This window comes from Cryptomeria japonica, chromosome 8, assembly GCF_030272615.1.
Source record: "Cryptomeria japonica chromosome 8, Sugi_1.0, whole genome shotgun sequence".
Taxonomy (NCBI): Eukaryota; Viridiplantae; Streptophyta; class Pinopsida; order Cupressales; family Cupressaceae; genus Cryptomeria; species Cryptomeria japonica.
In genome coordinates this window covers 670,410,118-670,554,296 of record NC_081412.1, presented here as the reverse complement: position 1 = coordinate 670,554,296, position 144,179 = coordinate 670,410,118, and the positions used below count along the sequence as shown (strand labels likewise).

Below are 144,179 nucleotides of genomic sequence, written 5' to 3'. Positions count from 1 at the left end.
TGGATTATGTGTTTCAATCTCATGCACTCGTTTGTTCTATGACCCTTGTTGTGATGGAAATCACAATAGTGTGAATCATTCCACCAAGGTGGTTTGATTGGGGGTTCATAATTGTTGATTGGAGGCAAAGAAAGAATCTTGTTTGCCAACAGTTCTCTGAATGCGGATTCTAATGATTGGCCCAGTGGTGTGAAGATACGCTTTTGGAAATTGTTAGTGTTGTTGCGTGAATTGTTGTTAGGTCCTAGATTCAGGTTTTTGCTTTGATTATCATTGGCGTTGTTGGTGTTGAGTTGTCTTTGAGCATTGTTTGGTGCGTATGTGTTAGCACTGGGAGTAGCATTTTTAGGATTTTTCGCATTTTGAGTATTTCCTAATAAGGCAAGCACTGGTTGTTTCGATTTAGGATCATATGGTTCATTGTTGCCTTCGTTTTTGTTTCGCGTCCAAAATCGAGATTTGTCCAGATTGGTGTTGTTTTGGTTATTGTAGTTTGATGAGTTCGTTCCTTCCTTGTAGAACTTGAGTGTTCCCTTTTTGACACAAGCTTCCTCTACTTGAATGCCATTTTCAATCAATTTGGTGAAAGATGGTATGCATTGAAGTTTGAGTCTGTAACTCATTTCGCCATTTAAGTTATCGATGAATATTTCCATTTTCTCCTTTTCAAGAATATCTCGAGGATATCTTGATACCATGCATCGCCAACGCTGAAGGAATAACATGAATGTTTCATTGTTTTTTTGTTTGGTGTTGCAAACATCTAGCATGGTTATGGCATGTTGGATGTTGTAAGAATAGTGGGGGATGAATTTGTTAACCAATTCGTCAAATGATCTGACAGGTGGTGTAATCTTGGATAACCATTCCATTGTTTGTCCTCCCAGGCTTCTTGGGAATAACCTCATCAGATAAGTGTCATCATGAGCAAATTCAAGACTCATGGTGCAAAATTCTCGAACATGATCCCGAGGATCACTTTTCCCATCATATTTATCAAATTTGGGAACGTCTGAGTTTGGAGGAAAAGGTACCATGTTTAATCTTCTTTCAAATGGATAAGGACAGATTTCGTTTATAGAGTACCGCACTGTTGTCCCTTGTTGCATATCTTGTATTTGTCTTTGCAACATTTGCATTTGTTGAGTAAGAGCAACCAAGGGCGCATTATCTTGCCGAGGGAAGAGTCATTCCCTCATAGTTGTTCTTAACTGAAAAGGTGTAGTAAATGGTATGTGTTGTTCTGGAGTTTCAAGTTCAGGTATTCGCATTTTTGGTATACGTTGCTCTGAAATATGTTTCTCAGGTATGCGAGTTTCTTCTTCTCTTTGTTGTTCTTGATATGTATATTGTTGAGACTCGGTTTGAAAGACGTTTGCGTCGAAATCTTCAAGAAGTTTAACGCCTTTACTCGTAAGCATGAGCAGATATTTTTTTTTGTCCTTTTCTATGAGTTTTTCAATGAGTTTTTGGAATGAAGGATTTTCTTGACATTCCTGAAGAATTGCGTCAGTAATTTTAGGCTCTTTCGAGGATGGAACTTCAAAAGGATTTGATAATCTGCGATTCATACTTGATTCTGTGGGGGTCTCACTTTGTTTGTTTCTTTGAGAGCGAGTGACAGGCATTTTAATAGAAACTTTCAGTGATGAAAGGAACAAAGTCCTCTTCGATGTGTTGCTCGGGTGTTGGTGGTTCTGGTCGAGATGTGTTATATTTGATGCACTCGTCGGGCAAGAATGCCGGATTAATCTTTCTCCGCGGTTTATCTTTTGATTAAAAGCAGACTTTTGACAGTATGCTCTTGTTTTCAGGGGTTCTTTGTCAAATTCGCTGGATTTGTTTTGGATATAACGTTTGACGTGATGAAGAAATACTCGATGAGATTTGAAGAGTTGACGATTGATGTATAAAAACTTATTTCTCTTGATGAATTTGGAAAAGCTAGGTTGTTGTTTCTTTAACGTGATGTTACGATAGAGGTTCTTTCTTCTCAGAATAAGGGGATTAGTCATGCATAAGTGATCAATGATTTCCTTTGATTTGTTTGGATTTAGTTGATTCTTGTTTTGAAAATTTCAAATCTTACTTTATCAGAATGAAGGTTTAGATGTCCCTTCACGACAAAGTGTGCCAAATGATATGGAGAAAAAGTTTCCCGATCTGGAAACTAGATTTGACAATTTGAAAATTTGAGACAAGTGTTTGTGAGATAAAAATTCGTAAGATGGTAAAGGATTTGATTGATACTGATGATGAAAATTTTCCGGATTATGATAGGAGAGACATCCTCTATTGCTCGATTTGTTTCAGATTCTGACAACTTTGTTTGACACAAATTTAGCTTGAGAAAAGTTTTTAATGGTTTGTTTTTGTCACTCTGGTTTGATAAAAGATGATTTTTGATAAAAAAAAGTCTTCTAAAATGTTTTTGAAATTTTCTCAAATTTTTCAGTTTTAACTCTCTGTTTTTTGGTTTTTTTTTATCACGCGCTAAAACAGAGTTTACATGCGCTACTGAATTTCTCTGATGCGCTAAAGGAATAAGCACACGCGCTATTCTACCCCTAGATACGCGCTAAAATTTATTTTTGGAAAATGGCAGTCTAACAGTTGAAAAGTCTATGTGCTATTCTGGGTTTTACACGCGTTAACTGTTAAACTTTGTGCACTAAAATTTGGCTTCAACGCGCTAAGCTATTTCTTCCACGCGCTAAAATTCAGGCTGTTAAAAATCACTGCTAAGTTTGTTTGGAGAAGCTACGCGCTAACTGTTTTGCTTTATGCACTAATTATGGGCACCTACGCGCTAAGCTGTTGCTGCGACGTGCTAGACTGTGTTTCGGATGCGCTAAAGGATTGTATACTGTTTTGCCCGATGCTAAAATGCTACTGTTTTAACTGCACATGCTAATTTGCGGTTTGGATGCGCTAATATAAGTGTTCCACACGCTAAGATGTTGCTCTTATGCGCTAGACTGCCCTGAATTTTCCGTTTGGGTGATTGATTCAAGGATTTTGAATTTTGTTGAGAAATTTTCAAGTGTGATGGATGATTTTCTGAAATAACAAATGTAAGCACAGCACACAAAGTACAATCATTTTGCCTAATCTAACAAAAAGTGTATGTTCTTGCGAGGATGTGTTCAAATCCCCAATGTTTTAACAAGTTTGGATACAAGTAAGACACTTCAGAAAGACTCTTTATTCAAGGGTCATAAATAACATCATAGCCCACTAGTCTCGATACTCCGTCAGCTCAAACAACCGTGTCACCCCCTAGAAGGCGCCCATTTTTTTGCCTTTTGCCAGAAGTTAACCCAAAATGAATTGCTTCACAGTTGAGTAGTTATCTTGGGAGATATATGGTGAGTAATCTTGGGGGCGGATTCTTCCCCACCCTTGCACTATGATGTTACAAATGTTTGGTTACTGACTCGGTTCAAAGTTTCTAATTCTATGGTTCTTAATCAGGCTTCCCGTTCGACCGTTAGTGATAAACTCCCTCAGGAGGCTTCCCAACCTTTAGAACAAAGGCTTTACGTATCTCGAGGATACTGGGGGAAGGCTAATCACTGCGTGTAACCGTTGAAAAGGACTTTCATCACTTTCCACATTTGATTATAGTGGGTTGGAATTCTTGGCGTCAAAGTCGTTCCCCACTTAGGTCGTTCCCTTCACACCGGCCATAAATGGCTTTAAGAGTTGATTGCAACTCCTCGGGAAAGCAGGCCTGCTAAAGGTTTTAATGCTTGAATTACTAAAAGCGGTAAGAGTGGTCTGGATTTTTGATCACCCAGTTAAAGGGAGAGCATATTCCTTCCACTTTCGAGACAAAGCAATCAAAAATTCTTTTTAAACCTCCAATTCAGTGATTTGCTTAACCTATGTAGAGATGTTGCTCCACAAAAACATGTTGTTTTTTTTAATCTTAAAAGAAAGATTTTCTGATCTATAAAAATGGAAATGGTCAACAAAGCAAATTTTCCGTTTTGGAGGTCAACAAAAGAAATTGTTATTTTTTTTTATTTTTTTTTTGTAAAAATAAAATTCCTTGCTCTACCTGCAAGAAACCGTTAGAATCCTGCAAACAAACAAAAAGATAAAATGTCAGGTGATTTGGGGGACTTCTACAAGTCTAAAATTTCAATTCTGTTACAAAAATTGTTTTTTTGTTTTGTCTGTGATGCGCTACAGAACAAACTGCATGTGCTACAATAAAATCTAGATGCGCTAAAATTATGTTCCTCTGCACTATTCTGTCACTAGGATGCGCTACCCTGTGAATTGGAAGCGTTGCTCTGTTCCTTTTCTTTTCCCGCGGTCAGTTCTGCAGGAAAATTTTAAATCTGATGCGTAAATGTTTCGCTTGCATGTGCTGTATTATGGGTTATAAGTGCTGAATTGGGGATCGTATGCGCTAATCTGTTAAGTTGATGCGCTACTTTGTGTTTTGCCCGCGTCGAGACCTACAGGAAAAATTGTTAAAACAAAATCATGCGCTAAGAAAAGGTCTTCACGTGCTAAAGCAGAGAGCCCACGTGCTAAACAGTAGGCTAAAAGTGCTAGACTGTTAGGCGGATGTGCTATGGAATGTTTCTTATGCGTCGATTCCTGTTTCCCGCAGACCTGCAAAAGTGATCAATTTGAAAAACCGATTTGTTATTTGGGGTCAGGCCCCACGGTGGGCGCCAGAAATGTATGGTGGAAAAGTGGGCTGGTAGAATTTAAAATGTGAAAATTTAGTTAAATACTAGTCCACACACACACACATGACTTCTTGATGCAAGCTATGGAGTAATGTAGTGTTACTCAGCTTCCCAAGGAAGGTCCCATGGTTCTCTATCTCACAATGTCCCTCAAACCAACGTTTTTGCTCTCAGTTTACTGAGCAAAATGGTTTAGGGATGGCAAATATGAGAACGAGAGATGCTTTTTTAGATTTTAGTATGAGATGGATGTTAAGCTAGGTATGATTCTAAAATGCAATAATCTAAATGATAAGATGACAAGATTAGTATGAATACTATCCTAGCATACTATATTTAGTCTATGATTGAGCCAAAATGATAAATAAATTACTCTAAACATGCATATTTAGTCTATATTCCTGATCTAAAAGAGGCTAAATGATGAGCATAAAATGATATGACGGCTTGAAAGAATTTGAGCATAAGTGTGATGCTTCAAATTTGAAAGATGATTGTTAAGAATGGAAGAATAAGAGCTCTATTTATAGCACAAACAGGGCAATGGATGGTCAAGATTGAATGGTTTAATCAAGGGCCAAGTTTGAAAGTTGGGGATCCATGTGCACAATTGGCACCAATAAAATGGTGACAAATGTCCACATAGGGTTGGGTTGAAAGAAGAGGTTGGAGGCATTAAAGGCCTGAGAAGACCTCATGGTTATCTAAAGGCTAAGGGTCAAATCTAAATTAGGTTTACCCACTGGATTAAGAGCTAATCCAAGGATAAACCTTTGTGCAAATGATTAAGAGATAATCATGGTCAAAGCATTAATGGCCTGATGAGACCTTTGGGTTGGGTAGAGGTTGAGTCAAAACAAATGTTTTAACCATGTGGGAGGGTTTGAATTAACCATTAATGGTTATTGGAGACTTTGGGGATTAAGTGGTTGAAGGTTGGAAGCCTTCAATGGTTTTCAAAGACTTTAAGGATTTAGTGGTTGAAGGTTGAAAACCTTTAATGGTTATCAAAGACTTTGGGCCATTTGAGAAGTGACTTCCCTTTGCTTAGGGATGTGACAAAGTTTAGAGGAGGGTTAGGTTAATTAGAAGCGATTAGAAGATTCTAGAAGGGATTAGGAAGGGGTTTGGGATTTTGCAAGTGGATAGGGGGAATAATAGGATTTAATTGAAATAATTTAATTCATTCAATTTGGTTGTAATTAAATAAATTTGATTTATTCAATTTAGGATAACTATTTAATTAAATTTGAATTTAATTAAAAGTGGCTAGGGGGATTTAATTGAATAAAATGATTTATTCATTAAATGATATAGTGAATTTTATTTAAATAAATTGAGTAATTTACTTAATAAAATAGAAGAACGTGGATAATTTAATTAAATTGGATTTAATTAAATAGAGAAATGAACATAGAATATTCATTTAGGAATATGGTCATTTTTATACGTCTACACAAAGATTAGGAGAGTCATCCAAAACTCCCATGTTTTTGTTCAGTTCTTAATGTTTATCTTGTGTAATTTTGTATGGCTAAATGTTGACAGTTTTAAAGGACCCAGTATAGACTATGGTTGTCTTTGGTTAAGGTTTGGGCCACTTTTAGATGCTTGGCAATTTTGTCACAGGTTAAGGGAGCTGGGAATATCCCTTCTGATTGGCTAAGGGTGTCTGTTAAACCCTCATTCCTTTATTTTATGTGCTATAGTTTGAGACTATAGCCTTGTTGGTGATGCCAGTCTGATTTGTAATGGTTGTCTTTTGATTGTTTTGTTGGCACTATCTGTTTGTGGCTATTCTGGTGTTTGGCTAGCGTTAATCTGTTTAGTTGTGTTTGGGCTGCTAATTTTCCCTGTTTGTACCCTTTGGCAACCTAGTGTTGTGGGTTCCATATCCTGGTAAAATCTAAGGGTTTTGGGTCCCTTCAAAACCTGTTGTATGGGGTTTTAGGTCCCCTCAAAACCCGTTTTATCCTTAATCAAAAAAAATTATTTATCACTACCAACTAATCACAAGACTAAAATTAGAATGATAACAAACAATCAAAATGAATATTAACATGCTAACCAACTATTACAAACCCCATTAATAATTTTTTCATCGATACCAATTAATCAAAAGACTAAAATTGGACATATAACAAATAATCAATACTAATATTAACACATTACCCAATTATCACTACCAGTCACAAGACTAAAACTGAACTTATAACAAATAATCAATACTAATATTAACACACTAACCAATTATTGCAAAGCCCATTGAAAGATTTTTAATAACATCATAAGGCCAAAAGAGTCTATGGGACCCAAAGACAACACACAACCTCGGTGCATTAAAGACCTATAAAATTTGTAAATCTCTTCTCAAAATCTTGCCATTTACATTTTTTGTCCAACCTTACCTCCTCAAAAAAGATATTTAAATTTTGTCAATATATTTAAACAAGATACTTAAAATGTCAATATACTTGATTAAGATACTTAGTTTGGTAGTCTATGTATGGCTAGACACTTTTAGTTTACACCAATATACTTAATTCTAAAGCCATCTCCAAAGGCTCAACAATAACCATCAATAAGAAATGGCTTAAATCACACACACTAAGCTTAAAAGTGTTAAATACTCAGAGTTGACTGACATTTTCTAGGCTTAATATGTTGCTTAATAAATGTTATCACACTAAGAATACATTTCTATTCTTAAAAGTGTTAAACGCTAAGAGTTGACTAATGCCCTCTAAACTTAATATATTGCGTATGTGTTGTTTAAGGCTGGCCCAACAACAACTGCATCATTGGTCAAAGTAAAAGAAACACCAGATACCCCATCAATCATATTGAAGACCTCTGCAATCACAACTTTTGTAGCCACCTCTAACGTGACAAAAGCAGCATAATGTTCCACATAGTCAGCCTCTATAGGAGCTATGACCAATAACCTTCTTTGGTGCAATAACCTCCTTAAAATTGTTAATCAGTAAGAAAAAACCAGTCCCGTAGCCAACTGAAACCTCGATCACGTGCAAATGAGTAAAAAACCCCTATCTAGGTTGTATCCAAAAAATAAACTCTTCTAAGAAATCAAAGCCCAAACAATGCAAGAAAAAACAAGAAGACCACTAGAAGGTAAGTCCACGTGGTGCAAGCAAAGAAAAATAAAGAAACAAGACCACTAGTCGTGACCAGGAGAAGGGAATCCCTGATGCTATGCCCTCTCCATTATCCTCAGAATTAAGTCTTCCTTTGCGCTTTCGCTCCTTCCTCAAGCCCTAGCTTCTTTTTCTCTCCCACCTCTCTCATTTCAAAATAATATAGGCAAATTTTTTATTTTTTTATGAATAGGTATTTTCATTTAATTATATATAAAAGAGTACACTATTTAAAGGTGGAAGGAATAAATCAACTCCTTGAAAGTCAATTCTTTTTATTTCATTTTTATTTATTTTGAAGCTCTTTTATTTGTTTGAAAAATATTTAATAATTTTTTTATTTTATTTTATTTATTAAAATATTATATTATTATTATTTTCATTGTAAATATATTTTTCAATTACAAATAAAATAAACAATGTAAATAAATGAAATAAATTATTTATAAATAAAATAAAATAATTAGAATGGTTCATGGTATAGTGATATGATTAAATCAGGTCATTGTTGTTATAGTCATTATGGTTCAAACTTGGGCCATTGTGATTTTCTTTGACTTCCAAACTCTCCTTGAGCTATGAGATCTCTTATTTATGGCTTCATTTGAATCAATCCAAACTAAAAAATCTCATGCTACCAATAAAAAATAATAATAATAATTTCTAAATAACTCCAAATTGATCTAAAATTAAAAAACATTAAATGACATTATAAAACAATTTTGAAACTAAATAAAATAATTCTTGAAAAGAAAAAAAATAATTCAAAATTGATTATCATTTTTGTAAACAAGTGTATTTAATATATTTGATTTTGTCAATCCATTTACTCTTTATATAATAATTAGTACAATAATACATTATATCAATTAAAAAATTATATATTATATTTTTGGAGTTCATCCACAAATTTGTTTTTGCAAAAATCAAGGGTATCCATTCCAACAAATTTTCCTAGGCCACAATCCTCACCTCATCCCTTTTACATGTTGGAGTTTTGTACTCATCAAGACTTGATCCCTGGTGCGCTCATTAAAACCATTGGCATTTTATTTTATTTTTATTAATTAAGAATTATTTTATCTATTTAAAAAATATTTTTTATTAAACATAACCACTCTTAAATAAATAAAATAATTCAAATCAATATTTCTAATATATATATATATATATATATATATATAATTTTATTATATTAGAAGATAAGTGCCATATTGTTGGGAATGTGAAGCCCAACACATGACCATTCACCTTCTTCCAACTCTTTGTTTCACAGCTAAATGTGATTGTATAAATAGTTGTGTGCAATTATGTATGTAGTGTATTTGGAGAATGATTATTGACTAGATTTCCTTTCTTGAGAGTGGATGTAGCCTTTATGGTGAACCACTATAATTTTGTGTCTCGTGTCTTTCTTGACTAATTTTCTTTTTGTTGTTTTGTATTATTTATATTTTTTTCTCTGCTCGGTTAGATTAACAATTGGTATTAGAGTCACGATTGCCCTAAGAAAAGATGGAAGAACAAGACAATGACGTTGATTTTGTTATTGAAGAATTTATTGACAATTTGGATCTGACTGAAGAGAAGGATGCTGAAGCGAGGGAAGAAGAGCTTAAAGAAGATGAAACATATGATGTCAAAAAATATGAAGAGAAAATTGTGAGGCTGAAAGAGGAGAATTTCTTACTCATGGATCTATTGTATTTTATGGAGGATCCCTTGGCAAGAATTTTAAAGAGTGAGGCTACAAAAAGTCTAAGCGAAAAAAAATTGATGGAAGGCTTAAATGGAACAAGAGTAAATATTGGTAACTTTGAAGATATATCGATTGATAGACATCTTGAGCTTGAAAATCTTGTAATAGCTCTTGAAAATAATCATAATAATCTGATCTGTTTGCTATCTGATTCGTCCTCATTTTCATTGCCACAATCTGATTTGTCTGTGAGCTGTATACAATTTGATTTGTTCTTATCTTTATTGTCTGGCGTAGGGAACATTGTATGCTCTGTTTTGTCTCAAAACTCCACCATCCCTGTTCACCGACTGTAGTGTATTAATCGCCTTGACACTACATTTGTATTGTTGCATATAAAAATGTCTCTCTGCAACACCGTTATGTAATCTTTTGGAATAGAGATTTGAGCATTGAAGAGAACTCTATAGAGTTCCATTTGCGTATCTCATATTATTTATATGTTCTGTCTTTTTTCGTTTAGATGCTCTGTTTTCTTTTATTTCAGTACTCTGTTCTACTGTGACGTCCTTGCCTCCTTCAAAAGATACACAAGAAAATTCAAAACTATTTATTATAACTAAATAATTTCCGACCAAACTAATAAATAGAAATTTATAAACTGAAAGAAGGGAAGGAAGGCTATTTGTCAGCATGAGGTCACCTAAACTTGTTGGAAAAGTACCCAGAAAAAGAAAACCCTGACGAAGGAAACTTCCGCATGGTCTCACTTTAATCAATCTTTAATTTGAGACACTAAAAATACCTCCTACTTTTCAATACTATTTTCAAACGTGAAAGCTATAGATTGAATGCACATTTGGAGTGCATTTCATAGAGTATACCATCCGCACAATATTACCGACTACAACTTTGTGCAATTTTTGGCGAGTTTATATTGGGAGCCTTTTATGGTAGTCTTTACGGCTATGCTTTCAGATACGTATAATGACAGTAGTGGAGGAAAATAGCTTTAGTTGTACCAGACCACTCGTTTAGTCCACTCAATAATACAACCAAAATTAATTTAGCTAAATAGTTATTTTGATATCTAATTTAATTTAATCTTATTAGGTTTAAGTATCAATGTTTTCAATTATTATTCATTTTATAGGAATTTTTTCAAATATATAAATTGTTTAGGAAGACATTTCAAAATAATCAGAAAAAGTTTCATTAGAAGTAATTAAAATTGTATTATTTTAAAAAGAATAATTAGAATTGTATTATTATTTCTTTTGGGGAGATTAGTCGCTTTGGTATGGTTGCAACTATTTGCAAGCCACACTCATCAAGTGATTCACCTAGTCAACAAGAATCAACCTTGAGACCTATATGTGAAGACCCCAAAGCCTTTAACCAACTATGCTACCTATACAGGCAACTACAATTGTATTTTTATAGAAAAAAAAGTAGTTAAAGCAATAAAATCCATTATAGGAGAATATTTTGGTCTTCACATTTAGATTTCTAAATCTCATCTAATAGGTCTTTCTTGCCTTTAATTAGTTTTTAATTAGTAGAAACAATATCTTTAGTAGGTTGATGATTTACAAGCTAATCATCCAAAACCTGATAACGATAAGATATTGTAAGTGCTAAGCACAAATTTTATTTGTCTTGTCCGAGGAGGCTCTGCCCATGATAATGACAAGATATCAACGAAAGGTGAACAACTTGAGGAAGACAAAACCAATCGATGCAACCTACCTTAACTTAAGGTAGAAACCAAACAATCTCATCAACATAAGAAAGAAGGTATTTGCTAAAATTGTTCCATGAATTTCAATATGAACTACTCTTATAACCTTTTGTCAATGCCCTCAATGGAAAATGAACATGATCACTCACAGGTTGGCTAGGAGGAACCCTTTCCATAGTATAGAAAGAGAATTATATCAAAAGATCATAAGTGTATGCCAGAATATTTCAATAATAATTTACAATGTTGTCATGATAAGTAAGACTTTAAGAAGATAGTTATTAGAGAACACGAGGTATTAGCTTTTACTCTACTTGAAAGTAAAGGAAAGTGGTCAGTAGTATGACAAGTATAAAAATCATATATGAAGGAAGATGAGCACAAGATTTAATCACCAGTATTTTAATGTATTTCCTTATGATGTCACACTCATGAATGCTACCAAAAGTACAAGTCTGTGGTAATGGTTGGCTGCATAACCTCCTTATGTGTAGATAATTATAGGAAATATATTCATTGTCCCCCTCACCATTTGTCAAATGATTGATCTCAAGCCCTAGGAAGTTCCAAAAACTAAAATATAGCATACACTCTATACAAAACAAATAAAAGAAACCTCAAATAAACATAGGAAATCATACAAAATTAAATAGGACACGTTCAAACAAAAATATCTATTGACACATTCATAAACTGTACATCTTGTTGGCATGATTGGCATAACTGATAATGTAGATGGAGAATGTTGGTTGAATTGGTAAAGGACTGTTCGTGATGATATAGTGATGAAGAGATTGAGTTTGCATAGCATGATGACATTGATCAGTTATTTGTGTTGTCATTGATGGAAACTATGTGTTTACTATGTTTATTTTGTCATCTATGTCTTTTTGGTCTACTGGAAATAGCTTACCGGTAATGAAAATAGTGAACTAGGAATTAGGACCTTAATAGGTAAACGTGGAAATGTTTTGATTGGATGTGGAGATTGGTGGTGAATGAACTATTGCAGTTTTGAAAATGTATTTGTATCATTTTAATATGTATTGGAACAGAACCACATCATGTTTTGATTACCGAAAATCATGTTTACGATTTCTCTTGTATTTTCTCTAGGGTTTAAGAAGAGTTTAAGAACCGGTAACGAATTCTCATAAACAGTAATGATTTTTCATTTGGTGGTGATTTACATCAAGTTCAAATGTTGATGGTGATGTGGCACAACCCGTGTGGAAGGATAAGTTGTTTTGGCACAATTGAGGAAGGAATTTGTTGGGAAATAGCGAAGAGCTTAGAAGAATGTTTTATGGAGTTGACTACCTATTAGATCGAGTTGTAGTGATCAATTATGATCATTCAACGGCTAATATTGTCTTATAAAATATTGTAATGATCTGTATGATGATCTATGATGTAAATTCATTTGAATTTTTAATGTATCTAGGGTTTTATAATCGACAATGTTGTAAAGGTTATTTAAGTCGGTTTAGTTGATGTTTGTTGTGTCGGTGGTTTTTGAGAAAAGAGTGTGAAGTCAAACCAGTGTGAGGTATCTGCCAGAGTGTTGCACATTTGGAGCTGAATTACATCTTATCAAGCAAGTAGTTAAGTGCTATACCCAGATCATTCATTTGTTGTTCCCTAATAGTTGCAACAAACAAAATCCCTGAATCGGGGAGGTCCTAACAAGCCTTAAATTGTAAATCCCCTAACAAGGTAGCTCAACATCTGAGTCTTAAATCCTTTTGCGAGGTTGATCCTAACAAGTCAAAGGTCCTAACAGGGCTCATCATAGAAATGCCTTAACAAGGTGACTCCTAACATGGTCTACTCCTAACAGGGCATCATTGTAAGCTCCTAACCAGGCTAGGCTCCTAACTGGGCGCATTTCGAAAGAGTGCACATTTTTTGTGGGTAGCAATTCCCACCACGGTTTTTCCCTATTTGGGTTTCCACGTGAAAAACATGGTGTTCATATGGTGAATGTGTTTGATGTGTTGATTTGATTTACTCTTAGTTTATGCATGTTGATGAACACTTAATGAGCAGTATTGTTAAATCAGTTTAGCAGATGATTATCAGAGGTTACTGGTACTAGTAAATGGTTTTATTACTGGTATATGTTTGATTTGGTAAAGTTCTATCAGTTTTGTTTTATGATTTAAATTTGGTGTTAATACTAATTCACCCCCCTCTCAGTATTAACCAGATCCTCTCAGATTAACAATTGGTATTAGAGCGTTGGTTCTTTGTGTGCAAAAAGCCTAACAGCTTGAGGAAAAGATCCTGAGAAAGATGATGAAGAAGGAAAGTCCCAAGTTTACCAAGGACAACTACTGGATATAGAGTGATCAGATGAAGATATACATTAAAAAGGAATGGGTTCTCAGTTTTGGCATCATTTGAAAAACAAGTATGTGGCTCTTACTACTAGTCCCTTGACACCTAGTCAGCTTAAAGAGCAACAAGAAAACATCTAGACACTAGAAGCAATTGTAATTACTTTGTATGACTCTAAGTATATTGATTTTCATGGATTAGAGATTGCATTTGAAGTATGGGAGAAACTAAGTTTGATTTATGGAGGTTATGAACATGTACAAAAGGCAAAGGAAGAAATTTTAAGAGGCAAATTTGATGATATGAAAATGGTTGATGGTGAGAACATAGCACAATATGGACAAAGGATTAAGGAATTTGTGGGTGGTATTAAGAGTGTTGGAGGTAAAATTGAAGAATATTTTGTTCTTAGTAAGATGCTTAGAACTCTCTTACCACAATATGCAATTAGGGTTTCTGCAATTCAAGAATTGAGATCTGCTTCAAAAGATAAAGTCACTGTTGATTCTCTTATTGGTAAATTGACTGCATTTGAATTAAACAACTTTGAATATAGTGTTTCTAAACCATCTAAATTTTCTTTTAAGGATTTTGTAACCGATACATTTGTGAGGAAAGGAAAGGATATTTGTCATAATCATGACTGCAAGTCTAGTCATGGTGGTAGCAAAGTTGAGGATGATAATGAAGATGGTCTAATGGAGTTTGAAGCATTATTAGCTAGGAGATTACCGAGAGGCACTAGTAAGTATAAAGGTAAATTACCCTTGAAGTGTTTCTCTTGTGATAAAATTGGACACATAACTACTAATTACCCTAACACTGATAAGAAAGAGAAGTTTAGTAAATTCAAAGGAAAAGGAAAGAAATAATGCTATGTTGCAGTTGATGAAGGAGTAACAGATGAAGAATCAGAATATGGGATAATGAAGAGATAGTGTTTGTTGTTGTGAAGGAAGATCTGATTGATGAAAATGTAGTGGTATCACACATAGATAGCAGTGATGAATGGATGATAGATAGTGGTTGCTCACACCACATGACCAGTGATAGAAACAAGTTCATATCCCTTGAAGAATTTGATGGAGGTGTAGCAAGGTTTGGTGATAAGTCACCCTGCATGGTTAAAGGTAAAGGATCTATTTCATTAAATGTAAAATGTAATGCAAATGATGTCTTTTGGGTAGATGGATCAAAACATAACCTATTGAGTGTTGGACAGTTAAATGATAAGGAATATCTTCTTGAATTTAAGAGTGGAGTGTGCAAGATTCTTCGAAGTAAAGGAGAATTGATTGCTACTGGGAAGTAGACAAGAGGTAATCTTTTTCATCTAAATACTAATATAAATAGTTGTTTGGTGGCAAAGATTGAAGATAGTTGGTTATGGCACAAGAGGTTTTGTCATGTGAACTTTGACAATTTGATAAAGGTTAGCAAATCAAGTATTATGAGAGGTATGCCCTAGCTTGTGAAACTGGACAATTTATTGTGTAAGGACTATTAGATGGGTAAGATGACTTTTGTATCTTTCAAGAGTAAGTCTTTCTCTTCAAAGCATATTCTTGATTTAGTTCACACTAATCTTTGTGGTCCTATAAGGACTAAGAGCTATTATGGTGATAAATATTTTATGATTTTCACTGATGATTTTTCCAACATGATGTGGGTAACTTTTTTGAGAGAAAAGTCTAAGGCATTCAATAAATTCAAGGTATTTAAAGCTTTAGTTGAAAAAGAAACTGGGAAAAATTTGAAATGTTTGAGATCTAACCGGGGAGGTGAATTTACTTCTGATGAATTTGTGAAATTTCATGATGAACGCAAAATTAAAAGGAAGATGTCAGCACCTAGAACTCCACAATAGAATGGGATAGCTGAGAGAAGGAATAAAATAATTGTGGAAGTTGCTAGAACCATGTTGATTCAAGGTGAAGTACTGAAGATGTTTTGGAGAGAAGATGTTAGTGTTGTTGTTTATACTTTGAATCGAGTACTTGTTAAGAAAGGTAATGATAAAACACCTTATGAATTATGGCATGGCAAGACTTCTAATGTAAGTTACTTTTAAGTTTTTGGGAGTAAATACTTTATTAAATGCAATGATTTCACTAGAAAGTTTGATGCAAAGTGTGATGAAGGTATATTTCTTGGTTACTCTACAAGGAGTAAGGCTTTCAAATATTATAACAAGAGAACTAAGAAGACCATTTAGAGTGTAAATGTGAAGTTTGATGAACCCTTTGAGAAATCTGATGAGACCAACAGATCTTAGCCTAAGAATGATGAAGAAAAACTTGTGTTTATAGAACCCAAAGTGCAGAAGAATGATGAGAAGGATGAAGCGGAAATAGGTGCTCAACTGGTAAATGAAGAAATCGATGAGGAAGATGATGAACATGAAGCAGAAGGTAGAACACCAGAATCAGTAATTCCAAGGTATGTCAGACTAAATCATTCAGAAGAACAAAATACAAGAGATAAGAATGCAGGTGTACAGACTACAAGGAAAATCAGAGAAAATTCATGTCCGGTTTCTACTATTGAGCCTAAGATAGTGAGAGAAGCATTAAAGGATGATGACTGGATTAATGTTATGAATGAAGAGTTAGATCAGATAGAGAAAAAACAAGACTTGGACACTTGTTCCTAGACCGAAAGACAAGAATGTTATTGGCACTAAATGGGTCTTTAGAAATAAGTTGAATGAAGAAGGCAAGGTTGTAGGGAATAAAGCAAGACTTGTTTGCAAATGCTATGCACAAGAAGAAGGAAAAGATTACGGTGAAACCTTTGCACCGATGGTGAGATTGGAAGGTGTAAGAATGTTACTTGCTTATGCTGCATTTAAATACTTTAAGGTCTACCAGATGCATGTTAAATCAGCTTTTCTTAATGACATCCTTGAGGAAGAAGTTTACATAGAACAACCAGATGGATTTGCTTTGTCTCAAGATAAAGATATGGTTTGCAAGTTGCACAAGGCACTGTATGGATTGAAACAAGCACCAAGAGCATGGTATGAAAGATTGCATGCACACCCGATCAAGCTAGGATTCCAGTGTACCAGTGAGGACAATAACATATATTTGAAGACTAATGGAGTTAAAATGTTGATAACTAAAGTTTTTGTGGATGATATAATATTTGGCGGTGATGATGATTTATGTATGGATTTTGTTGAGGAGATGAGAAAGAATTTGAGATGTCTCTTATTGGTCAGATTAAGTTTTTCATTGGGTAGCAGGTCCAGCAACCAGATGGTGGAATATTTATCTGTCAGACTAAGTATGGAAAGGAAATTTTGAAGACAATTGGCATGGAAGATTGTAAACTAGTTGGTACTCTGATGGCAATAGGTTGCAAACTGTCTAAACAAGATGATTGACCCTCTGTTGATGAAAAATAATATAGGTCCATGATTGGTAAGTTGAATTATGTTGTTCATAGTAGGCTTGATATTGCATATGTTGTTGGTTTGGTTGCTATATTTTAGAAGAATCCCAGGGAGACTCACTTGGCAGCGGTGAAAAGGATATTTCGGTACCTAAAACTCACAGTAGACTATGGCTTATGGTATCCTTATAAAGGAGATTTTTCTTTGAAAGTGTTTACTGATGCAAATTGAGCAGGCAATGTTGATGATCGAAAAAGCACTACGGTAGATCTTTTCTTCTTGGAGGTAGATTGGTTGCTTGAACAAGTAAAAAGAAAACATGTGTATCATAGTCAACAACAGAGGTAGAGTATGTTGCAGCATCAATGAATTGTACATAGGCAATCTAGATGAGACATGTGTTAGAAGGTTTTAAGAAAGATATGTCTAAACTGGTGACTATTTACTATGACAATACTAGTGCACTATTAATATTTCTAAAAATCCCGTGTTACATGCAAGAACAAAGCACATAGAATTGAAATATCACTTTCTAAGGGAGAGAGTACATGAGAAGTAAGTCAGAATGAAATATGTGACAAGCAAAGAGCAACTAGCACACATGTATTTACAAAACCTTTGCCGAAGACAACCTTTGAGTACCTCATCTAGGTAAATTAGGGGTCAGACCCCTACACAAGAAAAACTAGGATGTAGGAGATGCATCAATCCAGTGGACATTGAATATTTTTCATTGTGGATTGATGAGATGCGGGCTACTCTGTAGGGGGGTAGCTTAGATGAGATTTGCAGAGATGTTGGAGGTAGCAACAACAAATTTGATGATCGACGATGCAATTGCACCTTTGGCATTGCTTTCAAAGGGGGAGAAGAAATATATTATCCCAAGGGGTAGAATATGTGTAATAGAGACAGGGAGAAGTATTAGTTCCACAGAAGATGTATATCAAATAGATGGAAGTAGAACCGACAGAAGAAAGAAGTGTAGCAGAGAAGTTCCAAAACAGAGCAACATGATTTGAATATGTTGGTGTTTTTGTTGGTGTTGCCATCAATGTCAAAGGGGGAGAATGTTGGCATGATTGGCATAACTGATAATGTAGATGGAGAATGTTGGTTGAATTAGTAAAGGACTGTTGGTGATGATATAGTGATGAAGAGATTGAGATTGCATGGCTTGATGATATTGATCAGTTATTTGTGTTGTCATTGATGGCAACTATGCATTTACTATGTTTATTTTGTAATCTATGTCTTTTTTCTCTACCTGAAATAGCTTACCGGTAATGAAGATAATGAATTGGGAATTAGAACCTTAATCGGTAAACGTGGAAATGTTTTGATTGGATGTAGAGAGTGGTGATGAATGAATTGTTGCGGTTTGGAAAATGTATTTGTATCATTCTAATATGTATTTTATCATAACCGCATCATGTTTTGATTACCGGAAGTCATGTTTTTTATTTCTATTGTATTTTCTCTAGGGTTTAAGAATTGGTAATGAATTTTCTTAGCCAGTAATGATTTTTGATTTGGCGATGATTTACATCAAGTTCAAATGTTGATGGTGACATGGCACAACCCATGTGGAAGGATAAGTTGTTGTTTTGGCACGATTGAGGAAGGAATTTCTTGGGAAACAACAAAGAGCTTAGAATAATATTTTATGGAGTTGACTACCTATTAGACCGAGTTGCGATCATGAGTTATGATCATTCAATGATTGATATTGTCTTGTAAAATTTTGTAATGATATGTATGATGATCTATGATGATCTATAATGTAAATTCATTTGAATTTTTTATGTATCTAGGGTTTTGTAACTGACAATGTTGTAAAGTTTATTTAAGTCGATTTAGTTGACGTTTGTTGTATTGATGGTTTTTCATAAAAGAGTATGAAGCCGAACCAATGTGAGGTATCTACCAGAGTGTTGCAGATTTGGAGCTGAATTGGATATGATAAAGTAAGAATTTAAGTGCTATACCGAGATCATTCATATGTTATTCCCTAACAGTTACAACAGACAAAATCCCTTAACCAGGAAGGTCCTAACATGCCTTAAATTGTAAATCCCCTAATAAGATAGTTGAACATCTGAGTCATAAATCTTCTTGTGAGGTTGATCCTAACAGGTCAAAGCTCCTAACAAGGTTCATCATAGAAATCCTTTAATCGGGTGACTCCTAATAGGGTCTTCTCCTAACAGGGCATCATTGTAAGCTCCTAACCGAGCTACACTCCTGACAGGGCGCATTCTAAAAGAGTGCACAATTTTTTTGGGTACCAATTCCCATCGTGGTTTATCCCTATTTGGGTTTCCACGTGAAAAACATGGTGTTCATATGGTGAATGTGTTTGATGTGTTGATTTGATTTACTTTCAGTTTATGCATGTTGATGAACACTTAATGAGAAATATTCTTAAATCATTTTAGCAGATGATTATCAGAGGTTACCAATACTGGTAAATGGTTTTATTACCAGTATATGTTTGATTTGGTAAAGTTCTATCAATTTTGTTTTAAGATTTGAATTTGGTGTTAATACTGATTCACCCCCCACATCTCAGTATTAATTGGATCCTCTCATATTAACACATCTTTTGCATTTATCTTTACCTCCTATGCGACTCTGCATTTTGTATTGATGTCTATTAGCACAATGCAAACCACAAATTATATAATATGAAAAAAGTAACTAAAAACATCGATTTAGTGAATTCGCTTTAAACATTAATGTGATGAGTTAGCCATCAAAATTTTGTGTATAATATGCATACATAGAAATATTGAAAAACAGATAAATCTTTTACTTATATACTATATGTATGCATTATATATATATATATATATATATATATATATATATATATATATATATATATATATATATATATATATATATATATATATATATATATATATATATATATATATATATATATATATATATATATATATATATAACATTTGATTTGTTATGCACAATATACATATATAGAAACATTAGAAATAATTTTCTTTTTCTAAATAATAAAATAATATGAATTAATTATACTTGAAAAAATCAACTTAATTAATTTTTATTTGCACAAACTTAAAAAATAAAAATAATATTCAACAAAATTTAAATCATGGAATCTCTATTGGTTAAACAATAAAATATCATTTTTTGTTAGATCAATATCATATTCCTTTTTTAATTATAACTTCAATGTAACCCAAGTGATTTCAATATATTTGGGTAACCATAAATCTTGTTATGTCCAACACAAATGTTCCAATAGTTGATCATAAAAATACTATTTATTGTTAGAAAAGAAACACATTATTATTTAAAGTACAACTTATATTCATCTATAAATGATCATAAACAATATTTTAGAAAAATTTAAATTTCACGATAAAATAATACGAGGTATTTATTGTACTCATCTCTTAATTTTTTTAATAAGACAAACATATAAGTTGAAGTACTTCCTTTGGCATACATTACCATTCCAATAGTTATACACATAAGAATAGTATTTTTCAACAAAACAAAAATACTTGTTTAAATGAATAACGTATTCCATATATGACACAAAAATATTGAATAGTTATGAAATATTATATAAAGAAATCAAAATATTTATGTCACTTGTTAACAAATATAATTATGATATTTTGTTGATGACATTTCAAAGTTCTTGTACGTTTATATAAGAATCCATTGACAAACATTTGATCATTTGTTAATTTACCTACGAACTATAATGCTAAATCTTATACTCAAAAATATTATTAAAACAATAAGACTTCACCTTTAAACAAATAACTTTATGTAAAGACATAAACCTAATGAAAAACTAAATTCTATAAACATAGATATTACCTTAATCAAAATACCCCAATTACAGGCATCACTAACTTTTGCAAACAGAAAGAGAAAACTAAATTCTGCAGCCCCGAGTACTATTAGATACACGAGTTCTATTCATAGATTAGAAAATTGCCAGAAAATCGCGAGACTCGGTGAGTCCGAGTCCGAGACATGCTCGTCGAGTCTCTGGGACTCTGACTCGGACTCGTCCAAGTCTAGCGAGCAAACTTCCCGGACTCGCTGAGTTGGCGAGTTTGGCCAAAACTCACCAAACTCGGTGAGTCTCGAGCCTCAAACTCGGCCAGCGTTAAGATGCAAAAACGACAAAAAAAAATTAGTTTTAAGAGCTTTTTCAAATCCGTTTTTTTTGGTTAATTATCTCCTACCCCTAAAAGTGAACTTCATTTCATTCACTTGAAAAAATAGGAGGAGTAAAGTGAGTTGGGAAGAAAAACGAAGGGTGCATAGAAGAAAAACCAACAAGGAGGAAGCTCAAGTTTTCTTCAATTTGTCACATTGGAGCTACATTGTGTTTGCATTTGGTGCATCAAGAGTTGGATAGGAAGAATTTGCAGCTCATTTCAAGCTTGCTATAAGAGGTAAGATTGTTTTTTTAAAGATTATTTTGTTTCTTGTATGCAAAAATTCCATTTTCTATTCATTTATTTTGAAAGTTTTACAATATCTTCCAAAATCTTTTGTATGTTTGTATGTAGGATGAAGTATGTAGTTGTACTATGTAGGGTTTGTAATTTATTTTTTTTTAAAGTAGGGTTTGACAAACCCTACAATTTAAAAAAAAAATTTTACAAACCCTACTTTAGTTTTTTTGAATGTATGTATTAATTTTATTTTGTATTTGTAATGTTTTATTGCAGCAAACTTCACTTTATTATTTGCCTCAACTTCAATTTTCACAAAACTATCCTACAATGTGTTGCCCTCATATTTGGCGTACTTATTATTTGAATTTCAAATTGTTCCTAAGGATGGAAGAAGGACTAATGAGTGTTTACACGTAGGTAATGAGTACGTTGTCCAAGATCATTGCTAGCCAAAACCCGAAAATGGAAGAGATTTTGACAATTACCATAAATTGAGGGAAATCGCATGACAATCAGGATCTAAACGTCATTTTATGTCATGTGGCCAGCTTTCACCTGAGCCCAGTTCATACTTTGGCATATTTTAAACTTTCCATTTTTTGTGTCTGTTGCCCCCAAAATGATTAAATATCTCATCCCAAGCTTCGTCATGAGGTGTAAATAATCATGTGGACCTTTTTACATTTCATTGATACAAGTTTCAAATTTCAGGACCTAACTCTCTATCATTTGAAAGTTATGCCATTTTTCTCCAGCCAAAGCAATATATTTGAAATATTTAAATTATTTTTCAAATAATAATTTAATATTTTAAATTATTTTAATATTTCTGATCTTTTGTGCTTAAAAAGTTGTTTAAAAGCATCAGTTGCACTCTTCCTTGTTTCCTTGCTGTGATCAATGGTTTCTAAGGTCTAAAGGATAGTTCATGAAGCTCAAGGTTAGAAATGCTCAGTTTTTTAGCATTCTTAACCTCTTTTTTTTTAACCTTTGCCAAAAAAGGTTAGAAATGCTCACTTTTTGAGCATTTCTAACCCATATTTTTAACCTATCCCCAAAATGTTAAGAATGCTCAAAATTTGAGCATTTCTAACCCCATTTCTTAACCTTTCAGGCCCCACTTTGTCAAGAAGGTTAGAAATGCTCAATTTTTTAGCATTCTTAACCTCTTATTGATTTTATCAAAGAAAGGAAAGATATTAAAGAAAAACAATAAATAAAAGAAGGATTCAAAGAGCAAGTTATGAGCGTTCATCAAAGCATTGAAGAAGAGAGGGAATCGCGTCAGATGTTGTAGTCGTGACTACTCTGATAGCCAATATACGTAACATGTTTGAATGTTGCAGAATGAGGAAGAATAGATAATATTCATGAGATGCTTAACAAGAATATCATGTCTGTTGTAGGTTATGGATGCATAGAAAATGCATGTGAGCCATTTGACAGAATTCCTCAAAGAAACGTGGTCTCATGGAATGCGATGAATACATGATATGCATGGAATGGAGTTTGCAAGGAAGCTCTCAAAGTGTTTGGATTAATGCCACTCACAAGTATTTAACTGTTTGGAAGACCACCTCAAAGAAATATGGAACACGTCAAATGCAAATCATGGGAGCCTTGACGTGGCATGTGAACTGTTTGACAAAATATCGTGGCAGATAAGAATGCACTGGGAAAGCATAGGAAATTGCATTTGATAATGCATGTTAACTGTTTGGCATAAGTTCGTCAAAGAATACCGAGATTATTAGTAATGCACATACACTATTTGGCGTCATCCCTCAGTTACGTGGTTTCAAGGCATGATAATGTGACAAGGTGTCTGAACTAAATGTTGTTTCTAGCAGAGCTGGTCTTTGATATCATTTTTTTAAATGCTACTGCAAATCATGGGAAATGTGGAATGCACAGACAATGCACGTGAATAGTTTGATAGAATTCCTCAAAGAAATGTGGTCTCATGAAATGTGATGATTGCTGGATATCCACAAAATGCAGACTGTGAGCATAGGGAGAGCACAGACAATACACGTGAACTGGCTGGCAGAATGCTCCAAAAGAATGGCACGGTTGTGGCAAATGTACGCAATGGTGGAAGCATAGACATAGCATGCAAATTGGTGAAGTTTCTTACATGGTATGCAAATTGTTTAACTAAATGCCTCAGACATGTCATCCCACTGAATGCAAATGTGGAAGCAGAGGTAGCACACAAAATGTTTGACTATTTGCCTATATGAAGTGCGAGTTGAAAGCTGACTGAGAAGCACAATAGAGGCAGCAAATTGTTTGATTGGATGCCTCAAAAGAGATGTCATCTCATGGATGTATTATTGTAGCCTGTGTATAAAATTGATCTATTGAAAATGTTTTGGAATTTCCAAGAAAATGTAGTTGTTAGGTGGGTTTTGTAGTTGCAATGGCCCTCGTGGAAGTGTATGCTAACTATAGAAGCATCAACAATGCTCATGGACTGCTTAATAGAAACCTCAAAGGGAATTTAATGATTATGGTCTATACAAAAAAATGAATTTCACAAGGAAGATCTCAAAAATGTTTGAATTAATGAATCACTCTTGACGCATTCTAACAGTGTAATCTTTGATTGCATGGATTGAAGTTCACCTTTCTACCCGCAGTGGATATCTAGAGGATGCTCTAAACCATATTATTAGGATGCAAGTTAAACCTGTGGTCATTGTGTCGATGTGTCTTCTCGGTGTGCTTGCAGATCATTCATGAATATAAGCCAAAAGTAGATAGGTGTGGTGAGATTCAAATAGTAAGCAGATTGATGAAATATGGAGGCTTTAGATAGATACTGTGGTGTATTTAGATTGAAGGCTATAAAATGGGGCATGCTTTAGTATAGGAGATAGATCACATCACAGACAATAGAAGTTATAGAATAGAGTATGAGAATTTATCAAAAGATGGAGAATGTTGGCTCTATGTTGCTATTTCAAGTTCTTTACTCGGCATAATTGACATATATACAAATGAGGAAGCAGTTGTATGTGTTTGAGGGAATGTTACAAAGGAATGTGATCTCATGTAGGTCCGTGAGGTTTTAGATAATACTTTAACAAGCTGTGAGATAGCTGATCCAAAATATTATGGCGACAACTATGAAAGAATGTTGGGATAGCTTATGGAATTATCAACAAGTTTTCTTGAAGGTTGATGGAATCCACAACGTATGAATGCAAAGAATCAATCAAGCCATCATGTGAGCCTTCCTATTATGAAAAGATGTGTTATGAAATTAAAGAATGATTGACAAAATATAGATGCAATTTGAGAGCATGTTCATGAGGCCAATATATTAGTGGGAAAGTATTTCTTATAAGTCAATGGTCAAAACATTAATGTGTTAGTATACTGAAATTGTTGGTACTTTGGGATTATTACAAGTGCAAATGAAGCAAATGAAGATGGAGGCCACCTCGATAAAATCAAGAAACGAATTATTTCTTCAATGTAATGGGTTTGGTATTTTTTTTGTAAAAATTGACTTGTGTCACTCATTGTAACTAAAGGTTAGGAAGTTGACTTTTTCTGTGCATAAGTGTGTAAGTTATTAACTCTTTGAAATTTACGTAGAAAAGAGTTAGTTATTAACCCAGGATTAAAGTTAGTTACGAAGGTGGTTATTCTGGGAAGCCTATAAATACAAGGCTATTTGTATTGTTCAGGGGAACTTTTGACGGAGGGGAAAACTCTACTGGAATTCTAGGAGAAACTTGTAATGACATTTTGATTTGCACCATGTCTAGAAAGGATTTTGGACTTGTATATTTCCAAAAGGATAATGAAGGATACATCGTAGTTTGTGTGTTCTAAATATATTCATGTGTTATCATTGTCGATTTCTCATATGTCAAATTGGTAGTCTTTTTATGCATATGTGATCTATGCAATTGATGTGATGATGCACAAGAAACCTTTGGTATCTCAGTTTGAATGTGTTGAAGTGTCTTATCTCTCCATATGTTGAGATTTGTCATTCTTCTTTATCGTCATCTCATGGCTAAGCATATTACCTTATAAAATCCCCTTGTAACTTGTTGCTAATGTTGGGAAATCTCAATTGATGGTTGTATGTCTTTTGTTGGGGTTTCTATCTTTATTCCTCTTTAGTTTTATGTTTTCTCCTTTATGTACTTTCAGGTTAAAAGTACACAAAATCCTAAATACCCCTATCATACGAGGGAGCTGCCCTTCTCAAACGTAGAGGAAGATTGTGTTTCACTGAACAATCTCTCCAACTGTTGGAACATTTGTCACTGCTCACTAGGCAAACAGGGTCTGTTTCAGGTAAATGACCGTAGTGACGAATCTGTTTACCAACAGATTTTTGGTGACTCTACTGGGGAGCGACATACCAATGTGCTTTGTTCCTCAAAAATTGTAAGGTACCTTCTTTAGAATGAAGGTTGGTGACTCTGTCTGAAATATTGAATTTAGAATAATGGTTTGGTACCAAGGAAAGATGGAAAGTGACAGTGATAGTGATGATGAAGATTATATATATCCAAAGAAGCCAGTTCCTCATGAGCCCATATAAGTTGACTTCTTGAAGAAATTTTATGGTGGCATGCAGTTTACTCCTGATAAGATTCATCCCTCCTTATGTCAAGTGTTGCAAGACATTGAAGAAAAAGATGGAAAGGAGATTGGTTTTCTCACTTGCAATCATATACCCAAGTTAACAATCAAGAAAGATGAAGACAAAAGTGACATTTCTCCTGTACAAATTGTTCAACTAAATCAAAGTCATGATGAACCTGAACAAGTCGACTGCTTGAAGAGAGTCAATAGTGGAAAGAAACTTGATCTTCATAAAATTAATCCTTCTCTACTTCAAACTCTGCAAAAGATTGACAAAAAAGATGGAAGAGAGAACAAAATTTTTGCTCGTGACTCTATTCTTGAGTCAATAATGGATAATAATGTCGATGCTCATTATCTTCTACCTATTTCTCCACAAAATTAGATTGTCAATGATTCAAAATAGATCGAGTTTTTGAAAAACTTCTATAGAGACATACATCTGGATCCTAATAAGGTGCACCCTTTGTTGCTTCAAAAGCTACAAAAGCTGCAAAAGATTGAACAAAAAGATGAGAATGATAATCATTTTCTCACTAATATAAATTCCCAAGAGAAAAGTAATGAAAGCAACTCATTAAAATGTGTATATGAAGAAGAAGATGAAGTCACGTCTACTTGTAAGGATACATGTCAAAAGAAAGATCAAGATAATGTATGCAAAGAAGAAAAATAAGATTGTGTTCTTGTATGCCATGAGAATTATGAAGATCACCATAGCAAGGACAAAGTCTTCCATGAACCTGAAAACAAAAATCTTGAAGAAGGAATAAATGATTTCAAGACTTCCATACAGCCCAAGCTTCAAGAAGATGACGAAGAAAGAGAATCCCAAGATGAATCTCCTAAAGTCTTCATTCCAACTTGGTGTCTCAATTCTTCTGATAATGACTTTCTATGTGGAGAGGATATTCTCATTCATCCATCACTAACAGTGGAAGTTGAAAACTTTTACGAGGAAATCAAAGTTATGATATCTAGTGGACAACCTTGTACAGATATGACCAATGAAGAAGCAACCATAGGTAAAAGTTTGCAGACATATTTGTTATCTTCAAAAATGGACACTTTTAATGAATTTCTAGATTAGCCTCAAGTGAAAGAAGATGAACCATTAAGCATTCACTCTTTATCATACATGCCACCTGACTATGAAATTTTCAAATTCCATGAAGAGTGTGATCAAGAGGAATCATTGGGACAAGAGAACACAAAAAGTAATACAGATGTCCGTGAGCAAGTTGAAAATGAAATCCATTTAGGAATGTCAACAAATGTACCTATCTCGATAGAATTGCAATCTATGCCTTATGAAGTTTCCAAGGTTCAAATCAATCCTCCTTTTGAATCTTTAAATCAAGAGGAATCCCCTATCAAAGAGGATAGTTTTGGGAATTGTACCAAGATTGCAAGGATAAGTGAGGTAATGGATGGTCTAATGAAGGAATCCCATGAAGTTAATTCTCATAAAAATTGTATTCCAGATTGGTGTTTGAAGGCTTCAAATGATGACTTCTCCTATGATGAAAATGTGTACCTCAATCCTTTGTTTTCAGATGAGTGTATTTCTACAGGTGATTTTCAAGCTGATAGTCATGAACCTGATTCAATGGTTGCATCTACTCAAGTTTCTTCACATCACAGATTATATGAAGGTTTTTCAATTCGAGGCTTGATTTCTTCCAAACCAGACTATCAGAGGGATCTTCAGATAGAGGATATAGGTATACTTGGGAATATTCAACAAATTGCCAATAATGTTCAAAATGGTACCCAAATCTTTCAAGAGAGCTCGCAGATTTATAATGAGATATGGTTGCTTGGTTCATTTCTCAAAGATATTTCTCATCTTCTACATGTTGATTTTTCCAGCCTGCTAAGCTCACAATTATCACATGGATGCACTCCACTATTCCATAAAGGTGCCTATTTCTCTCAACTCGTGAATGGTTTTATATGATAATCATGGAGAGCGTTTAGGTGGGATTTTCCTACCATGTACATACTTTAGTTAGAAGTTTTGTTGTGTTCATCCCATTTTTGGTTTATGTCTGGTTTCTCTAGCTATTCCCTATGTTGTTTCCTCTGTGACTCTGTTGCCCAATACATAGTGCACTAGCCTACAAACCAAAGCTTTTGAGTTCACCCTGCGTCCTTTGTAGTCCTTGTCCCCAGTCAGAGCCAGCTGTTGCCCTCATATTTGGTGTACTTATTATTTGAATTTCAAATTGTTCCTAAGGTTGGAAGAAGGACTAATGAGTGTTTATGCGTAGGTAATGAGTATGTTGTCCAAGATCATTGCTAGCCAAAACCTGAAAATGGAAGAGTTTTTGAGAATTACCATAAATTGAGGGAAATCGCATGACAGTCAGGATCTAAACATCATTTTATGTCGTGTGGCCAACTTTCACTTGAGCCCAGTTCATACTTTGCTATATTTTAAACTTTCCATTTTTTGTGTCTGTTGCCCCCAAAATGATTAAATATCTCACCCCAAGCTTCATCATGAGGTGTAAATAATCATGTCGACCTTTTTCCATTTCATTGATACGTGTTTCAAATTTCAGAACCTAACTCTACCATTTGAAAGTTATGCCATTTTTCTCTGGCCAAAGCAATATATTTGAAATATTTAAATTATTTCTCAAATAATAATTTAATATTTTAAATTATTTTAATATTTCTGATCTTTTGTGCTTAAAAATTTGTTCAAAAGCATCAGTTGCACTCTTCCTTGTTTCCTTGCTGTGATCAATGGTTTCTAAGGTCTAAAGGATAGTTCATGAAGCTCAAGGTTAGAAATGCTCAGTTTTTTAGCATTCTTAACCTCTTTTTTTTTAACCTTTGCCAAAAAAGGTTAGAAATGCTCACTTTTTGAGCATTTCTAACCCATATTTCTAACCTATCCCCAAAAGGTTAAGAATGCTCAAAATTTGAGCATTTCTAACCCCATTTCTTAACCTTTCGGGCCCCACTTTGTCAAGAAGGTTAGAAATGCTCAATTTTTGAGCATTCTTAACCTCTTATTGATTTTATCAAAGAAAGGAAAGATTTCAAAGAAAAACAATAAATAAAAGAAGGATTCAAAGAGCAAGTTATGAGCATTCATCAAAGCATTGAAGAAGAGAGGGAATCACGTTAGATGTTGTAGTCGTGACTACTCTGATAGCCAATATACGTAACATGTTTGAATGTTGCACAATGAGGAAGAATAGACAATATTCATGAGACACTTAACAAGAATATCATGTATGTTGTAGGTTATGGATGCACAGAAAATGCGTGTGAGCCATTTGACAGAATTCCTCAAAGAAACGTGGTCTCATGGAATGCGATGAATACATGATATGCATGGAATGGAGTTTGCGAGGAAGCTCTCAAAGTGTTTGGATTAGTGCCGCTCATAGGTGTTTAACTGTTTGGAAGACCGCCTCAAGCAGATATGGAACACGTCAAATGCAAATCATGGGAGCCTTGACGTGGCATGTGAACTATTTAGCAGAATATCGTGGTAGATAAGAATGCACCGAGAAAGCATAGGAAATTGCGTTTGACAATGCATGTTAATTGCTTAGCATAAGTTCCTCAAAGAATACAGAGATTATCAGCAGTGCACATACACTATTTGGCATCATCCCTCACAGTTACGTGGTTTCAAGGCATGATAATGTGACAAGGTATGTGAACTAAACGTTGTTTCCAGTAGAGCTGGTCTTTGATATCATTTTTTTAAATGCTACTACAAATCATGGGAAATGTGGAATGCACAGACAATGCACGTGAATAGTTTGACAAAATTCCTCAAAGAACTGTGGTCTCATGAAATGTGATGATTGTTGGATATCCACAAAATGTAGACTGTGGGCATAGGGAGAGCACAAACAATACATGTGAACTAGCTAGCAGAATGCTCCAAAAGAATGCCACAGTTGTGGCAGATGTACACAACGGTGGAAGCATAGACATAGCATGCAAACTGGTGAAGTTTCTTACATGGTATGCAAACTGTTTAACTAAATGCCTCATACATGTCATCCCACTGAATGCAAATGTGGAAGCAGAGGTAGCACACAAAATGTTTGACTATTTGCCTATATGAAGTGCGAGTTGAAGGTTGACTAAGACGCACAATAGAGGTAGCAAATTGTTTGATTGGATGCCTCAAAAGAGATGTCATCTCATGGATGTATTATTGCAGCCTGTGTATAAAATTGATCTATTGAAAATGTTTTGGAATTTCCAAGCAAATGCAGTTGTTAGGTGGGTTTTGTAGTTGCAATGGTCCTCGTGGAAGTGTATGCTAACTGTAGAAGCATCAGCAATGCTCATGAACTGCTCAATAGAAACCTCAAAGGGAATGTAATGATTACAGTCTATACAAAAAAATGAATTTCACAAGGAAGATCTCAAAAATGTTTGAATTAATGAATCACTCTTGACGCATTCTAACAGTGTAATCTTTGTTTGCATGGATTGCAGTTCACCTTTCTACCCACAGTGGATATCTAGAGGATGCTCTAAACCATATTATTAGGATGCAAGTTAAACCTGTGGTTTTTGTGTCGACGTGTCTTCTCGGTGTGCTTGTAGATCATTCATGAATATAAGCCGAAAGTAGACAGGTGTGGTGAGATTCAAATAGTAAGCAGATTGATGAAATATGGAGGCTTTACAAAGATACAGTGGTGTATTTAGATTGAAGGCTATAAAATGGGACATGCTTTAGTATAGGAGATAGATCACATCATAGACAATAGAAGTTCTAGAATAGAGTATGGGAATTTATCAAAAGATGGAGGATGTCGGCTCTATGTTGCAATTTCAAGTTCTTTACTCAGCATAATTGACATATATACAAATGAGGAAGCAGTTGTATGTGTTTGAGGGAATGTTACAAAGGAATGTGATCTCATGTAGGTCTGTGAGGTGTTAGATAATACATTAACAAGCTGTGAGATAGTTGATCCAAAATATTATGGCAACAACTATGAAAGAATGTTGGGATAGCTTATGGAATTATCAACAAGTTTTCTTGAAGGTTGATGGAATCCACAATGTATGAATGCAAAGAATCAATCAAGCCATCATGCGAGCCTTCCCGTTATGAAAAGATGTGTTATGAAATTAAAGAATGATTGAAAAATATAGATGCAATTTGAGAGCATGTTCATGAGGCCAATATATTAGTGCGAAAGTATTTCTTATAAGTCAATGGTCAAAACATTAATGTGTTAGTATACTGCAATTGTTGGTACTTTGGGATAATTACAAGTGCAAATGAAGCAAATGAAGATGGAGGCCACCTCGATAAAATAAACAAACGAATTATTTCTTCAATGTAATGGGTTTGGTATTATTTTTGTAAAAATTGACTTGTGTCACTCATTATAACTAAAGGTTAGGAAGTTGACTTTTTCTACGCATAAGTGTGTAAGTTATTAACTCTTTGAAATTTATGCAGAAAAGAGTTAGTTATTAATCCAGGATTAAAGTTAGTTATGAAGGTGGTTATTTTGGGAAGCCTATAAATACAAGGCTATTTGTATTGTTCAGGGGAACTTTTGACGGAGGGCAAAACTCTGCTGGAATTCCAGGAGAAACTTGTAATGATATTTTGATTTGCACCATGTAGAGAAAGGATTTTGGACTTGTATATTTCAAAAAGGATAATGAAGAATACATCTTAGTTCGTATGTTCTAAATATATTCATGTGTTATCATTGCCGATTTCTTGTATGTCAAATTGGTAGTCTTTTTATGCATATGTGATCTATGCAATTGATGTGATGATGCACAAGAAACCTTTGGTATCTCAGTTTGAATGTGTTGAAGTGTCTTATCTCTCCATATGTTGAGATTTGTCATTCTTCTTTATCGTCATCTCATGGCTAAGCATATTACCTTATAAACTCCCCTTGTAACTTGTTGCTAATGTTGGGAAATCTCAATTGATGGTTGTATGTCTTTTGTTGGGGTTTCTATCTTTATTCCTCTTTAGTTTTATGTTTTCTCCTTTATGTACTTTCAAGTTAAAAGTACTCAAAATCCTAAATACCCCTATCATACGAGGGAGCTGGCCCTCTCAAACGCAAAGGAAAATCGTGTTTCACTGAACGATCTCTCCAACTGTTGGAATGTTTGTCACTACTCATCGGGCAAACAGGGTTGGTTTCAGGTAAATGACTGTAGTGACGAATTTGTTTACCAACACAATGTCTACTTCAGCTTCTAGACCCCCCATTGGAAAGGACCCTACTTGAAAATATCATGAGGATTTTTCAGGGCAAGGATAGGGGCAAACAAAATGTACATTTTGCAAAACAATATTCCATGGGAGGTATATATAGACTGAAATACCATATTTCTAGTGTGCGTGGACATGATGCCGAACCATGTCTAAAAGCACTCCCTAAGGCCGTACATGAATGTTATGTAATGGTTGAGGAAATTGAAAGGAAAAAGAAATAAAAGGAGGATCGAGTAGCCATTGGGAGAGAGGCAAATTTAGGAAGAGGGACACAATTAGGTTGTGTTGGATGCCCTTCTTCCTTACCTTCATATCGTCCCACTTAGTTTGTTATTGTTGGTGCTTTCGCTTCTACTTCTATAAGTGGCAGTGCCACCACCACTTTTCATGCTCCTAGCACTAGTAGTTGTAGTGGGAGTGTTAGCATTGGACCTAGGATTCGTAAATCTAGGCTAGATACCTTCTTTGTGCCTCGCACTACTTCTGGGTCCCAACAGTCACTTGAGAGCATGGGTTGGAACAAGGAGGTCAATGATGCTGCTAAAATGGCAGTGACAGGTTTTGGACCTACAACAGTATTCCATTCTTTGCAGCCAGGTGAATGTTTTATAACTTTTATGTTTGATTATTTTAATTTTTGTACTTAACTTATCTCATTGAATTTTTATACTTAACTTATCTCATTTATTTTATTTGCAACAGGTCTCCTTATTGGCAAGAAATGGTTGATGCCCTTACCATATGCGGGGCGGGATTCAAATCCCCTACTGAGAGTGATTTGAGGGGACCCATTTTGTCTCAAATGGTGGATGATGTGAAGAAGGATTTAGATGAACAATGCCAGATATGGACCACTAAAGGTTGCACCATCATGACTGATGGTTGGACGGATAGGAGAAATAGAACTCTCCTTAATTTACTTGTTTCTTCCGTCGGTGATTGATTAATTTTAGTTTCATATAGTCTTTAATTTTTTATTTTTTATCTAATGGTTTATTGAATGATCATTGACCTAGCTTTATTTTTTTATTTCAGGGGGCACCATTTTCATCAAGTCCATTGATGCCTCTGCCCATTATAAGAATGTCACCTACCTATGTGAGCAGATAGAGGAGGTGATTGATGAGGTGGGTGAGGAGAACGTGGTACAAGTGGTGACCGACAATGCAACAAATTATGTTGTTGCGGGTAAACTTTTAATTACAAACTAATTTTGTTTGCAAATGAATTACTATCTTGTAGTTTGTACCTCCATTAATTATAATTTACAATGCAACAAATTATGTTGCTGCAAGTAGACTATTGATGGAGAGGCACCCATCTATAGTTTGGACTCCATGTGCTGCTCATTGTATTGACCTCATGTTGGAGGATATTGGAAAAATCCCATGGGTCAAGAGATGTGTAGAAAGGGCAATAAATGTGTGCAAATTTGTATATAATCATTCATGGGTGTTGGCTCTTACGAGACAATACACAGAACAAGAGTTAGCTCGTCTAGGAATCACAAGATTTGCCACAAACTGCTTCACATTGCAGTCTATGCTTAGGTCTAAGTCGGCCTTGAGACGTATGATTGTTCGTGAGGAGTGGTCTTCCTCATCCTATGCTACCACCCTTGTAGGGAAAGATATGGCAGACTGCATTTTTTATGAGAGAGACTTTTGGGTCCCTTGTGATGAGATAGTGAAGGTAATTTTTTTATAAATTCTACAATTTAACTTCATGTTTTATAACTTATTATATGTAGTCTCTTCTTTGCTCATTTTTCTAAATTACACAATATTTTCAATTTTGCGGTTTGTTAAGCCCTTGGTGGTTTTGTTGCGAGTTGTGGATGGAGAAAAGACCACAATGGGCTATATATATGAGGGCATGGATAGGGCGAAGGAGGTCATCAAATTCATCTATGGAAGAGATGAGAGAAAGTACGGTCCCATTTGGGAGATCATTGATAGGAGATGGCATCATCAGATTCATAGGCCCATCCATGCAGTAGCCTATTATCTAAATCTGGCATTCTATTTTATCCCTTTTTTCAAGGCTGATGTGGAGGTCCTTAATGGGCTATACTCAATCATGGATAAGATGGGACTTGCTGGTACTGCTCAAATAGAGGTTATTTGAGAGCTACAGTTGTTCTCAAATGCACAAGGGGAGACCTTCTCTCGTCCTATCTCCAAAGATGGTAGGACCACTATGATGCCAGGTAAAAATAAATTGTAAGGCTTAATTTTAGTTTTATTGTATATTGTAACTTGTTAAATGAGTTCATGAGTGAGACTAATTTTATTCATTTTTCTCATTTCAAACTCAGATCATTGGTGGAGCTTTTTTGGCCCAACGACACCAAATATTCAGAAGTTGGCCATTCGCATCTTGAGCCAACCATTCAACGCATCAAGTTGTGAGCGCAATTGAGTATGTTTGAGCACATACACTCTAAGAGGCGCAATAGATTATCTGTGGAAAAAATGAATGATCTCGTCTTTGTTCACTACAACCTCCGCCTACGAACAAGAAAAAATGCATTAGTTAACATCTCTCCTATCATTCTAGATGAAGTTGATCTTGAAGCAGAGTGGGCCAATGAGAGTCAGACAAATCCTGAGATTCTTGCAGTTGTCTTTAGTGATGATGACACTGATTGGATCGACTAGGTAGATATAGAGGCTGAGGTTGTAGCCATGGCAGAGGAAAAATAGAGAGCACGAGTAGAGACAGGAAATACTGAGAGTGACACAGTTGTTCCTGATGTTGGTGAGCATGGCATGGTGTCACGGGGAGTGACTATGGCTACTGAATCATCCAGGACCTACCTTAAACGCCTTCGTAGGGGGCCAGGGTGAGAGGGTGCGCACTCTTCTGAGCCATAGGCATGTAGTTGTATTTACCTTTGATATTTGTGTGGAACATTTGATGATGATCATCATCATATGATGACATGGATTTTTTATTCCATGAGTTTTGTAATATTATATACATTTGATAATATTTATATACTTATGTTTGTTATTTCCTTCAACTACAATTTGCGTTTATGCTTATGTGATTGATATATACTTGTGTATGTAATCAAATGAGCTGAGATTGATGATGTTATTGTTTCTTTAAGGTGTATTCAATAAAGGGTGCATGAAACAAGTTTTAAATCTTTAAACATCTCTAAATTTCTCGAGTTTTCCTCTTTCCTGAGTCCAATGGAGCCGAGTTCGAAATCCAGCGGTACCGAGTCCCAGGTTCGAATCCGATTCGATACCATCTACTTATTGACCGGTCTCTCCAAATCATAGTATATAAAAATATAGTATACAAAAAAAGACTCCATCCTGCCACCATAATCATTTAACCTGCACTCTCCATATTCATATTTCTATTCAGGTGGCTGGAAATGTACTCTTTAATTGCTTGACCTTTCTTAAAACCCGACCTAAAACCCAACTGAAAGCCCAATTCCATAGATAATACTGTTATTAATATATAAGAATTCCAATATTTGAATGCAGCATTCATATCTATTTTAGAGAAAAAGTTCTCCCTTATCAAATGAGTACCACTCTTTAAAAATGTTGTTTACTGTAAAAAAAACTAGTTTTTGAAGGTGATAGAAAAATGGATACAAATTGATCCCAAAGAGTTTCAAAAAAATATATTTATAATCTACACACAAAATTTCACAAATCACTAGTTCACATCATCTATAGATTCCTTACGTTTAAATAGCAGTAATAGGTGTTTGAATGTGAAGTTTTTTCTCAAAATGATTATTTCAATGTCAAAGTTGGCTAAAAAGTGTAACTCACTATTGTGGGATTACCCTTAATATGGTTGGAACTAAATCAGAAATGAAAGATATTAGACGATCCTAGGAGGTCTTTAAAATTAAAGTTGAGGAGGTCATCTTGGCCTAGAAGAAGGCTGCCAACATGTATAACTCTTCTCTCTAGGCTATCTAGACCATACAGAGTGAGCTTAATAGGAAAAGGGAGAATAAGTGTAAGAAGACTAAGGCTATGATTGCAAGTGCTAGCAACACGGAGTCCTTGTTGAAAGATACTCAGGATTCTACTTTAGTGTCTTCCGACTCTGGGTTTGGGTCTTCCAAAAAGGTGTCTTTTTCTAACAAAGTCATAAGTTTATGCCAGGATTGGTGGGATAGACACTCCCTCATGTAGTTGGCCATCTCTTTGTCCCTTTCATGGGTGGTTTGTTAGTTTTTGTGCTTCAAGTGTGTTTTTTTTGGTGTTTTAATCCTCCTAGTTTTTTAGTTTCGTTGTTGGTCCTCGAGTATCCCTCTTGGGAGTTTGCTTTGTGTTAGTGGGGGGATTTTTGGTTGGGTGCGCATTCCTCATGCACCCCAGGTATCACATTGTGGATATGTAATGGTACGGGCCTATCTCGCTTTTATTAATCAAAACAAAGTTGGCTAGGCTCTAATTCCAAATGAAAGGAAGAAGTGTGGAATAATGCTTCCAAATACCTAATCTAACATAAGAGTGAATGCGAAAATTTCTTACAAACCCTTTAAAAATTACAAATTAGATAAACACATACGAATTCATATTTAAACAAATAAACTCATGACACTAGATTTACATGGGAAAAGCCTTTCAAGAGAAAAAAAAAACCCACTCCAAAAGCTAGATATCAATTGTATTATCAATAACAACCAATAACTATAATATAATACACAAAGACAATGTGCTTTAGGAATAATTACAATAACATAATACTCTAGAGAAAATCCTAGCACATAAAAACTTAGAAAATACTCAACCTTGTCATACAAAATACACTAATAAACCACATATATATAGATCTCAACACATGAGTGAATTTAAGCATCCATGGTTTCCAAAATCAACTCATATGCTTAAAATATTAGTTGTTTTAAAACAAGAAGTTACCATTACCATGACACATTGCACATAGTAACTTTCCAAAGCACTACCACATGACCCACTCATAACTGTCATCTTGCCATATGCAACACCTACCTCACACCACTTGTCAAAAGTGAACTACATGATTAATACCAGTTGTCAAATAATCACTCCTGATGACTCTTCCATTGACCTAGTAATCATCATAGCAAATAAAAAACATTTGTCATAGTCCCAACATAGCAACCCATGACATTATTTTCCTAAATTTTTAGACATCATAAGTGATTTCAAAATAAAATAATTAAATAAAAAATTTAGGACTCTTTAAGTTTGAGACACCTTAATCCCAACTCCCTCACATCAATAGCATAACAATGCTAATAAAAGCCATGCATTCCACATGGAACCCTACCACCATCAATTTTTCCTTCATGATGCCATCCTACTTGTTTAACGATGTAGATAAACCAATCAAGGAATCACATACAATTAGAGCAGCCAATTGCTTTATGTTGGGCATAGATCACATGGATCCAAATGTTGTGGTAGACCCTAGACTTGTCTATAGCATGGCTCCTCAATTTTTAATTACTTTCTTCTACTCTCTCAACTACATAGAACAATAAATCGTTCTTTTCATAAAAGAGTAAGTTTTCTATGTCAATTCTTCTTTAGAATTCATTCATCCCAACTATACATCCCTTTCTATTCTAATAAATTTAAGGACCAATTTGGTTCAGGTAAAGAGAAAATTTGTGACATATGTGGGTGCAAAGGTTAATTTAGTGTACCAAGTGACTATCAAGGACCCTGCTAGCATCACTATAAGCATGGAACCACAAATGTTAAATTTAAAAAAGCTCTTGGATGTTGTTACCTATAGTATAAAATTCAAAAGTACGTTGCCTCTTTCAAACCCCCACTTCAGTGTTCCCACCACATACAACTATGATAAGGTTATCAACAATAGACATAAAAGATAAAATAAATAATATGCTATCAATAACAATAAGATAATATGCTCAATAAACTTTTAAGAGTTACCATTCCTCAAGAATAGAAGCCAAGTAGCCTACAAGTACTTGACAAAGAAGCAACAAGGGGCTCCAAAGAAATGATGGCATTTTTGTGTAATGGCAATAATGCTTTTAGATATCAGTGTAATGAAGAAATGGCAATGTATAGAATATGTAGAGCTAAACATGAGTGGCAGTGTGAGTCTTAGAGAGTTGTGAATGCAAGAATTATGCTCAAGAGTGGTAGAATGCAATAACGAAGTTCAAAAGTTCTCAAATTGGAAGCAAAAGGAAGATACTTCAAGCAAAGATAGTGAAGGTAGGTGATTATTTTTAGAAGAATGAATTGAAAAGGAGCAAAAGTGAACCTATACTTTATATTAAGTCCAAAGGTACCAATGATTTACTCATAATTTTCTTATATGTTGATGATCTCATTTACAATAGCAATGGTGAAGTGTTAATAGAAGAATTCAGGAAAGCCATGAAGAGTGAATTTGAAATGACTGATTGGGGTTTGATGCTTTACTTTCTAGGAATAGAAGTCAAGAAATTTAGTGATGGGGTTTTTATTTTATGAGAAAAGTATATAACTGATTTTCTTGATAAATTTAGAATGAAGAATTGCAAACAATCAAATACACCTTTGGATATAAATGTAAAGCTGGCCAAAGATGATGATACTAAAAAGATAGATACAAAACTATATAGAGGTTTTGCTGGCAGCCTTATGTATCTTACTATAACTAGACCTGACATCATGTATGCGGTCACTGTAGTATCAAGATTTATGCAAATCCAAGAAAGATCTACTTCTGCGTAATAAAGAGGATACTTGGGTATGTTCATGGTACAAGCAATTCTGACATTTTTTATACACCAATAGACAACTTTAGACTGGTTGGATATATAGACAGTCATTGGGCAAGATCTATTAACAACAGAAAAAGTACATCAAGATATGTATTCAGCTTGGGATCAGGCACAATTTTTTGGTGTTGAAAGAAAGAATCAACAATATGACTATTGTCAATGGAAGCAGAGTACATTGTAGCAACATTTACAACATGTCAAGCAATTTTGTTGAGGAGAATACTCGCAGATTTGAAGCAAGAATAAAATAAACCCACAAATGTTTGCTATGCCAATAACTCTACTATTTCTATAACAAAGAATCTATTTTCCACAGTCGAACTAAGCCTATACATATCCGACATCATTTCATCAGCAATCTTGTGGAAGATGGACATAACTACAGTTTTGCAAAACTAATGATTAGCTAGCAGATGTGTTTACAAAAGCAATTTCAAAGAAAATATTTGCTAATATCGGGGATTTATTACACTAAGGGGGAGAATAATAGCAGCAATGCTTAGGACGAACACCGTCTGTTCACCAGCTTACTGGAAACTACAGGAAACTTCCTGCCAAATGTCATTAAGAACCGTCTTAATCCTTTTAACATTGCCTCGTTTGCAAAGTGGCATCCTTATCCACTTCTTCTACCGCTTGCAATCTGATTCTTTACTTGCCGTGCACTGCAAGTTTATGAACTGCCCTTCTGTAATTATAAAACAAGGACTAATGTAAGAATTTGATTATCATTATCATAACAAATTAGAGACCTCTACAGAGCTTTGTATCTATGTCTGCATTTGTAATCTTCACTGACATTAATAGCACTAGTGTCGTTGCAACAATCGATTACATTGTATACCTTGTTTTTGTTTATGCTCTGGTTTTTGTGCTCTAGCTTCTTCTTTCTTTTTAACTTTTTTTCCTCTTTTTTTAAATACTCTGTTTTCTTATTTGCCTGCACACCTGAATTTCTTTCAATTACACCAGTATATACGTAGCGAACACGATAACACCCATCCAAATATTATAAAAGCAAGTTGAAGATGAACATATAGCAATCTATATTCTACCCCAACTCGCAATCTCCGTTCTACTTTAAGGATCAATGTTATAGATATTATTATTTTAAGAAAAACTTTGACCATTCTCCGGTGCTTATATCCCTTAACGGTAACCATTCTGCCCGGCTTATATCAACAAGACGACCCCTTAACCATTCTGCCCTGTTTATATCAACAAGACGATCGCTTAACCATTCACTAAAATCCCTTCAACATTCTCCCCTGCTTATATTAACAATATGATCCCTTAACCATTCAATAGAATAACTTAACCATTCTCCCCTGCTTATATCAACAATGCGATCCCTTAACCATTCTCCCCTTGCTAACAATGTACACACTACAACCACAAATATTATAAGAACCATAGAACACTGCCCAACTATTGACTGCCTTACCGTATACATCACTTCTGTTCTATAAAATAAATTTGAATATTTGAATGCAGCGCGTTTAAAATTTGCCCTTCCAATAGTTTCGACCAATAATTTCTCTGAAAACTGGCTTCGCTTCCGCAATTCATACGGAGCTGTAATAGAATAATAGGTCTTTCCCCCACGGACATACCTTTTCCCCAGTATTGTCTGGTTCTTTAGCCACTGCCACTCTTTCAATGCTCCCGGTATGCTTACATCACTTAAGTTCGAGAAGTTTTCGTCTTTAAAGTGCTCCAGACGAGATTGAAGATCCTCATAAGGTTGAAGATCCACATGGAATTCAGAACTATCGACATCAATTTCCTTATAAGAATGCCAACTCAATTTGATTTCCTCCAACCGTTGGAAATCTCCCATGTTTGGAAGTCCTTTCATATTGTCGTTATAGACTAGATGGAATACCTGTAATTCATGGCAGCCACTAATATCAGGAGGATCTTCAACCCTCCAGCAATCATAAAGAGTTAACTTCTTTAAACTCCTCAATAGTGAGAAGTTAGGAAACCTTTTTAAATGTATCAGCGTGAAAAAGTAAACATCCTCCAACAAGACACAACATGTTAAGTCTGGTGGCTCCCTTATACCACACTTGTCAAGTTTGAGCACAGTCAAATTTGATAGAAGTCTGAAACTGGGAAGTTCCCTTAGTTCAACCATATAGCATAGTTTAAGTATTTGTAGTGTGTAACAAGACTCTAAACTTTGGGACGCCGTAGCAGCTTTTGATGAAACAAACAACTCTAGTGTCTTCAAAGCACTTGGCACATCTATATCTGGACATGCCTTCACTGCATCACATTCCCACAATACAATTTTGAATAGTTTCTTACATCCAACCAGGAGCGGTAACGAAGCCATCTGGGAGCAACTGTCGATGACAATATTTTGAAGCTCCACACATTCTCTACAGTCGAGAGGCCCCTTCACTTTATCACACACACTAAATTCCACTTTCTCCAAATGCGGCAAACCATTCAACCTTGGGAAGTCCAAGAGGGATGGACAACGAACCTTAATCTCTCTCAGAAAAACGCAGCCGCTAAGATCTCCCAGCCGATTGACCACCTGCCTGCCTGCAATGTCAATCTCAAGATGTTGTAAGCCTTCGAGGCTGCTTAGCACCGGAAGTTTAAACATTTTATTTACCTCGCTTATCTGAAGCCACGCCAGCTGTTGCAATTTCTCCATACCTTCAAGCATAGTCAAGTCTTTGCATTTGTGTATAATAATACTTCTGAGACGACGCATCCCGCCCAAGTCAAGCTTTCTCATATTCTGCACACCTACAAGCTGAAGCACCAACAGATTTTGAAGATCGCGGGGGGCGATCTAGGACGGTCTTCGATGCTTGCACTGCTCCAACTTAGCCAATTCAAAACCTGCATTGTGCTGTGATATTAACCCACGTGTACTACATGGGTCGCCCTTCCACAACAGCCATCTCGCCATTTCATTTGCTTTGCTTTGTGCGAATTCAATATATAGATCATGTATGCGAATTTTAGATGCAAATTCTTCAATAAGAGCCTTCTTACATAAATCCTCGACCTGAAACCACATATAAATTAAGCATTCAGCGGAATTTCAATTAAACGCACTACAATCATAAACTAAAACATTTTCAAAGCAAATATTCAAACTCACTGCTTTTTCAATAAATGAGATCTCTTTGTTTAGAACCATTGCCAGCCACTCAGTAACTTTGTGGGGAGACATACGAGGCGGCATATATAGGGTGAGAAGCATGAATATGGTGCGAAATTCGGGACGCATGCTATCAAAAGCTTTGCCTAGCACAGCCAACAAATCATCCAAACCATAACTACATCGGTTTACCCAGCCTTCTATCTCACCAACCCACTTTGACAAACGCGGGCCATATTTACTGAAGAGGTGGCTGCCGAAAGCTTTTAAGGCTAACGGATGAAATGTTTGACCTCTCCGACCGACCTCTTCGAACAAAAATCTGTCTGCACACTTGACAGCAAAAAGTTTTTCCTCTGCCCCCATCGTTGACACATCTATAGGTGCCTTTTCCAACAAGATTTCTATGGCCTCGTCCTCTTAAAGCCTTGGGACGGCGCATGCATGACCGCTTACCTATCTTGAAATGCTTTTCTAGAACATCTACACTCCGAGCGCTCAAAAGGATGCAGCTGTTTTCTCCCAACTCTGCCTTAAGATAATCCGTTACTTCGTCAATACTTTCTTCTGTGACATTGTCGAGAACCAACAATACCCTTTGGCCCTTCACTCGTCTATACAACTCAACTTGTGCCTGTGAGCCATATTAAAAAATGCAGAATACTTACAAATCTTGTTCAATATTCTTTGTTTAGAGTCATTTACATAACAGTGGAACTGTAAATAGAATTCTATATGGAAAGGGAAAGAACATCCTGGCAAACAAAATTAGAACATATGAAACTGCTCACCTGATCTCGGTCTGTCAGTGTTTGAAGAATCAACTGAGGGCAGCGAGTGAGATATTGCAGGGCAAGTTTTGTTCTTTCAAATGAATCGCCTCTAGAAAATTCCAGATGGCATACTTTACCTTCGAAATCCCCCATTTTGAAGTTGCGCAAAGCCTTGGCAAGTGTAGTTTTTCCCTGGCCCGGTATTCCATACAATCCTGCAATACTAGTTCCCTTTTTGACGTACTGGACAGATTTGAAGAAATCTGCAACCTCCTGCAGCCAATAAATATAATAAATAAATAAATTCAATGCATATATGCCTGATAAAAGCAAAAGAACTTAGTGAAGTGTTTTCACCTGACACATTCGTTCTTGTCGTTGCATACAATGGACAGGATACCTTGGCGAGGGTGTTGGAAGTATATGCCAGATTTCCTTCACAATATCATCTCTAAACTTCACTTCATCATCATTTTCCCTGGAATTTATCCCATTAATTCGCCGTATTAGTTCCAAATCTCGGAGCCATTCGGCTTGCTTTTCCCCGGAAATCTTCAACTGTTTCCAGTTTTCATTGTCTACCTTCGTGTCTTTAAGAGCATCTGGTGAAATCTGGAAGAACAAGGGTAAAATTTTGAGATCGGGATTTGTACGGGTTCTATCTCTCGCTTCCACACAAGCAGAGAGTTCCAGCATGGGCCACTTTGATTCGAGGAAATCCTTCGACAGGAGAAAAACTGCTACTTTGCATGTCTTACCGGCTTCGAATATACGAGAGGGGAAATCTTCTCCCAGTGGCAAACTTTCACGATCTTGATTAAAGAAGCAGGAAACGCCGTGGTTTGCAAAGTCTCTATTTAACTGCCTAACAAAAAATTTCTGCTTACCGCTGTGACTGAGAAATACTTCTTTAGCCAAAAGGTTCTGTTCATGGTCACTGTTAAGCGAAATAACGAGTGAATTTTAAAATTGAATTCATATGGCATGTTGGCATGCATGTGATCAATTCATTCCATAAGATAAAAATAGAAGAATGATAATTTCTTCCACTGAGAAGAATTCTAGTTTGTAAGAGCTCTAAAAATAAAATTTCCATCAAGATTTTAACTGTATGTTTGATTTTTTATTTTTAGCTGGCATTCATGTGTCAAAGACTTTTATATAAAGAAGTAATTGATCATTCGATCATTGATCCTTGATCATACCATCAAGAAGTGTTTTGTATTTCAACTTTTGAATAAAAATAAAATTTTATCTGTTTTTTTGAAACAATTTTGTGTTTATTGTTATGTAGCAATTTCTGTCTATTTATTGTCTATTTATGGTGCAGAAGGAAACATTCAAATAAAATGTATCTGACATGCGAATCGGTTTGTTGGGCTGGGAGAACTCAGTTGTGCGTAAATTTGTAGTCTCCCCGATCGAACGCCGAGCTTGAGAATATTCTCCTCTGCTTAATTTCTTTAATTGAGTGGTGTCGATGTGGTCCATTGAGAGGTATTTTGCTAATATTTCTTCACAGAATAAATTGGTGGGAGGTCAATGAAGACAAGTATGCAACGACTTTCCTATATATATGGATAACAAAGACAAGTAAACAAAGACTTTCCAATATCTATATAATGGAAAAATGCATATATTTGTGTTCTCTGTAATTACTAAAGATCCCAAGATCATATCCTCATTTCCTTTGTTCTAATGTTTGTATGAAATTTAAGAATTTAAAAATAAAGTAAAATAATATTCCACCATTCCAAAAACTCATGTGTCTAACCTTCATTACAACGGGACTAACCTTAATATATATTAGTAAAGGTTTACAATAAATTATTAAAATTTATATATATGAAAAATCAAAAATAGTTAATTTTTAAGTAAAAATTTATACAAATATAAGATATATATATTATTATTTTCTAAAATAATATAATTCAAGAATGATGAAGAACTTTGGTTTTTGTTAGAGTTTTGGCTTCTTGTTAGTCTGTAATTATTATGGTGACTTTTAAGTTGCCACACCTACAAATATTTTCTCTCTTTCAATGACATGTGACTTTGCATTTATTGCTCAAACTGAAGATTTTTGTCTTTTTTAATATAAAAACTATCTATATTTTATAATTAAGATGTAAACGTTATAAACTAATATATGTTTTAAATATTCTACCATTCCTATAAAAAAATTATTGCTTAGGCAGATTGACTCTAGGCTTTTACCTCTCGTTATAATTTTCACGTCAATCTAAAATTTAAATCATTAAATGATGTTATATGAATTTGCCTATGGACACCAAACATTACCTAGAATTGGTGGCAAAACTCCAATAGATTTTTATGATAAACACTTTGAGATAGCAATTTTTCTCCAAGAAATTTTGAATGGAAAATGGCAACAACATTCCATTCAAGCTTCTATTGTTTACTAGAAAGAACTATGAATATGGGGGCATTAAGGTAAAGACCATAATATTATCCCAAGGTCTTTGAGAATTAGTAGAAGTAGGATTCACCAAGCCTGCAAATCAAAATGTTTTGAATGCATTAAATGCAAATTAGTGAAATCGATTGAAAGAAGACAAGAATGAGGACAATTGAGCCCTCTTCACTATCCAATTTACATTGGATATCTCAATTTGCAAGGTTTGGTGTTCATTACATATGGTTTCAAGTAGGCTCCTCATGCCTAGTACGATAAGATGGATAGTTTCTTTCTTACTTTTGGTTTCACACAATGCCATTTCAATCCACAATTTATGCTCGAAGACATGGGAAGGATCCTCTAATTCTTGTTCTCTATGTCAATGATCTGATTCTTATAGGTTGTTCCTCAATGATTTAAGATACTTAGGACACTTTGATTAAGCATTTTGATATGATTGACCTTGGACCCTTGCATTACTTCCTTGCTCTTCAAGTTCATCACTCTTCAGAGGGGATTTCTATCTTCTAATAGAAGTATCCTCTTGCTTTTCTTCATATATTTGGAATGGTTGATTGCATGCCTACCACTAATCCTTCAGTTAATGCTACTTTGTATCAATAGTTGGTTGGCAACATTTTGAATTGGACACATAGTCATCCAAATAATTCCTTTGCAATTAGAATTGTCTCCCATTTCTCTCAAGATCCTCATGAGAGTGATCGGAAGCTAGCCAACATAATATGATGAGGTACATATAGGCACTACACAATTGGCATTCGCTAAACATCAAGTGCTACTCAAATTGTGGGCTTCACTTACTAGATTAGGCTAGTGATGTAAATGATTAGAATTATACTCATAGCTTTGTCTTTTGCCTTGGCTCTAACCCAATTGCATGGTCTTGCAAGCAACAAAATGTCATTGATTGAGGATGAGTATTAAGGTGCAATCTTGGCTACCCATGAGGTTCTTTATCTTTGACATTTGATGGCTAGGTTTGAATTTCCTTCTGATCATCTTACTTCTCTTTGGTGAGACAATCAAAGTTCTATTTACATTTCTCACAGCCAAGTGGAGCATCAATGTACCAAGCATATTGAAATCCACATGGACTTCATGGACTTCATCAAGTAGCTCATCTAGGATGGTGTTCTTAGTTTGAAGTATTTGCCTATGAAGTAGTAGGTTGTAGACATCTTCACTTAACCTTTGGCATTGCCTCATTCTATTTAGATGCAATCGATGTTAGGGTGAAGGATTTTTTCCTTGGGAAGTCTTGATGAGTCCTCTTTTAGAGAGGATTTTTCCCCCACAAGGTTTTTCTCCTTTTCTCTACTTGTGAGAGATTGTATTCCATTTGTACATGGGTACCTCATTAGGCCTTGTTGCTAAGACCCATCTTTGACATCTTCACATTGTTTTCCTTACTCCCTAAGTTGCACTTAAGGAATGTGTTGGTGTGAATAAGGTTTTTTACTTAGTAAAGGTCGTGTACCTAGCTAGTTCTTAGTGGGCACTTCACATGACTTAAGTTTAATACTTAGGTCCTAGGTGGCATTCTAAAAATCCTAGTTGTTAAGATAAGACATACCATATCTTATCTTTATTTAATGTTGCTACCTAGGTCATTTAATATTTGTTTAGTTAGTTGTTTGATGACATAAGATTAAGATGTATATGTCATGTTCATTTCTAATATTATGCTGTCTTCTTGCCTATATAATCAAGGAATATCTTGTATCATATTTTATTCTTTATATTAGTGGAATAAAATCTTCTTTTTTGCTTCTCTCTTGTCATGTGGAGGTTATTTGGTGTTATAGATTAAAAGTTTTGCATGATTAATTTAGCAATTTGCAGTAGGATTGATAAATAAGAATTATGTGTTTGATCTTTGTTTTACATTTTCAAGTCTTTTGTTTTCTTGTGTTTTTTTAATTTCAATGCTTACATCATCCACTACAACTCAATTTTATAGATTCTCACCAAATAAATTTCCTCCCTCATGAAATGCAACAATCTCACATGTGTTGTTCTGAATCAAAGAGTTGTACTCCAAGTTTTGAGAGTAGGGATAGTCATCGATCATGGATAAATATTTTCATAAGTATCCTATTTGTGATGATATTCTCATTCCATTTGAATCACTCCTAGAGAATGGTGGCATCCATCTTAAGATACCTAACTTGGTGGTTGACATGTATCCAAGTATAATGGAAAATATGGTCATTGGGAATTTCCTAGGTTCTAGGCTAAACATGGATGTCTTTGAGTGCTAGGCATAAATAAAATAGAAACTAAAAGGTTAGGTTGAGATCTCAACCAAGGGTAAAGGATTTATCCTTACTTCTTTATTGAATTATGAGGAATTTGTTAGAACCCCGGTCCTTGGTCTTTAGGTAGATTAGAGCTATTCTTGCCAAAAGTGAAAATCATTTTTTAAGAGAGGGATGAAGGATATTAATGTGACCCTTGTTTCAATTAGGATTCTTGGTTCACCATTTTAATATTAGGAAGAAAAAGTTATGATGGGCGTTGAAGAAATTTTGAGCACCTTATGATTATTGATGATTTTATCAAGTCTAGTAAATAATTGGTGTACAATATTTTGTGTATGGTAGTGTATATAAGGATCTCCCTTCATCAACCAATCCATCCTCCAATTATGGCCACTAATTCCCACATATTAAATACAAGATTTCTCTCATTGTTTACCATAACTATAAAAAATTAGATACACATATCCCCATAAGATATTTAAAATTTATGCTAGCCACAAATTGGATACACATATCCCATGCACATATAGATTAAGGGCATATAAAAATTACTAAAGTTTGAATTGAGCCTTAAATTAGCATGCTATTGTGTCACCTTATTTGCATGTTCTAATATGGTGGACCTCCCAACTCTATAAGCTAAGGTTTGAGATAAAGAGCCTTAGTCAACAACTTTTGAGGCATCGAACTTCTTAACCAAGATATGAGAGTCCCTTTCAACAACACACCTATATATCTTGAAAATAACAACTATTTTCAAGTCAAGAATTAAATCTTTTCTCATATTGAAAAGATTATTGATATTGATACACAAACATCAAGTCTCAGAAGTAATCACCTTTTGTTGTGCGATCCTTTATTTTTTAATTTATTATAATTTTAAACTAAATAAAAAGACAAACTAATTTATTTAACATCTTAATGTTAATTAATTATTTTAACTAATTATTATTATTTATTCTTTTGAATAACTATATGTTAGTATTTTTTTTATTAAATAAAACAGATTACAAAGAATAAGAACTACCAACATGTGACTAAAACAAAAACTAAATTTCATGAGAAGCATTGAATCAAAGAACTAATTATGCTATTTCAAAATTATGTAATATATTTTTATAATTTTAAATAAAAATATTGTACCTTTGACTTTGACTGTAATGAATTATTGCCTAGGCAAACTGACTGTAGACTTTTACCTTGGTTAAAATTTTCACATCAATCTAAAAAAAATTCATTAAATGATATATAAATTTGTCTATGGGAACCGAACATGGCCTACAAATTACAACTGAGGGAAAAACTGCAATTGGAGGGAGTTATAGCGAATACACAATACTAAATTGAGCACAGTAAACAATGCTTCTGTCAACGGACGTACTTTTTTGCAAAAGCTTTGCAAACTCACGTCATTCAAACTTTGGAATCCACGTATGCACAAGTAAATAATAATAATTGGGCAACAATATTTCTAATTCATCATAGAGCTGTCAAAGACAGAATACACATTAATCATATATTTAAAAGCTTTTAGTTTTAAGTATTAATTGAGTTTTATAAAATGATTGCCTAGCAACATTGGCAAATGGTTCGTATTTAAATTTAATTTTTTTATTTTAAAATTATTAATTTAAAAAAAAATTTGTGATTGTTTTATTTTAATTAATTATTATTATTTTTTAAATTTTTTTTTTAATTATTATTTTATTTATTTTAAATTTATTATTTTTTATTTATTAAAAATATTTAATTATTTTATTGAAATATATTTAATAACAAAAATCATTTAATTATAATGTTTCTATTAAAATATAAGGTAGATAAATAAAAATAATTATCAAATAAATAATATAAATAAAATAAAATAATTTCAGATGACATAATGTGATGATTAAATCATGTTATATTGTTGTAATCATTAAGATTCAAACTTGGACCATTGTAATAATGTAGATTCAACTTTCAAAAATTCGAACCTTTGCATTAAAGCTATTGGTTTTCATGTCGATATTTTAGAGTTCCAAACTTTTATTGAATGTATTGGTAGGCTTTGCCAATGATGAGACCTCTTATTTGTAGCTTCACTTGATTTGGACCAAACTAAAAATCTTGTGTTACCAATCAAAAAAAATATTTTAAATTAATAAAACAACTAAAATAAAAGTCTAAAATAATTTTAAAACTAAATAAAAATGAACCTTTAAATAAATAAATAAATTCAAAATTGATCTTCATCATTTTTAAATATATGTATTCAAGAATGTTGATCCATTCTCTTTATATTATAATTAGTACAATAAATTTATCAACAAACAAGTTAATTTAATTCACTATAAAATTAACTAAGAAATATTCATTTTAAATTTAATTTATTTTTGATAAATAAAATAAAATTAAATAAAATAAAATAATTAAAAAATTAATATTTCTACATTAAAAGATAAATATTTAAAGAATTCCTTTAACTCTTACATCTAATTAATATAACCAGAAAACAATATTTTGTTTCATGCTGCTGGTTTGCAACCAATACATACTTTTCTAAATAATACTTTTCTAAATTTAATATTATTTATTGTACAAGTAAGTTTAGAGTTAGAGTTAAATTTTGTTCAACATATATTTGATTCCATGAATCTGATTTTCACTCATAAATTTCAATATAGCATCAACCATTGCAGTTCTTATAGTATTGTCCAAGCAAGATTATTAGCTGATTAATGGAGAAGACATAAGTATAAAATACACTACTCCAACTCAAACACACTCAACAATAAAATTTCCTAAATATAAAAAGTTATTCTATGGTAGATTATATAATATATTTCCCCAAAAACAAATAGAAACAGGACGTTTGGGAACCTTTATTTTCTTCACTATAAAATCAATCCTTAATGTAAAATGATAACCGATAACCAAACCAATTACCCACTACTGGACGGTTGACCGGCCTTTTATCAGCAAAAAACTTTTGAATAGGAAACAGAAAATAGCTACAAAGAAAACCCCAGCTACAGAGCAGAAACAAAATCAAAGCCAACATCCCTTATACGTTGAGTATTTTTTCAGCAGATTCATCTTTAATCAGCACCCAAAAGAATTTAATCTACTCTGACCCTCCATCACAGTTGTAAAGGGTACTCTAAAAAGCATAGAAAAAGAACGTAGATTTTGCAGAAAAACTACATACCACGTTATTACTGTCTTCATTTGCCCTATTATTTCTGGTGCTGTTGGAGACTCCCGATGCCACGTTATTGCTTAACGAACTAAATAACTTCTCACAAAGCCAATTTCTGCGCTAAAAAAGGGAAAATCAGACTATTTCATCCGCATGGTCTTGACTCTCACCTAAACTTGCTAAGGAAAGTGGCTAATTTAATCTACTTTCCTCCACCGCAGTTGTAAAGGTTACTGACAAAAAGCATAAAAAGAACACAGATAACTAGTAATTAAACCAATTACCCACTACTGGACAGTCGACCATTTTATCAGTAGATAAAATTTAGAATAGAAAACAGAAAGTAGCTGCAAAGCAAGAAAACCCCAGCTACAAAGCAGAAACGAAATCAAAGGCAACATTCCTTTTACCTTGAGCATTTTATCAGCAGATTCAACTTTAATTAGAACCCAGAACAATTAAATCTACTTTCCTTCACCACAGTTGTAATGGGTACTGAAAAATGAACATAAAAGAGATTTTGCATAAAAACTTCCACTTCCGTATCTTTGGTAACAGCTTTACTGCCTTACTTTGCCCTATCATTTATGGCGCAGGCAGAGAGCTCCCTACACCATCTTATCGCTTAACCAATTAAATAACTTCTCACAAAGCCATGTTTTCCTGAACAAGCAAGCTGGGGTTTGCGCACCGAAAGAGGGAAAGTGCCCGGAAAACAGAACCCTAAGGAAGGAAACTTTCGTGGCGGTGAATAGGGGCATCCAAGCAATAAAGCTAAAATTGATATTCCCTAATTAAAAAAGAACTAAGTAGATTTAATGCAAACTCTAATTTGAGAGACTAAGAAAAATGCATCCTACTTCTCAATTCCATTTTGTAACGTGAAAGCTACAGATTCAATGAAAGAGAACCTCACAATCAAATTTTACATCATAGGGAAATGCAAAGAAATTCAAGAAATGACCATTGTGAATAGCTTGTAATTGTAAAATGGAAAAAGTACTAACACTTCATGATTTTCAATATGGCTATAAGGATTATATGACAATTTTGTGCTATATGTGAGAAGGGATTAGGGGAAGAGCACTAGTGGTTATCATAGTTCTAATAACCGCATATTTATTATTATAGTGACCCCCAATAGGCATCATAGTTCCAATTTTTGAAAAGCCCATTAATAAATTTCACATGTATTAATAGCCGATCACTTTATGTCAAATTTTTATCAGAACTGGCCCATTTGTGCACTACTATTGGAACATTTTGTACAAACCTATTAGGGCATTCGTCCACAAGTACTAGTGATTTTGAGTGGATGGTTATTGGAACATCTTTAATTAGGAATCAAGCAACACTTTGACATGTGTACTTTTTGACCTTTGTGCGCATAACTAATCTCACAACGTGCATCATTACTACCCAGAAGCCAAAACAATAGGTATAAGCAATTAAGTCGCATACAAAGACAACTAAAACAAAATTCGTCAAAATCTGATGTACGATTTAGGATCTATGGGTGTGCGAAGTTAGCTATGACAGCTACTAGTGCTCTTCCCCTACTTGCAAGATTTCTTAAAAGAATTTATGATCCTAACTTGTTAAAGAATAGTTAGCTCTAAGCCACAAGAGTTAAGAGCATGTAGATTTGAGGAAAAGAGATCACTAATGGTCATGATGCCTCATTTAAAAAAATTGAGAGCATAAATTCAATACATCTATGAAAATGGAGCATCTCAAGAATCATTGGCTATGAGTTTTTAACTACGAACTATAGAAACCTCGAAATCAACCTTCTATTATATAATTAATTAAATTAATATTTAATTAATTATCTTTCATAATCCAATATCTCCTAATTTGTTTAATTATTATTCTATTAGACTCTATGCTTAAGCTAAAGTTAGGCATTTAATAATATTGTAGGTATTCTAATTATTAAATACTCTTTATCCCTTTAGGGTTTCTTTAGGGTTGCACATCTTTAGGGTTTCTATTCTCCTATCATAAGGATTGTATTGTAACTTTTATTTTTCAATTCCCTCTCTAAAATGATAATTTTTCTTTAGAGTCTTTCTTGTGTTCTGTCTCCAATCTTCTCTTGTGATAGGTATTTTGCTTGCAGATGCTCTTGGGATCTCAGAAGTTGTACTTTCTCAACTTCTTCATGGTATCAGAGTCATCATCTATTGTTGCTTGTTCCTGATTTCTTTTCTGAAGATTTTCTCTAGAGACAAGGGTTTCAGTTCTTTTTAAGAGTTTTTAGTTTGGATCTGGGGTATCTCTTTTTTTTTTTTTTTCTGGGTGTTTTGAGCTCAAAAGGACCTCACTATTGAGCTCAGAACACCCAAAAACCCCCATTTTCATATCAAATTTGTCCATTTTGGACAACTTTAGCTCTAATATTTTTTTTTTGAGTTTAGCCCTTACAGGCACGTTTTTCAAGAATTTTTATTTTTTATTTTTATTTTTTAAAATTTTTTTTACCCTCTTTATGCCCTACAAGAGGGGTTTTTTCCCTTTTTGCCATAACTTGGGCAAACGAAGTCAAATTTTTGAAAATGAATAGGCATCAGAAAGCTCTTTTCGAGCCCTACTCAAATCTGGTGGTGAGATTTGCTGATTTTTTCATTTCGTACCTATTTTTTGCCATCCAAGTAAGTTCTCTTTTCTGTACTCTAGGAGCCATAAATTGGGCAAACGAACTTCGTTTTCGGAAAATGAATAGGCGTCGAAAAGGTCTTGGAGAGTTCTTCTCAGATTTGGAGTTTTTTTGTTTCGTTTTTTTTTCAGAAAAATCACCAAGTACACAAGATAGTGTCTGTCGCATTTTCTTTACTTTTCTCTTCTTTTTTGGCTATCAGATTGTACTGGGATTTTGTTTTACATATTGTGGGTCAGTGCAAGAAGATGAGTCCACTTTTTGGCCAAAAAGTGGAAGTGTTTTCCCTGATTTTCAGATTTTGTCTCATTTGACCTTAAATTTTGAAACACTTAGAGATTGAATCTTGGAAAAAGTCAGTAATATAAAAGATAGCCCTCTGAGTGTAGTTTCTAAATATATAATTTATTTTAATACCCACATAATAAAAAATAACTTTTTAAATGGAGTTCTGAAAACTATGTTTTAAAAATGCCTGTTTCAGGACCATACCATGCATGTGTACGACCCACACTTTTTGACACAATTAAAATTATTTTCTCAAACCATTTTGGGAAATGGTTTGTAACACACTGAAGATTGATGAGCATATTTTTTTGTATTTTTTTTTCTAATATTTTTTTTTTAATTAATTTTTTAATGGCCGTAATTATCTTTTTAAAAATTTGACGTGTACGACCCACATAATTTGATGTAAACTTAACATTTTTTGATTTTTTTTTTTTTTAAATACAAAAGAATTTTGTGTAGATTGATGACATATAATTTTTTTTCCAAAATTCTTTAAAATAAAAAAGTTATTAAATTAACAAAATTAGTTAATATTTCAAATTTATGGACCCGATTTAGTATAAATTAAATGAAAAATAGTTAAAATAATCAATTTTTAAATAAATTTACATATTTAGAATCTAGACAGTATAATCTGAAATGGGTTTTAATTTCGTATAAAAATTCTCTAATTAGAGGCGCGTAAACTATTTCTGAAGTTCATATTTGTGCTTTCATTCATGGAGATTTGAATTTGCAGGTCCATGTCTCAGGTGTGGCCATCCCAGGCCTATCCCGGGCCTAATCCCGAGCCAAGTGGCGGGTTGTGGAATCAACTTCCACAAAACGGGCCCCCGTTTTCAAACAAGGGCGGATTGTGGAAAAAAAGGAAAAATGCCATTTAGAAACGGGGGCCCGCTTTTAAACAAAACGGGGGCCCGTTTTTAGAAACGGGCCCCCGTTTTTTAAAACGGGCCCCCGTTTCTAAAAAACGGGCCCCCGTTTTATAACAAAACGGGGGCCCGTTTTTAAACAAAACGGGCCCCCGTTACCTTTCGGCTCGGGAGCCCGAAGCACAAACGGGCCCCCGTTTTTTGAAAACGGGCCCCCGTTTATAAGAGCGCATTTTCCAATGCACGGACTTCCGCGAATTTGTGACTCATTACCTTGCACTTGCCCTTGTGGGGGGTGTTATTTTTGACTATTTTCTGTAATTTACTTCAGAAAATCAGAACACCTAAACTCAAAACAAACAAACAAAAACCCCTTTTGCATCTTTTGTCTAGTTTGAAAGATCACTTAATTAAAAAACTCAAGAGCAGGTCTAGGTTCAGGTATAGGTGCCCATGGAATATTCTTCAATTGAGCTTCTTACATCCCAGAACTATCACCTCTAGAAAGCTCGTATGACGAGGCTTCTCAAATCAAGGAGGTTGTGGTCCTGTTTGGATGCGGATCAGTCGTTGTTGCAATGTCCTTTTGGGATTCTTCAGCACCAGAATAAGATGGATGAGGCTATGGGTGTCATCTCCTTACATGTTTCAAACAACTTTCTTTTTCACCTTGATGGTTTTCTCACTCCTCAGGCTATGTGGTCCAAATTTGAAACTCTCTTTGGTAGTGTCAATTAGTTCAGAGCATTACAGATTGAGGCCGAGCTCTCTTCCTTGTTACCTGAGTCTTTTCCTCACATTGACAACTTTCTGAACAAGTTCAAAACCACCAGATCTATCTTACATAGTTGTGGTAAGAATAAGACAGACCGAGAGTGTATATACCTGATTCTCTCGAGGTCCCTATCAGATATTTGCTTCAACCTTTTATTCTACTATGGATGTGTTGGGTACACACTTCACCATGCCTACTTTTGATGTATTTTTTGATCACTTGACTCGTGAGAAGGCTCACCTATCTCAGTTAGACACTCTCACGGGATCAGAGCCGAAAGCATTGGTTGCTCAGACATCTAAAGAGAACAAGAAGCATAAACTGAAGCCTAAGAAGGATTCAGCTGGCAATGAACATTCCTCCAAGCCACCACCTAAGTCTGATTACAAACCAAAGTCCTATCCCAAAAAGGAGCACTCTTCTAAGTCTGGTGAGTCTTCCTCCAAGACTAAGAAGAAGTCAGATGAACTTTGCAGTTTCTGTGGCAAAGAAGGTCATCCAAATTCTCATTGTTGGAAACGATTAGAGGCCTTGGAGGCAACCATGCAGCAACATCATATTTCTCCTCCTCAGCCTCCATCTTCCTCTTCTACTGGAAAAGGACATGCTCTTTCTGCACGAGCTATTCCTTCTGCATCCACTTGGATTATTGATTTTGGGGCTTCTCACCACATGACACACTCACCGTAGCTTGTTACCTCACTTTCTCATGGTAATACTTTACATATTGCAGTTGGTGACTCAGCGCAACTTTCAGTTTTAGGTTCAGGTTCTATTCCATTGATAGGTGGTTATTTTCAGGATGTTCTTTTGGCTCCTGACATTTCTACGAACCTCTCTTTGTTTATCAAATTTGTCATTTTGGCTCTGGTAAAATGGTTGAGTTCTCACCACATGATGTTGTTATTCAAGAGCTCCATGATCCTGATTTGGTTGTGGCTACTAGTAGTGTTGATCCTGATCCTCGATTATATCAATTTGATGGCTTTGAGAGTCCAGATGGTTCAAGTGTTTCTCTTATAGCACATGCAGATTTAGTGAGCAGACTATGGCATGAGCATTTTGGCCATGTCAACTACAGATACTTACAACAGATGAGCACATAGGCACTTGTTACTGGTCTCCCTCATATATCCTGTACTGATGGTGTATGTCAAGGTTGTGCACTTGGAAAGCATCATCATGATTATTTTCCTACAGGCAGAGCTACCCGTGCTAAGGTATGCTTGGATTTGATCCACAATGATCTTATGTCATTTCTGACTCCATCTTTTTCAAGGTCCAAGTATGTGCTCACTTTCATTGATGAATTCTCCAGACGCACATGGGTTTACTTTCTTAAGTACAAGTCTACTATCTTTGATTCATTTTGAGTCTTTAAGACATTTGTAGAGAAGCGGTGTGGTCTTTCTATATAGAGGATACACATAGATAATGAGAGAGAATATGTGAATTACGCTTTTACAGATTTCTGCACAGAGCATGGTTTGCAACATTAGTTATTTTATTGTTTATGTTTTAGATGAATTGTACTTTATTTTCAACCTTTCCTGCTATTTTAAGCAACATAACTGTAAAGGCTTGATTTGCTGGACTGTTTCATGGTGATCTTGCACCATCAACTACCCTTTAATAACTTTAGAAACCTATCTTTGGTGTGCAACATTTCTAATAATGATAGTGGATGGTACAATAAAGTCGATGATAGTCGTTTACTGTTCAAGTTTTGTTCAAGGTCTCTTATATATTGCATATGTATAGGTTTTGTTATTGCGTAGCAATAGGGTCCCTGCAACTCTTTTACGTATACAAATCAAGTAGAATGTTTGATTGAAATTGTGAACCATGTGCTCTTTCCAGTGTAGCTTACAACAGTTGAATATACCATTGTTATTATTTGTTTTTGAACAATGAATCTGAAATGAATTAACAAATTTTTTTTTTTAAAAAATCAATTAAAATACACTAGTCTTCCGTTATAGTTTCATGGTAGATGTGTAATAAGCTGGATGCAGGATGAGGAGTGGTGATTGATGGAGTTATCTTCCCAAAACATGGATTCCCAATTGGAAAGTAACTTGTCACCCAAGTGCCCAGTTTAGTGAACACGTTAACTTTTGTATTGTACATAATGTTATTCATTCCAAAAAATGCAATAGATAGTTGTTTGTTTCTTGTTGGCATAAACTATTGCTTCCTACATTTTTCATGTTGTCTTGCCCACCTGTCTACTAATACTTCTTTTTGGCATTGTTTACAGGGATAGAAATGGGAGGAGCACAGACAGGAAAAAGAAAGGGCGTCAAAACATCTGTTCTGCGGAACAGAATGCCTGCTACGAATTCAAATGTGAATGGGACGGCCGATGTTCTCACCTCTGACGGCGATTTAGGGAAGTCTGCAAGACAACCACCACTGCCCTTTATAGACTGGAACGATGGGATGGACACAATGAAGTTTGATGCCATGCGTGTAGAACTGCTAACGCAAAAGGTCGAAATGGCCCACACTGAAAATGAAAGGCTGAAGGGGATTGTTTCTGATCTTGAATGGAGATTCACTGAAGTGAAAAGGAGATGCACTGAACTCAATAAGAAATGTAGTGAACTTAATAAGAAATGCATGGAACTCAATAATAAGGTCATGGACTTGGATGATAAGAATACAAACCTTGAGCTAAGTGTGTGGTTTGCAGATGGCGAATGAGAGACGGAAGGTAGTGTGTGAGGTGTGTGCTAAAACCAACAAAATCACAAGTGACCAGATGCAGGGCATGCTAGATGTTTGTGTAGAACACGCTCAGTACTGGAAATTGAGGTACGCTGAGGTGTTTGCCTCCGTAACCGATGAAGATGATGGGAGTGATGTGCCTCCCCTTACTCCGACCACTGGGGGAAACAAAAGTCATTTAAATACTCAACCTCTACCTCTATAACAGGCTTTCTCTATTACGAAAGTTTTCTAGATGTATATTGTCGGCTCCTGTTGAATAAAATGTCAGTAGTGGTGTAGACTTTTTGTAATTAGACATATTCTTTCATTTAGGAAAACACTTTGTATGCTTCATGAATGGTTATTTTCAATAAACTTGATTGACCAAAGTTTTTCTTTCTGGTTCTTTTCTTTAAGAGCCCTTCTTGAACCAGTTGTAAAAATATATTAAGTGGCCTTGCCACCTTGTCAAAAAAAAAAAAGAAATAAATGTGATTGACTTCACTTAAATAGCTTCAATGGTTAATGATTGGTTTCTTGTACACTTTTTCATGCTTTCTGAATGGTTCTATGTGGCTTTTCTACATGTCTTGTATGATGAATGGTTTTCGCACTTCTCTTAATTAATGACTTCTGAATCAGTCTTCGCGAACCAAGGTGGGTGAATCTATGCCTGAAACCTAATTGTAGGTTAAAGGTTTTTATATAGTGGATTTAAAAAAACCACTAATTGTATGATGGCAAATTTTCTTAACTTCCACCGGCTTATAATAGTTGCTTATAGAAGATTGAAAAATGCTTCTTTATAAATGATGGATAAACTGAATCACAAGTACATAAGATAGCCTGCTCAATGAGGTATTCTTCTTCGTAAATATTAACCTCCACCTAGTTATAATAATTGCTTATTGAAGATTGAAAAATGCTTATTTATAAATGATGGATAAGCTGAATCGCAAGTACATAAGATAGACTGCTCAATGAGTATTATTCTTCATAAATTTTAAATATAGAACAATGAGTATTTAGCTATTTAAGCTTTAGCACATGAAAGGTCTGTTTTGGAGCCACAATATCTTCATCCCACATGAAAAAAGTGGAGTATAACATGCAAGTTAGTTATACTTGTATTCCATAAACAAAGAAACTCAAATTGAAAGTAACACTTCATATATATGTGACAAGTGTTAGTCAGTCATTTTTGTTGATTCGCTGACTGGATGCTTGACAATTCCACATCACCGTCTCATGGAGAAATAGACTAACACGACGTGTTAGTCAATTTCATCATTTTGCTGGCGTAAAGGAAATGGTGGTCTGCTAGTCAGCAAATTAGTAAAAAGGACTAACGCGGCATGTTAGTGTTAGTCGATTTTGTCGTTTCGTGGGCGTAAAGGAAATGGTGGATGCGTCCATTCTCTGAAAAGACAGTACAGAGTGACTAACACACGTGTTAGTCGCACGTTTTACACCATCGATTTTGCAATTAATGATTGTGATTAACTAACCTGTCACTAACATGTTGTACGAAAGGTCTGTTTTGGAGCTAGAATACCAGCCAATCTATGGCTCCAAAGGACGCGTCTATTCTATTAGCAAAAAATACTAGCACATTGTGTTAATCGATTTCGCTGATTTGAGGACTGGCTGGCCAACTTTTCCTTTTGGCACGTGAAACAGCGAAATAGACTAACATGTTGCGTTAGTCCTTTTCGTTGATTCACTGATTGGCAGACCTCCATTTTTGGCTATTTCTATTCTGGCTCCAAAATGGACCTTTCATACAACATGTTAGTGACAGGTTAGTCAATCGCAGTCGTTAATTGCAAAATCGATGGTGTAAAACGCACGACTAACATGCGCGTTAGTCACTCCGTACTATGTTAATCGATTTCGCTTATTCGTGGACTCTATTTACCATGTTTGACAACTTTGTTGATAAATTGCACTATATGTAGTTTATGGTCAATTTTTAAGTTTCCTTGTCGATCACTTATGATATTATTTTATACTATCTGCTACTGTTATACGTGCTGTCTTTTATTTTCTTGTGCCATTCCCTTTGATGACATGTAATGGATTGTTTATATTGTAACAATAAAGCATTTCTAAAACATAACCTCCTTAATTAATCTTAACTAATTGATATATCTTATATGAAACATTGGCATACTTGCATCATCATGAAGGAGAGAAAATTATCTTCAATCAAAGTGTTCACAATTTACACCTCTGCATTCCATATCTCACATCTTAATTTCATTGTATATCAATATTGCATTATTACAGAAATCAATGCTATTCCTTTTAGAGTAGACTTAATGCATACGATATGTTTAGAGAAAGGATTATATTTATTAGATTATCTGCATTCCATATCTCACATCTTAATTTCATTGCATATCAAAATTGCATTATTACAGAAATCAATGCTATTCCTTTTAGAGTAGACTTAATGCCTATGACATGTTTAGAGAAAGGATTATATTTATTAGATTTAAATTAACATATAAAGTGTATTGGTTTGTAGACATATAAAGTGCATAGAGACAAACATATAAATTGTAAACATAACTGACACAAACATATAAATCGCTAACAATCAAGACAAACGATGTACAAAGATCGACTATTTAACCATAAAAATTAATTGTTTTATAAAAAAGAGCATAGTCATACATAAGCAGTCATACAATTTTAATTAGAGGACCTCCTCTATGTTGGGAATATAATCTGTATCCTCACAAACCTCCGTGCTGGCCGTGGACTACCATAACCCGTGAAAATATGGGTGGAGTCCATAATAAGTAGGTTCCATGGAAAGAATGTCATGACATCCTCGATACTATCATCGGAGTATGGCACCAGGGAACGTCCACGTCTCCAATGGGGTCTGTCAGCACACATTATGTGAATCCGAGGGAGAGTGGTTGGCCAGTATGCAAGGGCGAAATACACTGGCCATATTCACCTATACAAAGCGACCGTCAATGAAGTCGACATTCTGGCGAACGAGATCACGTCTTTTATGTGGACAGTGTACATATTGTCCTCAGTATAATGTCTTCTCATTTGAATGGTCCACTCAGCGGCTCATCTGGGAGTTATTTTCCAGATAATATCTGAAACAACAATATCTGGGAGGTAGTGAAATAAGGCAGACTCCTCGTCATTCTCTGCCAACCTCTCTAGCAATCTACAGATACATACAATAAGAGTGTTAGTAATATAATTATAGCATTAAATAAATGTAAGACATAAGAGTGTTAAGGGCACTAAAAAAATGCAAGACATAATCACACCATAAGATTATTAATTATTTAACTAGAACATTCAATAAATTGAAGACATAAAAGCGTAATACTTAAATTTAAGTTGCATAAAACCTGCGCCTGTCGCCCGACGTGTATGTGAAAGCCATTTAGTGATAAAACAAGGTGAAAAATAATGGACTTGCATACAAAGATACATTATAAAAGATGCTTAGGGACAGTAATAGTAAACATTACAACACAACTACAATAAAAAAAGTTGTTCCATATTATGCAATAGGTTAAATGAAGAATGGCTAAACATCAAGCACATAGATGACATAGTTACAAACATAAAGCTTAATCTGAACAAATAATACCAAAATTAGTATCAGTGGGGATCACTCTGTGATCTCTGTCTATGTAAAAGATGATCAAAAGCCAATCGTCGATGAGGACTCCTATGGCCAGGTGTTGAGGGGGTGTCGAACACTATCACACATAAGTGTGGATCACTTTCATCGACTACAAGACATGATGACTAAATAAACACGTGCAACATTCACATGTTTAGAAACCACTTATAGGTGACACTAGAGTACCAACCTATATCAGACACAACCGATGGATTGGAAAGGACATGTGGTTCTGGTGCTTGGTCCAATTGCCTCTTTCCTCTTCTCCTCCTAGAAGTCTCAAAGGGGAACTCAAAGGTGATAGGTTGCTGAACATCATGACAAATCTCACTCGTAGTACTCTTCCTATGTTGTCGTCGATTGCGATGACAGATCCGACTTGCACTAAACCAAGGCCACATACATTCGGTGGTTGTATTGGCTAGATCGATAGACAGACTAAAATCAAATGACATGGCATTGGCATTCTGAAGATCAGCCATGAACCTATCCAAACAGCCTACAAATGTCATTACTTTATCGCTTGAACCTGACATTGTTTGTGAAAATATGTTTAACTTTCTGTTTTCTTCGTTCCACATTACGATGTCCACATCCTCTAAATTTGTATGTGCATTATAAAATCCTATCGACAACAGGTTCAGGTGTTGGGTTTTCATTAGTATTAGCAGATGTTGAAGTCGGCATAGGAATAGGATCTGTATGAATCAAGATCTTAGAGTGAAGTACACATCTTTTAAGTTAGCAAAGATCAACATTCACGAACATCCACTTACCTGCAACACGTGAATCATGGAATGAATTGTTCACCATTGCAACAACCTTCAATGCATGCTTGCACATGTTTCCTCGCAAACTCCATGGACATTCACAGATGTAGAAGTGATCCGCAAATTTCCTAACCACATACTAGTTGCACGAGGACTGCCTTTTCACCTAGTACCAACCAGAAGTAGTGTTGTCTAGAACACAATTGGCATCAGGAATTGCCTTTTCCCTCCCCATACTAGTTTACAAATGTGTCAACATGCCATTTTTGATAAATCCAAAATTCTGCAATTCTCGCTTATGCTGGTAGAATGGTTCCATTTTATACACAAGTACAAAATACAAATTGTCCATCCTTCTCGAGCATGTCTTTTTATCATCTCTTAGGTGCAACGACTTCAATTTTCCATGGTATGATTCGATGGCATTATTTGTATCCTAGTTAGCATGAGAAAAATTCCTAAAGTTTTTCGCCCACATAGCTGGCCAAAAAAAAAATTGAAATAAAGAAATTAAAAATAGGAGTAGGATGTCAACTACCAAACAACAACCAAAATGGGTAACAAGTTATAAAGCCACCACTCAAATCTAATGTCGAACTCACTGATATGGCCTTTTCCTTGACACCATGTGTTGTAGAAGTACTCTAGAAAATGTGGCCGATCACTAAATTTGGCAAAGAAAGTGTGCAGCTCCTCCACAGTGATGTTGTCACTTTCATGCTTTGCCATCATTATCGCCCCTAGACGGTGAAAAATGTCCATTACTCTTTCCTTCATTACATACTTGTACACATTCTTCAACCATGCTCAACGCACGTGCCAAATACAAAGTATGAAACGACATTCAAAAACACTCATGTTATGAAAAAAATGTTTAATTGGGCTAAGTCGGGAGCTAGCTCATTTGAAATAAAACGTAGACCACAATATCATAATGTTTGATTTCATGTAGAATTTTTTTTTCTCTTGCACTTACTCTATAGCTTGAATCTTTGCACTCGCATCATCCCTAATAAATGCATTGATCCTCAAATCAGGCCTCTTTTCCTTTCCTCATGTCCGCAACTCCATCAACCTTACTTGGATATCCTCGATCTTGTTCCTTGATGTCACAGCCCATGTAACAGGCACCCCCGATTGCTGCTCATCGAAGATGAGACATGAATACAATTGACACTGTTTTAAACAACAAACAGGAAGATCATGACCATCCACAAATCAAATGGGCTGCATGAAAACAGGTTAAGTTCGAAGAGACTTACCTCGTATTTGTTTGTTATGAATGTTGAATCCATTGAGATGATTGATTCATCTGAGAATCGTACCATCATGTCAAGCATCCAAGCCATTTGTATTCCCATAATGAAAAGTCTATTAGCACCTTGTGGCTACTGGAAAAAAAAAAGAAATTTGCCTCATCCTATTTTTTCCTCTCTAAGATGCTAGTGGCATCACGCACATGCTTTTGTGACCGAATAGAATGGACCCTCGTCACCGCATTCATAACATCCTTGCGTGTGATGAATGAATCTCTTCTTCAACATGTCATGAAAAATGGGATCATCAAGATGTTTTTCCACAATAGCATCAATGCTCACATCCATCAGCAACAACCTCTCTATATATGCTTTGCATTCATCAGAAAGGTTTGGTGCAAATTGAGAGCGCAACTCATTGCTAGTATCATCGATGCCATGACAAGCTTCACCATTCTTGTTTACATGCAAGGGTTGCTTCAATATCAAGATGGCCACATCTGGCCTACCATATAACCCCTTAACAATGAAGTGGCATGTACTACCTCTTTTTTTCTGATATGCCTGCGCGCGCTTCTTATTCGACAACTTTTTCCTATTGTCTTATGGTCCATATGAACACCAATACCTTCAAAAACAACTCTCCTATTATCAACTATAGTCATAATGTCATTAAACCTAGACAAAGAATAGGAAAGAATGTGTCTATGAATCGGCTATACATCTTTGTTGTATGCATGTTGTCCACAGCACTATTGTGCTCAGTGGGTCACTTTCAGAGGAATTGGGTTTCAACACCTTCGCACAACGATTCCCCTCTGATGAATGCATCCAATCTACCCAATGGAATTGTTGCACACAGGTCTGTTGTTGAATGATTTTTGACACAAATTGGCATCCACTGAATATCCCTTGAACATAAATGATGCAAACCTTCACCATCATCTTGAACTTCCAATACCATAATGTCCTGCCATTTCCAGTGTTTTCCCATTTTGGTCCTGTACATATCAGACAAAGAAAGAGATATCATCAACAGTAAACAACCATAATGATGATATCTTCAATGTGATAGTGTTTTGAGATAGTGGTTGATGTCAAATGTGTTTGCCATGATATTGGTCGCTTGGCACAAATGACCAAAGCTACTTTACTGTTAGACCTTCATCCTGTTAGCACATATTTTTACAAAATAGTTTTGTGCTATATATGGACACTTTTAGTTTCATCATAAGAGCATTTATTGGTGGATTCTATGTATAGGTGATATGTTGTAGTATCTTCATGAAAAAGCATCAGTTGGGCAATATTGAAGGGAACATTGAGTACTATGGCATTCTGGCAATCCTCATCTTCACAATTAGTTTCATTGCAGAAGCACTTTTGGAGGATTAGCATAGAGCAGGGTCTTGAACATTTTCAGAGATATCAGTGGTATGTGTTGGAAATGGACGCATCTATTCTCGTTTGAAAAAGATAGTATAGAATGACTAACACGTCTGTTAGTCACGTGTTTTACACTATCAATTTTGCAGTTAACGGTTGCGATTGACTAACCTATCAGTAACATGATGTACGACAGGTCTCTTTTGGAGCTACAATAGCCGCGATTGTTTGAAATATGCCTCTAATTCACTTGACCTTTGTTCATACTCATCGATTTAAATCTAACCGATGAAACAATGTGAAGAAAATCTGTGAGATCTATGGGCACAACCTCTGTCAATGACCTTGACATATTAGAGTATGTTTCGGCTATCGGGAGTGGTCTTAGTCTACTATATCGATACCCAATGAGTCTTGACTAACACACATGTTAGTCACGCATTTTACACTATCGATTTTGTAGTTAATGGTTGTGATTGACTAACCGGTTAGTAACACGCTGTATGCCTCCAATTCACTTGACCTTTGTTCATACTCATCGGTTTAAATCTCACTAATGAAATAGGTGTGAAGAAAATATGTAAGCTCTATCGGCACAACCTCTGTCGATGACCTCGACATATCGGAGTATGTTTCATCTATCGGGAGTGGTCTTAGTTTGCTATATCGATACCCGATGAGTCTTGATTAACATGCATGTTAGTCGTGCATTTTACACTGTCGATTTTGCAGTTAGTGGTTGCGATTGACTAACCTGTCATTAACATGTTGTATGAAAGGTCTATTGTGCATCTAATTTGGCTCAAAAATGTCACTACAGATTGACTAACATGTGTGTTAGTGGACCATTTTACACCATCCATTTTGTAATCAGTGGTTGCGACTAACTAACCTATCACTAACACGTTGTACAAAAGATCTATTTTGGAGCTTAACAAAGCTCGAATTAACAGGCTCGAAGTCATCTTGATGAGCCGATGAAGTCATCTTCGGTCATCGAGGCAGCTTCGGTTATCGGATGGGAAAAAGGATAAAAGGCATGCAGGTTACATCCAGATCCAACGGTTGTCACTATACCGCATGATGGACATGCACGAACGTTATCCAGCGTGGCTTCGCAACCAAGGTGGGGCCCGACAAAAGAGAAGGTCAGGTGATATCTGACGATGTGATTTATGCATAGCGAGGACATCTGGTCGTCGGGAGGTCCTAATTTATGTTACCCCGATACCTGATGCACCAAATAAAGAAGGTGACTCTATCAAAAAGACTTTCTCCGATAAAGTGGTTCCAATCAAGAAAGGAAGAAGACTCATAGAGATAACATACATCATCAGGGAGATTGTTTTCTAATATGTATCAGACCATGCGGGATAGTGGGGATCACTAATATTCAAGGTGGATGGCTCATTTGTTCAAAATTGAAAATTTTTAATTATCAGCATTAGTCCCTATGAAACAACACTGGAAAGGAAAAGAAGGATTACTGTCATAACATATATCGATAAATCAGAGGGCGGATTCATTGAAGCACTTAAAAAAAACTCAGTACAGTGCGCACTCTTGATAAAGGCATACCATTGGGATAGCTTTTTCTGATGAGGCAGAAGGTGTAACTTATGAACCTATCGGTGTAACTTGTAACAATAAGGCAATGCAGATCATGGACTTATAGCATCGGGAGATCGAAAGTAATGAGAAAATTCTATCCCGATACCCGATGACTAAAGGGAACTGAAGGTGGGCCCATTGGAGAAAAAGACCATATCGAGATATTGCTAAAATAGTTAGACCGATCCCCGATGCCATGGAAAATCGGAAGGTGGAACCATCGGTATTACCTATATTGATAAAACAGACTCAGAAGAATAAAGCATAAAAGTGCATCAGAGAGTCATCGGGACTTCGGGAGGAATAGAAAAAGGCTATTCTGATCCTCAATGAAGATAAAAGCGTCTGTAGGGATATCAGTGTAAATTATACTGATAAAGTAAACATTAAGTGAGGACTCATCAGGACATCGGAAGAAGAATTTTTTATGCTATGCCGAATCCTGATAGGACTATTAAGGTGGATGGAGAGTTGCTAGGCGTTCTTCAGGGTGAGTTATGTCGATAATACGAGGGACTTAGTCAGAATGCAGATTGGTATATTAAGATCATCGGGGCATCGGAGGGACATAAAATGAACTATGCCGATACCTGATGGGTTAAGTAAAAGAAAATCGAAGGTGAATGCTTTGGGTAGAGTTATGCCGATGGAGCGTGAAAACAAAAAGAAAAGCCAAAATTGAAGGAGTTCCCATCGAGATAAAGTGAACCATTGGATAGGAGAAAAATTGCTATCTTGAGACTCGATAAGTCAGTTAGAATAGATTGTGCCGATCAAATGGTGAAAAGCAATAAAATCATAACAAACAGCGCTAAACAATTGAATCATCGGGAAAAGTTTCGCTGACTAGCCATTCGAGGTCTTGATGTGAAAAACTGACAAAAGGGCTTCCATTAAATGCATCCATTGAGTAGGTCCATTGCCACACAAAGTAGATCCATCAAGATTGTAGTAATTAAGTACAAGGTTGGACTCCTTGGGATATATAGCCAGTGTCGCATAACAACATTTTGCACAAAGTTATTGCAGAAAGATATCAGGTGTTTATTGAGAAATATTCTGAGCTACCGAGCATAGAGTAAAGGAATTTGCAGAGATGGAAGGGTCAAGCTCAAAAGGGAAGCTATTGTTTGGGATGATTAATCCAAAGGTTAATCACAATTGGGGTGATTGGTACTCATGCGAAAACTTCACTTTTGTTTGGTGCTATGGATTTGAAGGTTACCCCTATGTGCTACCGAAGCCTGCACCAGATAGGATTGTCTTTTTGAAAATTGTAAGGAAATTAAGTGTCTCTAATGCCAAGCATTTTGGAGGTGCACATAAGCAAGCCTTCCTCCCTGGTACACTTCATTTACAGGATTTTAAAATTGTATCTACCAGAGCATATGAGGTTATTGACAGGAAGATGGTGGATGAATACAACCTAATCTAGCACATGACTAGAACGCATTATGATCTTGAGGGTTACATCCACACAAGCAGGAAGAGACAAGAGTTGGGAGATTACTTTCATCAGGAGGATGAGTTTGAAGACATGTGTAAAAATAAGGAAGTGGGGGAGCTTGGAGAGGTTATGGAGATCTCGGAGAAGAAATTGGAGGAGAGAAGATAGAGACTAGAAAACATGGAGAGAGACCCAGCTCAAAGTGATTCAAGGGAGAACGAAGTGGTTTCCAAGCTCCATGCACCTGAGAAAGAGAAAGAACCAAAAGCACAGGATAAGCTCCTTGTTGTGCTAAATACAGAAATAGATGAGAGGATGACAAAGCACACTTCATTTATTTCAGATGATCAGTTCATCAAGTCTAAAGAGTTTAAATTATTTTTATACCACTTCAAAGGGAAGAAGTTGAGGGAAGCAATGCCAAATATCACACTAGAGAATAAGGAGGAAATATTGTAGAAGCTTAAAGCTGATATTGATGCAGAAATAGAGATAATGACCCCTCAAAGAGGAAGGCAGTTGCTAGCAGAGGTAGGTGTTATTCTTTTCCCAAGATGGGATTTGAGTGCATCTTTTATTTTTGATAGTTTGTTACATTCAGAAAATAAGGACTTCAAGTTGAATGTCCAAGGGGTTAAGGATATATTCATTGGATCGAGATATGATCTGGATGAACAAGAAATGTTTTTATGGGCATTGTAACCCCCAAATAAAAGGCCAAAAACAATAGATGTGGATAAAGCTTTTGGTCACATGATGACCCTAAAAGTTGGAAAGTAGATCCTATGGTCACTGCTGACATAGGCATTAATATCTCAAAATTCAATAAGGCTTAGATGAAACACGAGATAGCAGAGAAAAATAAATATAAGGCTTTATATGAGGAAACCCTTAAGAGGAGTGGGCATCCGATCCCTCAAATTACTGATTTAGGAGGCCACTGGAAGAAGAAATATGAAAAATTGCTTATGAACACACTAAGTTCAAGAGGGAGATGAAGGGCATTAGGGCTGATATTGCTTGTGTACTGATAAGTAAAAGATATGATAACATGGAGAAGGCATTGAATGAATTCTGGAATTTATATAAAAAAAAACATGGACACTATGGTTTCTAATATCAGAATTCGAGACAGACTCAACCTATTATTACAAGATGCATCGACTAGGGAAAAGGTAAATAAGAAGGTTTAGGGTTTGCTTGTCACACATGATGAATTTATGAAGGAAATGAGATCTGAATTTGATGAGTGCCAGCAAATTATTCAGCATGGGGTTCCCAGATTGGTAGATGATGCAAGTGTGATTAAGGATAAAACTGTATGGCTCTTTGAGTGTAGGTCTTTGCTTAGTGTAGCCCAAGCCATTGCCAGGGTGGATATTCTTGATATGAATGATAAGACCGATCAGTTGGAGAACTTTTACATGATTGAGAACACAGCCAAGGATGCAATATTCAACACAACAACCTACAAAGATGAAGGCTATTTGTGGCACATTCAGAAGTGTGGACTGCCGCTGGATCGAAAATATTAAGTCATTATTTAGTTTTGTGTTTGTAGTGCAATTGATGTTTTAGTTAGGCTATTTAGTTGGTGTTCAGTTAGTTGTTTAGGCTAATGAAAGGGTGTGTTCTCTCATTTGTATCTCTTAGCATGTAGATTTATAATGAGTCATTTTGTATGTAAAGGTATCTAGGATTCAGGGAAAATATATACAACTTGCAAGGACTGCAAGTTATATGTATTAGTGAAGTCTATAGGAAGAAGAAGTATCTTTTTGTGCACACAGACTGTAATGGAGTATTTTCAAGTACATTTTTTGTATGCAATCATTTTCTAAGGATTAATATACAAGGTTCAAGGTTTCTCTTTTCTAAATATTGTTCATGCTTTTGTGTTGATGAATTATCTTCATCCTCTTCATAAATTTGTCATTTGATTTGCTATGATGTGCCATCACATGTTGTTTCATTAAATATGAGATAGGGTTTTTCATTATTCCAAACTCTATATTAACTGATCTTCGCATATTTCTTTTAAAGTCCTAAAAGCATTCTTATTCTCAATATACTATCATAATCATTTCTTTTCAAGGGAATTCACTGGAGATAAAGAGATTCTTGACACCCCATGCTTTTGGAGACAACTAAACAATCATAGATCATTTAATCAAAATGATAACAAGCATACAGACACAAAGGCAACATAGATGTGGGCTCATAAATATTCTGATTGTATATTAATATTCTCTCATCACATTTTTACATAGATGCAAAATGATCCTTCAAAATGACAAAACAAAAGGATGTATATATTTTGCCAGAGCTTTCATACAAAATTCTGGTGATCCCCATTCTAGGTAGTCCTGGTATCCACTTATAGAAAATAGGATGCGACAAGCTTTAGACTTCCCTACAAAATATTCCTATCCTAACCATAATTCCCCCAAAAAACTTACACCAATTACAAAATATTGTACCAGTAGGAGCGCAACTGATTGTGAAAAGTATTCCTCTATAGATCAGGTTGCTTGTGAACTGCCACATGTTGGGGCGTCGGTGGGACCTTCCTCTGCTTCTGCTCCTTTCAAAATATATTTGGTTTCCCATATTTTGAATGTATCATCATCAGGCCACGAGAATTTAATGATTTTTTTCTTCAGTTTGTTCCAACTCTTCCATGATTTTGCCAACTGTTTGACTTCCTTCTCCAAAAATCCGAAATGTGATTTTATTTTCTCAATTTCCTCAATAGTTTGAATAAATAAAGAAATATCATCCATGTTTATAATTTTATTAATTCTCTACAATTTATGACCCAGCTCCTTAATCCATACTTCTTTATCTTTTATCTTGTTGGCGCTCAAAAAACCTCTAAGAAACAATTCAAATTTTTCACTTGCATACTCCATTCGGTACAAGTTTGCCCTCCTTTCAATGTTAACTCCATCTACCGTAAACCTGGACAACTCATTTTCTAATTCACAAGTAGGTCTAATTATGACATCAACACCTTCTTCTCCCTAAGACAAATAATATATAGTGTTCAAATCCACCTCTCTAGTAGTCCATTTATCCAAAATTGGCTCCAAAGTAGCCTTTTCTTCTTTGAAAGAATTTAAAAGACTCATTACCCTTCCCATATGTATATGCACAATTGTTGGCCCAATAGTATCGGCAAACCTCAAAACAGTATCCTTGGTCTTTTCCTCATACTTATTTGCAAAAAATGTTTGAGCTTGCCTCAATATATCAATCTCATCCTGAATTTTCTAAGCTGATTGGAAACCAGGAGTCATGGGCGAAGGAGGGAATTCAATAATTGGCCTAGAAGGAGGGGGCTTAGTAGGAGAAGAAGCAATCATCAGTTGGGAAGACTCACCCCTTTGATGTTGTCCTTCCAATTTACTCTTCAGCTCTGCAATAGTGCCATCTTTAGAAGCTAGATCAAGATTTGCTTTATTATAAGCCTTTAGGACTACCTCTAATTTTGCATGGAGATCTGCTTTCTCCTTGGCCTCTTTTTCAGCCACTGCCATGCCGAATTTAGCAGACTCTAAGGTCGTGCTAGCAACTTCTACTACCCTTGTGTCTCTGACTCTTTTCATAATCATGCCCCCTAAGTAATCATATTCTGAGAAATATCTCCTTCTTTTATTTTCCTCTCTTTTAAGTGACCACATTACAAGGGCTGCATGGTTAATACTATAATCCATTTCCTCTAAGGCTTGTTCTCCTTCCTTACTGCATCAAAAACTATTGCATCGACTATGTCCCATTCTGGGAGAATTAGCACTCCAACTTCTGCAATCAATTTTCTCCCTTCCTCAGGGGTAATTGCTTCAAACTCTCTCACCATTTCTTGCTTTATTTCTGCTTCAAAAATAGATGTATCCTTATGGGGTTGTTCAACTTTCCCCTTTTCACACCTTTCTTTAAACTGCCCTATATGCATTCGCCAAAGAAATTGCATAAAGGCTCTTGTCTTTACCAAACTGTTATCAGCCAAAAATTCATTAGTGGCATGCTTAATGATAGGATCCAGTTCTCTACCTACAAATTCTTCAATAGTCAGGTCCATTTTGGCACCTGTTGGCTCTTCTAGCATCCCTTCTTGCAATTCTCCATATGTACATGCAATCTCCCCTAAGCTTCCTAGTTGCAGTAATTTCTCAGCAACTGCCTGCTCATCACCTATAAATAATGGGGATTCAGAAGGAGAATATAGGGATTCACTTGACTGTGCCTCTTTTTCCAACCTCTGCCTTTTTGGAGAAGCTTTTGATTGAAGGGAAACCTCCATTGGCCTCTTTCCCTTTGATGTATAAGGTTCATCCCTCCTAGGCATTACCATGTTATATCCCAATTTCTTATACATTACATACTATCTAGGAGGAATGACTTTGGCCAAAGTGGGCTTAGTCAAGACAAGATTTGCTTTCTCAGGTTCTGCCTTCATTAAAGCATCCTTCTATTAGGGTTTCAAGCAGATTTGAAGCAAATATGAACTAACAATTATATGCAGATTTAAATAAAAAAAATAAAGAAATAAAATAGGACACAAATAACACAAAGATTTAATGTGGTTCACCAAGAATGGGTTACATCCACCATACACAGCCATCCAATCTTTCTTATTATCCAACAAAAATAGTACATCAACCTTACAATGCCTTAAGCATCCTAGCCACTTATAACATGCATTTTTAGGGCAAAAACAAAGTTGGCCTTTCTAGGCTGAGTGTACAGTACTTTGTTGATAAGTCATCACATTTCAACAATCTCCCACTTGGAGACTGATTAGGCTCCACACCGAACAATCTCCTACTTGGAGACTAATACTACACGACACCACTGTACATGCAACATCCGCTGGATAAAACACTAGGACTGGACTGGTATAAATTCCACAATTATCAATCAAGAAGACCAACAGAAACTGATGAAGAAATTAGTTTCTCCTATGGAACTACCTTCGTGAACATATCGACAGGATTCTCACTTGTGTGAATCTTCTCAAGCCGTAACTGACCCTCCTCCAAAACAGTCCAGATGAAGTGGTACCTGAGTTGAATGTGCTTTGTCCTTGAATGAAAATCAGAGTTCTTCGTGAGATGAATGGCACTCTGGCTATCAGTATACAATGGGCGATCCTCCTATGTCTAACCCAATTCCTCCAGAAAACATTGTAACCAAATCATCTCCTTGCTGGCTTCAGTAGCAGCAACATACTCAGCTTCAGTGGTTAAAAGTGCAACAACCTTTTGCAGCCTATAAATCCAACTGAGTACAGTTCCCTCTATAGTAAAAACATACCCTATGGTACTCCTTCATGAATCAATATCACCTACCATATCAGAGTCAACAAATCCACTCAGAGCAGCATTAGATCCTTTGAAACATAATGCCTTCGTAGTGGTTCCTTTCAAATACCGAAGGATCCATTTCACAACATTCCAATGTTCCATACCTGGATTACTCATAAACCTGCTCACAACTCCCACTGCATGTGCAATATCTGGCCTTGTGCATACCATTGCATACATCGGACTACCAACAGCTGATGAATACAGGATGTTAGATATTTTATTAACCTCTTCCCATGCCTTTGGGCACATCTCCTTAGTCAATTTGAAATGACTAGCCAAAGGTGTACTAACTGCTTTTGCATCCTGCATGTTAAATTTTTTCCAACACCTTCTTTATATACTCACTTTGGGATAAATTCAAGGTTCTATTTTTCCTGTCCCGTGTAATCGTCATACCGATAATTTGCTTAGCTGCACCCAAATCCTTCATAGCAAATGACCTGGCTAATTTCTGTTTAAGATCATTTATATGTTGCATGTTAGACCCAACAACAAGTATGTCATCAACATAAAGCAACAGGATAATATAACTGCCATTATCCAATCTCTTAAAATATACACAATGATCATAATGACATCTATGATAACCGTGTTTAGTCATGAAACTATCAAATTTTAAATACCATTGTCAGGGTGCTTGCTTTAGGCCGTACAGACTTTTTTTCAACCTGCACACCAAGTTCTCCTTACCTTTGACCTCATATCCCTGTGGTTGCAACATGTAAATTTCCTCCTCCAAATCTCCATGGAGAAAAGTTGTTTTGACATCTAATTATTCAAGATGTAAATCATCTGCAGCCACAAGACTAAGTACAGTTCTAATTGAAGTCATTTTTACAACTGGAGAAAATATTTCATCATAATTTATACCCTTTTTCTATGCAAAACCTTTTACCACAAGTCTAGCCTTATGTCTTTTCTGACCTCCTTCGTCCTCCTTCGGCCTATAAACCCATTTGTTAGGCAATGTTCTTTTTTCTGCAGGTAAAGGGACTAAGTCCCAAGTCCTATTTTTCATCAAGGAGTCCATCTCCTCTTTCATGCCTAGCTACCATTATTGTTTGACATCCACTTGCATTGCTTCTTCATATTCTTTTGGTTCACCAGAATCAGTTAATAAAATAGAATACAAAGACGAAGAAAATCTTTTAGGGGGTCTACTTGACCTTGTAGAACATCTAACACTTGCAGGAGTTTGTGGGACAATTTGTTGTTGTTGAGCATTAGGTACCTGTGGCATTTCATTTTCAGGAATCTTATCCAACACCACATATTCTTGTTTCTCTTGTTCATGCTTCTTTTCCTGCATTTTTTCTTTATACATAACCTTCTCATTGAATATAACATCTCTACTTTTAATTATTTTCTTATTTTCAAAATCCCATAACCGATAGCCATATTCATCTATCCCATATCCAATGAAGGTACATTTCTAAGATTTAGCATCAAGCTTGGTTCTATTTTCTTTATCAATATGGACAAAAGCTTCACAACCAAAGGTTTTTCAGAAAAGAATAATTTACCTTTTTACCAGTCCATGCCTCCTCTGGAATACCACCATCCAAAGGGGTTGAAGGTCCTCTATTTATCAAATAGACAACAGTATGTACAACATCTGCCCAAAAATGTAAGGGCAATCCAGCATGCAATCTCATGCTCCTCACGCGTTCCATGATAGTCTTATTCATTCTCTCTGATACACCATTTTCCTGTGGAGTTCCTGGAACTGTCTTTTGCTTTTGAATCCCATTTAAGGAGCAATAATCTTTAAACTCTTTGTTGCAATACTCACCTCCATTATCCGATCTGAGACACTTCAACTTTTTTCCTGTCTCGTTCTCAACCAAAGCTTTCCATTTCTTAAAAGTTTCAAAAACATCTAATTTTTGTTTTAGGAAATATACCCATGTTTTTCTGGTTGAGTCATCAATAAAAATAACATAATAACAAAAGCCACCAAGAGATGATACCTGAGCTGGTCCCCATACATTTGAACGCATAAGCTCTAACTTATCACTCTTCTTCTCTTTCCCAATCTTGAGAAATCTGACTCTTTTCTATTTACCATAAACACAGTTTTCACAGAACTCTAAATCAATCTTCTTTAGTCCTGGCAATAGATTTTTGGAGTGAAGTATTTTCATCCCTTTCTCACTCATGTGCCCAAGCCTATGGTGCCACATTATCAAATTTGTTCTTGCAACATCTATTGTTGTTGTCCCTGCAGTAACTTTATCTGTAGCAGCTAGGGTAGAGTAAGTGTTACCAGTACATAGATATAATGTGCCTACCTTCGCACCTTTAGCTGCTACTAATGATCCTTTACTGACCTTCCAGATACTATCTGAGAAGGTAACTATGCAACCTTCACTACCTAGTTGCCCTGCAGAAATTAAATTTCTTCTTAAATTACGAGCATGTCTTACCTCCTACAGAAACTAGTCATTTCCATTCTGTAACTTGATCTTTATCTTTCCTTTTCCAACAATTTGACAGGGCTCATCATCACCCAAATATACCTGTCCAAAATCACCTTGAACATAATCTAGAAAATATTTTCTATGGGGTGTAGCATGAAATGAAGCCCCAGAATCTATTACCTAGGAATCATTAACATTATCCAAACATAAGATTAAAGCATCTTGTAAAGTATTACTTGCAATATTAGCTTCCTTACTATCATTTTCATTTTTGTCTCCTTCTTTGTTTTTCTGAAACCAATAGTCTTTCTTTAGATGACCAGGCTTTCCATAGTACTAGCAATCTTTCTTTCCTCTAGATTGAGAGCATCCTTTCTTTGACTTCCCTCGTGACTTCTCATTCCAAGGGCCTTTTCCTCTTTCCTTTGATCTTCCTCTGTTCTCCACATTCAAAACACTACTTGATGATGTTGGAGTCTCACCTATGCTTTTCTTTCACATTTCCTCGCTTAGGATAACACCAACAATATCATCAAATACCAAAGTATTTTTACCAAAGACAGAGTTACTTACAGCCATAACCAAGCTATTCTAGCTTTCTGGCAAAGAACATAAAATCAAGAGAGTCCTAACCTCTTCTACAAAGGTAATTTTTACCGAAGACAATTGACTGGTAATTGTATTAAATTCATTTAAGTGCTCCGCTACAGATCCTCCTCACTCATTTTCAAATTAAACAAATGCTTCATAAGAAATACCTTATTTGAAGCTGAGGGTTTCTCATACAATTTAGCCAATGTCGCCATCAAATCTATAGTCATTTTTGCTTCTGTTATATTGAATGCTACAGAAAGTGCAAGGCACAATCGAATGGATCTCAGTGCCTTTCTATCTAAAATGTCACACTCTTCATCTGACATTGTGGTCGCTTTCTTTTCCTTTCCTTCCAATGGCCGCCACAAATCCTTTTGATACAAGTAATCCTCCATCTGCATTTTCTATAACTGATAATTCTAGTCGTTAAACTTTTCGACCTTGAATTTGGAATCTTCCATTGCTCCCACTCAAATCTGAAAGTCCTGCCAATTCACAAAAAACCTCGCTCTGATACCAATTGTTAGGGTTTCAAGCAGATCCGAAGAAAATTTGAACTAACAATTATATGCAGATTTAAATACAAAAGATAAAGAAATAAAACAAGACACAAATAACACAAATATTTAACGTGGTTCACCCAGAATGGGTTATGTCCACCATACATAGCCGTCCAATCTTTCTTATTATCTAGCAAAAATAGTACATCAACCTTACAATTCCTTAAGCATCCCAGCCGCTTATAACATGCGTTTTTAGGGCAAAAACAAAGTTGGCCTTTTTAGGGTTTTATTACAATGTTTATTTTCATCAACAAAAAAAAAATACCCAAAAAAATATTTCTCAGAGGCTCTCGCCCCCGAACCCCTGCTCGGGGCCCAGCCCGGCCCTGGACCCCAGCAAGGATACGTGTTGAGTGTATAGTACTTTGCTGATCAGTCGCCACATTTCAACACCTTCTTCTCATTCAGAGTCTGAATTGCATCTTAAAAGTATCCTATCAAATAATTGATCCTCTCCTCAAATGGGTCAAAGACTTTCAAAGGATCATAATTCTTCTCCAAAAATTGGACAAAATCAAGGGTCTTCTTGTATGCCAACCATTTTTTCTCTTTTACTTCATGCTTATCCAAATTAAATTCATTTCTTATCAGATCTTTAGGGAATTCAAATCGATGAATTTTTCCCCCGCACCTGACTTTCTTCCTAAACATACCATTGAAGAAGTCTTCAGTATCAGCAAACCTAGCCAGTACCATTGACAATCTGTATGGTTGAAGGAACTTCCCTAAATGTAGCCAACCACCTTTGGTGACTGCAAATTGAAGTGCCATGGTGATTGTTGGGAAGATTGTCCCTTTTCCTTTATTCGTCAGCTCTGCTTCTTGTAGTCCTCCAATTTGCCTCATAATCTCAGCAATACCAATCTTCAAAGGGACTTGATAGGGGAGAAAATATGGTGTTCCCTTGAAACCATATACTTTGAAAATGATGGAAACGAGATATAAGATTATGTCACCCCAATTGTGCACAATCTTGATGCTCTCTACAAACTCCTTAGGTCTGATGAATTCAAGGAGAGCCTTTAGGATCCTAGGTTCTCTTGACACAGAAGAATTCTAATCTTAGATGCAAAGCAACTATCAAATTTTAGATAGCTAGCATCTTCTCTGTCCCAAGACAGATTTGTACTCCATAAATGAATTGGCATGTCTTCACCATCCCTTTCTCTTCGTAGGTCCATATCTTTTCCAAAATATTCCACGCCTTTAAACAAGAACATATGCATCAACATGGAATACCAGCCAAAAAGTCTATCCACTTTAGCATTATTTATCCCAATTAAACCCTCATGAATGACATCTGCAAGATAAGGTGCAAAATCATATGCTATTGCTAAGGACAGGTTCAAAATTTGTGCCATCATAAGCATATAATGAGTTGGCATGGCATTCTCTACATCTTCTCCAAAAATTTGACATAGAGACCAATATACACCCTTAGCCCTTAAAGTGAATAAATTCATAGGGAAAGGCTCCATTGTGCTAGGGCCTACCAATGATAACCCTCCTATCTTTGCAAAAAAATTCCTTCCATGGCCCATTCCTAAGACGATCCTTCTAGGAATCATATACCTTCTTGAGAATTTCAAAATCAATGGGTTCTAAATAACTTGAGGCTTCATTCAGCCAGAATACCCTTGTGGTTCATCGACAGTGATTTCAATTAGGGGGGCTGTGTTTACATTCCTCACAGTCATAGTGATAGGGTCATAACTTTTTGCAATTTTGGTCAACAAATCAATGTCCATGAAAACTCTAGGGACCACAAGTTTCCCAACATCTAATTCCCATATATTATTTATAGGACCAGGTGTATTCCATTGGCCAAACCCTACCCTGAATAGACCGAAACCTATCATGCCTATCTAGGGATCTCTCAACCAACATCCTTTGTCATATAAACTATCACCAATCCACAGGTGGGGATATTTGGGCATAAGTTCCTTTATCTTGGTTGCACTATTTGTGGATTGAATGAATTGTTTGAGAAAGTCATCACAAATAGCCCTCTCTTGGTAATCTATCTTTCCCTTAAATTCTCTTCGTGGTGCCATCTTATCAATCTAAAGCTATCATCACTTCAATTTTTATTCAAATAACCCCTTCTAAATCTCTAGCACCAAACAATGTCACACAAATAGGTATTTCAAATCACAGACACAAAAAGACTTACTTGTCGCCTGAGAAATCACAAAAACCATACACCTAGTCTCTGCTAATCCTCTTCAAAGATTTTTGCAATTTGAGTTTCAAAAAAATGTCTTATGGAGGCACCTTAGAGACAACTGAGCATTAATTATAATCAATAGGGCCACACACTTCTGCAATTAATTATTTTAAATTTCAAATTTCAGCTCGAACGGACCAAAAGGGCTTCTTTTGAGTATTTTTCCCTTCAGTCGCTGATCCACAATGAGTAAAGGTCAAGCATCTTCCTATCGCGGTCTACCAAAAACCATTAGATCATGTGGATTCAACACTCCCTTTAATCACTTTATCCTTCAAAGTGGGCCCATCATTTCGTCACTCACCTTTGTTTGTCACCGATCCGTGATGGGTAAAGGTCAAGCATCTTCCCATTGCAGTCTAGCGACAGCCATTGATTTCCTTTGGACTTTGTCACATTGGCCAGACCCACCATTCACTCACTAGTCCGCAAAGAGTAAAGGACGAGAATCTCTTCATAGCGGTCTAGCGACAATCGTTAGATCATGATCTAACCATTCAATCCTTAAGGTCCTTCATTACTTAGCCATCACCAGTAAACGGACACCGCTAGCTGTCTCCACTAATTGTATGGATTAACTATTGGACCGGCCCCACCACTAGTGGCTTATCACTAGGTCACGATTAATATTGAACATGCAACTTCCCATTGCCGTGTCACAACAACTGTTAGATCAAAGGAAACATATCTGACCGTTAAGAACCCGATGCATACATAAAGGAAAATACTTAGGACTTTAGGAAAATATGAAACATTTCAAATTTAATTAAAACCCGCCCAAACCTAGAACTCAAAATGGCCCCTTTCAATGACACGGTGACCCTTCCACTTAAGTGAAAAAATAAACGAGTAAATAGAAGTGATTTAAAGGTGAAATCATAACGGACCAATCAGAACCTAGCCAAGAGGTGAAGTGATCAGTAAGACCTATGCCGACTGAAGGACGGGTGGTGCCAAATAATTGAATTATTGTAAACTTTATGCCGATTAGCCATTGTGAAATTTGACTACAAAACCCTAAACCCGTCATTATTAAATGCAAAGAACAAGTAGATTGGTGTTCGCACGAGACAAATCATAGGAGGATTTCAATTCAGTAAATGCTTGTAATCCATCAAATCCATATATGATGAGTTGGTACAATGATTTTGCATAACAATTTGAAGCTAACAAAGAGATTGAAGCAATATTAAACTACAAAAAAGGAAAAACTAACAACTACAGATCAATACTTCATGTGATAGAAAATTTGTATTTGACTACATCAATACTTAACAAATATTGTGTTAAAAAATTGGCAGTAGTGTGTAAGAACCATTGGTTCTTTACAAATTGTAATGTCCACCATCCATCATCAGTACATGTAGATGAAAATGACATCTTTAAACTTAAAAATATTGGCTACGAAATGACCATTGAAGGCGCTCCATGCACCTACAATGGTGAGCTATTTCTAACATAGTGTCAGCTGACACTTTTTCCTATTTACCATAACAAGATGTTTTATAACATAGTGGGTAAGTACCTAAAATAGTGCTACTACTAATTTTACAAAATTCTTCCTATTGTCTGCAATAGGGTCATAGAAGTCTAGTGAGTGACATATGCAAAACAGGAAATTGTAGATAAACAACAAAACTAATTCCCAATATATTGGAGTATGACAACCATGTTCTCTCTAATCTCCATTACTTTGACAGTGGCTGGTGTCGAGAGCCAGTTATTATCAGAGTTGAGTAGTCTGTGGAAGGGATCTAGATTCTCATTCCTCACCCCTACCCTAAACACCTCCCATGCCTCCTAGATAAAGTTCTTTCTCCTCTCCCGTGCTGCCTTGTTTTGGGCAATTTCCTCATCTTCACTGTCTGACTCCTCTGATTCAGAGGAGATGTAGTTGGTGTGGTGAAAATAGATGCCGAGGGTTCTTACCCAACAATCAGAATCCAACTCTAGAATGGAATTTCCCAGGGCCTGCCCATCAGACGGGAAGACAAAGTCATCGATCCTCTATATGGTCACTTCCTTTGAATCGAATATGTCAACCATAGGGCAAATAACAACCTCATAAACAAACCCATCACACCAGTTTCTATTAGCACCTAATATACTATTAGCCACCCACCATACAACATTCCAAAGCACATCATTTTCTTGAAATAGCTGGCTGCATTGGGCCTGGATTGATTCCTCTCTACATAGGCAACTGAGACCAAAATGATGCACCATCGGTTCAGATTGAGACTTCTAAGCTTAAGACTGCAATTTGAACCATTCCTTATATAAAGTTTTAGACTTTCTAGAGAAGTCTAGAGACCTGAAGAGGCCCAAATTCCAATCAAGGTTTATTTGAACAACATATCTTTACTATTATGAGAACTTATCAAGTTCCCTGCTCCTATGTACTTTATCTTATCGGCCCGATACCAATCTGCCAAAGTGCACAAAAAAACATAGAGGTCTACGGTTTGTCCTTCCACTAAGGCATGGCCTATGTCTAGCTAAAATGAAGCTCCCATGCTCGGTCCACATTCATCAACATAAAGGGCATTCCTTATACTAAAATAGCTTGTTCCACCAAATGGAAGAGATAGGGAAATTAAGACCATGCTAAGGAGATTCATCATACCAAGTGAGGTGTTAGGAAACTATTTACCATTTTTTATGCATTTTCCATATTTTGAGGTGATGATCTATATTTTGGATTAGGTTTTTGAATAATGGAATACTCAGAGCTCGACATGTGTGTTTGATAGTCATTTGAAGGATGATTGTCCCCTAGGTTGTTACTTTTCTCAAATCTGGCCTATGAGCCCTTGTAAGCCTAAAATGGCATAAATTTGCATTATGATCTAAAATGACTTTTAAAGCCTCATTAGGAATTTAGGCATATCATTTTAATGTTAGGAAGTCATGCTAGGAGGTTCAATATAAGTAAAAATGCATAAAAGGCAAAAATGCACATTTGAGCAAAAGTTGTCATTATTGCTTAACAACTTTTTGCAACATTTTGAGAAACTTTGCATTTTTTAGCAAACCAGTGGTTACACAACCGATGAAGAGTTGGTTATGACCAAAATGGAATATAAAATTATTTAAGAATGATTCTACACAGATTGGAACATTTGTGAGCAAGTTTGAATAGATTTTGAAGATAATTTCCAGATTTTACCTTGTAATTTTGTCATTTTTGTAGCAGCAGTCTATACCAAATGGATTGAACTTGCTATTGTTCTTTCATATTGGTTTAGTGTATGTTATTTTATTTCTCAGGAGGTGTTTGTAATTAATTTTGGTGCAGGTTTGAGGTTTGTTTACAAATTTATATTTTTCTTGGCCTGAGCAAGGGTTCATGAGCATTTTGACTAACACGCGTGTTAGTCATGCATCTTAAACCATCGATTTTGCAATAAATGGCTAGGATTTACTAACATGTTGCTATCATGCTATATGAAAGGTTAGTTTTGGAGCTAGAATATCCACGACCCCATGGCATGAGCAACAATTTATCCATGAATTATGAATTTTGGGTTTAATAATTTTGAGAACATTTGATAAAAAACCTTCATGTCTTATTGTCTCTAAGGAAAATATTTTTGTTCATTACCTTTTCCTCCACTTAACTGAAAGGGTCTTTATGTCATTGAAAAGGGGCCATTTGAGTCTTAAGTCTGGCAGATTTCATATTTTATGTTGGATCGCTTTAATTTTCCTAAGTCTAAGAATAGTTTTCTAATGTATGCATCAGGTTCTTAAAATTTGGGCAGGTCTTTTTTGATCCAATGATGGTCATGATATTGCAATGGGAAGTTGTAAATTGAATACCCATCATGACTCAGTGATAAGACACTAGTGGCGGGGCCAGTCAGAGATCAAGCGCTGGCGGTTAAGTGATGAAGGGATCTTAAAGTTAGAGCAGTAAGGATTTGATATGACGGAAGTCGCTAGACCACGATGAAGAGTTGTGAGTCCTTTTACTCTTTGTGGATCAGCAATTGAATGGTGGGCCCAAAAAGTGTGGAGGAAAAAGTGCTTAAACTGTGGTCAAGTCCACAGAAAATCAACGGTGGTCATGAGACCACGATGGGAAGATGCAAGTCCTTTTACCCATCACAACTCAGTGACCAACAGGGTCATCGGAGAATGTCATCCCACGCTACTCTGATACCTGATGGGCTAAATGGAAAAGGCAGTATCATCAGCATAACTTACTCCAATGAGGCAATACTGAAAAGTGGAAATACTAAGTCATCAGGATAACTCAAATCATTGATGAGAGAAGTTCTGGGTTATGCCGATACCCGATGAGGGAGACAAAGTCGAGCACAGAAGAGGAAGATAAGGTTATCCGTTTTTTTCCACCATATATATTGAAATCCTCCAATTTCTTACCGAGCCAAAATAGAAACTCAATTGTGCTACAATAATTTAATTGTATTTGTAGTCATATATATTGAAATGCTTGACTTTGATGTTATAGAACAATTTCATGCACATACAATCAAAAACATTTGTTTTTTCACCATATATAATGAAATGTTAACAACAATTTCAAAATAGAGAAGCTAAAAGTACCAGTTGGTGTCAACAATTTTTATTTTTGTCCGGTAAAGCTATATTTTATATTAATTCTAAAAATGTTTACATTCTAAAAGATAAACCTCCATGGCTAACCAACTAGACCATCGAAGTCAGTGGACGGTATACATAACAGTCCATACATAACACATTCAAAAACATCTTAAAAACAAAACACAGTCCTTGATTCAAAAAAGGTTGTATGTGTCATCTTGCTACTCCACGTGAATAGTGATTGTGCCCTCTCCACATCCAGCACTTCCATGTTCCTAACTTGGTTCATTTTTGTCTCGCTATTGGAGCATTCACCGAATTGCAGCACACAACCCTTCTTAGTTGTTCTTCCACAAGGTTGACCCTGTCATTTTGTGCATGCAAGAACCGTTCGTTGCACAAGTGCTTTATATTCCAACCAAGGTCCCCATTTTGCTATCTCCACACATGGTTCCCAGACATCGACCGTCTCAAGGTACTGCACAATGCCATACATTCCAACCTGTGCTACACTCCTTATGGCCTCTTTATTGAATGTGGCACTCCAGAGCAAGAACGATCGCAAGGGAGGAGTGAATTCACTCACATGAATCCACGCTCCGTCCACACTTTCAAAGCCGTCCATGTCTCATGCCAAACCTAATAAAGCTTCCATTCCGCCTAGCCATTCCTTCTTGACACACTTGTTCACGATTTCTCTGACTTTCAGAACAGGTCGGAGCTCCAGACACCATGCCATAAACATAGAAACTTTATCCGCATTCATTCTCTACTTCTATCCACCATCTATTTACTCAGGTCATAGGACCAACTTCACCACGGAAATGAATGTGGTGTCTTCATATATAAACAGGTTCATCAACCTATCATCGCTTATTCATCTACAAAATGTGACCTATGTTTTGCTTGTTTCTAAAGAAAAGTTGGCCTCCATATTTGAAATTGAGATACCTATGATTTCAAAATAGACATGCAAATCTGTCAGACTAATAGAGACGTCTATAAATTATTTCAATTTTTATCAACTTATGCCTTAATTTTTTAGTGCTTTCTAATAACTAAGTTCATCTACCACATATTCCATGTTATTCTAGAATCTAAGTTTCTGCACAATAGTCTATGGACACTTTTGTACACTTAAACATTTCCATATCATGCTATCCTACGAAGACATTGGATTCATATGATTCACACAACTAATAAAAATTTTCTTCAACTAGCAAGGCGCGTTATGCGCTTTCACGCATGACCGCTCCAAAATGGTAGTACGCAATGACTAACACGCTTGTTAGTCGCACGTTTTACACCGTCGAGTTTGCAATGAACGAGCAGCGATTGACTAACACAACACTAACACGTTGTACAATAGGTGCTCCCGCTCCAAAGCAAACCTTTCATACAACATGTTAGTGATAGGTTACTCAATCACAACCGTTAATTGCAAAATTGATGGTGTAAAATGCTCTACTAACCCCCGTGTTAGTAAATCCGTACTTCATTTTCAAACCAGAATACACACACGTGAGACTAACATGCATGTTAGTCAATCCGTATTGTCTTTTTCGAGCCAGGCTAGACGCGTTCGACCGCAACTCCAAAACAAACATTTTTTTTGTTATTTTAGACTATTTATGTAATAAATAGTAAATCATATTAAAATAAGAAGACCAAAAAACTTGTGTAAAATTATATACAAATTTATATGGGTATTTCTACATATTGATTTGAATCATTTGAAGATAATTTGAATATAACTATTATGCTATATATTTTACGTATATTGTTGTCTTAGAATGAGTGGTATTAGATCTTAGATCTACGAGCTTGTCAACCTAATTGGGTACATATAATTGTTAATTGTTCAAGGACTAACACGTGTGTTAGTCAATCCAAACGGCGGAGTCCGTAAGGCGGTGGCTATTGCATGACTAACACGCGTGCGACTATTCTAGTAAATCCTTACAGTGGTTTTGGAGCCACAATAGACGAGTGTGCATCTCAAGAAGAATAATGAGAAAAGGCGCCCCTTTATGGATGGAAGAAGTTCCTACTTAATTATGGAAGTAAAAATTACAAATAATGGAAAGTTACACTATCGGGATAAGTAACCCCGATAAAAACACACAATAAATACTAGCTGTTGATCGGTGTATCATATACCGATAACAATGCATGGAAATCCAAAGTGATACCTATTGGTATCACTCTCGTCGATTAAATTAAGAAGTCAACGATGGTTATATCAGAGAAGCATATACCAATAAGGCTCATCGGTATAGTGAACATAAGTGGCAAAAGCATAAAATTGTCTTTCCGATAACCGATGAGGCTATCAGTAAGACTTATACCGAAAAGTGCAATAGTGAAAAAGTCCCCAAATGTGAAGGTTGTATCGAAAATAAAGTCCGAATAGCTTCAACTAGAAATGATAGACCAAATAGATGCCAGCAACCTAACACCAATCAGCCACCAAAATGACAGTACAACAAGACTAACACGTGTTTTTGTCACACGTTTTACCACGGCTTTTTGAAGCCAGCAAACATGCGTCCAACACGATATCTAACCCTAACACAAATAATTTCCCACTAAAGAAAAACAAGAATAATTTCCCACTAAAGAAAAACAATAAAATTTTCTGAGTACATGTAAACCAAAACATGGAAATTTTCCCATTGCATATAAAGCAAAATAAAAAACGAAAAACAAAGAATTGAAACCCAGAATATACAACTAGAAAAAAAATGAATTGTCCACATACCTGACAACCTTAAAAAATGAAGTCTCCTTCAACAACGTAGGTTGCCCTTCAATAATAACTCGCTGCCTCCTTCAATAATGCAGGTTGCCCTCAATAATAACTTGCTACCTCCTTCTTCAAGCCCTTCTTTCCCTTCAAAAATAGCAAAAGACTTCAACAATGAGGACACCCAACAATGAGGACACTTGCTTTAATCACACATTAGTCCCATTATTCCTACACTTTTCCACATGAGGCAGAAAATGGCCCAAGGTATTCTAAAATGGAGGCACAGGGATGCATAGTACGGTTTACCTAACACACGTGTAAGTGGTACGTTCTACATCATCAATTTTTTAATGAACGACTGCGATTTTTTCCACATGAGGTAGAAAATGGCGTGAGGTATTTTCCTGAAAAGGTACAAGGACGTGTACTATGGTTGGCCTAGCACGTGTTAGTGGCATGTTCTACATCATCGCTTTTCCAATGAATGGCTGCAATTGACTAAGGACTAAACCACCTGTCACTAACATGTACGAGAGGTTTTGGAGGGAGCCACTGCGTTTTGGAATCCTGCGCACTCTTTTTCCTGCTGTTTTGGCATTTGAACGTAGTCATCTACACTTGTCGCCAGTTGTTTATGTTTCATGGTTTTTAATGTGCCTGTTAGGCACAACACACCGGCGCGAGCTACAACTCAAGGTTCATCGTCCTCTGGCATGTCCACGTAGTTTCACGAAGGCCCCGACATTTGAAACAGGCAAGTCTAGGACAACTCCACGTCATTTTCTCTAGGTCCAATGACTACGCCAAATTGGCATGGTATGCATGTCTCAAACATGTATGTCGATGTATATCATTGGTACGACAGGTCACTTTTGGAGCCAAAATAGACGCGTCCCTTCGGTTGTCAGATTTGTAGGAAATTGTGATAGAATAATATATCTTCCCTCCACGGAAATACCTTATTCCCAGCATTGTCTTGCTCTCAAGCCACTCCCACTCTTTCAATGCTTCTGGCGCACTTACATAACTTAAGTTTGGGAAGGTTTCATCTTCAAATTAAGAACTCTCCTCAAGAATTTTGACATCATTTTCCTCAGAAGAATACCAACTCAATTTGATTTCTTCTAATTGTGGGCACTCTCCCATGTTGGGAAGTCCTTTCAGATTGTCATTATAGACTAAATGTAATGCCTGCAATTCATGACAACCACTAACATCAAGAGGATCTTCAACCTTGCAGCAATTATACAATCCTAACTTCTTTAATTTCCTCAATGATGAGAATTCAAAAAAGCTTTGTAAATTTTCTAGTGTGGAAAACCCAACATCCTCCAACAAGAGACAACATGTTAGATTTGGGGCCTCTTTTATACCACACTTTCCATTTTGAGCACAGTCAAATTTGTTGGAAGTGGATTCACTCTGAGAGGGGGGTGAATTAGAGTGACTAAAATTCTGACCCAAATTGAGCAAATAAATAAAACTAAGCAACTTTGTGACAACTTTCAATGAGTATTAAAAAAATCCAACCCCTAAAGATTCAAACTAGACTTTATTAAAGCATATGGAATTGATTATTCAATATGTATTTTGAATAACCTTTGTAATGCTTATAATCATAACTAACTTTTACAAATGGAAATATAATTTGAACAGTTTAAGTAATGCAAAATAAGAGTTAATGAGCAAGACAAGATTTGTGAACAACAAACCATATAGATAACTTAGGTATCAGAGCATTAACCTTAATGAAATAAATTGAGACAAGAATAAACCCATAACACAATAGATTTCATGAGTGGAAAACCTTCTTGAGGTAGAAAAACCACTCAACAATGAATTTCCTTTTATTAACTCAATGAGCACCAACTCAATACACTATATTTAGAAGTATCAGGCTTCAAGGAGCCCCACCCCTATATCTCACATTATCTCAATAGCATCTCAAGTTGCAAGCATTGAAGAACTTATATCTACACTATTTTGGTGCATCTACAAATTTTCCAGTGTTTGAACGAGATTTCCAACACAATGATATGCAATAATCTCAGTTGCAGGGTACAGTTATAACAGTACAATACATTTCTATGTGACACTATATTAATAAAGACAGAGAGTTCAACATATACTCTGCTTTCTGAAAACAAATTAAAGTTTTCTTTTAAAGTATATCTCATTACCAAAAACTTTATGCATTCTGTTACAACACACCTGTCATATTCTCTAATTTTTTACACCCTTTATAACCATTCACTTTCACATTATATACATAAGAAAAACTGTCACACACACACTCGTGAAGGGTTACCGAAACCTTATTGTGGTTGAAGAATAACTGGAAAATAAAAACAACCACACAAACTGAATATCGACCTATCTTTATAGTCCTCTCATAATTGAAAAAGAGAATCAAGATGTTCTTATTGTTCAAGTTCCTTATTTTTAAAAGATAAATCGTCCACCAAATAGTAATCATTACAAATTTAGAGGAATCTCCGAGATAACGATAACTAGAAAGGAAACTTTTCAAATGCATTCATTTGTTTTCAGATTTGACAAACTTGGATTTCAACCGAATTTACCTCTAAAAAAAAATTAACAATACCCAAAATACCTGAGTACCCAAGTCGACAGAAGACACAATCCCACAAAATCTCCATGTTTCCTGAATTGACGATCAAGGATGAGCACCACAAAACCTCCAAAGATCTTCATCATAACTGAAATCTGCTTCAAGATTCTAGTTTAATCTTGGTTTGTAGCTACCAAAACAACCATCATAGAAGTGATATCACGTTAGGTTAAAGAAAAATATGCGCTTTACATTCTTTTGATTTTTCCCTAACTCTATTATAAGTCTAGTCCCAAATGATAATGAAGAATAAATTTGAAATTTGTAAGGTCTATAAACCACACATCATTATATGTTGTCCAGACGACTTGGAAACTTGACATGTTTCATTCCGATGATATCAAGTGCTACCAACTAAACAAACCATGTGACAACCAAACAGTCACTTACACTATACCAACTCACCTCCAAGTCATCAGTGTAAAGGGACCCACATCTCATATTATCAGAAGCACTATACAAAGTGCTTTTAAAAACAACATCTAAAATAAATACCAATAGTGCAATTCTTAAACACTTTACATTCAACATATAACATAACATAAACCATAAGCACTTAGGCATTTAGTGAAAGGTATACACCATGTCAACTTGCACTAAACAAAGCCTCATAATATCACCCTTTTTGTCATCAAGGACAACTAACGGGAAACAAAATCCCCCTTTGTCCTTGATGGAAAAAACCATGCCATCATTGACTTTGAAAAATGCAAAGTGCAAATACCAGACTGCTAATGCCAGACAAAACCACTATCAATAAGCATATAAACCAATAATACCAAATGTTAATCTGTAACCTGGCAATAATGCCAATTTGTCATCTGTCAATAAAAAAAATTAATGCCAAGAATACCATCTGTCATTTGTCAATAGCCAAGAATACCAATCTGTCGAAATGATTTGTCAACTGTCAATACCAAAATGAATGCAATGCCAAATGCTAAGAATGTTGTCAACTGTCAATACCAAAATGAATGCAATGCTAGATGCCAAGAATGCCAATTTAATCTATCAAAATGAATACCAATCATCTATTAACCATCTGTCATTTTAATCATCTGGCAATGAATTTATTTTTAATCATCTGTCAATGATGCTTTCTCCCCCTTTTTGACTCAAGGACAAAGGACAAAACAATAGAATGTTGCTTGTGGAGAGAAAAGATCCCCCTGATTGAAGACAAGAATTTAAGAAAGAGTATATTGAGAGATGACTCCCAACCTATCCCTGGAACACTCAAATGCTTCTTTAGATAGAGCTTTTATGAAAATGTCAACTACTTGTGCTAGAGAAGGCACATACAACATCTAAAATTCATTAGCTAACACTTGTTCTCATAGAAAATGTAGTTTGATAGCAACATGTTTAGTGCGAGAATGCATAACAGGGTTCTTAGAGAGATTGATGGCACTAGTGTTATCACAGAAAATGGAGATGGGTTTGTCAACTGAAATACCCATATCAGCAAGTTGATGAGACATCTAGATTAGTTGGGTACAACAAGAAGTTGTTGCGATATATTCAGATTCTGCAGTTGATAAAGTGACACAATCTTGCTTTTTACTATGCCAAGCAACAAGACAATCTCTTAGAAAGAAGGTTGCACCACTAGTGCTTTTTATGTCATCCATATAGCCAGCCCAGTCGGCATTAGTGTAACCAATAAGAGAAAAATCATTTTTCTGAGGATACCATAAACCATAGTCTAAAGTACCTTGAATGTGTTTAAATAATTTTTTCACAGCAGTCAAGTGAGATTGTTTAGGTGTAGGCTGGAAGCGTGAAACGAAACATATTGCATACATTAAATCAGGTCTAGATGTGCAGTTAAATATAGTAAACCACCTATCATTGATCTATACCTTGATTGATTTACCTCAAGAGAATCATTAGTCTTAGTCAATTTGCAACTAGTCTCCATTGGAGTGCTAACTGATTTGCAATCTGTCATGTTAAACTTCTTAAGAATTTCTTTTGCATATTTAGTTTGTGACATAAATATGCCCCCTTCAAGTTGCATTACTTGAAGACCAAGGAAAAAGGTTAATTCACCCAACATGGACATTTCAAATTCAGATTCTGTGAGTTTTGAAAACTTTTTGGAGAAGGAATCATTATTGCAGCCAAAAATAATATCATCCACATATACTTCAGTAACTAAAAAACATTACCTTCAACCTTGCTATACAAGTTACTGTCAACTCCAACTCTAGCGAATCCATTTGCAATTAGGTGGGCTTCCAACCTAGAGTACCAAGCTCTTGGAGATTGTTTAAGGCCATATAGATCCTTTTTCAACCTGTATACATAATCAGGTTTATTTGAAGAGACAAACCCTTCTGGCTACTTCACATACACCTCCTCATGAAGATAACCATTTCGAAATGTTGTTTTAACATCCATTTGATATACTTTAAAGTTTTTATAACAAGAATATGCAAGAAATATTCATATTGACTCTATCCTAGCAACAAGTGCAAATGTTTCACCAAAATCTACACCTTCCTGTTGTGCATAGCCTTTACAAACAAAGTGTGCCTTATTCCTAACAACTTTACCAGATTCATCAAGTTTATTTCTGAAAATCCATTTCCCCCCTATAACATTTTTATCGTCTAGTCTAGGCACTAGTTCCCAGGTTTTATTCTTTTCTATTTGACTGATTTCATCTCTCATTGCATTTAGCCAACAATCATCAATCAATGCATCAGAGATAGATTTAGGTTCAAAATTAGTTACCAAACAATAATGCTCATCCATTTGAGCTTGTTCATCAATTTTTTCTGTTCTCCTAGTCATGATTTCTGCATCTATGTCACCAATAATTTGATTTTGAGGATGTCTTTCAGTAATGATTCTGGAGGGTGTATGTAGAGGAATTTCTACTTTAGAACTGGATGTAGCTTTGGGCCTAGATTCACTCTCTACATTTGTTATTTTTTCTTCAGTAGATTTAGGAGCTTGATCAAGTCTTAATGGTGTATCCTCCTCAACATCCTGTACATCATCACTTAGAAGCAATTTCTCATCAAATCTTACATTAACTATTTCAACAATTTTATTCATCCTATTATTGAAACATTTATAAGCTTTGCTATGAGTCGAGTATCCAAGAAAGATACCCTCAACAATTTTAGTATCAAATCTTTTTAGATTTTCTTCATCTCTTTTAATGTAGCACTTGCATCCAAAAGTCTTAAAATATTTAATAGAAGTACCTTTAACATACCAGAGTTCATAGGAAGTAAAGGTAGGTTTTACCCTGATTTGTACATGATTCAGAATGTAAACTATTGTATGAACAACTTCTTTCCAATACCTATCTGGCAAATTTCCTTCATTGAGCATCGTGCGAGCCATTTCTTTGACTATTCTATTTTTTCTCTCAACCACTCCATTTTATTGAGGTGTTCGGGCAGCAGCATATTTTCTTTTAATGTCATGTCTTTCATAATAATCTATGAATTCTTATGATATAAACTCACCACCCTTATCTAATCTTAAGCATTTTAATTTCAGATCAGATTCATGTTCAACCATCTTTTTAAAAATCTCAAATCTGTCAAATGCTTCAGATTTGTGTTTAAGAAAAGTGACCCATACCATTCTAGTATAGTCATCAACAAAGAGCATAGAGTATTATTCACTGTTTATTGATTGTGTCCTTGTAGGACCACACAAATCTATATGAACAATCTATAATGGTCTTGTGGAAGAGTGTTCTTTAGATTTGAAAGACACTTTTGTTTGTTTACCTTTCAAACACTCTTTACAAATTGAGTTTAAAAGTTTACTCAAGATAAACAAACCTCTGACATTCTGATTCTTGTTGATTCAAACTAGATTATCAAAGTTTACATGTCCCAAGCACTTATACCACAAATAATTTTCCTCTACTTGACCCAAAAGGCACATGCCTTCATTGTTTTCACAATTTGTGGAGTCAAGCAAGTTGTAAACATTGCCAATTGTTCTAAAACCACCAACAACAACTTTACTAGACTTATTTGATAACACAACCTTGAGAACTAAAGGATACATTATAACCACTATCACAGATTTGATTGACACTCAAAAAATTATTTTTTAATCCTTCAACAAAATACACATCATGGATTGGAGTATCATCATTCAGTAGTAATGTACCCTTACCTCTGACAAAGGCTCCTGAATTATCACCAAATTGAACAAAACCTCCATCAAAATCTTGCAAATGAAGAAATTTATTTCTCTCCCATCATATGGTGTGAACAACCAATGTCCAACACCCACATTGATTTCTTATTTGACAGAAATGCAGTTTGCACAATCATTGATTGTTCAGTACTAGGTACAAATTTTGTTTCCATGCCTTATCAGTGTTTGCCTTTGATTTGCACTGAGTAGAGGTATGTCCAAAGGTGTTACATTTAATACACTTCATAGTATTTGGAAAGCCATAGGCTTGTTCGTGTCCAAACATAGGAGTTCTATGCTGCAAAAATCTACAAGTGTTTACCTTATGGCCAAACTTATTGCAGTAAAAGCAATAGCCATGAAAGAACCCGAACCTAAATGGTCTCATCCTATTGTAAGCTTGTAATTGCTTTCTGTTTAAAAGCTTAGTAATTTATTTGGATGATTCAACCTTATCATAGCCTACACCAGTCAAATTTTTGTGTTTCTTTTGCTTGTTCAAGATATCATTCAAATGCATGGTACTTTCATATTTTTCAATCTCTTTTTGCAGTTTTATTGTTTGTTGTTCTAATGTTTCAATTTTCTTTTCTCTTTCTTCAAGAAGAGATTCTAGGTTTGTAGTTGTCAAGTTTGAGTCATTCAACTCAACTTGTAAGATCTAATTTGAGCTTTCATGAGAAGCTAAAAGATTCTTTAATATCTTAATTTATTTGAGAGCACAAAGTAACTCTCCTTCAAGATCAACTTCACCTTGATCCAAATCATTAAATCTATTTTCTATTAAATTTTTAATTAGGTCTTTCTCTAAAGGGGTTTCTATCTTTGCCATGAACAAAGTTTCATCACCTTCACAAGGTGAGTCGTTTGTTTCAACTTTAGAGTCTTCTTTAGTAAAGAAAATCTTCTTTTTCTTGAAGGAATTAAACTTATTTATAGGATTCCACATTTTCTTTTTGTAAAAATTTTCTGGTTTTTCTTCTTCACTGTTTTGGTCACTCAGAGGGCATTGAGCAGCAAAGTGTCCAGTTTTGCCACAATTAAAGCATTTTAAGGGAAATTTACCCTTATACTTTTTTTTCAACTTTCTAACAAGTAGGGCTTCTATAGCATCTGAAAGTTCAGATTCACTATCAGGTTCTTCTTTCTTTTCAGCCTTCAAAGCAGTCTTTTTAGAAGTGAAAAGATTACTACCTATCCTCATTTCATAGGTTGTGAGTATGCTTTGTAAGCCATCAAGAGTCATTTTAGAAAAACTCTTCTTTTCTTCTAAGGTTGAAACCTTAGTTTCAAATTTAGGTAACAAGGTTCGAATGACCTTCCTAACAACATCTTTTTCATCAATAGTTTCACCAAGACCTCTTCTAGAGTTTACAACTTCATCTATTCTGAGAAAATAACTTGCAATAGTCTCATCTTCTTTCATTATCAAAGACTCAAACTGATTTTTGAGTGTGAGAATCTTATATTCTTTGACTTTTGCATCACCTTGATAAATAGTTTCAAGTTTATTCCTTATCTCATGAGCAAATGCACAATGCATGACCTTTACAAACACATCCTTGGTGAGACCACATAAGATATCATGCTTAGTTTTGGCATTTAATTCATATTGTGTCTTAGCATTAGGATCAGTGGGAATAGAAGTAGGAACAACATATTTTGAGGTTACAATGTTCCACACATTAAGATCAACCTAAACTAGGTAAGTTTCCATTCTGATTTTCCAGGACACATAATCTGAGCCATCAAAGAGAGGAGTTCTAGAAAGTGTAACACCTTCTTGTGATTGGGCCATATCGACGTCCAAAGACTAGAATCAATCCCTGGGTTAAACCTATATGAAGGGACCCAATTCTCTAATACCACTTGTTGGAAGTGGATTCACTCTAAGAGGGGAGGGCGGTGAATCAGAGAGTGAAATTCTGACCCAAATTGAGCAAATAAAAAAAACTTAGCAACTTTGTGACAACTTGCAATGAGTATTAAAAAAAATCTAACCCCTATAGATTTAGACTAGACTTTATTAAATCATATGAAGTTGATTATTCAATATGCATTTTGAATAACCTCTGTAATGCTTATAATCATAACTGACTTTTGCAAATGGAAATATAATTTGAACAGTTTAAGTAATGCAAAATAAGATTTAATGAGCAAGACAAGATTTGTGAATAACAAACCATATACATAACTTAGGTATCAGAGCATTAACATTAATGAAACAAATTGAGACAAGAATAAACCCATAACACAATAGCTTTCATGAGTGGAAAACCCTCTTGGGGTAGAAAAACCACTCGACAACGAATTTCCTTTTATTAACTCAATGAGCACCAACTCAGTACATTGCATATAGAAGTATCAGACCAAGGAGCACCCACCCCTATATCTCACATTATCTCAATAGAATCTCAAGTTGCAAGCACTGAAAGACTTATTTCTACACTATTTTTGTGCATCTACAAATTTTTCAATGTTTGAATGAGATTTCCAACACAATGATATGCAATAATCTCAGTTATAGGGTATTGTTATAAAAATACGATACATTTCTTTGTGTCACTATAATAATAAAGACAAAGAGTTCAACATATACTCTATTTTCTGAACATAGATCAAAGTTTTTTTAAAAGTATATCTCATTACCAAAAACTTTATGCATTCTGTTACAACACACCCGTCATATTCTCCATTTTTTTACACCCTTTATAAACATTCACTTTCACATTATATACATAAAAAAAATTGTCACACACACACACACACACACACACACACACACACACACACACACACACACACACGTGAGGGTTACCGAAACCTTATTGTAGTTGAAGAATAATTGGAAAATGAAAACAATTTTCAAGTTCCTTATTTTTAAAAGATAAATCGTCCACCACACAATAATCATTACAAATTTAGAGGAATCTTCGAGATAACTATAATTCGAAAAGAAACTTTTCAAATGCATTCATTTGTTTTCAGATTTGACAAACTTGGATTTCAATTGAATTTACGTCTAAAAAAAAATGAACAATACCCAAAATACCTAAGTACCCAAGTCGACAGAAGACACAATCCGACAAAATCTCCCTATTTCTTGAATCATTGATCAAAGATGAGCACCACAAAACCTCCAAAGATCTTTATCATAACTGAAATCTGCTTCAAGAGTCTACTTGAATCTTGGTATGCAGCAACCGAAACAACCATCATGGCAGTGATATCATGTTAGGGTTAAAGAAAAATATATGCTTTCATTCTTTTTTTTTCCCTAACTTTTTAATAAGTCGTTTCCCAAATGATAATGAAGAATAAATTTGAAATTCGTAAGGTCTATAGACCACACATCATTATATGTTGCCCAATCAACTTAGAAACTTGACACGTTTCATTCCGATGATATCAAGTGCTGCCAACTAAACAAACCATGTGACAACCAAACAGTCACTTACACTATACCAACTCACCTCCAAGTCATCGTTGTAAAGGGACCCACATCTCATATTTCCGATAGCACTATTCAAAGTGCTTTTAAAAACATCTAAAATAAATGCACATAGTGCAGTTCTTAAGCACTTTATATTGAACATATAACATAACATAAACCATAAGAACTTAGGCATTAAGTGAAAGGTATACGCTATGTCAACTTGCTCTAAACAAAGCCTCATAATGTCACCCTTTTTGTCATCAAGGACAACTTAGGGGCAACAAAATTTGATAGAAATCTGAAACTCGGAAGCTCCTCTAGATTTCGCAAATTCCATAGTTGAAGATTTTTCAGTTCGCCATAGGATTCTAAACTTTTGGGCACTAAAAAATATTTTGATGCAACAAACGACTCTATTTGGACATCTATATCTTGACATGCCTCTAGACCACTTCACAATCTGGGCATCTATTCAGTGCATCATGGTCCCACAATACAATTTTGGATAGTTTATTGCGTCCAACGAGGGATGTTGTCTCATCGATCTGGGAGAATTTATCGAGGACAATACTTTGCAGCCCCACGCATCCTGTATAGTCGAGGGGCTCCTCCACTTTATCACACACTAAATTATACTTTCTTCAAATTATTCAAACCATTCAACCTTGGAAACTCCCAGAGGGATCAATAACAAACATTAATGTCTCTCAGAAAAGAACAATGGGTAAGATCTCCCAGCTGATTGAGCACCTGGCTACCTGCAAAACTGATCTGAAGATAATATAATCCTTCATAGCTGCTTAGGTCGGGAAGTCTAAACATTAAATTTACTTCACTTATTTGAAGCCACGCCAGCTGTTGTAATTTTTTCGTACCTTCAAGCACTATCAGTTCTTTGCATTTGTGTAATGTAATACTTCTGAGACAGCCAATCCCACCCAAGTCAAGTTTCCTTATATTCTGCATGCCTACAAGCTGAAGCACCAACAAATTTTGAAGGTCGTGGAGGGTGATCTGGGACAGTCTTTGATGTATGCACTGCTCCAACTTAGCCAATTCAAACCCTGCATTGTGTTGTGATATTAATCCACATGTACTACGTGGGTCGCCCTTCCACCACAACCATCTCCTCATTTCATTTTCTTTGCTTTGTGTGAATTCAACATATAGGCCATGGATGCAAATTTTAGGTCCAGATTCTTCAATAAAAGCCTTCTTACATAGATCCTCAACCTGACACCATTTATAAAATAAGTGTTTAGCGATTTTTCAATTAAAAACACCCAAATCATAAACTAAAAAGTCTTAAAAGAAAATATTCAAACTCACTGCTTTCTCAATAAATGAGATCTCTTTGTTGATAATCATTGCTAGCCACTCTGTAACTTTGTGGGGATACATATTAGGCGGCATATAAATTATGCGAAGCATGAATATGGTGCGATATTCGAGATGCATGTTGTCAAAAGCTTTGTCCAGCAAAGTCAACAAATCACCCAAACCACTTTGACAAATGTAGACCGTGATTATTGAAAAGGTGACATCCAAAAGCTTTTAAGGTTAACGGATGAAATGTTGCTTCTCTCCGACTGGCCTCTTTAAACAAACATCTGTCTCCACACTTGATGGCAAAAACTTTGTCCTCTGCCCTAAACATTGACACTTCTACACATGCCCTTTCCAATAGGATGGCAATTACCTCTTCCACTTTGAACCCTAGTATGTGCATGCATGACTGCTTACTTATTATCATGAAATGTTTTTCCAGAACATCTACACTCCGAGCGCTCAAAAGGATCCAGCTATTTTTTCGTAAGTCTGCCTTGAGATAATACTCCACTTCCTCTATGCTTTCATCTATGATATTGTTGAGAACCAACAGTACCCTTTAGCCCTTCGCTCTTCTATATAACTCATTTTGTGCCTGTGAGTTTTGTTCAAAATGTTAGATTACTTAAAAATCTTCTATATGGAAAGGAAGAACATCTTGTCAACAAAATTAAAACATGTGAGATATTGGCCACCTGATCTTGGTCTGTCAGTTCTTAGAGATTTGGCTGAGCACAAAGAGTGAGATACCGCAGGGCATCTTTAATTCTTTGGAATGAATCGCCTCTTGAAAATTCTAGATGGCATACTTAAAGATAGGAATGATCCGATAAAGGATCTTGCTCTATGTTTTATTTTTAGTTTTTTATCTTGTTCTAAATAAACACTCGACGATAAGCAACCTTATTGTTTATAGTTTTCAAGGAATATTTGTACTAATTTTTAAGTTTTTCAATATTAATATGTTTTCATTGCTATCTTCTTCTTAGCTCTGTTTTTTTTCTATATCTTTTAAATTTAGAATCTTTCATTCCCTATCAGAGTAGGTTGCAAAAAAAATTATTGTGTAGGTAGCAAAGTCAGAGCAACATTTATTTCTAGATGGCTAATGGAAAATATTAAGCATTTTAGCTTTCGTTATTTACTAGAGAAAACTATGATTACTGGAGCATCAAAATGAAGATCCTATTTTTATCCCAAATCTCTTGGAATTTGTGGAAGGTGGATAAAAAGAACTTGTAGATCAAAATCAGTGAAAACTTTAGTGGCTAATATTCGTCAATTGGCTATTTTTTGAAATTTGGGAATCAAATTTGACTAATAATTTCAACTTTTAAGGTGACTTAAATCGCCATATTTTTACAAATTTTTATTTTAATGTTATTTAAATTGCGAGAGAATTTATTTTATTAATTTTTTTAACTTAAAGATTCACCACAATATTTGATACATGATTGGATCAGATTCGCCAATATTTTAATAATTAATTGTAGAAATCCAAATTAATTCACCAATAATATATCATAATTATTAGTTACTTTAGGGTTATATCAACAATATTTTGTTTCCACCATTGATTTAAAATATAATTTAATGACCTTCGTTGTATTCCATGAGGTAAAATGTACCTACAAGTTGTAATGCTCGTGGGGTTTGAAATTGCTTTTGAATTGTTGACTTCAATGAAAACCAATGGTCTAAAAGCAATTTTTGGCCCCATGTATATTACAAATTGTTTGTAAATTTTATCTCAGAAAATAGAAAGAGGGCTATTAGATTATTTTAAGTTAATGGTAGAAACCAAATAAAGTATAGTCTAACCCTTAAAATCATTAATGATTTAAACCTTCATGCCTTTACTTTTTTACAAAAGATTATTTTTAAATGAAAGGAAATGCATACAATAATTATTTTCCAAGATTCACCAATTTTTCTACCAAAAACAATTGATATAAACAAATTCGCCAATAAAATTAATTTTTTGTTTTATAAAAGGGAAGATTCGCCAATAAATATTATTATTATTTTAAAAAAAATTAAATATTCGCCAAGATTTTATACATTTTTTTGAGGGGGGATTTCTTAAAGTTATCATTGATCAAAATACATTAAATACATGGACACCACAATAGAAAAATCAGCTAAAAGAAGATAGAAAGAAGGATAACAAAGCTCAATTCACCATTCAATTTGTCTTGGATGTTTCAATTTTTCCTCGAATTGCCAATTTGACAAAATCAAAGGATGCATGGGAGGCTCTACAAACTACATACCAAGGTACAGACAAAATCAAATTGGTAATACTTCAAACTTTTCAAAGAAAAAATTAAAAATTTGAGGATGAAGGAATCTGAGTCCATTCATGAATTTACTACTAGGACTCAAGATATTGTGAATCAACTTAGTACTCAAGGTGAAACAATATTAGACTAGAAAATTGTAGAAATTTTTTTAGATGTCTCTTCCTCCTAAATTTGATCCAGTAATAATTGTTATTGAAGAAAGTAAAAATTTAACTACTTTCAAAGTTGTAGAATTAATTGGTTCTTTGTAGTCTCATGAAGAGCACATGTAACGTTCTACGGAAAATTTTGTGCAAGCTTTTCATTCTTCTATGAATATTGAGGAAAAATCCAAATCTCCTCCCTCTCATACTGCTAAATTTCAAGGTGAATCTTCTGGTAATAATAGAGGAAGAGGTAGAGGAAGAAGAAGAGGAAATAATAGAGGAAGAGGATAGAGTTTTGTTGATAGAAGAAGTATATAGTGCAGATATTGTGGAAGATATGGGCACTATGAATCTGAGTGCAAGAAGAAGAAATCTGAATTGAATAAGTCAAGAGCTATTTATGCATAAGAGTCTTTTGACGCAAAGAATTCTATAGTCTTTGCATGAAATTTGGCAAAAGAGCCCCAAGAGGATGTCTGGTTCTTGGATAGCGGCTGCTCAAATCACATGACAGGTAAATCTAATTTCTTTGCCAAATTAGATGATTCAATGAGAAGTAAAGTAAAATTTGGAGATGATAAGGAGGTTGATGTAGTGGGAAAATGTACCCTTGCAGTCAAGACTAAGCAAGGAGACACTACGCATATAAAAAATACTTTTTTTGTGCCAGAGTTATAGCATAGTCTTCTGAGTATAGGAAAGCTTTTAGAAAAGAACTATAAAGTTGTATTTGAAGATAGCTGCTGCAAAATCTTTGATAAATCTAATAATCATCATCTTGTAGCAAAGACTTAAATGATAGAGAATAGATTGTTTCCTCTCAAATTGGTTTCAAGTAAGTTGCATGCACCCAAATAAACCATAGATGATTCATTGTTATGGCATCAATGATATTGTCATCTGGATTTTCAAGGGCAATATGGTGAGGTCTTCCTGCAATCACGAAAAAAGAAGAAGTTTGTTCAGGGTGTGCACTTGGCAAGCATCATTGAGACATTTTTCTGGTTGGCAAATCTTGGAGAGCCAAATCTCCTCTAGAGCTTGTGCATGCTGACATCTGTGGTGACATGCAAGAGCGATCATTGGGTAAGAACCTTTATTTTTTTATATTTATTGATTATTACTCTTGCCACACTTAGGTTTATTTTTTGAACCAAAAATCTGAAGCCTTTGCATGCTTCAAGAATTTTAAAGCACTGGTTGAAAAACAAAGCGGGTATCCTATCAAGATACTCAGAATAGATGAGAGGGAGAGTTTACTTCTAATGAGTTTGCTGATTTTTTTCCTAAGAATGGCACCCAGAGAGAGCTTACTACCACATATACACCTCAACAAAATGATATTGTTGAAAGAAAGAACCATACCATTATGGAAATGGCACAAAGCATGGTGTAGTCAAAGAATCTTCCAAATAGTTTTTGGGGAGAAGCAGTTGCCACTGTCATATATATTCTCAGCTGTAGTCCCATGAACGCAGTTCAAAATCTCACTCCAAAGGAATCCTGGAGTGGTCACAAGCCTTCAGTGGCTCATCTTTGCATATTTGGATGCTTGGCATATGTGCATATTCTAGATCAAAAGAAAAAGAAGTTGAATGCCAAATACCAACTTTGTATCTTTTTGGGTTACTCTACTGCAACTAAAGTCTATCGATTCTATAATCTTAAGATAAAGCAATGGATAGTATTTGGGATGTGATTTTTGATGAAGGGGCAGTATGGTAGTGGAAAGGTGATGTGCAGAAAGATGATGTACAAAAAGATGATGTGCAGAAAAATCCATCAATAATCATAAAAATGGAAGATAAAAGTGTTCCTCCTCCTCTCCCCACAAGTTCTAGTGGAAGTTCAATCTCTAGTTACAGACCTCCAAGCTCACCTAGTTCTTTAAGTAGCACAAGCTTAGGTGAAGATTCACCTCCACCATCACCTCAAGCATTTGTTCCAAGAAATGTATGAAGTTTGGTTGATATTTATCAGAGAAGTGCTAATATAAATCCAGTTATTAATTTTTCTTTGTTTAGTACAATTAAAGATGAACCCTTTGTATATGATGAAGCAGTGAAAGAACTCGTATGGGTTAATGCTATGAATGAGGAAATGAATTCCATTCATAAGAATAATACTTGGGAGTTAGTTCCGTTTCCCAAAGGTAAGCAAGTGATTGGTGTGAAATGGATATAAAAAGTCAAATATCATACAGATGGTTCAGTAGAGAGACATAAGGAAAGACTAGTTGCCAAGGGGTTTGCACAAACTCCTAGAGTGGATTATGCAAAAAAAAATTCTTTTGTAGCTCAACTTGATACAGTCAAGATTATATTGGCTATAACAACACAATATAAGTGGCTAATATTTCAGATGGATTTGAAATCAGCATTCCTTAATGGTTGCATAGATGAGGAAGTTTATGTAGACCAACCTATGGGTTATGAAGTTCCAGAAAAATAACACTTAGTCTACAAGTTGAAAAAAGCCCTTTATGGGTTGAAGCAAGCTCCTCATGCCTGGTATACTAGAATTGACAATTATTTCATGAAGAAAGGATTCAATAGAGGCCACTCAGAGCCTATATTGTATGTCCAATGTATTGGTAATGATATTCTCATAGTTTGCCTCTATGTTAATGATTTGATTTATATAGGTAATAGCAAAGCTTTCATGGAGAAGTTTCAAGAAAAAATGAAACAAGACTTTAAAATATCAGATCTAGGACTTATACACTATTTTTTTGGTGTTGAAGTACAACAAACATCAGAAGGTATATTTATTTCCCAATCCAAGTATTTAGCTAATTTATTGAAGAAGTTTAACATGGTGGCATGCAAAGCATTTGCAACCCCCATAGCCCTTGGTGAAAAAACTAACCAAGGGAGATTCTATTCACAAGGTTGATGCAACTCAATATAAGAGTTTGGTTGGTAGCCTCATGTACCTCACAACAACGAGACTTGATATTATGTGTGTTGTGAGAATCATCTCATGGTTCATGCAGGATCTACATGAGTCACATTGACGAGCTGCTAAAATAATCATGAGGTATGTGAGTGGTACACAGACTTTTGGCATTCAATATTCTCCCACTGACAAGTTTGAACTAGCTGGTTACATAGATTCAGATTAGGCTAGTTTAGTGGATGATAAGAAATCACAATTTGGTTATGTGTTTTCATTTGGCTCTGGAGTTGTATCTTGCAGTAGTAAGAAACAGGCAATAGTGGCTCTTTCTTCAATAGAAGCAGAAAACATGGAAGCTTCATCAACAAGTTCTCAAGCAGTACGGATAAGAAGGATATTGACAGATCTATATTTGCTTCCTGAGAATCCAACCACCATCTATTTTTATAACAATAGCACTATTTCCATGACAAAGAATCCTATGTTTCATGCAAGAACAAAGAACATAGAGATCCGACATCATTACATTCATGACTTGGTTCCAGATTGACAAGTGGAGTTGTCGTTCTATCCTTCATCTGAGCAAGTTGTTGATATCTTCACCAAAGCTCTTCCAATATTGACTTTTGGTTACTTTTAGAAATTAGTTGGGACTGACCTCCATTGATCATTCAAGGGGAGAATGAAGATAGGAATTATCTAATAAAGGATCTTGCTTTATGTTTTTTTTGTTTTATTTTAGTTTTTTTAAATCTTCTTTTAGATAAAGGACAATTTTTTGATCTTCTACTTGATATGTGTTAGTGGCCTCAAATATACAAGAGTGAAAATCTTCAAACACTGGAAAACTTTTGTGATCTAGATCAAAGAAGCAAGACATGCCCTAGTTTGTAGGGTCTCTGTATAGTTGCCTAACAAAAAATTTCTGCTTACCATTGTGTTAGGTTTGATCAGAGTGAAGATAATTATTTAATTAATCTAGTGATTCCTTTAGGGACATCTAGCGACCAATTTGTTATGGGTTGTTAAGGTCTAATTTATCACATCCATTGATTGAGATTAAATCTCGACTGTTGGTTTTCCAATGAGAGTAGTATAAAAGGAGGTCATTAGGCATTTGGAGAACACACACTTGAGAAAAATCTGCAGTGATAACAAATGAATTTGCAGTCTTTGCAAATAGTTTTGTAGTAATAGCAAGGGCACAGTGATAGCGTTGGAGACAATAGGAGTGGAATTTCAAGAGGAGAAATTGGGAGAAGAATTTTCAGAGGAGAATGGTGTTGGACCTCTACCAGTAAGAGGCAAGCAATTTATGTATCTCTTGTTTGCTGAATTTTAATAATATTCCTCATCTGCGCTACTAGTTTTCCCTTCAGGGTTTTTCTAGGGACAATTTGTCCAAAAATTTCATGTTCATTGTGTTGCATATTTTCTTTCTATGATTTTATTTGTGAAGTTGCAGTTGTGTTATTTTTCAATATTTGCAGTGAATTAATTCTTGGTATTCAAATAATCCATATAAGATAGGGGATTAATAATCAGTAGCTGCAAACCTAAATATTAACTTTGCAATAAGCATAGACTCGGGGAAGGAAATAGTGAACCCCCCTTGGGGCATTCAACAGAAGCAAAATTATCCCTTTCAGAGCAACCATTGGTGAAGGAAATGTGTTCCCCTATTAAGGATAAAGGATCTGAGCAAGAACAGCTGACAACACAAGATAAGGATATGGAGGAAAGTGGGGGGGCAAAGTAAAATAGACCACCCCAGAATATTGATTCAATGGTGGCATAAGTGGAAGAGAGAGAAGAAGTAAAAAGGGAAGTCAACATTATATCCAACTTTATTGGGGAAGAAGTAGTTAATGACCTAATGGAATAGTTTGTTGATGAGGTTTGTGTCTCCGAGGAATTGGAAAGGCAGAGGGAGCTATATGTGAAAAATTTAGTGGATCGTGCCAAAGTTAATATGGAAACAGAAGAATTAGTCATTGACCTAGATAATTTGGAAAATGAGAACCCAAAAATTCTAGGCATTCATAATTCAGAGGAGAGAAAAGACTCTTCTAACTGTGTAAAGTCCATCAAAAGGAGGGGTAGGAGATCCCTTGCTGAATTAAGAGCCAAGGATGGGGAATTTGTGGACCAATCCAAAATTTCATCACTATTTAATGTAGGGGAGGGGAATTTCCTCCCCACAGAGCCATGAAACTCTTATCATGGAATGTAGTGTATCATAAAACGTTGTATATCTGAATCAAAACCAGACATAATTCTAATCCAAGAAACTAAAATGAACCCAACCGAGATAGACCTCTCTGAGAAGAAATTAGGTTTTAGAAAAGTGAAGTATTCCCCAGCACTTGGAGCTTCAGGAGGCCTAGAAATCATCTAGGATCCTAGATATTCCTCTTTTACACCATTAGAGATAAAACAAAAATGGATAGGTGGAAAGGTTAAGTGCTACGATAATAAGTTAAGATTTAACCTGATCAATGTATATGGCCCTATTCAGAACAAGGATAAAGTTCAAGTCTGGATGGAACTTGAGACTTTCTTAAGAAACAATCTGAATAAGATGTGTATTATTGGAGGAGATTTCAATGCCATCACTAAGGCATCAGACAAAAGAGGAGGTAGTAATAAGTTACCTACTGCGGCACTCGACTTCAATGATTGGATCAATAGGAATTCTTTGTTGGAAATCCAGACAGCAGAGAGCACCTTTACATGGAACAATAGAAGGAAGGGCATTAGCAATATTGCTGAAAAGCTAGACATATTTTCTATTCATGGGGGGCTTATGAATTTCAGTTACACTATGGAAGCAGAGATCCTACCTTTATCTTGTTCAGACCATTATTCACTCCAACTTAACATTCTTGTAGATCAAGGTCCAAAAAAATGCCCATTCACATTTGAGAACATGTGGTATAAGGTTGATAACATCATCAACCTGATTGAACAATGGTGAAGGGAATCAGTATTCTCAGGCTCAAAGATGTATATTGTTGCAAACAAATTGAAGTTAATCAAAAAGAGGCTCTTGGAGTGGAATCGAGAGCATTTTGGTAACATCTTTGATAAGAAACTTTTAGTAGAAATGGACCTCAAGGATATTAATAGGGAAGTTTTGGATTGAGGGATGGATGAACATCTCTTCCTGAAGGAAAAAATATTACTAAAAGAGTATGAAGAGATTCTGGCAAAAGAAGAAATCTTCTGGAGACAAAAATCCAGAGAAACTTGGTTGAAAGAAGGAGATCGCAACACAAAGTTCTTTCATAACTGTACCAAATAGAAAAGATGGGTAAACCGAATCTCAAACATTAAGAACTACCAAGGAGTAAATATGGAAAACCTGTCAGAGGTGGTAGAGGAAGCGGTAAGGTTTTCTGAAGGAATCCTTAACAATATAGTTGGTTCCAACCTTAGAGGCCAACAGAATATAACTAGCAATATTCCAAAACTCATTGATGCAGAACACAATAGATGTCTTCTTAAGAAATTTATAGAGGAGGAGGTTAATTATGTGCTCATGAAAATGAACCCAAATAAGGCTCCAGGCCCAGATGGCTCCCCAACTAGTCTCTTCCAAAAATGTTGGGGTTTTATGGGTCGAGAGATCACAGAGGCCTTAGAGGGTGTTAGAAACTCAGGTAAGATCACTAAGGAGATCAATAATACCTTCTTAGTTTTGATTCTGAAAAAAGAGAAACCTGGTAGCTTTAATGAATATAGGCCCATAGTCTTGTGTAATACCCTTTATAAACTACTTACCAAAACTCTAGCAACTAGACTTCAAAAACTTCTCCCTATCATCATTAACGAAGAAAAAGTAGGCTTTGTGCCCGATAGATCAATCTATGATGGGGTAATCATAGCTCAAGAAGTTATACATTCAGTCCACCATAATGGAGCACCAAGCATGTTGGTCAAATTAGATATTAGTAAAGCATATGGTAAAGTGGATTGGATATTTTTATGGAAATGTTTGGAAGAATTTGGCTTTGCCAAAACTTGGATCAACCTTATCTTTGAATGCATATCCACCCCCAAATTTTCTGTCCTTGTCAATGGCTCACCTGAAATTTTTTTTAGTAGCTCTAGGGGACTTAGGTAGGGAGACCCCATGTCTCCTTCCCTCTTCATCATTATGGCAGAGGCTCTTGGTAGGTCTATCTCAAAGGCTAGGGAAGAGGGTGGAAACATAGGTATACCCATTACCAGTGGTCTAACTCCCATTACCCACCAACAATTCATAGATGATACAATGCTTTTTGGTCAAGGCAACATTAGGGAAGCAAGGGCCTTCAAAGGTATCCTCAAATCCTACATGGAAGCCTCGGGTCAAGAGGTCAATTTGGTGAAGTTAGAAGTGCTCATGTTCAACATAGAAACTACATCCGAGAAAGAGATATGTAGGGTCTTGGAGATCAAACCTGGTCTCCTCCCTTACAAATATTTAGGCATCCCTTTGGATAAGGGGAGCAGGACATCTAAGTCTTAGGATCATGTGGTGTAAAAAATCAAGAAGAGAATTAACAGTTGGAAAGGGAAATGGATGTCCTCTATGGGCAGTGCAACTTTGGTCAAATCAGTTTTGGCAGCAATGCCCATTTACCAACTATCTTGTCACAATTTATCAGTTAAAAAATGGAATGAGCTAAATAAACACCTTAGAACTTTCTTTTGGCAAGGTGCCAATGATGATAAGAAATTATCACTCCTATCTTGGGATAAGATTTGTAGACCAAAAGAAGGAGGAGCTGGCATTAAAAATATTTGTGACCAAAGTAGGGCCCTAGGGGCAAAATTAGTATGGAGAATGTTCAGACATCCCCATTTAAAATGGGCGAGAATCTTGTATCATAAATACCTTAAAGAAGACAACCCTATCCAAATATTTAGAGAAAACAATCCGCCCATAGGCTCTCACATATGGACCTTTATGCTAGAATGCAAAAATATTATCACAGATAAACTCACATGGAACCTAGGGTCAAGGGAGGATGCCTTGTTTTGGTCAGACTCTTGGAGGGGGTATAAGGTGATCGAGAAAATCCATGATTTTGGGCCTACAAGAGCACTCCTAGAATCAAACAGAGGGAAATTGATTGGGAACTACATTTCTCCCTCTGAGGATAGAGCGGGGTGGAAATGAATTGTCAGAGAAAATGAGGATATCTCTGTAAGGGATAAAGATAAATTCATGACAATCCTAAAAGATAAAAACATTTCCTTTAGTCTAGGCAAGGATAGGCTTGTGTGGGATGGCTCCAAGAATGGAGAATAAAACTCCAAGGATGGGTACAATCACATCACTAAAGCTCAGCTTAGACCCAAGATGGAGCTGCCTCTGATACTCTGCTGGGACAGACTTATATATAGTCACACTCATATTCATATATATATATATCCATTCACACACACACACACACATATATATGTATATATGTATATACGTATAAACACTCATAATCCCACAATATATATATACACAATTATTATCTACAATTTAATTAGCAATTTCTTTTATATATATAGGTCTACATTCAAGATATAATCCAAAACTTATATATACCTTGCTAGATATATGAATATGGTTATATAGATAAAGTATAGATTTATATGTATATGTATAAACCATGAATTTTATACATAGATATATACATATATCTATACATATGTATATATACATATTGATATATATTTTGTATTCAAGCATCAGATGATATATATATATAGTCTCGACACCCACCCACCTTCCCACCCTCAAGGCTTAAGCTATTTCAATGGAGATTGCCAGGAAACCATTGTCTCAGCGATTCTAACCATAATTATGAGATCTTCCTCCCTCATGATTATCTCAAAAATTACATCTGGCAGCACTCATTAATCCACTTCGAATTGTGAAACCTGGTCGTACCTTCTTCTGAGAATTTCACCTTGCCATATATATATATAGAGAGAGAGAGAGAGAGAGAAAGAGAGAGAGAGAGAGGTATATATAGGTATAGATATCACATATATTTATAGTCTCGACACCCACCCACCTTCCCACCCTCAAGGCTTAAGCTATTTCAATGGAGATTGCCAGGAAATCATTGTCTCGGCAATCCTAACCATAATTGTGAGATCTTCCTCCCTCATGATTATCTCAGAAATTACATCTGTCAGCACTCATTAATCCACTTCAAATTGTGAAACCCGGTCGTACCTTCTTCTGAGAATTTCACCTTGCCAGCTAAGTTGTGTCATTCATCTCCGCACATATTGATCATGCATATAATAACCAAACACTAAGCATGTGCGATATTGAATGATGGAATCTCGAGGACGGTCTTGCATTCATTTCTTTGTGATAAGCCTCTTAAGCAAGTATTATCTCCAATGTTTTAATCATTCTAGCTCATTCTCAATTAAATTCATTTCATCCTCACACCCAACTTTCGAGACAGACCTCTGGCTTTATAAAGGCTGGTTTTCCTCTGTCTCTTCATTCTCTCTGCTAAGCATAATTCAAAATATCATGGATACTACACTCAAGCTCTCGAGCTCTAAAAGACAAATGACCATTCCTAGGGAAATAAAGGTAGCTCGGTTGTTAGGCCTCTTAAAATATCCTCACGATCTGGTCGTCAATGGGGTTACTCAAATTTTAGGGGAAGATTTCATCACCAAAGAGGATAGGACCAGAGCAAATTCTGATATTTCCTCTATGTTCCTAATCGTAGTACTCCATTTTGAGTCTAATAGGGATTTCATCAAGGAATTATGTTTAAAGGTTTTTAAGAATAGCATTCTCATAGAGCTTGACCAAGTATTGGTGAGTGTTACTTCTGATCTCTTGGGCCCCAAGCCAAGGCATTATGATATTTTCATGCGGAACAACTGCCAGGTTCCTCGGTTCGCAATACTGATTCATGATAATCCGGCGAAGTTTGCCAACAGAAGGCCCATCATCCAGAGGAATGTCAACTTTCTCATGTGGTGGTTCAATGTGAAAATTCCTCCCTACAACCACTGGTTGGCTATATACCTTTGGGACGAAGGTCTCAACATGGACATGATAGCCGAGATGGAGAATCTAAAATCTTTTGGATTACCAAAAGGTTCTCCATCAGACCAGGCAAGGGCTCGAGGGAAAGGGATTGGCTTTTGAGTAAGTAGGGGATGCGACATTCTCGTTAATCTTTGCATAGCTAGTTCATATAAAAGACTTTTATGCTTTACCATTTCTAGATAAGAGATAAATTATCTTTTGAAGATATGTTTATAGTATCAGACGCTCAAGATATATATTATTATATGCAGATGCTTAAGACTACTTCAATGATATGCAACACATCTTTATAGCGGCTTTCCTATATTTATACATTTTATTCTAGGATGTAGATAATTTGCAATTTTATGCTATAGGGTGTATTAATAAAGTATCTATCTCAACATAAGTATACACACATAGTTGCAAGCATGTTCATATAATGCAAGGTAGATATATAAACACACCTGCATTCCATGTGGTTATAGGTATGATGTTGTAGATACCCCTGTTAATATTTTTTATTACATTATCACCTTCATGTATTGGGGATTATGTGGAGGGGGTTCATTGGAAACCATCAACTCTCTTGATATTTTGGCCACAGCTGTCATGGCCCTGGTTCGTTACATATTCTTATTGTAATAGTAGGCAATTTTGATAGAAAACCTTCTTCTGAGAACATTAAGGGGCTCCGGTTTCAGGTGGAGCCGATGCAGGCGGCTAACTCCCTCTCTTAGTTTTACATGGTTAAAAGGTACCCTAACTTTGAGTTTGCAGGATAGTATTGCTCTGTGTTTGCAGCATGCAAGATCGAGTTCGCTCATCCCTCTCGGTCAGCACTCGAACAACTCCTTGGTCTTCCTGCTTGCCCTCACCATACGAAGGCTTCACATATTACTCAGATCCATTATGTAGAAGTCATGGTTAAAATGTCGATAGCATGATGTATTTCTCAAATTATTATTGTAACCCCTTCAGAAGTCAGATTTCTGGCTAACCAGGATTTTTCCTTGGGCAAGACCGAAGGTTTTTTTCATTCAGTTCTTTCCTATCGGTGCCCACATCGAACCGAATTTGTACGTTTATATAATTATTTTTCAATTAATAAAGTTTACGGCCTTGGCCCATTATCGATAAAAAAAACAAAAAAAAATAATAATCAGTAGCTGCAATAGAATTTTCGCACTGTAATTGAGAAATACATCTTGAACCAAAAAATATATGGCGGACAAAGAGAGAAATATTCAAATAATTTGTAAATTCGTATCTCACCTGCGAATCGGTGGAATGGGGGGACTCAATTGTGCATAAAGTTTTCATCTCCATGGTCGAACACAAGTATTCTCGTCTTCTTGAATTCTTGAACTAAGTGGTGTCGATCTGAAACCATTGGAGAGCATTGTTCTTGTTTTTCTTCACATAATAAATTATAAACATAAGCATGCATTTATGAACGGGTAGTGAAGACAAACAACCAAGAACTTTGGTATATATATTTGTGTGCTTTTAAATTACATGACATGGCAACACTGTATACCATAGTTCCTTTGATCTAATGCTTATATAAAATTTAAGATTTTCGAAAATGAGCCTTAAAAACATTTACACTATGCAAAAGGTCGAGTAGTCCATTTGTCTGACCTTATTTACGCTAGAGTAAAGTACAGTTCGAGTAGTAGGAGAAATATTATGTGATTGTGTAACGAAACTATTTTTAGTTCATGTTTTTTTTTTTAAAGTTTAAAATGTATAGTAATGTTTAGAAATAAAATATTAGGAAAATAATAAATAATAGATTTTTTAAAATAAAAAATATATAAATATTATATATGTAGGTCATAAGTGATAGAGAATTTTGGTTTTGTTAGGATCTTGTTTCATACATTCTTCATATCATAGTACATCATATGAAGGTAGTTTGTTTTGTTGGTCTATATTTATTCTAATGTCTTGTAGGATATCACGCTTACATACATTTTCCAACCCTTTAAATGACATCACTCAATTGTGCATAAATTTGTAGTCTCCCAAGGTGAATGCCAAGCTTGAGAATGTTCTCTATTGTGTGGCATTTTTCCAATATTCCTTTACATAAAAAATGGACCGATATCAAAAGCATGCATTGATAAATAGGTAGTGAAGCCAATAAACATTTGACTTTTGTATATATGTACACTCTATTATTACAAGACATTGCAAGATCATACGATATTTTCTCTATAAATATTTATATAAATTTGAGAAATTTAAAATGACACTTTAAAAAAAATTCTACCATTCAAAAGATAAGTAACCCATTTGCTTGACCTTAATTACAACAAGAGTAACCTACAATCAGAGTAGTATGAGAAATAACTATGTTGTGATTGTGAAACAAAATCATTTTCAGTCCATGCTTATTTTTTAATTATACAACTAATTAAATTTATAAATATATCAGAATGTTAAGAAATAAAATTATTAATTATCAATTGTGACCTAGTGTTGGGTATGTTTAGGAGGTGTGGGAGGTCAATTAGGCAAAGTTTTGGTCTATTTTTCTCATGCATTTATGTAGTGCATAAGGTCCATTGATAGGCCATCTAGCAAATGATTTTTAGGTGAAGGAGAGAAGGATAAATAGAGATGGAAGATTATATGTGTGTGTGTGTGTGTGTGTGGATCTACATACGTATATAGATATGCATACATATGTATAGATAGATATATAGACATATACATATAGATAAAGAGACATGTCTATACATAAGGAGAGAGAGAGAGAGAGAGAGAGAGAGAGAGAGAGAGAGAGAGAGAGAGAGAGAGAGAGAGAGAGAGAGAGAGAGAGAGAGAGAAATAAATAAAGAGATAAAGTGAGGTAAAGAGAGAAAAAGATAGATAGAGATAGGGAGATAGAGATGAAGAGATAGGGAGATACAGAGGAAGAGATAGAGTGAGGGGGGAAAAAGTAAAGGTATGTCACACTTGGGGCTAACTAGGGGTAGTCCGACTAGAATGAGTTTGGTCGGACTCACTACCATCATGCCATGTGGCACCCCGTGTTGCTAGCATAGCACCAAGGGTTCAGCCGAACTTAGTTCAGTCGAACTCTTGGCGCTATTTAGGCACTTTTGTGGGCACTTGAGCTTACAAGTTTTTAAAACAACTCAAAATAGTCCAATTGGATTGAGTTTGGCCGAACCGACCTATGTGGTAGGTGATGTCATAGCCAAATCACCTATTTTGTCTGTATTTCTAAAATATTTCACTTCTGCCCAATTTTTCTTCACGCAGAATATTTTTTTACAAAAATAAAAAAAGACCCTTTTGTAGAGCTCAAAGTCACGAATCTAGACATATAGTTTTTTTAGTATTTTGATTAATTTTAATATTTTTTATTAATTAAACATTACGAGTAGGTTTTTTAAGTTAAAAATGAAGTTGATTACAAATTAAAAAAAACTATTATATGTTATTAAAAGAATTTAAAATATATATTTTTCACTAGATGAGAGAATCTTCTCCAAAAAGGTATTATATTTTTTTTGGTAGTCATAAATTTAGTAGACAAAAGGTGATGTCGAATGAAAACTACCAAATTCAGCTATTTTGGACTTTAGAATATTATTACGATAAAAATATACATCAAAATTTTTATTTTTTTTAACACCACATATATATGTCATCTATTTGGAAAATTCAAATCAGCAAAGACTAAGTTTGTTTTCATTTTTTTGGTGACACCAACTAGAACCCTTGATTTTCAAAAATTTTCAACAATAAAAAATGTGTCTTTGAATATATAAAGAAAATCTCAATTTATTTTTTATTTATTTTTAAATAATAGACATAAATTGCATTAATATTTCTATATTTGATTAGTTTACATCATTTAAAATTTAATTTAGAAATGTCACTTTTATGCGGTCGAAGTTAAATAGTTTTAGTTGTGTTGGTTGGTTCCTTTATAAAAGTGTGGCATAGGTTTGTGCTTTTACCCTGAGATATAGATGGTGAGATAGAATGATAGAGATATAAGGAGATACAAAGAGTGTGAGAGAGGGAGAGAGAGAGAGAGAAAAAGATAAACAAATTGAGAGTAGAAATCGACAAATAGAGATGGAGAGAGAAAGAGAGGGAGATAGAGATATATGGGAAGAGAAATGGGGGGTGCAAGTTAAACATATAGAGATAGGGAAATTGGGACCAAGTGAGGGAGCGAGAGATGAGAAAATAAGAGACAGTAGAATATATATATATATATATATATATATATATATATATATAGATATTCACACACACACATATATGCACAGACACACACATAGATATACATACATGTGTGTGTGTGTGTGTGTGTGTGGAGAGAGAGAGAGAGAGAGAGAGAGAGAGAGAGAGTGTTTCCATGCATGAGAATGTGTAAGGGATAGATATGGAGATAGAGATAGAAAGGGAGAGAGATATATGTAAATAAATATAGAAAGAGGGAAAGAGGCAGACAAATAGAGAGAGGATAGAGAAGTAAATAGATCTATAAATCACTTCTCTCCTTAGCTTTTGCCTCTTTGTCTCTCTATGTCTTCATTTCCATATTTTTACTCTATCTTTCTCATGCATGTCATTTACTCCCCCTCTCTTTCTATTTTCCCCCCTTTGTTTCTCTATATTTGATCTCTATATTTCTATCCCTTCTCTCTTATCATTTTTTCTCTCTTTCTTTCTCTATTTAATTTCTCCTTAAGTGTGCAATAGGTATGCTAAAGAAGTCTTAAAGGTGAATTATCATATCCTTAATAAAATTATATAGTACTCTAATTATAATTCTCAAGGGACACAAGCTATCATGGGATTATTGGCACAAAACAACTAATCTCTCTCTCTCTCTCTCTCTCTCTCTCTCTCTCTCTCTCTCTCTCTCTCTCTCTCTCTCTCTCTCTCTCTATATATATATATATATATAACATTTATTTTAGATTTTAAGTTTGAAATGTATTTTAATGCATAAATTAATTCAATAACTTAAAATGTTTATAAGATAAACAATTATAAATTAAATTAATTCTGATAAATTTTGATTATTATTTACAATCGACATAAATAATTAAAATAAATTTCAAATTTCATTCTAAATTAAAAAGTAAAATAGAATAAACTAAATGAAAAGTCAAATATATATGAAAATTCAAATTATCAAAAAATATATTAACTTAAAAAAAAATCAATAATAGATAATACACGTATTAAAATAATAATAAATTAAATAAAAGATAAAAAACTTTTTTGTTTTAATTTTATTAAAAACAAAATATTAATAAAATATGTAGCTAAATAATATAATATATAACTGAACCAATTAACCGCTACTCATCCGTTGACCATTTTTCAAAGCAAATTCATCCTTAATCAGAAACCATGAGAAAATTTAATCTGTTTTCTAGTTTAGAGAGCTTGTGAGGGACATTGAATAAGGCAGACTATTTATAATAACTTGTTAGGAAAGAAAAGCCAAACCAAGGAAACCTTAGTGGCGGTGAAGACGGGAATTGCCGATGTACATTGCACTAAGCTTAAATTGGGATTAAGTACACTTGTTTTAACGTAAACTGTAATTTGAGATGCTAAGAAAAACACTTCACGCGTGTCGACTCCATTTTCAAACATGTAAGTTACAGATACTACGTCGATGTGTTCCATAGAGTTAAGAGTGCATGTATACCATCTGTACAATATTTTTTCAATTAGGGTTAATGTCTAGAGCATAAAAATGTAAAAATAAGTACATAATTGTTAGATGACTAAACTAATCGCAAAGAGGGGAGGTGGCTCTCGAGCACTCAACTTTCTTCATATATGAATGGGGTTTGGAGTGATCAAAGGTGGATCCCATCCACCATCATCTTTAATATTTTTTATTTTCTTCTTCTTTTGTAACATGAGTTCGTGAAATAATAATAGCATGGTTCTATTACTCTTCTTGTTGAGGTTGGTACTAAGTGCTTAGATGTCATTTTTTCTATCATTCCTACATCGCATCAATTTCTTATGAAGTTGGGACATCTTTGATTCTCTTCCATGAAAGCAATTCCTTCTACTGTTCATAAGTGTTTCAAAATTCTTCTTATTGATAAAATCATAACAATTAATTATAGCATGTAGCAACCCACAGTGAGGCGAGGAGATGTTAATCTTATGACACCATATGGTGTTGTTAGGGGTCCTATGGTGTCCTAAGGGGTAATATTATGTCCTACGACCCCTTAAGACACCATATGACCCTTGAAGACACCAAATTGTGTCGCTATGGGTCATATGGTGTCCTAAGGGGTCATGGGACACCATATCACCCTTAAGGACAACATACAACCCCTTATGACACCATATGGTGTCGTTAGGGGTCATATTGTGTCCTACAACCCCTTACGACACCATATGACCCCTTATGACACCATATTGGGTTGTTATGGGTCCTATGGTGTCCTAAGGGGTCATATTGTGTCCTACAATCCCTTAGGACACCATATGACCCCTTAAGACACCATATTGGGTCGTTATGGGTCCTATGGTTTCCTAAGGGGTCATATTGTGTCATATGACCCCTTTAAGACACCATATGACCTCTTAGGAGACAATATGACCCTTTACGACTCTATAAGGTGTCGTTATGGGTCATATGACCCCTTATGATACCATATGGTGTCGTTAGGGGTCCTATGGTGTCCTAAGGGGTAATATTGTGTCCTATGACCCCTTAGGACACCATATGACCCCTTAAGACACCATATTGGGTCGTTATGGGTCCTATGATGTCCTAAGGGGTCATATTGTATCATACGACCCTTTAGGACACCATATGACCCCTTAAGACACCAAATTTTGTTGTTATGGGTCATATTGTGTCCTAAAGGGTCATGGGACACCATATGACCCCTAAGGACAACATACGACCCCTTATGAAACCATATTGGGTTGTTATGGGTCCCATGGTGTCCTAAGGGGTCATATTGTCTCCTACGACCCCTTAGGATATCATATGACCCCTTAAAACACCAAATTGTGTCGTTATGAGTCATATGGTGTCCTAAGGGGTCATGGGACACCATATGATCCCTAAGGACAAGATACGACCCCTTATGACACCATATGGTGTCGTTAGGGGTCATATAGTGTTCTAAGTGGTCATATTGTGTCCTATGACCCCTTAGGACACCATATGACCCCTTATGACACTATATTGGGTCGTTATGGGTCCTATGGTGTCCTAAGGGTTCATATTGTGTCCTAGGACCCTTTAGGACACCATATGACCCCTTAAGATACCAAATTATGTCGTTATGGGTCATATTGTGTCCTAGTGGGCCATATTGTGTCATATGACCCTTTTAAGACACCATATGACCCTTTACGACTCTATACGACGTCGTTATGGCTCATAACACCCCTTATCACACCACATGGTGTCGTTAGGGGTCCTATGGTGTCCTAAGGGGTCATATTGTGTCCTACGATCCCTTAGGACACCATAGGACCCCTTAAGACATCGAATTGTGTCTTTATGGGTCATATGGTGTCCTAAGGGGTCGTAGGACACAATATGACCCCTTAGGAAACTATATGACCCCTAACGACACCGTACCCGTAGGACACAATATGACCCTTTATGACACCATATTGGGTCGTTATGGGTCCTATGGTGTCCTAAGGGGTCATATTGTGTCCTACGACCCCTTAGGACACCATATGACCCCTTAAGACACCAAATTTTGTTGTTATGGGTCATATTGTATCCTAAGGGGTCATGGGACACCATATGACCCCTAAGAACAACATACGACCCCTTATGACACCATATTGGGTTGTTATGGGTCCCATGGTGTCCTAAGGGGTCCTATTGTCTCCTACGACCCTTAGGACACCATATGACCCCTTAAGACACCAAATTATGTCAATATGGGTCATATGTTGTCCTAAGGGGTCATGGGACACCATTTGACCCATAAGGACAACATACGACCCCTTATGACACCATATGGTGTCATTAGGGGTCATATAGTGTCCTAAGGGGCCATATTGTGTCCCACAACCCCTTAAGACACCATATAACACCATATTGGGTGGTTATGGGTCTTATGGTGTCCTAAGGGGTCATATTGTGTCCTATGACCTCTTAGGACACCATATGACCCCTTAAGACACCAAATTGTGTTGTTATCAATCATATTGTGTCATATGACCCCTTTAAGACACCATATGACCCCTTAGGACACAATATGACCCTTTACGACTCTATACGGTGTCGTTATGGGTCATATAACACCATATGGTGTCGTTAGGGGTCCTTTGGTGTCCTAAGGGGTCATATTGTGTCCTACGACCCCTTAGGACACCATATGACCCCTTAAGACACTGAATTGTGTCCTTATGGGTCATATGGTGTCCTAAGGGGTCATGGGACACCATATGACCCCTAAGGACAACATATGACCCCTTATGACACTATATGGAGTCGTTAGGGGTCATATAGTTTCCTAAGGGGTCATATGGTGTCATATTGTGTCCTATGACCCCTTAGGACACCATATGACCCTTTATGACTCCATATTTGGTCGTTATGGGTTCTATGGTGTCCTAAGGGGTCATATTGTGTCCTATGACCCCTTAGGACACCATATGACCCCATAAGATTCCAAATTATGTCATTATGGGTCATATGGTGTCCTAAGGGGTCATGGGACACCATATGACCCCTTAGGACAATGTGCGACCCCTTATGACACCATATGGTGTCGTTAGGGGTCATCTGTTGTCCTAAGGGGTCATATTGTGTCCTACAACCCCTTAGGACACCATATGACCCCTTATGACACCATATTGGGTTGTTATGGGTCCTATGGTGTCCTAATGGGTCATATTGTGTCCTAGGACCCCTTAGGACACCATATGAGCCCTTAAGAAACCATATTGGGTCGTTATGGGTCCTATGGTGTCCCAAGGGGTCATATTGTGTCATATGAGGGTATTTGCAGGATCATGGTGTGCCAAAATAGGCCCTTAAGTGGCAATGAAATTTCAAAAAATCAGAGTTATACAACTTGACATGAAAAATTGAATAAGTTGTGAACATTATTTTTAAGATATGTAAGAAGAGAATCTATAGAAAATTGAATTTAGTTTCTAAGATACTAGTTGATTTTTCAAAAAAAAAATCCTATTTGATGAAAATTTCAAATTTCAATGCAGTGGTACAACAATTTCAGAAAAAAGATAAGAAGTAGGTGTATGTTTGACCACCCTAATCACAATCAAATCATCATATTATTTTATAAATTTTATAATATAAGTATTAGACTCATTTCCGAATGTGACACGTATTGTTTTATAATTTTTTATCAAGTAAATAATTATTTATGATTTTCTTACTATAGCTTTTTCAAAAATTCAGAAACTCCTACGTCTGACCACCTTAACTTGGTCAAAACCTTATGAAATTCATTTTTTTTTCCCCTATATTAGACAAAGCATAGGATGTGAAACATGTTTTGGATTGAAAAAATGTTATGTGGTTTGAAAGTTATGAGTGTTTTTCAATCAGTCTATCAATCAGGACTTTTGTCAGAATTCAATTAAAAAATAAATAATAATTATTTATTGAAGACAAAATAAGACAAGCCTTATATTGTTGGAAAGATGAGAATGTCCTTAAAAAACCCTTTTTGTTTTATCAATTTTGGCGATAAAAAAATTCGTCATCCACCAGTGTAAAGTCTGGAAAATCAAGGAATACTGAAAAACACGTTTTTTCAGTTGACTTTCCAGGCTTGTCACTTCCAAGCCAAATCCCAAAGAAAACCCAAACGAAAAGATGGAGGGAAAAATTATGTTTTAAAATCGGATATCCATTAAAATCAGATATTTGTTTTTGAAAAAATAAAAAAATATATTTTAGTAAATTGGGCATAACTTTTGCGTTTTATATCGAAATTTTGGTTTTTTATAGGTGTTGGAAAGGTAATTAAGAGATATATGATATGGAATAGGTATATTTTGAATTATTTGTTTTTAAAAATAATTATAATTCATTTAAATTCATCCTTCATTTTTAAAACATAAAAAATCATGACTTTTTCATATGATTTCCCTGTTGCATGAACTTTTGTAACAATCATCTCAAAATAAACTAAATAAGTAATTAATTAATAATAGAAAATTTATGAATTTTATTGAGTTCTATAAATTTTGATAAACCATGTTATCTATATTTGTTCCTTTCTCCACCTCTCTCTCCTAAACCTATCACTCCACCTGTTTGTTTCTTCCTCCCTCTCTTTTGTCCATATTTATACATCTCTCTCTAGACCTATATCTCTAACTATCATTTAATAACTCATTCATTCTCTCAAGCTCTACAAGGAGCTTATATTTCTACCTCTTCATAATTTCCTCTTCTATGTCACTCTCTCTTCCATAAGATCTAGACTAGTCTCTCTACATTTCCTTCTCATCTCTAGCAACACAATTCAAAGGGGAGAAGGAGAGGCTTAGTGAAGTATAAAAAAAGGCGAGGGGGAGAGAGGTGAGAAGGGGAGATTAATTTGGGGGAAGAGAGTGTGTGAGAGATAGAGCTAGAGGTAATTAGGTGGAAGATGAAGAGAGAGAAAGAAGGGGTGATTGGGGTGAAGAGAGAATGAGAGGGAGAGTTTGAGATTATTAGGGGGTAGGAGGAGAGGGGGAGAGGGGAAATATCAAAAAAGAGAGAAGAGAGTTGGGGGCAGAGGTGAAGAGAGACATAGAGAGTAATTAGGGGATGGGGAGAGGGGGAGAGGGAAGTATCTATAAACCCATAGGAGGAGAGAGGTGATCGAGGTAATTGAGGGAAAAAAATAATGTGAGAGAGAGTTGGGTGTAATTATCGGATAAGAAGAGAGGGAGAAGAGTAAGTATCAATAAAAGGAGAGACGGAGAGATATGGAGAGAGGTGAAGAGAGTGATAGAGAGAGGATAATTAGGAGGAGCATAGGGGAAGAGGGAAGTATTAACAAAGAGATGGACTAGAGAGAGGGTAATAAGGGGGTTCTCTCCCCATCTCTCCCCCCTCTTCCTTTGTTTATACTCCCTCCCTCTCTCTTCCCCCTCCCCTTCCCCTAATTACCTTCACTCTAGACCTATCTCTTTGAACCTCTCTCCTCATCTCTCTCTCTCTCTCCTTTTATTGATACTTTCCCATCCCCCCTTTCCTCCCAACCCCTAATTACCCCTAACTCTCTAATTCTCTCTTCCCCAAATGCCATCTCTCTTTCATACCTATCCTCACCTCTAACTTTACCATATGACCCCTCAGGTGTCGATAGGGGTCATATTGTGTCCTATTAACCCTTAGGACACCATATGATGTTGTTAGGGGTCATATGGTGTACTAAGGGGTCATATTGTGTCTTAAAGGGTCATATGGTGTCCTATGACCTCTTAGGACACCATATGACTCCTTAAAACACTATATGGTGTTGTTATAGGTTGTATGGTGTCCTAAGGAGACATATGGTATCCTATGACCCCTCAGGACACCATATGGTGTTGTTAGAGTTCGTATGGTATGCTAAGGGGTCATAAGATATCATATGACCACTGAGGACACCATATGACCCCTAAGGTATTGTTAGGGGTCATATTGTGTCCTAAGGGGTCATATGGTGGTCTATGACCTCTTAAGGCACCATATGGTGTCATCATGGATTGTATGGTGTCCTAAGGGGTCATATGGTGTCCTATGACCCCTTAGGACACCATATGACCCCTTAGGACAACATATGATCCCTTAGGTGTCGTTTGGGGTCATATGGTGTCCTATGACCCCTTAGGACACCAAATGGTGTCGTTAAGGGTTGTATGGTGTGCTAAGGGATCATATTGTGTCTTAAGGGGTCATAGGATGTCATATGACCACTTAGGACACCATATGACCCATTAGGTGTCATTAGGGGTTATAATGTGTCTTAAGGGTTCATATGGTGTCTTATGACCCTTTAGGTGTTGTTAGGGGTCATATTGTGTCCTAATGGGTCATATGGTATCTTATAACACCTTAGGACACCATATGGTGTTGTTAGGGGTTGTATGGTGTGTTAAGGGGTCATATGGTATCTTATGACCCCTTAGGACACCATATGACCCCTTAGGTATTGTTAGTGGTCATATTGTATCTGAACGGGTCATATGGTGTTCTATGACCCCTTAGGACACCATATGGTGTCGTTGGGGGTTGTATGGTGTGCTAAGGGGTCATATTGTGTCTTAAGGGGTCACAAGACATCGTATGACCCCTTAGATACCATATCATCCATTAGGTTTTGATAGGGGTCATACTATGTCCTAAGAGGTCATATGGTGTCCCGTGACCCTTTAAGACACCATATGACCCCTTAGGACATCATATGGTGTCGTTATGGGTCTTATGGTGGGGTTAGTGCAAGATCAAGGGGGGCCAAAAAGTGGCGATGTGAAAAAAATAACCTTCTTCACTCGCCTAAAAACACGAAAATTCTTTTTGAATCGGATATCCAATTTTTATTTGTAATTTTAAATTAAAAAATATATTATATAATACATATTATATAATATATAATACATTATTATATTATATAATATATATAATGTAATAATATATTATATAATTATATAATATACTAATATATTATATAATTATATAATATATTAGTATAATATATATATTATATTATATTATATATTATATATTATAATATAATACAATACGTATTATATAATATAATAATATATTATTATATTATATATGTTATTTAAAAATAATTTAAGTATAAAAATTGGATATTAGATTTTCTGAGATAAATACATTTCAACAGTGACAACCCATGAGTCATTTTTAACTCACGGGCTGCGCGATTTTATAAAAATCCGATATCTAGTGCACTCGATATCTGGTGTTTTGGCAAAAAATTGCTAAAAAATAGATTGAAAGGTAAGAATTTTATTGTTTTCAATCATTTTCATTCATTTTTTGTATTTTTTGTTAATTTTTATTTGATTTTTCATTGAAAATATTGTTTTTTTCATGAAAACTAGGTTTTTTTAAATCAAATACCTAATTGTTTAAATTTGTTAACTAAATTTAATTGTTTACATTCAATTAGGTTAAAAATGGGGGATAACAATGAAAACATTGATCAACCACAACTACAACAACCAAACCCTCATTTGCCAAACCCTCCCTCAATTCAGGATTTGATTGCACAAAATTTGAATGAATTGAGGGGGACTGCAGAAGTATATCGTAGGATCCCTCGTCTAAACCCAATGTTTGATCCTCTCATGTCGATCATAAAGAGTATGGAAACCATGATAGAGGAGCACAATTCTGCCCTTTTGTGGCGAGATTCTATGAGGGGAAAATATGCAGATGGCTTGTCGTATAAGGATATCAAGGATCTCGAGATATCCAAAGCTGCTATCGCCTCATTGTTTGTCAATCCCCGCACTGATCAACCCGTAGATCCCAGAAAAACAAAACTTTCTATTAAATGGTGCACAAATGATGGTATTGTGAAAAAAATTTGGGATCATTGGTGGATGGTTTTCGACAAACCACCCAACAATAGTCTTGATGTCCTCTTCTATTTCATAAAAAAATTGTATGCTGAGTTTGTTTTACGCAAACATGTGAACTACTTTGACATCCAACCTTTCCAGGGTGTAGGTTTAGGTATGCCCCAAAATAGACTTGGGGCAGTCATAGTAGTCCAGGGCCCATATGTCCCCCCTCCTCCTGTTGACCCCCCACCTGCAGTGCAACATCCTGATATCATTTGTGAGGCGGCTTCACGGACCATATCAGCTATTCACTCTTTGAGTAGCCTTTTGGTTTCTTAGGTTGGGTCAATAGCTCAGCCTACTCTTGATGGTAGTAGTGCATCCGGGGGTGCTGACATGTCATCCTCGGCTCCACACATATGCATGCCCCATAGTTGTGTCATGTGTGGGGACGTATGCTTGGGTCCAGTTGGATAACCCCCGTTGATCCTCCTGCGAACAGTGCAGATTATGAGGTGCATGAGATGCATGATGCACCAGATATTATTACACAGACTGGAGGATACCCTGGGGAGTCCTCACATGCTAGAGGCGAGGAGGCACCGTCATCATACATTGATGATGAAGTGGTAAGATTTGTATTTTCACAGTTCATGTTATATTTTAAATGAATGTTTATAATCTAGATAATATAAGTACTAATTTTTATTTACATGGTCTATTTAACAGTTGATGACCGAGGAGGAGTTGAGACAGATTCTTGATGATCGAGGAGGAGTTGAGACAGATTCAGGAGGGCACCTTGTCGGCCAATTTATTTGGCCTCGATAGTTGGACGATACATATATTATTGCACCTATTCATTTGTATTTTATTGTACATACATGTTCATCATTTATATTGGTATTAATTAGATTATGTAGTAACTTGCATGTATATCTTATTTTACTCTTGTAGGGCACAAGCAACACAAGTGTGGGGAAGTGTGATTTAGGATCTAGTAGTGCAGTTGGAGACAAGGGAAAGGTAATTGAATGCAAATGTGATTGAATGAATAGTTTAAATAACTTATAGTGATTATACATGTCTAGACATAGATTGATAGTTTCATATACTTCTTGCGTATATATACAGAGAATTCTTGGCTTCACATCCTTGATGACTACACCCAGTATACCTGAAGAGGAAGAAGAAGAGATGCCTCGAGTAGATGTGTGTTTATTTTATTTTTTGATTAGTAGATATAATTTGTTATTATCAGTGACAATTATATGCTAACTTGTATCAATGTCATGTTTATGAACATATGTAGGTTGTGTATGAAAATATTCAAAACATACCTCCCCTAATGAAGACATATATCAAGAGTCCTGCAAAGCTGAAGAGAAAACGTGGAGATGAGGTAAACATGAATTGTTCAATTATAGTTCATTTTTATGTTAACTTTTCGAATGTGAATTATATAATATAAATAATATTTATCGTGGTTTGTTTTTCTTGTGCAGGATCCTTCAGAGTCGAGCAGTGCGGCGAAGAGGATTGATTTTGATGATCCATCAGCAGCTTAGGATGTTATAGATAGTTTTGGGATGCTTACGTGTCTAGTTGGCATGTATATTTTGTATATGGACATATATTCACATATTTAGACATACATTTTATTTCAATTGGCATTTATGCCATATTTGTGTATGGACATACATTTGTAATCATTTGACATTTTTATATATACAGAAGTTGATATTCGATCATATAAATTGTTTCTCATCTGTGTGTGGTGTTATCATGGAAATCTTTAATCTTCATTCCAATAATTAACAATGGTTAATAATGGTTATTTAATGAAGGATACAATTCATTTCATTTCATCGTAAGTGTTGTTTGTATAATGAACAATATAATTCATTTAATGAACAATACACTACAATTCATTTAATGAACAATACAATACAATTCATTTAATGAACAATATAATACAATTCATTTAATGAACAATACTTGATACAATTCATTATTACCCTATGCATGGTCCTATTTTTCCCCCCACCTTGGTCAAACACTCGGGGTTTTATTAGGGTAGCAATTTTTCGGTTGGCGAAAAAATCGTTAGTCTCACTCAATCGAATGTTGTCATGTGGCCAATTTCTCATTCAGCTCATCGTGATGACGAACCATCAGCTCTGAAATGTCTAGTTAGGCATTATTACCCTATGCATGCTCCTATTTTCCCCCCCCCAATTGATCGAACACTTAGGGTCATACCCTACCGTTGTCGTCCCTTGAGCGCCCTAAGTGCTAAAAATTGTCAAACTTTGACAATCCCTAACTCAGAATCCGTGGCACCTGCAAACAATTTGTTTGACCCTACGGGGCCACGAGAGGGTCCCTACAAAAACCTATCTCAGGTTTTCAGGTTTCCCTACGGTTTTATTAGGCAAGCAATTTTTCGGTTGGTGAAAAAATTGTCAATCTCACTCAATCGAATGTTGTCGGGTGGCCAATTTCTTGTTCTTCTTGTCACGATGATGAACCATCAGCTCTGACATGCCCAATTAGGAATTATTACCCTATGCATGCTCCTATTTTTCTGCCCCACTCGATCAAACACTCGAGGTCATACCCTACCGGCGTCGTTGCTTGAGCACCCTAAGTGCTAAAATTGTCAAATTTTGATGGGCCCTAACTCGGAATCTGTGGCACCTATGAATGATCGATTTGAACCTACAAGGCCATGAGAGGGGTCCATACAAAATCCTATCTTGGTTTTTCAAGTTGCCCTACAGTTTTATTAGAGCAGCAATTTTTTGGTTGGTGAAAAAATCGTCAGTCTCACTCAATCGAATGTTGTCATGTGGCCAATTTCTCATTTTGCTCATCATGATGACAAACTATCAGCTCTGACATGTCTAGTTAGGAAGTATTACCCTATGCATGCTCCTATTTTCCCCCCCACTCGATCGAAAATTTTCCACATGTTGAGCAATTCCACCTTCAGTGTCAAAGTTTTCCACATTTTCACCTCCTATGTCAAAATTTTCCACATGTTGAGCATTTTCATTATCACTTTCAACATTTTAAAAATTTTCACTTTCAAAATTTACATTTTTATTTTCAATAACTTGTGGCACATTTTCAAATTCAATTTCCTCTTCACTTGAAGTAACATTAGCAATATTTAACATGCCTTGTCTTCTCCTCCTATGACATTCTCTATCTCTTTCTCTATACACTTCAATTTGGTCATTTGAAAGTTTTCTTTTGCGTTTAGACTTCCAACGACTACTACTCCCTATTTCCCTCCACACAGATGCTCCTATATGATTGACAATGTAAGTTTTGACTTTAAGAATCTCCCAAAATCACAAATTTGTCTCAACCTATCTGAAAACCTGTGATCGTCGATAGAAAATAGAATATGCAGACTATGGGCCATTAGAATCCACAAAATGGCCCATAAGGCTTTTTTTTATGTACAAAAATCAGATATCCGATTTTAATGTATAAATTTGTGGTCCACAAAAAATTTCCCATTGCTGCCTTTTTTTTATTGAACTGCCACATTAATGGCAATGGCAGAAATCCAATATCCAATTAAATCCGATATCGGATTTTATTAGTCATATTTTAGAGAGAGAGAAAGAGAGAGAGAGAGGAGGAGGAGAGAGAGAGATTAGGGGAGAGAGAGAGAGAGATTAGGGGAGAGGGAGAGAGAGAGAGAGACCCCATGAACCCTTATGACCCCTTAGGACACCATATGACCCCTAATTACACCATATTGGGTCGCTTTGGGTCATATTGTGTCCTAAGGGGTCATATTGTGTCCTACGACCCCTTAGGACACCATATGATCCCTAACGACACAATTTGGTGTCTTAAGGGGTCATATGGTGTCCATAAGGGTGATATGGTGTCCTACAACCCCTTAGGACACCATATAACCCCTTAAGACACCATATTTGGTCGTTATGGGTCATATTGTGTCCTAGTGGGTCATATTGTGTCATATGACCCCTTTAAGACATCATATGACCCCTTAGGACACCATATGACTCCTAATGACACCATATTGGGTCACTTTGGGTCATATTGTGTCCTAAGGGGTCATATTGTCTCTTATGACCCCTTAAGACAACATATGACCCATAACGACATTATTTGGTGTCTTAAGGGGTCATATGGTGTCCAAGGACACTATATGATGCCTATGGACACCATATGACCCCTAACAACACCATATGGTGTCATAAGGGGTTGTATGTTGTCCTTAGGGGTCATATGGTGTCCCATGAACCCTTATGACCCCTTAGGACACCATATGACCCCTAATGACACCATATTGGGTCGCTTTGGATCATATTGTGTCCTAAGGGGTCATATTGTGTCCTATGACCCCTTAGGACACCATATGATCCCTAACAACACAATTTGGTGTCTTAAGTGGTCATATGGTGTCCTACAACCCCTTAGGACACCATATGACTCATTAAGACACCATATTTGGTCGTTATAGGTCATATTGTGTCCTAGTGGGTCATATTGTGTCATATGACCCCTTTAAGACATCATATGACCCCTTATGACACCATATGACCCCTAATGACACCATATTGGGTTGCTTCGGTTCATATTATGTCCTAAGGGGTAATATTGTGTCTTACGACCCCTTAGGAGAACATATGACCCATAACAATACAATTTGGTGTCTTAAGGGGTCATATGGTGTCCTAGGACACCATATGATGCCTATGAACACCATATGACCCCTAAGGACACCATATGGTGTCATAAGGGGTCGTATGTTGTCCTTAGGGGTCATATGGTGTCCCATGAACCCTTATGACCCCTTAGGACACCATATGACCCCTAATAACACCATATTGGGCTGTTTTAGATCATATTGTGTCCTAAGGGGTCATATTATGTCCTACGACCCCTTAGGACACCATATGACCCCTAATAACACAATTTGGTGTCTTAAGGGGTCATATGGTGTCCTACAACCCCTTAGGACACCATATGACCCCTTAAGAGACCATATTTGGTCATTGTGGCTCATATTGTGTCCTAGTGGGTCATATTGTATCATATGACCCCTTTAAGACATCATATGACCCCTTAGGACACCATATGACCTCTAATGACTGTTAGGTCCCGGAGACAACTGAGAGGGGGGTGAATCAGTTGTCTAACAAATTCAATCTAAAACAAGTTAACCAACCTTAAAGCTTAATACCAGTAAACTAAACTTTGTGTTGGTAGACAGTTTATCTATTAGTATCACTACCGGTAAAGATTATGCATGAAGTAGAAAGACAACAACATCCACAACACATAACACCAATATTTGTACGTGGAAACCCTGTAAGGGGAAAAACCATGGTGGGAAACATTACCCACAACCAGATGATACTACTGCAGATAGTATGTGTATACAAATGGGGTCTGCACATGCAGAAAGGCCAAGCACCTAGAGCTCACTGCTCAAACACAAATGGGAGTCACACTGACTACAATTGGATGGTTAAATCTAATAAGAATGTACTGCACAAAGTAGCATCTTTCTATGCTGGATTCAGTACTGGTTCAGTTCTGATTGCCTTTACAAAAAGCTTGCTTCAACTTCAAATGATGTCTATGTGTATGGCTCTTCTTATTCTCGCATATACCGAATTATATCTTCCTTCACATTCCACACTTGATCTTACAAATAAGATCTTACATTTATACCATAACCTAAGACCAATTATAGTAGGTCAGCTCTAAAAGATATTACAATAAAATAAATTTACAAGTAAATCAATAACCGATGCAATAAACGATTCAACATGTCAGCTTAATGCATTTACAACAATACTAAATCATCTCCAAAGCGTGTCATGCTGATCTAGAATAGATAAGCCTACCGATAACAGAAAATATGCAAATATGAATATACCAATCAACAAATCTCCAAGACAAGGTGTCCAAATGATGTCTTCGACATAACCAGGTGTTATCCATATCATTCCAAGTGCCGGTGAACAATATATCCTGCTAGTGTACTAGATACCGGTGACTGTGCATAAGTCAATTTCTTACTGGTGAACTTTGTCAATCCTTCAAAGTGCTAGAGTTGATAAGTGTTGATAGGTATTGACATCAATGACAAAACCATACCAAAATACCAACAATCTCCCCCTTTGGCATTGATGGCAACACAGGATGGAAAAACCATCAAAGTGCCAAAACAAAAATGCCAAATACCAAAAACCAACAATCTCCCAAAAGAGATCACAACCATAAATCAATCTCATCAACAATCTCTCCCTTGTTGAGTGACATGTGTTTTCCTTGTGTTTTTCCATACCAATCTCTCCCCCTTTGACATCAATTGCCAAAGTTAATACAAAACTAAATACAAAATACCAACCAATTTAGTATACCAACTACTCCCCCTGAGAAGTAGCTCTCCTCATCAAAGCCGTAATAAAAGATTTCTCTATTAGTTATGTCGGTTGATGATAAACATCAACTATCTAAGTCTCTACCGGTGGGGGTATGACCCCAAGCTGGTCTCTGAGATATTCAAAGGTCTCCTTAGGCAAAGGCTTAGTGAAAATATCTCCAATATGCTCTTTAGTATTCACATAAACTATTTTTACTTCTTTTGCTTCAACATTCTCTTTCAAAAAGTTCAGTTTGATAGAAACATGTTTAGTTTTAGAATGTAGTATCATATTCTTAGATATATCAATTGTTGTAGTGTTATCACAATCAATAGTTATATGTTCCTTGCATTTTACTTTTATGTCGTTCAACATTTGTTTAAACCATAATACCTGTGTACAGTTAGTTGTTGCTGCAACATATTTTGATTCTGTTGTTGATAAAGATGTGCAACTTTGTTTCTTACTCAACCAAGAAATTAATCTACTTCCAAGAAAAAATGCTCCGCCGGTGGTGCTTTTTCTGTCATCCACATCTCCTTCCCAATTTGCGTCTGTGTATGCACATAATTCAAAGTTTTCATTTCTAGGATACCATACGCCAAGATTTGTAGTGCCTTGTAAGTACCGAAAAATCCTTTTTACTGTTGATTCATGATTTTCTCTAGGATTAATCTGAAATATTGAAACAATACATACTGCATTCATAATATCAGGTCTTGTTTGTGTCAAATATAGTAGGCCTCCTATCATAGATTTGTATCTAGTTGGATTAATAGGTGTAGACTCATCCCTTAGTGATAATTTGTCATTTGTAGTCATAGTTGTGCTTACCGGTTTAGAGTTCTCCATCCCAAATTTCTTTAGTAACTCCTTCAAGTACTTAGATTGACTCAAGAATATACCTTTATCAGTCTATGAAATATACAATCCTAAAAAGAATTTTATTTCTCCAATCATAGACATTTCAAATTCTTATTGCATTTCAATAGAAAAGTCTTTGCATAATCCATCTTCTCCTCCAAGATTATATCATCAACAAAAACTTCTATAACCAAGATGTCATCATTAGTCACTTTATAGTATAAGTTGCTGTCAGCATTACCTTTAGAAAAACCAATCTTCAAAAGATATTTATCCAATCTAGCATACCAAGCTCTTGGAGCTTGCTTCAATCCATACAAAGTTTTCCTTAACCTGCAAACCATATCTTTATTTGTCAAAGAAAATCCATCAGGTTGCTCAATGTAAACTTCTTCAAGATCTCCATTTAGAAATTCACATTTAATATCCATTTGATATACTTTGTAGTTCTTGTGTGTTGTAAAAGCCAAGACTAATCTGACTGCCTCAATTCTAGCTACCGGTGTAAAGGTTTCATTATAATCAATTCCTTCTTTTTGAGAATATCCCTTACACACTAGTCTTGCTTTATTTCTGATTACCTTGCCATCTTCATTAAGTTTGTTTTGAAATACCCATTTTGTTCCAATCACATTTTTGTCTTTAGGCCGGGGAACTAATGTCCATGTGTTATTCTTTTCAATTTGTTCTAGTTCATCTTCCATATCTTTAATCCAGTGTTTGTCTTCACATGCCTCATTAATTGATGATAGTTCTATTTGAGAAATAAGACATACCTCTTCATTTGCCAATCTTCCTCTTGTCATAACTCCTTGATACTTGTTTCCAATTATTTGATCTTCAGAGTGATTCAGTCTTACATACCGGGGTGTCTTTGTTTGTTGTTGTTCCTCAGTTTCAATGGAATTTTTAGATGATACCGCTGTAACTGGATCTTCATTTTGTACCAGTGGATTCAATGTAGATTCAGTTGTCAGTATTTCTGTTGCCGGTTTAGAGTCTATATACCTTGAAGTTCATCTAAATTGTTCATCAATCTTCACATTTGTACTCTTAACAATTTTCTGCAATATTTTGTTGAAACATATATATGCCTTGCTCTTAGATGAATAACCAAGAAATATTCCTTCATCACTTCTAGGATCAAATTTGCCAATATACTCATCTCTTCTAATATAGCATTTACTTCCAAATATTCTGAAATATTTAAGAGTAGGAGTAATACCAAACCATAGTTCATGAGGGGTCTTATCGGTTTCACCTTTGATGTGAACTTTGTTGAATGTATAGACCATTGTGCTTACTGCGTCTCTCCAATATACATGTGGTAGATTTGCTTCTGATAACATACTTCTAGCTACATCCAAGATAGTTTTGTTTTTCCTTTCTACAACTCCATTCTATTGTGGTGTCTGGGGTGCTGATAATTGTCTTCTAATTCCATTCACTTCACAGATGCATTAAATTCCTTAGATGTAAATTCACCTCCTTTATCTGATCTCAGACATTTGATTTTCTTACCAGTTTCATTTTCTACCATTGCCTTGAATAGTTTGAATTTCCCAAGTGCTTCTGATTTTTCTCTGAGAAAAGTAACCCAACACATTCTAGAATAGTCATCAATGATTAGCATGAAATATCTATCACCTTGCAGACTTTTAGTTCTAGTTGGACCACATAAATCAGTATGAATTAAGTCAAGAGCATTATTGGATTTTTCTGGAATACTTTTAAAAGACGCTCTAACTTGTTTTCCAAATTGACATTCCTTACATACCGAGTTGTGAGGTTTGACAATCTTAGGTAAATCTCTAACTGCCTTAGTAGTACTGATTTTTACCATGCAATCAAAATTTACATGACAGAGTCTCTTATGTCATAGCCAACTTTCATCAATGTGTGCAATCAAGCATGTCTTTTCACTATTATTTAAATGAAAGATGTTGCCTCTAGTTTGATTACTGGTTGCAATTTCCAAACCAGTTCTATTCATAATTTTGCATTTTCCATTCTTAAATTGTAACTGAAATCCTTTTTCAACTACTTGACCAACACTCAAAAGATTGTGCTTTAAACCTGCTACATAGTAGACATTGTCAGTGTTATGCTTACCATCAAGAGATATAGTACCTTTTCCTTTTATCAAACAAGATTTATCATCTCCAAATCTTACTAGACCTCCATTGTATTCCTAAAAGTTCAAGAATTTACCTTTTATCACCACTCATGTGATGTGAACATCCTGAATCAATGATCCATTCATCATTAACTTCAACTTTAGCTGCCAGGGCTTGCTCTATCGGTTGAATAGTAGGTGTCGGTTGATCTTTTGTTATAGAAACAAAAACCCATCCATTGTCTGTCAGATCCTCATCAGAATCATCAGTGACTCCTTCATCAACAAGATAACAAGATTTGTCTTTATTATTCTTAAATTCGTATTTTTGATATTCAGGGTTAGGCTTGTATGTTCTTCTAGCTTCTTCTCTTAGTCTAGCATGTCTGTCAGGGCATCTTGAATCCATATGACCAATCTTATTATAGTTAAAACATTTAAAGGGTGCTTTACCTTCATACTTACTTCCAACTGGACCTTTAGGCATTTTCCTTGCAAATAGTGCTTCAAGTTCTTTGAGTTCTTCATTTTCTCTCCTGCTTTCTTCAAGTTCTCTTGCATAAAAGGCTTTCCAATCTGATTTGTCAAATGATGGTGCAGATGATGTTGATACCTTAAAAGCTAAGTTTGTCTTTATAGTAGCAACAAGACCAAATTCCTCAATTTCAAAAGCTGAAAGTTTTCCAATCAATGTATCCCTAGTTAATGATGTATTAGGCATTGTTCTCAACTCATTTATAGCAGTAACTTTCATTTTATATACCGGTGGCAATCCTCTTAAGACTTTTGAAACAATTTCATCTTCACTTAAGGTTTCTCCACAACATTTAATACCCAAAACAATTTCATTAACTCTTTCCATAAAAGCAGAAATCCTTTCATCTTCCTCTATTTTTCAGATTTTCATACCTTACTCAGAAGCTTTCAAGTTTTGTAATTTTGATTGTGGAATCTCCTTCATTCAATCTTTCCAAATGATCCCAAATATCTTTAGCAGTAGACCTATCTGATAATCCCATGATTTGCTAGTCTGATAATGCACTCAAAAGTGCTTCTCTTGCTTTGCAATCATTTTCCTCATTTTTAGCCAAGTTTGGTGGATTAGGTTGATTGGATGTAAGAGTAGTATAGCCATTCTTTGTAATTTCCTAGATGTCCTTTCCAATGCAATTCAAATGTGTCTCCATCATGATCTTCCATATGCCATAGTTGGTTCCATCAAGTTTAGGACTGTCCTTCCTGAAATAGTTAGTAGACATTGGATCTCCTCAAGTTGTTAAACTTGTTGTTAAAGTTGTTAACATATGACCCCTTACGACACAATTTTGACACCCATGGACACCATATGACCCCTAACAACACCCATGGACACCATATGACCCCTTAGGACACCATACGACCTGTTATGACACCATATTGGGTCGCTTTAGGTCCTATGGTGTCTTAATTTCTCTCTCCCACTCTCCCCTAATCTCTCTCTCCCTCTCCTTCTATCTCTGTCTCTCTCTCTCTCTCTCTCCCCTAATCTCTCTATCCATCTCCCCTAATCTCTCCATCTATATCTCTCTCTATCTCTCTCTCTCTCTCTCTCCCTTCCCCCTCCCCATCTCTCTCTCTCTCTCCACTAATCTCTTTATATCTCTCTCCCTTCCCTCCCTCTCTCTCCATCTCTCTCTCTCTCTCTCTCTCTCTCTCTCTCTCTCTCTCTCTCTCTCCCCCCTAATCTCTCTCTATCCCTCTCCCCTAATCTCTCTCTCTCCCCTAATCTCTCTCTATCCCTCTCCCCTATTCTCTCTCTCTCTCTCTCTCTCTCTCTCTCTCTCTCTCTCTCTCTCTCTCTCTCTCTCTCTCTCTCCTCACCCCTCACCCCTCCCCCCCTCTCTCTCTCTATCCCCCCACTCCCCCCTCTCCCTTTCCCTCTCCCTAATATCATATACTAATTTATTTATAAATTAATATATTAATATATTAATAAACATTAGATTAATTATGGGCAAATTTAGTTAGAGAATTTATTGATTAAAATCGGACATCCGATATAATTGGATATCCAATATAATCGGATATCTAATTTTTGTAGACAAATTGTCAAATTTCAAATTTTGTCTTGGGAATGCTTTGGTATTTGGCTTGGAAGTGACAAGCCTGGAAAGTCAACTGAAAAAACTTGCTTTTCAGTATTCCTTGATTTTTCAGACTTTACATTGGTGGCTGATAACTTTTTTTGTAACCAAAATTGATAAAATGAAAAGGATTTTTTAAGGACGTTCCCAGCTTTCCAACAATATAAGGCTTGTCTTATTTTGACTTTAATAAATAATTATTATTTATTTTCTAATTGAATTTTGACAATAGTCCTGATTGATATACTAATTGAAAACAATCATAACTTTCAAACAGTATAACATTTTTTGAATCCGAAACATGCATCACATCCTGTGCTTCGTCTACTATAGGGAAAAATTAAAAAAAAAAAATTCATAAGATTTTGACCAAGTTAAGGTGGTCAGACGTAGGAGTTTCTAAAAAGCTATAGTAAAAAATTCATAAATAATTATTTACTTTATAAAAAATTAAAAAACAATATGTGTCACATCCGGACACGAGTCTAATAATTATATTATAAAAAAATATTATGATTTGATTGTGATTAGGGTGGTCAGACATATGTCTACTTCTTATTTTTTTCCTGAAATTTTAGTACCACTCTATTGAAATTTAAAATTTTCATCAAATAGGATTTTTTTTTCCCAAAAAACAACAAGTAGCTTAGAAACTACATTCAATTTTTTATATATTCTCTTCTTACATATTTTAAAAATAATGTTCACAACTTATTCAAATTTTCATGTCAAGTTGCATAACTTTGATTTTCTGAAATTTCATTGCCACTTAAGGGCCTGTTTTGGCACACCATGATCCTGCACATACCCAGTGTCCTAAGGGGTCATATGGTGTTCTATAACCCCTTAGAACACCATATGACCCCTTAGGACACTATATGACACTAGTAGGGGTCATATTGTGTCATAAGGGGTCATATGGCATCCTATGACCCATTAGGACACTATATGACACTGGTAGGGTTCATATTGTGTCATAAGGGGTCATATGGCATCCTATGATCCATTAGGACATTATATGATGTTGTTAGGGGTCATATTGTGTTCTAAGGGGTCATATGGTGTCTTATGATCCATTAGGACAACATATGGTATCGTTATGGGTCATATGGTGTTCTATGACCCCTTAGGACACCATATGGTGTTGTTATGGATCATATGGTGTCCTAAGGGGTCATATGGTGTTCTATGACCCCTTAGGACACCGTATGGTGTTGTTATGGGTCCTATGGTGTCCTATGACCCCTTAGTACACCATATAACCCCTTAGGACACCATTGGGTGTTGTTATGTGTTTTATGGTGTCCTAAGGGGTCATATGGTGTTCTATGACCCCTTAGGACACCATATGGTGTCGTTAGGGGTTGTATGGTGTGCTAAGGTGTCATATGGTGTCATATGACCCCTTAGGAAACTATATAACACCTTAGGTGTCATTAGGGTTTATTTTGTGTCCTAAGGTCATATTATGTCCTAAGGGGACATATGGTGTCCTATGACCCCTTAGGACACTATTTGGTGTTGTTATGTGTCGTATGGTGTCCTAAGGGATCATATGGTGTTCTATGACCCCTTAGGATACCATATGACCCCTTAGGACACCCTATGGCATTGTTAGGGGTTGTATGGTGTGCTAAGGAGTCATATGGTGTTCTATGACCCCTTAGGAAACAATATTGCCCCTCAGGTGTTGTTAGGGTTTATTTTCTATCCTAAGGGGTCGTATTGTGTCCTAAGGGGTCATATGGTGTCCTATGACCCCTTAGGACACTATATGATGTCGTGAGGGGTCATATTTTGTCCTAAGGGGTCATATTGTGTTTTATGACCCCTTAGGACACCACATGGTGTTGTTATAGGTCGTATGGTATTCTAAGGGGTCATATGGTGTTATATGATGCCTTAGGACACCATATTATGTTGTTATGGGTCGTATGGTCTCCTAAGGGTTGATATGGTGTCATTATGCGTTGTATGGTTTTTTATGACCCCTTAGGACACCATATGGTGTCATTAGGGGTTGTATGATGTGCTAAGGGGTCATATAGTGTCCTATGACCCCTTAGAACACCATATGACCCCTTAGGTATCATTAGGGGTCATTTTGTGTTGTTAGGGGTCATATGGTGTCCTATGACCCCTTAGGACATAATATGACCCCTTAGGTATTTTTAGGGGTCATATTGTGTCCTAATAGGTCATACAGTGTCCTACGACCCCTTAGGACACCATATGGTGTCATTAGGGGTTGTATGTTGTGATAAAGGGTCATATTATGTCCTAAAGGTTCCTAGGACATCATATAACCCCTTAGGACACCATATGACCCCTTGGGTATCATTAGGGGTCATATTGTGTCCTAAAGGGTCATATGGTGTCTTGTGACATCATATGACCCCTTAGGACACCATATCGTGTCGTTATGGGTCTTCTTGTGTTATAAGGGGTCATATGACCCCTTAGGACACCATATGGTGTCATAAGGGGTCGTATGGTGTGATAAGGGGTCATATGGTGTCTTATGACCCCTTAGGACACTATATGACCCCTTGGGACACTATATGGTGCTATGGGTCGTATGGTGTCCTAACGGGTCATATGGTGTCCTATGACCCCTTAGGACACCATTTGGTGTTGTTATGTGTCGTATGGTGTCCTAAGGGGTCATATGGTGTTCAATGACCCCTTAGGATACCATATGATCCCTTAGGACACCATATGGTGTCGTTAGGGGTCGTATGGTGTGCTAAGGAGTCATATGGTTTCCTATGATCCCTTAAGAAATTATATGACTCCTTAGGTGTCGTTAGGGTTTGTTTTGTGTCTTAAGGGGTCGTATTATCTCCTAAGGGGTCATATGGTGTCCTATGACCTCTTAGGACACTATATGACATTGTTAGGGGCCATATTATGTCCTAAGGGGTCATGTTGTGTCTTATGACCCCTTAGGACACTGCATGGTGTCGTTATGGGCTGTATGGTGTTCTAAGGGAAAATATTGGTGTTTTCTGACTCCTTAGGACACCATATTATGTTGTTATGGTTTTTATGGTCTCCTAAGGGGTCATATGGTGTCCTATGACCGCTTAGGACACCATATGGTGTCATTATGCATTGTATGATGTCCTAAGGGGTCATATGGTGTTCTATGACCCCTTAGGACACCATATGGTGCCATTAGGGGTCGTATGCTATGCTAAGGGGTCATATGGTGTCCTATGACTCCTTAGAACATCATATGACCCCTTAGGTATCGTTAGGTATCATTTTGTGTCATTAGGGGTCATATGGTGTCCTGTTATCCCTTAGGATACAATATGACCCCTTATGACACCATACAATGTCATTAGGGGTCATATGGTGTCCTATGACCCCTTAGGACATAATATGACCCCTTAGGTGATGTCAGGGGTCATATGGTGTCCTACAACCCCTTAAGACACCATATGTTGTCGTGAGGGGTTGTATGGTGTGCTAAGGGGTCATATTGTGTCCTAAAGGTCCCTAGGACATCATATAACCACTTAGAACACCATATGACCCCTTAGGTATTGTTGGGGTTCATATTTTGTCTTAAGGGGTCATATGGTGGGTTGTGACACCTTATGACCCCTTAGGACACCATATCATGTCATTATGGGTCTTCTTGTGTTCTAAGGGGTCATATGGTGTTATATGACCCATTAGGATACCATATGACCCCTTAGGACACCATATGGTGTCCTAAAGGGTCGTACGGTGTTGTAAGGGGTTGTATGGTGTCCTAAGGGGTCATATGGTATCCTATGACCCCTTACGACACTATATGATGTCGTGAGGGGTCATATTATGTACTAATGGGTCATATTGTGTCTTATGATCCCTTAGGACACCACATGGTGTCGTTATGTGTTGTATGGTGTTATAAGGGGTCATATGGTGTTCTATGACCATTTAAGACACCATATTATGTTGTTATGGGTCGTATAGTCTCCTAAAGGGTCATATGGTGTGTTATGACCCCTTAGGACACCATATGACTCCTTAGGACACCATATGGTGTCATTATGGGTCATATGGTGCCCTAAGGGGTCATATGTTGTTATATGACCCATTAAGACACTATATGACTCCTTAGGACACTATATGGTGTCATTAGGGGTCGTATGGTGTGCTAAGGGCTCATATGGTGTCCTATGACCCCTTAGGACACAATATGACCCCTTAGGTGTTGTTAGGGGTCATATTATGTCCTAACGGGTCATATGATGTCCTACGACCCCTTAGGACACCATATGGTGTCGTTAGGGGTTGTATGGTGTGTTAAGGGGTCATATTGTGTCCTAATGGTTCCTAGGACATCATATAACCCCTTAGGACACCATATGACCCCTTAGGTTAGGGGTCATATGGTGTCCTAAGGGGTCATATGGTGTCTCATGACACCATATGACCCCTTAAGACACCATATCATGTCATTGTGGGTCTTCTTGTGTTCTAAGGGGTCAAATCATGTTATATGACCCCTTAGGATACCATATGATCCCTTAGAACACCATATGGTGTCGTAAGGGGTCGTATGGTGTCCTAAGGGGTCATATGGTGTCCTATGACCCCTTACATGTTGTCAAGCATCGTATTGTGTCCTAATGGGTCATATGGTGTTCTATGACCCTTTAGGACACCATATGACCCCTTGGGACAGTATATGGTGCTATGGGTTGTATGGTGTCCTAAGGGGTCATATGGTGTCCTATGACCCGTTAGGACACCATATGACCCTTTAGGACACCACATTGTGTTATTAGGGGTCGTATGGTGTCCTAAGGGGTCATTTGGTGTCTTATTACCCCTTAGGACACCATATGGTGTCATTAGGGGTCTTATTGTGTCTTAAGGGGTTATATTGTGTTTTATGACCCCTTAAGACACCATATGATCCCTTAGGAGATCATATGGTGTAGTTAGGGGTCATATTGTGTCCTAAGGGGTTATATGGTGTTCTATGACCCTTTAGAATATCATATAACCCCTTAGAAGACCATATGTACTAAGTTTCAGATAAGGAGAGATACAAGGGTGAAGAGAGATGAAGAGCTAAAGAGAGGGAGAAGAACTAAAGGACAAGGACATAAATAGAGATAGAGATATAGATATTAAGGGGTATGAAGTGAGAGGGGGTAAGACTTAAGGAAAAGGATGGATAAAAAGAGGTAGACATATCTATATATTGAAAAGGAGAGAGGAAGATAGAGATAAAAAATGAAGATAAAGGGAGAGGGAGATGAATAGATATAAAGAGAGAGGTAAAGACAAATAAATATATAAAGAGATGGAGAAAAATGGATAGAGAGAGGTAAAGAGAGTGAGATAAAAAATGAAGAGATAGAGAGATATAAAGGAAGAGAAATATTAATAGATGGAGAGATATAGATAGTGCTAGAGAGTGAAAAAGAGAGATAAAGATTATATATAGGGATATACAGAGAGGGAGAGAGAGAGAAATAGGGAGATATAGAGATATATAAAGGCACTATAGAGAGAGCCAGGGATATATAAAGATGGAGTAAATAAAGAGATAAAGGTAGAGAAAGGGAAAGATACTTCAAGACGACAATAGAGGAAGAGATGGAGAAGTAGATTAATTATGTTTAGAGGAAGATATATAAAGATAGAGGAACATATAGAAAGAGAGATTGATAGGGAAAGAGGTGGAGATGTGAAGCTGGAGATAGAGATAGATATGGATACAAAGTGATAGAGAGAGTAAGACAAATGGAGGGAGAGATGGAGTGAATAAGTGAGATTTAGAGATAATGAGATATAAATATACATGAGGATATATCTATAGGAATATAAAGATAGAGGGGACAAGATAGAGAGAGAAAGGAGGTGATAGAGACAAGTAATATATAAGTATAAGTAGGATAAGGTAGAGGAGGGAGATAAATAGAGAGAAGAAAGATTATTAGAGATAAATATAGAAATAAGGAGTGCCAATGATGGAGTGGAGAGGGAGAGATATGAATAGAAAGAAGGAGATATATGTAGAGTTGCATGTAACTTGGAAATTTATTTATCTAGATGGGATGAGAAAATAAGTGACATGAGTAGAGAAGAAATAAATAGATAAAATATATTTATATAAGTATAGATAGACAAGTGATAGATAAAGGAGGTGATAGGAAAAAAATGACACTTTGTATGCAAAATTTGAGAGTATTTAAAGTTTTAAAATTGAAGGACTAACTTAAAATGATTATAATTAATTTTTTTTCTATAATATCATAAAAATACCTTATTCATTTGATAGGTCTCTGAATTACCTTTCCAACGCCTGTAAAAAGTCAAAATTTTGATAAGAAATGCAAAAGTTATGTCCATTTTACTAAATTATACTTTTTATGTTGAGAAAAACGGATATCCGATTTTAAAAAGTATGACATCACAATAGTGACACCAAAAATCGGATATCCATTAATATTGGATATCTATTGATATCGGATATCTAATATTAATGAATATCCAATTTGGTTTGGTATTACCAAATCAAATTCAAATTTTGGCCGACCCAAACAAAAAGTCAAAGCGGATTTTGGCGTGTTTGGAAAGGATTAAAACGCATTTTTTTCTCCATTGCCACTTTTCGGCCCCCCATTATCTTGCACATACCCTCATAAGTTTGGAAAAACTTATACATCTCCATCAGGTTGTTTTGGGGTAACCTTGCACTCACACCATACACCAAATCAAAAGGTGCACATCCAATTGCTTTCTTAATTGTTACCCTCTCTGCGCAAACTGCTAATCTCATATTTGAATCCCAAGCCTTCTTATGTTTTTTTGTGATTCTCTTAATGATATTCATCAAACTTGTGTTGCTTGATTTGGCTTGCCCATTTCCTTGTGGGTGGAAGGTGATGAATAAGAGATTTTAATACCATATTTGTTTCAGAAGTTTTCATATTCCTCTGACCTAAAAATCATGGCATTATTAGAGAATATCCTCTTTGGAAATCCAAATCTAGTCAATATATTATCTATAAGGAAATCGATTACCACCTTACTTGTTGCTTTTCTAGTGGGTATAGCTTCAACCCACTTAGTGAAATAGTCAGTGGCCACTAAAATCCAAGAATGACCACTACTAGATTTGCATGCTATCTCTCCAATAAAATCTATACCCCACTATTAGAATCGAGCCTGCACATTCACAGGTCTTAACGACAAATTTCCTGAAAATTTCAATTTTCTTCAAAATCTTTGGCATGGATCAAATTTCTTGACTAGTTGATGTGCATCCTTGAAAATTATTTGCCACCAAAACCCAACCCTTAATACTTTGTGTGCAATTATCTTGGCCATATAATGCCCTCCGCAAACTCCACTATGCAATCTAGACAACAACTTCTAAGCTTGATCCCGGTCAACACACTTTGACATGACACCATCACTGTTTCTTCACCAAAGTTTCCCATTAACAATGGCATATTTGATAGCATGCAATTTTAATGTCTTTCTTTTATTATCACTCATGTCTTCTAGAAATTTCATCCTTTGCAAATAATATATGATATCATCATACCATCTGCAGCCATCCATGTCATAGATACAAGATCTATGCTCTTCTTCTACAATATTTATTTGATTGGCATCTAAATTACTTCAGGCCTTCAACTTTGCCAATCCTTGTCCTCTGACTAAGTTAGTGATTTGGATATCAATATTAAATTCTTGGATCCTATTGATCCATCGACATCTTCTTCCAGATACTTCTTGTTGTGCGAAAATATCTTTAATTGTAGCACTAGGCACATATGAAACCACTGTTTCTCCCATCAAGTAACTCATAGAATATTTAACCGCCTTCACTAATGCATAAGCTTTCTTTTCATTTAAATCATATTTCAGCTCTGCAACTTGCAAAGATTTACTAAAAAATGCTATAGGTTGTTCAAAACCTTCTGAATTCCTTTGCAATAATACAACAACAACAATACGAAAAGATGCAAATGAAAAAAATTGCATAGGTTTTCCGTAATCAGGTGTTTTTAGAACATGTGCATTTTTTATAGCCTGCTTGATCTCCTGGAATGCCTTGACTGGCTCCTCATTCCATTCTATCGTTGCACCTTTCTTCAACATATTGGATATAGGTCTACTAATTTCAGTGAAATAGTGACAAACCTTCTTAGAAAATTAATCTACTCAAAGAAAGATTGGATACCTTTCATTGTTCTGGGTTGTGGGACTTTGTCAATTGCTACTACCCTCTCCAGGTCAATTCTTAAACCATCTTT

The 144,179-nt window shown here is 35.7% G+C and overlaps 1 protein-coding gene across 6 annotated transcripts; it reads right to left on the bottom strand.

Moving 5' to 3' along the window:
• Window positions 1-39,231: 39,231 nt before the first annotated feature.
• LOC131054844 (disease resistance-like protein CSA1) lies at window positions 39,232-98,468 on the bottom strand. 6 transcript variants are annotated; one of them, XM_057989467.2, is made up of 7 exons: window positions 51,339-51,705; window positions 50,938-51,043; window positions 43,404-43,983; window positions 43,065-43,319; window positions 42,274-42,907; window positions 41,776-42,177; window positions 39,859-41,702 (listed from the first exon to the last, which is right to left on the bottom strand). In XM_057989467.2, the coding sequence occupies exons 2-5, from the start codon at window positions 50,955-50,957 to the stop codon at window positions 42,512-42,514; spliced, it is 1,251 nt and encodes a 416-aa protein (XP_057845450.1). In that variant the 5' UTR covers window positions 50,958-51,043; window positions 51,339-51,705; the 3' UTR covers window positions 39,859-41,702; window positions 41,776-42,177; window positions 42,274-42,511. The 6 variants fall into 6 exon arrangements, with proteins under 6 accessions (XP_057845445.1, XP_057845450.1, XP_057845449.1 ...); XM_057989466.2 differs by having other exon boundaries at window positions 39,859-42,177; window positions 50,938-51,048; XM_057989464.2 differs by having other exon boundaries at window positions 39,859-42,177.
• Between the last annotated feature and the right edge of the window lie 45,711 nt (window positions 98,469-144,179).

Excerpts from the sequence above, each read along its gene's own strand:
- LOC131054844 (XM_057989463.2), bottom strand. The coding sequence starts at position 41,901 with ATGAGAAAGCTTGACTTGGGCGGGATGCGTCGTCTCAGAAGTATTATT.